The 105,000-nt window shown below is 35.1% G+C and overlaps 2 protein-coding genes and 1 long non-coding RNA gene across 3 annotated transcripts; all 3 read right to left on the bottom strand.

The window, feature by feature from the left end:
- Window positions 1–3,101: 3,101 nt before the first annotated feature.
- LOC144436843 (nucleoside hydrolase-like) lies at window positions 3,102–10,596 on the bottom strand. Its single transcript, XM_078125702.1, has 4 exons — window positions 10,414–10,596; window positions 7,957–8,251; window positions 7,213–7,349; window positions 3,102–3,383 (listed from the first exon to the last, which is right to left on the bottom strand). The coding sequence occupies exons 1-4, from the start codon at window positions 10,594–10,596 to the stop codon at window positions 3,102–3,104; spliced, it is 897 nt and encodes a 298-aa protein (XP_077981828.1).
- Window positions 10,597–11,874: 1,278 nt separating this feature from the next.
- LOC144436842 (cubilin-like) lies at window positions 11,875–66,659 on the bottom strand. Its single transcript, XM_078125701.1, has 46 exons — window positions 66,455–66,659; window positions 65,685–65,899; window positions 64,988–65,114; window positions 63,823–64,191; window positions 63,207–63,426; window positions 62,399–62,583; window positions 61,938–62,102; window positions 61,312–61,497; window positions 60,638–60,864; window positions 59,398–59,518; window positions 58,642–58,824; window positions 57,595–57,795; window positions 56,392–56,691; window positions 55,974–56,098; window positions 55,200–55,467; window positions 54,267–54,668; window positions 53,389–53,754; window positions 52,636–52,847; window positions 52,398–52,496; window positions 51,630–51,756; window positions 50,826–51,191; window positions 49,510–49,932; window positions 48,949–49,107; window positions 48,269–48,463; window positions 47,534–47,748; window positions 46,422–46,545; window positions 45,339–45,524; window positions 44,650–44,853; window positions 43,657–43,956; window positions 43,014–43,232; window positions 42,433–42,600; window positions 41,560–41,967; window positions 40,442–40,783; window positions 39,561–39,778; window positions 38,375–38,492; window positions 37,228–37,650; window positions 36,692–36,792; window positions 32,078–32,399; window positions 31,573–31,744; window positions 31,034–31,218; window positions 30,407–30,522; window positions 29,743–29,852; window positions 28,062–28,373; window positions 19,516–19,568; window positions 15,181–15,241; window positions 11,875–13,877 (listed from the first exon to the last, which is right to left on the bottom strand). Exons 1-46 carry the CDS (start codon window positions 66,657–66,659, stop codon window positions 13,706–13,708), a joined length of 9,975 nt encoding a protein of 3,324 aa, XP_077981827.1. The 3' UTR covers window positions 11,875–13,705.
- Window positions 66,660–67,974: 1,315 nt separating this feature from the next.
- On the bottom strand, window positions 67,975–68,888 carry LOC144436185 (uncharacterized). The gene is made up of 3 exons (XR_013480940.1): window positions 68,874–68,888; window positions 68,428–68,695; window positions 67,975–68,081 (listed from the first exon to the last, which is right to left on the bottom strand). It is a non-coding gene; the product is annotated as an uncharacterized LOC144436185 (long non-coding RNA).
- Window positions 68,889–105,000: the final 36,112 nt, after the last annotated feature.

The following is a 105,000-nucleotide window of genomic DNA, read 5'->3' as shown; positions in this document are numbered from 1 at the left end:
TTCCGTAAGGAAGAAATGTATTAGTGGGTGAAAGTCTCTCTGTGTGTGTATGTGTGTCTGTCTGTCTCTGTCTCTGTCTCTGTGTGTGTATCTGTGTCATCGTTTTCTCCAAATTGGCTGGCTCAATTCAAACGAAATTTGACACAACTGTTCCATTGAGAAATGGCAAGAACTGATTAAGTTTTGTTAAAAGTTCCATGAATATTAATGAGCAATTTACGTAATTAATCGGTCGATCGTCTGGCCGCACATGCGCTTTGTTTCGAAAGTGCGCCACCAACGTCGATGTAAGGTAAACCAGGAAGCTACCTAATGGATACTGACACACTGTTGTTCTACACCGAGAAAGACTGTTTTCAGGGGTTTCAAGTGTTTATATTGATATTTTCATTGAATCTGAAGATTATTATATCAAAACAAGGAGGTGATCACTAAAAATACACATCATCTGCAAGCTTTATTGCAAAAATATACAGTCACGATCGTCTGCTCACTTCACATCTTTCAACCATGTATACGATCTGGAGCAGATGGTGCATCAACCTCGATCGAAACAAGAATGTATACACTTGACCCAGGGATGAAGTAGGACAATAATACCTTACATTGGTGTAACCACAAATAATCGATTCATAGTCACCCTGACCATCGTGGGTGGTTTATTTTATCGGTAGCTCCAGATTAGGTATAATGATAACCACAGATAATCCCATAGTCCTTTTTGTCTGAGCATGCTCAGTCTGGATTGCAAGTTCTCTATTATAGATATTTCCTTAGGGAGCCTTCAGTATTTACAAGGGGTGGGGCTGGAGGAAATCACACATGGTCTGTTAAGAAACATTAACATGCGAGTGTAAGCTTATATACATGTAATGCAACGTAATAGTCTGTCTAGTTTAAAAATAAACTTTCAGTGTATAGATTATATGTTGAGTTTTGGGCGAAAAATCGCCAACACACATGACAATACAACAAAATTAACATATACAAGGCATTCAAGTCTGCAATGAATACTTACAAAAGATGTGATCATGGAGTTTGTATTTTAGCAACTCCGCTTGTGTACGGTCCTTTTCGAAATCTCTTGAACGGATTTTGAAATCTAAACGAGAGAAGTCTTCTGAGTATTTCAGAAGAACGGGATCAATGCCACTCTAATAGAAAGGCAACTGTACGCGTCGGCTGTCGACTTTTGGTTCTGACAGGATACTAGTCCTGCTTGCAGGTGCACGCGTTTAACACTCAACACCGTGACGGAGAAGGAAGAGCCGACTTACTCCGTATGCAAGCAGGACTAACAGCCTAAACAGGATAATTGTTCATCATCGAAATGGGTGCTAAAACTTTTCGTTTGACCATATCATTTTATGTAAGGAGGTCTATGTAATGAACGAGCCGACTATACCAATTTAGTAATTAATGTTTAGCTTTTTACAATTATTTAATAAAATTTTGATGATAATTTACAATATAGAGTGACTTTAATATTGAACCAAGGCTATTCGGACATCAAATATGATTTTCTCACTGCTTCTCCACAATTTATCATGTATGTACCTTCAAACCAATCGGTGATCTGACACCAACATGTAGATCATATTAAATATGCAATCAGCCGTCTTTTCTGCAATACGGTAATGATGAAATCTTCAAGTAGCGGTCGTCTATTTCAATATGAAAAAAGCCTAAATGAAGACTTTCGATTGTCAACTAATAGTTACAGAATTGAAAGTCTGTGGATGTGACAAAACAGCTGGTCAGGAGTGTGTTGGTAGTTTTTCAAGGGTAGCGGAGAAAATGTCTATGTTACTTCAGGAAAGAGTGTGTGGACAACATTTTGTGGAATTGGAGAATTGCCATTCCAGTGTCACTCTAATCTGACTCACTGTTACTACTTGCGTCAGTACATGTATCACTGCCCGTGTTCCCTATGACGTTCAAAACTAAATCATCATCATCATCATCATCATCATCATCATCATCATCATCACCATCATCATCACCACCACCACCACCACCACCATTATCATATTTTAACAACGACAGTGTGAGTGATAAGGTGTGATGGTACACTCAACAAAATGCATCGTTTTATTAAACAATTTCTTACAGTATGTGTATTTTTATTTTTGTATTTTGGCATGTAAAGTACTCGTTGAGTGCTCATCTCACGTTTACATCTCAAAACACACAAAACAGATTGACAATGATTGAATATTTAATTTGGTCACAAAACTACGGATTGTAAAATGTGGCCCTCCCCCAAATATTGTAATGCAAAATGTGACCCCCCCCCCGATTCCTCCGGCCCTCCCCCTTGTAAATACTGAAGGTTCCCTTAGTATAATTCCAGAAGTATTAGTTCATATAAGGCTTCATCAATTAATCAATTAAAATAATTTGTCTGCTGTCTTTGAATATCCCAAACACCTGCCAGTCAGACAGGGAAAATAACACAGAAAAAAACCCCACAATACTATCATGTCCTACAAAACTCAAAACTATTACACTGGTGAAATGTAAGTGCACAAGTCCAAATACGTAATTCCATTTATACTTAGATCAAATATCAAGTTGCATATATTACTCTCGGCGTTGACAGACACCTCGGGACAAGATAACTTCAAATCGCAACTTAATGGGAAATGATAAGAGTAATGAATATCACCCGGTACCCACTGAAAATAGTTGAACTAAAGAGTACAAGTCTATTACAGTTTAAACCGAAATACAATCTACAAGACTGCACCACGATTTGCAATACAAGTAAAATTCCCATCACTGTCACCTCGAAATCGACCGTTTGACATATTATGAATGCCAAATTGCTATCGGTACAACGACAGGTTTACAGTTTATTTACAGTTGTGTCTTTTGTGTTTCTCTCTCTAAGTCAAAATGGTCATTAGCATAACTAGAATTTTAAGAAGTAAAATCTCTGTTGTATCTCGTTCAGTTTAGATTGTTTACTACACATTTGCATATTACTGTATGATTCCACAATAAAAGCCTGACCTAAGGTTTGATCTTGACCGTTATACGTAAATGTAACCCTCAAAACTAGTAGTGTGCAAATCCTGGAATCCGAAATGATGTCCGTGCTAGTTGTCCGGATTTTGCTTTCCGCACATGCATGCCGCATCTTCCATCATTTTCTTCAACAGCGCCACATCAGTCTCGAATACTAAGTTAACGCGTTGTCTTTTCTGTAGTGCATTGTTCCAGTCAATAACCATCATTCCACGGGTAACAGAGCCTTGCATTTCAACAGTTGCATATGCCACTTTCTTCCTTTTAATTACTGTACTGTCTAGTGCCACAGCCATTGCGATGGGGTCGCACAGAATCCATAAACCGTCATAACCGGACATTTCACAACGTGCCTAGATAATATATAATGATAAAATATGTCGCAATAATACCATACTCAAGCCAAGTTATTGCCATTGAACAGAAAATATGGATGATATATTCTGGTCGTTCAACCCGTGTCTGGTTTGTGCGTACTCAAATAATGAGCCGGAAAGTTGCAAACAACGTTCATGATTAGTAATGGATTTGAAAGAAAAAACAAGTCTGTTTGTCTACGGTTTAGAATAGCTTTATTTTCCGACGTTTCGGCCATACACAGATGGCCTTCTTCGGGGAATATAATTGGAGCCACGAGAAATGGCTTGTGCGTGAATGGAAGTAAGGTGCTAATGATTAGTGTTTCAAAAATTTAATATATTATGCCAAGAGAGGTACAATTGTATTATATCCCTATATTTTACATGTATACCTCATTCAGCCAGAAAATACTGGTGATCTAAGGGTTTGTCATTACGAGTCGCTAGACGAGTAGGTCCCTTAGGTCCCTGATATTGTCAGCCGAACGAAGGAAAATGTTGAGGATAATATTTAATTGTTCCACCATCACTGGTCGAAATCTTTCTGACTGTAGAACTTGATAGGAATATAGCGGAATGATCAAAAGACTTAGGACCCAGCTAGAACGAATCACAATCAATTTGAAATCTAATCAGAGTGTGCATTCCTCTACATATTCTATTGCTTTATAGCGTTAGGGCAAAGACCATTTGGATCCGAAATGGCACTACCTTAGGCTCGCGTAAGAATAAGTCGACCTTCTTTAACACTCTAGCATGAGATAAAATATTATAGACCTGTTGCCGGTTCAAAGATGCATTGCGCGTCTCTCCATACAATGCCATGTATTGTGTACACGCTGAGGGGTTTGCAAGCGCTGCATTGACGGCGTTCAGTCTTTGTTCTATAAAATCAGCCATAATCAAAGAGGTGAACATGTCTTACCATCATTTCCTGATGAAAATATTATTTCAAATGTAATAAAGACAAAACAAAACAAGTCCTCTGGCGCAATGCATCTTGGAACCGGAAAATCGACTGTTGACAGGTACCCACGGTAACAAAACAAAACAAAAAATTGTTTCTCAGAAAATAATCTTTGACATTATTGCCTTAGTAAAAAGTTGGCGGTGGCGTGTATCAAAGCAAGTTATGAACAGCAAACCAATCTGATGTTATGATATGAATTGATTATTTAACACGCGCACTAGCTGCAACTGTGTCATTTTTTTCTTCTAAGGTCTAGAAAAAAAATTGTTTGGTACCGACTGCATCTAGTTTTTCACTGCCAACCCTAAACTCTTGATGTATTCAAGACAAAGATAATAAAATCGCGAAAATTGTGAAGTCTTCAAGAAATTTAAACAGCGTGGATGAGTAAACTTACAACAACTTAAAAAGACAATATAAAACTGTTCGTCCAATCTGTATTGGCTGAACATCTGACGGGAAGAAACCATCAACAAATAGAGCATATGGAAAACAACGGATTACCTGAACTAGACACTCACATATGAAAACAACGGATTACCTGAACTAGACACTCACATATGAAAAATATATAAAGAACAAATAAGAAAAATCTACCTATCGAAACCACACAATTTTTTATTAGGCCTAATTACCAAATAATATATTCACTAAAAATTGGTCAATTACTTAAAAAAAGACATTGTAGCTGTTATTTAGTGGTCAATATTATTAATAGGAAGTGTAGTGACAAATTTAAATCTTGCGCGAAAGCTTGGTTTTGAATCTGTCACCATGCTAAGAGTATACTAGTTGTAACTGGAATATGGTTTTGTGGACAGGCAACCACAATATATTCTCTGAAGTTGGTTTAAATGCCAAAAAATTAGACAGTGTACATGTTAACCAGTGGTTGATATTATCCGTAAGAGTGCAAAACAAGTTGAAAACGTGCTCACCATTGAGGGCGCTGATTTTTGGGTACGGACCAAAAAAATCAATTTGATTTGATTTATCAAACATAGAGCTATAAAAAATACGTGAACCTCCAGTTGACGTAATATTTTTTCACAGTGTACGATGTTAATTAAGAATAAGTTATTGTACCTACTGACAAAACATACATAAAAAAGTTCCAGTTCCAGTTTTAACATGTTGATATATTGGCACCGTGGAAAGGTGAAATATGATGGACACACACACACATACTTCTATTATCTAATAACAGAATCGTTAATTCGTGAAATAAGATAGAGATTCTTACCCTCTCCGACTTATAATAATTAATGGTGTGCTGACTAATATCATTCAAAAACCGCCCTTTCTTCGTTTCCGTTTCTATCAAATTCAGGTACCAATCCTACCATAATAAAGTTGACAAATATTAAAGTTGTAATTAGTTTGTCATCTCACTTAGGGAAAACAACAATAGCAACAACAACAACAACAACAACAACAACAACGTCATCATGATCATCGTGATCATGATTACCATCACCATCATCATCATCATCATTGTCGTCGTCGTCGTCGTCGTCGTCGTCTGTGTATCCGTGCGCCATGCGCACGTGATTTCTCAGACATGCAATAATTGATTTCATTCAAACTTTACACAAGGGTGACGCGTCGACGCATCATTTTAGACATATACACGTCACATTTTTTTTGCGACGTATGCAAAAACTGGGGCGTGAAAGAGGGGGACTACTAAAAATCTGAGGCGTGAAAGGTGGGGGGAGCAACTCAAATTTTATGTAGTATTATTACTACCTTGACAAGTTAAAATAGCACCAGAAAGCATTCTTTAGTCCATGAGATTTCTGAAATCTCCAAGGGCAGGATGGGGTGGGGGTGGGGGGGGTGGCGGCTTCCAGCAACCACCCCACCTGGCTCCCTCAAACTTCGATTCAACTAATATCACCTAATTTCCAATTGTGTGTGTGTGTGTGTGTGTGCGTGTGTGTGTATGTATGTATGTATGTATGTATGTATGTATGTATGTATGTATGTACAATATATGTATGTATGTATGTATGTATGTATGTATGTATGTATGTACAATGTATGTATGTATGTATGTATGTATGTATGTATGTATGTATGTATGTATGTATGTGGGGGAGGGATTACGAAAATGTTTTGAGTCAAGGAGGGGGGGGGGGGGTACGGAAAATGTTCAAGCCAGGCGGGGAGGTTACTCAGATTTTCTGGATTTTCAAAGCAATTCCTCCGACCAGGTCTTAAATCATGTAATGACGGATACCTAAAATACTCCGTTGTATCAACCTTTACAGTACAGGGGGGCTACTATACGTACGTGCATACGGTATGCTGATCAGTTCCCCTCACATAGTAAGGGAATACATGTATATCTGACTCAAAAACTTTTGAATCTTGCATTTTTAAGCATTATGTATAGGTTTGACTTGGTTTAAATACACGTTCGACTTCCGATTCCATGCATTTTCAGAGTAGCCGATTTTCGGATTTTGCCGAGACTTTTGATTTCCAATGTCTGGCGGAATGTAATCATTTGTTCCCCAGTTTCTGGCCGAAATGTAGACATTTTGACACCTACAGTTTCCGTAGTGTTTGTAGCGTTTGTGCTTGTAACTTGAATGAGCCAGAGTACATCCATTATTAGCCAAGTAGTCCATGTATGTATGTATGTATGTATGTATGTATGTATGTATGTATGTATGTATGTGTGTGTGTGTGTGTGTGTGTGTGTGTGTGTGTGTGTGTGTGTGTGTAGGGGGAGGGGGGTAGTGGGAATCAGTCGCTTTTCATCGTTGGGTCCATGACCTCTGAAGATAAATGTTATATATTCACATAATAATATGGATTTAAAAAACTTGCATTCAGTGTACTTACATATTCAACACAAGATTTAAGACACAGCTCCCAGCTGGAAATATACAGCGGACACTGGAAATCATTCAGTATTATATGAGCAGCTTCCACATCCATAAAGAAATTAAATTCTGCTGATATTGCTATGTTTCCAACACCTATATAGTTGACACAAATAAAATAAAGCTATGACGTCACTTGGAATAAAAAAATGTAGAGCCTCTCTCTCTCTCTCTCTCTCTCTCTCTCTCTCTCCCTCCACCCTGCCTGTCGCCCACTCTCTCTCCATCCCTGTCTGTCCCTCACAGACACATACTGAAGGTACAAATATGTAGAGACGCAGATACACGATATATTAATATACAAATACCCACCTATACCAACCTACCTGCCACATCTCCCTACTAGTACTTGTACCTACCTACCTACCCACCTACCTATCTACCTACCTAGACATACATACATACATACATACATACATACATGCATACACGCACGCACACACACACACACACACATACATACATACATACATACATACATACATACATACATACATACATACATACGCAATGATTATGTGTGTGTGTGTGTGAGTGTTTGTGTGTGTGTGTGTGTGTGTGTGTGTGTGAGTGTTTGTAACTACTCGCGTAGATAAGTAAGCTTATTGTACAATAAAACATCCAAGCCACCGTTTTCATTGGTTTACCCATCCGACAAATCCTGTATGGCATGTATATACAGCGCCAACAAGAATGCACTCACCTTCTATGTTTCCTCCCATTACACTGATCATTTTGACACGTTTACTGAAATCAGGGTACAATCTTTGAGCTAAAGCCAAATTCGTTAAAGGTCCCAGAGCAACGATGGTCAGTTCCCCTGGATGTAGTTTTACCAATTCGATTAACTTGTTGACAGCATGACCATCTGATACGTACTGATCGCCAGGTGTTTCAATGAATGGCACATTTCCTAGACCATCTTTGCCATGAAAATCAGTTGGTTTCAGGTCGTCTCTGCTAATAAGGGGTGATTCCGCTCCTTGATATACGGGGATCTGGAATTTAATGTCAACATCGATATCATTGTCAATCTACCACTATCATCAAACTATCAGCAAACTCCTTTAGATAAAACTAACAATATAGTTGAGTTATAATTTAATATATATACACATACAACACAGCATAATATAATAAGTTGGGAGCTTTCGACTGCAAACTGTAAGTGTTTTTGTTCACTATCATGATAGATATGGTTGTTTACTTTGACTAATGGTGCTTCAAATGTAATCTCAAAAGTCAATTATATTCATACAATACATAAAGCCCATTTTAAGTTACAGTTCTCTGGTTCTGTCTGATACATACAACCACGCAGAAACCAATAAGATATTTATGCCACATGCCACATTTTATAACATAGCAAGATGGAATGAACACATGTACAGTTTCTTGCAATTTTTGACCGAACTAAAGGACCACCATACAGACACGAAATACATATGTGAGGTGTATGTGGCCGACTTGGACAAAAAAAGACGTGGTGTATCAAAATGAGGGGTCCTCTGTCAAACAGTGGGTTCCCCAATCAAAATGATACATGCGCCCGTTGAAGAGGGGACATAACTTTTTGATTGGGAACGCCCACATTAGTGAAAGCACATCTCGCTGTTAATGGGAGCCACTCTTTCGTGATGAGAGAACGTTTCTTTTTTATGGCAGCCACTCCTTGGTGAGAGCACGTCTCTCTTTTTTGTATGTCCTAGTCGGCCACAATGCGTGGCATCAAGAGGCCAAGTGATGTCACGCACTGGACACCGTAGATATGTCAATACATTGCACCCGCCGTGTCTGCGTCTAGTCGCAGTACGGTGTTTATTTCAATATACACAATGTAGCAAGAGATTGTGATCTTGCTGGTTTGCGCTTTAGTTAATCATAGACCCTGCGATTGAATGAAACTTTACGTCCGACGGTCTAGATTCAGGCGAACAACTTCAAGACACCGTTGTGTAAAATTAGCATTCAATTGGTACACATCACAAATTTTCCGTGTACTAATGATAATGTCATGGAAGTATAAGTGGGTTATACTTCCATGATAATGTTCACTGTTTCTCGCTTAGGATCTTTGCAAATTCCTGATATCGATTTGACTTCTGATCAGTAAAAATTCATCTTTCTAGAACAAACATGCTTACTTAGAAGTCACATATTTACCAGTCGCAATTGACGTCATAGTCACGGAAAGGCATCAATTCTGACTATTTCAAGCTTTACCATCCTGCATTGTAAAATCTCGTTAGAATATGTTCCTAACTCCCGGGCACTCAATTTGAATGGACCAATCACTTAACCCGATTTCTAATGCATTTCTGGTCTATCAGCTAGCGCCCTCGGATGTTCTTCCGATAAAATACGACACACAGCCGAACAACACTATCGAGGATGGAACATCCGAGGTCTAGCGAATGTCATCAGGATATAAATAACTGCCAATCAGAGAACCGTATTAGCGACAAGCACAAACAGAGGACAATAGCTAAATTTTCATGCATATTCATCTTAAGGAGGGGCTTGTAAAAATAACCACCAATGCGTTAACTAAAATGTGTGAATGACAACGTCTACACACTCATCAAACACAATTACCATAAACTGATAAGACATAGTAATGACATAAATGTGTTTGTCAACACCTGCATGCAGAGATTGAATATATTAAAGTATATATATGCATATATGGTCCAACCCACCGCTTATCGTAATCTCAATGGAATGTCCGGTCTGAAAATGACATTTGTTCGGGCAAGCCCTCACATGCGAACTTCGTTCGCTTATAGTTATAGCATCGAAAGAAAGCCCGAACGTCTAGCAGCAAGACTAATGCATTTCTTGCTATTATGAAAGTAGCTCAGTCCATCTTTAGTGTGTCATGTTTAGTAACTGGGTGTGTACTTCCGGGTTCCTATGTTTGATTAATGATGGTGTATTCCCAACCTTGTATGACAAACAGTCACAGCCGTAGTGATCAAATCAGGTTATGTGATTGGTCCATTCAAATTGAGTGCCCGGCAGTTACTACCATTGCAGGAGTTTAGTAAGAAAAAGGAAACAATAAACAAAAAACAAATCTTTTGTATGAAAAAAAAAACAGTGTCGGATAATATCAATACTAATCATGTCGAGAAGTGTTATAATATCATAATTTACTGACCTTCTGAAGTTGATCACACGCATCCAAAACTTTGAGTACATTTCTACAAACTTGTCGTACTGCCACGTTACCTTTAACACAGGTGATTGCTAGTATCTCTACGTTAGGCCTCGATACAGCCATCATTATGGCCTGTGCATCGTCGATTCCAGCATCGCAGTCGATCACTAGTTTGATTGACATTTCAACGAAACTTCTAAGCAACAAAATGAGGCCTAAATCGTCGGCAGAATATCGTGCACAAAGATAAATCACACCGGATTGGAGGACTGATCATGCACGCAGTGTCATATGGAGGTATTCAAATGAATGACAAGTTTTTATACTCACGTATCATAAAAGGAATGAAAAAATGATATAAATTAATGAAAAACGATGAACGCTTAATTTACATAATAATAGATTTGGTTATATAGTTAATACATAGCTATATGTCTTCTGCCTATAATTTGGCATTCAAACTCGGATGAAATTTGTCACTTCTCTATTTTGCTCTAGCTTCATTTTATGTTCAAGCAAATGTGAGAATTACTTGCATTTGTTATTTGTCAGATAGAGTGGTGTTCTATTTGTTTGATTCAAGGTGAGCCATCACCAAAGTCAAGATAGTTTGTAGCCCGTTTACATCGTGATCTGTGATTTTGCTTCAATCGCTGTCTCACTAACCAGTTGTAATGACATCAATGACAACAACGATTAATGTCGTTTGCAAATTGAGTGTTCGAAAAAAAAAAAGTCATTGAGAATGACATAGTCCCCACTATGATTGGGTTTAAGGAATTATCACTACTCTGATCACACAACAACACTTGTGAACCTAAATCAAACAGACTTAGATATGTTGTGTCTGCTTGTTGGACATGCCTACAACAACAAAGAACAGCAGCTTAGCCAGGCACATTTTAAGCATGAATGCAAGAAATTACTGCAAGGACATATATCTTGACAAGGGTCGTTCTATGCGTGTTATCAATATATTTTTCCTAAGAATTACAGGTTTTTCTTTCAGGTTTTTCATGGGCAGCTTACGTGCTCTTTGGACGTGTTCAGTTTGTATTGTTTTGCAAACAGTGGTCGCATAGCTTTTCAATCGTTTTTGTACTGTTCAGCAAGTTTATGCGTGTCTCTGCACACCCATTACTCAGCCAAAGCCCTCCTATACACTATGACTTGCAACATGTGTCTGTTTAGGGGCAGGTAACAAATATTAATTAAAATCCTGATCGAAATAGTATCGGGTACAAAAATATAAGTTGCGACAAAATTGTTGAAGGTTGGAAAAAACGAAATAGAATTATATGTTATTGTTCATTACCACAAATAATAACACGGGATGACGACATACAATATGTATTAAAACTTGTCTAACATCCTTTATTATTCATTACAATACATTTGCATAATTAATTTTCCAAATGTCTGGATTTTGATTCCAACATTGAGTCAACACTGCCCAGTTTATGAAATAAAAAATGCATAGAGGTAATAGTGTATGAAATAAGGTCGTAAAACTGGAATATGAATGTTTTAACTGGCCAAATATATTCACTGTTTTACATTCTGATATCAATCATAAATACTGCAATGGTTGTAAATACTACAAACGTACACTACATTGATTTGAGAATGTAATGTGCAGTTTAAACAAAGATACTGTTTAACTGAAGGCTGAATTACCAGTGCCATATGTTTCGAGTTTGGAACTAATTCTAACTATAATAGCAAGCAAGCCTAATATATTTGGTTGTGTTGCCTAGTAGTGCATCTTTATTTATAACATTTTACCTTTCAAGGACTATCCACTATGTATACGTAAATGAAGGCATGGCAAAACTAGAGGGGAGTATCTGATTGACAAAGAACCAATGTTATCTGTTAAATCATGCTACATGAGATAACATGATTTTTATGTGTTCAGCCTAGAGGGAGGTTGATGTAACGATATGTTTAATTATTCATCATCTGTCAATCAGTTGCATTATCTTTGGATATCAGTTATGGGCAATTCCAGTACTGGAGGGGGAAATCTAGCAATATTAGCCTAAATCTCTGAATCTCATTATTTTTGTGAGGAAGCCTGATAAAATGGCAAGAAAAGTTGTATATTTTATCTATTTTGTGACCTTTAAAATGTAATACTATCACTGGAGAGCAATCCAATGAAGGTGTGTCACCTACCAAATCAGACTGTCCATGTACTTCAAATACTGCAAACCTAGAAATTTTTGTAAGACAAGTTTTCACTCAATTTGCCGACAATGAAAAATGCGAAGGTTTATGTTGGCAGAAATGTCATCTGTACACAGTATGAGGCTCAATAATGTGCATAAATATAATTTTGGGGGGGAACTAATTAGCAACCTGAAAATCACAAAAATTTCTGGTAGCGAAAAAACTCCCTAAGTTTACAGTAATTATCAATACTGAGTAAATTGAATGGTTGGGAACAACATGTCGCTGCTAGCTAGGGCAATATAAAATGTACACCAATGGTAGTCTTTAGAGAATGATATATATACATATACAGTAGTTACATACAAAAAGTAGGAAGTGATTTGATGCCGTACATTAAAATGAAACTTTTCAACAGTTCACATTGCATGGAGTATAGTCTGAAAGATCAAGTCGATGGTCCACTAACTTGTTAACCACATATAACAAAAACAGAAACAAAGACTGGATCTTTCGGGTTACATGGAGTAAAAAACACCCATGCTGTTCATATAATCGGAATCAAATTTTTGTACAAAGTCCAGTCTACGGGACATTATCATATTTGAACCAAGTTACACTACTATGATCTCATTGTGCAAAATTTGCATTCAATTTTTTTGTTTTGATGTATGAATAGACAACTCATCTATCTAAAGTTACATTTTTACAAAGAATTCAAAACTTGCATAGACGTGCTTTCTTTAGAATGATTATGCAATACAAATGTACATTGACTAGTATAGAGTATTTCCAATTTCAAATCTCTTTCATGTCTAGCTGAATTAGGTCCTGATATGAAATTTAAAATTCTATGGAAGCCATCCGCACTGCAGTCATTACCATCACATCTTTGTTAATCAATCACAGAATTCTGCCCAATGATGAGTTCGTGTTTATTGGGGCTTTTTACATAATTTCAACATATGGTGCCTTTGTCCAATCAGGTAGCTGCTTATACATCATTCTAATAGTTGGAGGTTTACTCATTTGCATGAACAACTTTTGAATCACGATTTCTCGTTGCGCTATACAGGGTAAAGAGAGATCTTGGGATTCGAAGCCATAGACTATATGTAAATTAAAGTGCAGTGGTTGAATTGTCTTCTATTTTCACATCATCTGTTGACACTGCAGCAGCCAAATTATTATCAACACCTGACTCTCTTAAATCTACTTCTTCTCCAATCAGTACAGGATCCTTATTACCATTCGTGGTCACTCGAACTGGGTTCATAAAGGAATAGGCATTTCTGATGGAAAATAAAATAAGAGGCAATTATTATGAAAAACGCCATCATTGGCCACTTTTAATGATATTATGTTACTGTATATTAATATTATACCATGCACGAGTCAAGTTGAACAAAAAAATATGGTATATATATATACTGTGGTCGCTCTACGTCGCAATATGCATGTCTATGTCATGACAATGCGTGTCTACATCACTGGTCTTGCTGTGTTCAAAATATGAGTCAGAATGTTATAAATTTGTCATTACTTTTCCCCGATTTTTCTTTGATATTACTGGTGTTGATATAATTATGTTATTCTCCAATATTTTTCTTCATTCAGCTGGAAAATATTTGTGACCTAAGGGTTGTCACTACGAGTCACTAGACGAGTACTGACAAAGGCCCCTTAGGTCACTTGTATTTCCCTTGCCTGAACGAAGAAAAATATTATATTGGGGGAATAACATTTAATTATTATTATATCATGTTACACCTCACATATTTTTTGCTATGGACAGGCATGTACATGAAATATCACATTTTATCTCATTGTTAACACACATGTAAATAAACCATTTTGTGTTTTAATCTTCCTTGTTTCATCTGACAGTGATGGTGATTTGTGATCACAGTGAGACAAAATGTATCACTTTATATGTTTGCGTTCTATCAATGTCTGTAGTTTGTTTTATGTATTTTGTAACAAAAAGCATCGTGAGAGACGTGAAAACATCATGCTGCCGATTTGAAACTCTAAGATCACTCTAGTTTGGTAGTAATTACATATTATGTGAGTGTCTGCATCTACTGAAAACATTGTGATTTATACATGAATGTCAATGTGTTACATTATGGCAAATACAGTGTTATATCAAGGTAACTTCAGTTTTGAATACCTCAACTGTGTTGATTCTTTATATCAATTCTAGGCCATATAGATGAAGATTGGGTATTTACTTTTTGTACTTTCAATTTATAAAACAATTTTATCATGGTTTCCTACTTGAAAAAATAAATGTGAATCAACATATGCCAAGTCTTTCTTTGTAACTCAATAAATTACAAATCAATGTGTAAAATGCTTGTTATTGCATGTACAATAATAAATGTTTTGCACATTTTTTTTTAGCTTTTTGCACTGTATTGAGTTACAAAAAAAGTCTTGGTCTATGTTGTTTCACATCGATTTTTCAGGTAGGAAGGGCATGATATTATTGTTTTATAAATTAAAAATACAAAATATATAGATTACCCAATCCTTATCCATGTGGCCACTTTTAATAACTTTATCAATCAATTAATATAGATATAAACTTACTGTGAATCTTCTGCGTCAAGTTCCTCTGGTATATCTTCTTTTGTTAACACTCCAGCTTTCCCTGTAAATGTACACTCAGTTTGGTTAACGAGTCATTAACCAGTGGTGGATCTATCATGAGGCAACGAACACAATGTGGGGGCACCTGTAAACACTTGTGATTCAAACCTAGGTTTTTGCATTAGTGTTATCTATCAGTGGGGAGATTAACAGCATTATTCATTTGTTCAGCACCAACTTTATAGCTTTGTCAGACAAATTTTTCCAGACCTAGATTTTAATCCTAATGCCCACTAGGCCTTTAAGAATCATGGCTTAGTAAAAATGTTATCCTAACTATAAATTAAAACTAAAAGGCCACTCTAACACCTAATCATGTCACTCTGTCTTTCTGCTTGATTTTCTCAGCACAAAGTGGGGTAATAGTATGTACTAATACGGTACACAAACATTACAAAGTTGGGTTCGCATAGGTACATACTGGTACTGGTCCTGTCTTCTGCCTATAATTTGGCATTCAAACTCGGATGAAATTTGTCACTTCTCTATTTTGCTCTAGTTTCATTTTATGTTCAAGCAAATGTGAGAATTACTTGCATTTGTTATTAGTCAAGGTGGTGTTCTATTTGTTTGTTTCAAGGTGAGTCATCAACAAAGTCAAGATAGTTTGTAGCCCGTTTACATCGTGATCTGTGATTTTGCTTCAATCGCTGTCTCACTAACCAGTTGTAATGACATCAATGACAACAACGATTAATGTCGTTTGCAAATTGAGTTTCCGAAATGATTGGTTTGAAAAAAAACAAGTCATTGAGAATGACATACATGTAGTCCCCACTATGATTGGGTTTTAAGGATCACGCAACAACACTTGTGAACCTAAATCAAACAGACTTAGATATGTTGTGTCTGCTTGTTGGACATGGAACATGCCTACAACAATAAAGGATGGGTCGGGTATGGGGGGGTCGTATCACGACAAAAATGCACATGCATGTCATAGAACACTGTCATAATATCAACTTTGAACGAGATCTGTTCAGGCATGTCTGAGTTATGGCTTTGGACATGGAAAAATCGCAAACAAAATGGCTGCCAGGCGGCCATATTGGATCGTATCACAACAACAATGAATATGCACATTTATGTCATAGAACACTGTCCTAATACCAACTTTGAATGAGATCTGTTCAAGCATGTCTGAGTTATGGCTTTGGACATGGAAAATTCGCAAACAAAATGGCTGCCAGGCATCCATATTTGATCGTATCATGATGAAAATGGATATGCACATGTCTGTCATAGAACACTGTCCTAATACCAATTTTGAATGAGATCTGTTCAAGCATGTCTGAGTTATGGCTTTGGACATGGAAAATTTGCAAACAAAATGGCTGCTAGGCAGCCATATTAGGATCGTATCACAACAACAATGAATATGCACATGTATGTCACAGAACACTGTCCTAATACCAAATTTGAATGAGATCTGTTCAAGTATGTCTTAGTTATGGTTTTAGACTGGGAAAATTTGCAAACAAAACGGCTGCTAGGCGGCCATATTGGATCGTATAAGGAAACAAATTGACGTGCATATGTATGCCATTGTATGTTGCCCCTGTACCAAGTTTGAAAAAAAATTGGTCCAGGCATCTCCAAGAAACGGCTCTGGACGGACGGACAGACACACAGACAGATGGAACCCAATCCATAAGTCCCCGTCCCGGACTTCGTCCGTCAGGGACTAATTATTAGTAATCCTACATATTTTTTGTCCATAAATAGTTATTGACGTTCGATTTTGAGTGAACTTTTCAATCATCATCACTCCAAAGTAAGCTAAACAATAGTATTGCAGATTACATGTAATGTACAATAAGTGTACATTTTTTGAATACCACTGTGAGTAGTATGTCTGTCACTAGGTATTGTAGTACTTGAATACATCCCTTTCATCATCAAATACCTCCCTTGTAAGATAACTATGCATGTTAAACAATATAGAGAAAACAAAGGTATTAATATTTAATAGAAATAATAGATTATTAAAACATCAATTGGATACCGAGATCGTATATAGCTTTAAGCATCTAGGGATAGAATTTCAACCCAATGGTAAGTTTGATCTAGCAAAAGACAAACATAGGTAGGCAACCACTGTCAAATTTTGTTAATAACATGATGGTGAAATACTGGCAGAGAGAGTGTATGAAAAAGGAAAACAGTCTTATTGATGAGGCTATCAAATATAACATGGTTAACAAAACAGTTTGGCTATTTCAGTGCTTTTCAAATCATTGATAAGATTGAACTACTTATGATCAAAACACATGACCTGTTGGCAAACTTTATCTTTGATGCTTATAGCAAGAGAAACAATGAGGAGACAATGTATAATTTGTAAGATATACTCCTCACACTTGAAAAAAAAATGTTTCTTTCTTTATGTATTTATTTATTTTGCAACAAGTTGGATTTGTGTCTTATAAGCCCAAGGGGTTGAATGTGGCAAGTTTTAATAACAATAGTACTCGATCATATAAACAAATGTATATTTTAAGTCCACATAGGACACGTTAATAAATAAAATACAACAACAACAACAAGTAATGATATTGGTAGAATTGAAGCAGAAAATTTGAAGATGGGAATACGTTAAAAAAAATAAGATAAGAAATAGATTGGCAGTATAGTTTAGTGACGAGAATAATGAAGGGAATGGACATCCCATAATACTTGCATTCCCTTGTTGACCCTCAGTATAAGTACACTCAGCTTAACACAAAAGTGTATGGGAAAACTGTGTTCCTCCGAAGTTGACTTGATATCAGTATGATATACGAGAACAATATGTACATATTGGTACAGGGTGATACATTGGTATTAGAAGTACACAATGACCAAAGTAATGACTTTTGCAACATTGTTGGTTAGATGCATAATTATCATTATGCCTATAGAGTTTTTTTTTTTTTTTTTTTTAGGCAAGATGCAACTGCTAAGATCTAATACCTTGATTTTTTTTGTGGCATAATAACAAAACAGGCACTTGAGTTACCAAACAGTCTTTGATGATATTAAAAGGTCCATGGTAGCCTATGTAATTTGTCAATTCAAGACCTTGCCAAAGACATATTACTTGCATGGGAGATTGATAAACCTTGTATATGCTAATTACTAATTACTTAAGACTCTTTGATACATTCTACATGAGAGGATTGATAATAACAAGCACGCTAAATTTATTTCCCACTGTACTGCAAATCAAATGAAATATAACCTGCATATATTTGTATTAAAATGTTATCAAATTTGAATATGTTGATTATAATTTTATGTAATATACATGTTAATTATGCTGATGACTAAACACATATATTGCTTAATATGAGTTTGTTAATATAAAAGTAGTTTTCCATTTCAATCCTATACCGGTAAACATGTAACATGCCTTTAGTGATTTTGACATGGTGTATACGTATACACTACATGTTATTAAACTAATTAGAACTGCCAGCTGAAATTAAGCTATGTAAATGACATAGGAGCTGTCAAATCATCAAATGATGGTCCTAGTATGCTTTTTCACTCATATCTATCTATAGACATGTTACTTGCTAGGTTTGTTTGTGAAAACAATATTTTACAAATATGGTATTCCCTCTAAATATGCTAATTAATAAAAAATCTCAATTTTCCCCATGTTCCACCACTTAGATTTTTCTATACTTTTGATATGTTGTTCGGCACAAAATTCTGAATAAAATGCACTAAAAATAATTTCTGTTGCAATTATGTCCGGGTCAAACCTTATTTTAACTGGACCATTGGGTGTGTCTTTATTTGGTTGCTGTTGATGGCAAACAGTTAGAGACAAGGTGAAGTAAAATCACAGATTTTGATGTAAACAGGCTGGTACATTTTGAAGAACACAGGGCCAAACCCTCAATGGGATACACTATATCACACGGTTTTAAACCACTAACAACCACTATATCACTATATCTCCACCTTATATACCTTGATCTTGACTTTTGACTTTAATAACCCTAACATAACAGTTTCGTCATTTCATCACAGTTTTAAATGAGTTTAAGTAATTTAAAAGTGAATGCATAAAATTATTTTTGGACCCAAAAGAACTGTTCCTCATCTTGCCTAAAGTCGTTGCAGTTGAATTTTGTGACTGGATCAACCCCCCCCCCCAAAAAAAAAAAACAAAAAAAAACAAAAAAACAAAACAAAAAAAACACCAACAAAAAAACACAAAAAACCAACAACATATAATTTCAGATAACAAGAATATAACCGAGTCTTAGAGTTGACCCTTCCTACCTGGTTTATTCTTTTCCACATCAGCGACATGGTAACTGTCTTTTAGCCATGGCCTGTGAATTCGAAAGCGATGACGGTATGAATCATCATCATGGCTGAATTAAGAAGTCAAAGACAAAGAACAGCAGCTTAGCCAAGCACATTTTAAGCATGAATGCAAGAAATTACTGCAAGGCCATGTGAATGAGACAATACAACTATTTAGCTTTTGCATCAAGTGAACAATGTTATTGTAATATAGTGTGCCATAAGGTGAAGTTGTAAGCTATTTTTAGTTCTATCTAATAAAATTGTTTTCCGTGATTTGATAACACTTTCATTTCTCATGATATTCATATGAAAAGGGTACAACATTCAGTGTCTACAACCCGATGAAAATGATCGTTAGCTGTTGGCACTGAATGTTTGAACACGATGCACAATTGTCACACATAATCAAATATACATTACAATAAGTATATAATTTTCATATATAATCAAACATACATCTCCATTAGTCTGACTAATTACCATACATTATTTTTCCTCTTTCTTTCTTTTCATTGAATAGCTTTTGTCGTTCATTAGTTTTATTATGTAATGCTTCTTTTAGATAGTTTATTAATAATTTTTTGTTATTATTTTCCTTTTATGTTTTGTACCATTAACAACTCCCCAGGGTTTTGTTACGTGTACTCATTACAAATAAACTTACATTACACTTCAAAAGGTTGCAAAAAACCCATATAGAAGCTTGGTCAGCCCTACAACTGCAGATGTATGTAAAACTTCAACAAAATTTGTGGTGCAGTTATTTATATTTCATCCCTTAGTAATCTTTCATTTTCAAGTTAGAAAGTTATGAAGGTCATTTATAAAACTACAGGATATAAATACTGCACCCTGTCTAGTCTTATCAAAGTTAATATTATTAGAAATTGCTGACACTGTGTCATTGTTGAAGTACAATGTGGCTTAATAAGAACAACTTATATTCAAACATGTCAACTCATTACAAATGCAAACGAAATATTTGTAACACGTTGTTACTGCTCAATTCTTTCAAGTATAGTAACAATTTATATATTATACTGTAAATTTTGAAATTTACACTAAAAGACTTATTTTCGCTTATTTCACAGGAAAACAAAGATGCATTTAGTAGTGACCAAAATGCTTTCTTGTACGTGAACAAAATGTACCTGTCTGGTAATTAGTACAAATTAGTCTTTGAGAACTAGCTGAAGACTCTAAAGATTGCTAGTGGTGAAAATATCTAAGGTTTACAGTAGATATATTTTGACCAGACTTTAAAGACTATGGTGGTAACATTACTAATATTTTGCATTGCGTGTGAGAATAAGTATATGTTATTTGCCAAATACCATTCCATATCTTGCTGCGAAAGGTAATTTTTCCGGTAATAACGGAGAGCCGGAGGCCAGCCGTTATACCGGAAAAATTACCTCGAGCAGCAAGATGTGGAACCGTACTTGGCAAATAACATACTTATACATCACCTGCGACTACGAAATTCAATTTTTGAATGTCTAAAAGTGCTGTTTCATTTTAAAACAACATACTTATACGTCACCTATCATTTAAGTGGCTATGTGGATGATGATTTGGTATCTATTTTGGATTTTTAATTTATAGAACAATTTTATCATGGCTTCGTGCTTGAAAATTCAATGTGAAACACAATACGCCATGTCTTTGTCTGTAACACAATAAACTAAAAGATTAATTAAAACATATTTAAAATCTTTGCTTCGTAAAATACGTCGAATAGAATGTAAGATATGTCGTGACATTTCGCCCCGTCGCGGCATACCTTACAGACTATTGTACATACAATAACAAACTTTTCACACATTTTCAGCATTTTGAAGTGCATTCTACAACCCACAAAAAAACCCTACATGTGTTTATAATTTATTCAGTCTCGAGTAATATAACAAAAGATACTGCCCCTGGATCTTTATATCAATAAAGTTTCTATGGAAATGTATGTCTGTAAAATTGAGGCACAATGCTGATGCATGACATTAGAAAAGAGGTTGCTATTTCTTTCAAAATATTTATTACTGTATCAGATATGCTGATGCATGACGATAGAAAAGAGGTTGCTATTTCTTTCAAAATATATATTACTGTATCAAATATTTTGTATCCCTCTAACTTATGACCTTGACAAATAGCTTTTCGTATTCAAGCTATTCTTTGGTAGGAATATATTCATAGAATTAGGTATTGTATTATACTTAATAGCTGAATAACATAGGTTATATAACACACACAAACAGTTCACTGACCACCGATCCTCATTAGTAGTCTCCTTATAGTAGGCATTTTGTTTGCAATGTTTGTCACATTACATATCTCATGATAGTACTTGATAACATGAAATAATGAAACACACAGAGCGGTTTACTGAGATAGGGTTCTGATTAAGTGGTGACTCTATGGCAATATAGACACACACATACACACACAGCAAAATTCTTTCAACATCCCAGTTTTCCTATCACAAACTGTGCTAAAACTACCCACTTATGATGAGGTCCTCTGTTTAAAATACTGTTTTTATGGTTAGTCACTATACAATGAGTAACACTGAAGTAAAGCACTTTCTCTCTGTGTTACACACGTTTATAGCATTCATATTACAATGAGTAACACTGAAGTAAAGCACTTTCTCGTTTATAGCATTCATATTGTGTAAATGTATACTGTTTCAATTACTTTATTTACAACTTATACAAGCCTTACATGTGGTCTTTCTAATGTGGTCAATTAACAAACGAAACAGGATACTTTTACACTTCATATGGATTATATGTTAAATGATTGTGGTACATACAGAAAATGCTTTACTTTGGTGTTATTGGTTGTAAATGCAAACTGTTAATCAGATTTATGATCTCATTATCACTGCACACTCACACATGGCTTGTTACATAACACAAAACACCAGCCATGCACTGAGTTCACAGTTTTCAGTGAAGTTGTAGTTTACTCTATGGATGTGTGTATAATGTACAACACTTAACACTCAGTCAGTGTGTTTCCTTCTTATCACAATCATTTCCCATATAGCATCCATATATCCGGTGTAAAGTAACACTGGTTTAATTACAAGACTAGCATATATGGCCTTTCCAACTGAACTTTAATGTAAACAATGTTGTCAGCTAACAATGCAATTTAATGAGAGTGCCCCAACTGTGTTTATGCATGGATCTATTATTCAGATAATAGATCTATGCTGTATGTGAGATTCCATGTATGTTTTAGAATCTTGTGGTTTTAGGACCGCACTAGTATGACTGTTTACAGATTGATTACATTTATTTAGCGACACTGTATAATGTAACAGTATACATTTACACTTGATATGAATGCTATAAACAATTGTAACAAGCAGAGAAAACAATTTAGTTGAATGTTAGGCATTGTAATACATGTACTAGTAGGCTAGCCAGTGTTGGCCTTATCAACAATTTGCTTCAAATTAAAGTTTACCAGGGAGTGTGAAATTTTATACTGTGAACAACAGAGAAACTCAAGTAGGTAGTTTTAGCACGTAGCATGAGGCAGTCTAACTAGGATGCTTGATTGGAATTGGTTGTAGGGAGATTTATACTGAGATAGGGTTCTGATTTAGTGATTCAATGATAGGGGGAAGAGTGTAGGGTTTTTTAACTGAAATGGTTATTTCTGAATGAGTTATTAGCAAACTGATAGCAACACCATGATCTATTTTAAATTACTCACTTGCTAGTATTTGTCAGTATCAGGTTGTTTTGTAATTGGCAGAACAATAGGAAAAGAAGATTTGAAAGGAAATGATCCCTTTTAACATTAAGTCTCATCAAAGCAGGAAGATTAAAATTAACATTATTAAACTTAAAACCTTCTAAGTTATAGAGAAAATTAATATAGATTACTGGACAGGTATATTATGACCATTGTAGATGTTGAATAGAAATTACTATGATCAGAACTTCATTTTGTCTGAGGTGAACAATTTAAAACTGGTTTTGAAGGTGCCGAGAAGTCTTCTCTTTATTTACACATTTGTAGTGACTCAAAGTAAATTCATTCATAGGTAACCATGACCACATCAAACAGCAGAATACAACACGCATTGTACAAAGTCATACATTAAACACATGATTTTCAACTCTGTCCTATTAAAACAGTTGGCTTGAAGAACTTTAAATGTATGTACGGATGGCATCCTATTTTGTGCTATGGTCGTGTACAATGTATAACATGTCAGAGAATGAGAGGCCAGGGATCCAATCCTAGGTTCTTGCATTAGCCTTATCTTATCAGTGGAGTTATACAAATTGCATGGGATCATTCTTTGTTCTTGACAAAAGTATTGTATAACTCGTACAGAACAACTGTTTTTCACACTCCAAACTCAGCTTTAAAATAGTGTAATCAAGAGAAGATTTTCTACCATCATTAAATCCATTTTAAAAATCCACCACTAACGGATGATATTCTGATCATGGTAATTTCAGTTTAATAGCTATGATAATGGTTGATATTCAACACAATGGGAAAACTAAAATTACTTTGAGGGGAGAATACTATTAGCTAGAGAGATACAAGGGTTCTTAGAGGATGCACTTGGCTAAGAAGAGAAGAGGAAAGAAACTTGACTGTAAAAAATAACAATTTTTTTTACAATACGAAGTGGTCAGTATAATTGAATGTACAATTTGATACAGCCTTTCAAGTTACAGTTCAGTCGCTCTGTTTAGCAAAACCACACAGAAACTTATTAGAAACTGCACATTCTACACTAAGATACCAAGATAGCAAATTCTTGCTACATTTTGTCTATTTACGACATAAACCATGTACATGTACTGCAGCTACACACAGGCACCCAGGTGCCAATGTTATGATGCCTGCATTTGATGTCTATTCATTTTATTTAGGCAAAATGCTGCAAGACACTGTATTCATTCAATCTTAATGTAGCATGTGGAGTTTCTTATTACTTCTGCTTGGTTGTATCAAACAGAGCTTGTGAATGGTAACTTGAAAACTGGCTATAACTTTCTGTTCTGTTCAAGAACGGGGCTGTTATGCCCAAACCAGAGAAATAAACAGTTGTGCATGCTTACAAACATGTATATTATATAGTAAAACATATATAATAACGTTTTGTACTAGGAATTTCCAAATCTCAGTACAAAATTTATATACTATAGTAATTAGGAAAGAGTTTAATGGTTACTCTTGGTTCCCCAAGGAAGCTTTTCCTTTTTACTGGAATCATAAATAAAATTCCGACAAATGTACATGTTTTATTTCAATTTTGTATCACTACATATACATTTATTTTAGAATATTTTTATAGTAATCATTTATCAAAGTGGCCATATGGATATGGATGAGGATTGGGTATTTATTTTTGATTTTGAATTCATAAAACAATTTTATCATGGCTTCCTACTTGAAAAATTAATGTGAAACAACATTGTTTTTTAAGTGTGTGTTTGTAACTCAATACATTGCAAAAAAGTTTTAAAATGTGAACAAAGTTTGTTGTTGTACGTACATTAACAAACATTGTACACACTTATCAGGTTTTTTTTTGCAATGTATTGAGTTACAAACACAGACTTGGGATATGTATTTTCACATTGTTTTTTCAAGCAGGAAGCCATGATAAAATTGTTTTATACATTGAAAATCCAAAATAAATTTGCAATCTTCATCAATATGGCCACTTTAAAGCAGTGTACATTCAATATGACTGACAATACATTGTAGTACTTCATAAATAATTGTTGCTGTAGTCATTATTGTACATGTACAGTAATATTTACTTTGTACAGTTCATGTTGCAATTTCCCAGTTTAAAGCTAACACCAAGCCAAGCCACCTCTTATAAGTAACCCTTGCACTCCAATGTTTGTTTATATCACACGATGTCTTATATTTCTGTGAAACACTGTTTTCATGAAAAGCAAAACAAAGCCTTTTCCTTTAGTTTCGTCAGGTTGCGAGTCTTTTGTTTGTTTTCACATCTATGGAACAGGATTAAAAATCTCTTCCACATCTGGTGGAAAAAGTTGATATGTTGGAGTTGATATCAACAGTTTCATCCCATTGGTTTGAGGTATGATTTTTTAACTCTGATGGGTTGTTATAGTTTAATTTTGCACCCAATGTCATCTAACATCGCTGGAACAGTGCGAGTCATACATATATTTTTTATTTTACTTCTTACAACACTTATAGATATGGACAACAATACCAGACACATTGCCTCGCTACAAACAGCTGGTGCATTATAATCTTCCAAAATAATTTGATCGACAAAGCTTATGAACATTTTTGGTCAAGATTTTAAGTAATTTTAACACATTTACCATAGAAATCTTTGAAGTCTGACCACAGGGGCTTGAAATTGGCCATATTTGTTTACAAATAGTTGTTTTTGTTTATTGTTTATGTTCTTTCTTTACAAAATTTGTTTTTGTTTGTTTACTTTAAATTTTGCAGTTTAAAAAAATCTTTTCTCTACAAAGTGCCATGTAATAAAGTGATGATTTGAAAATCTGATGTGTTTGTTTCTAGATCAAGTTTAAATTGTTCTTTTGTTGGTTTTAATATACCACCTTTACTATACTATGACTAACTACCTTATTAATTATTTATGAGTTAGTTCTACTGAGCGCCCCTTACCATTGACCCTTCATCCTCCCCACTCACCATGAAAACCCTCCACTAATTGCATGGCGAGTGGGAGGATTTCAAGCCCCCCCCCCCCTGTGGTCTGACTACAATGGTAACAATCAATTGCATTTTTTTTTCATTTGTACTGGGTTGACGTCTCTCTGTTGTCCTTATCTTCCAATATTGTATGAACCAAGGTAAAAATACATTCCTAACATATGCTTTCAGTGTGATTAGATGACATTGGGTGGAATTAGCTTCATCCTCATGTTATTCAAAAGTTTTAATTTTCATTGCCAAAGTACTTTTTCTAAATTCTGTACGATTGTCTAAAGAAGGCTTCGTAAATTGGAAATTGTATTTTGATTTCATGTTGCTACATACTATGTTGTAATCCAGTGTTTCACTATGACAAAGTTACTATAACGTGAAATGCACCTCGGAAATAAATTTATTTAAACTTTGGCTGCTACTTTGTTCAAGAAAACTCTAACCCAGTTAAAATCATGAGAAAAAAAATTGGGGTCCCCATACAATTCCTTAAAATAGATGTCAAAAATGTATCATAATTGAGACATTTTAGAATCCAATATGGCTGCCAAAAATACTGTGTTTTCTCTATGGGAAAATACATGATTGACAATTTCCTTGAAAGCATGTCGGTGCACACCCGGATTGCTTTTATTGCTTAAAGGATCAGAAACAACCTTTTATATAGTAATGTTTGGAGAGATTTTTAAGAATTTTGAATTTCGGTAAAATTTGTCCCGAGGCACATTTTACCTTAACATCACATGTTAGGCCTTAAAAAAAATTGTTTCTGGTCAGGACAGTTTGTCTAAAGTGGCACGAAAACACAAATTTTTCTTTTTATTCTCAACAAACCTGTCACTCAATCTACTTTTTATGGCAATTACTGTTTATTTAGTACTTTAGAGCAAGTGTGTATATGGGCAGATGTCATTTGCTTTTCATGATTGCCTCTGTAGTTGTTTTCACTGAAATACATATAAGGAGGGTTGTTTTTGTGTTTCTCCCCCGGATATGCAGACTGTATGGGCTGAACAAACATGGAAAAAAAACCAACGCGAAGATATTTAAGTGATGACCAGAAACAATTCTTTTTTTTCCTTAGATAACATTAACAACGATGCAGTGAATCTCTGTTATCAAAACCAAAGTCACAAAAATGAAGTTGAACACAATGAGAATAGACTACAATAACCACACCCTTTATCAATTCATTTAATTAGTATTACAAGCTGAATGTTATTTTATAAATTTAGCTATTTTACAAGAAATATTTGCCTACACTATCCTTTACATAAAAATAAGCATTTATTCTAGCATTACTAAAGATATTTACTATTTATTAATTATCAATTTACATTTATCAATTATCTTATACATTTATATTTAAAGATGTAATATCATTTTAATATTCAAACTTAGCAATCTTTGGTTTAGCAGTTATTTCATAATTATTTACAAAATAACTTTTTCATCTTTCATAAAGCATTTATGACATCAGCAATCAAAGTTTGCCTGACTTAAGATAGACACAAACTAAAACTATTGTTGTGATCATATAAACTATTGAATGAACTTTGGTTTAACTATACACTGAGTTAGGGTGGTGTTCCTGATAGCTAGTTTTTTCTCTCAAGTGGCCACACACTACCTTGATTACAGTATAACAGAGGTACTGCTATCACCCACTTGTGTCATTCACCACATCAAACAATAGTTTTAGTTTGTGTCTATCTTTAGTAAGCTGAACCTTGATTTCTGCTGTATTTCTTAATTTAGCTTAAAAGTAAACACGTTGATAATTTACTTCATTAATAAATCAAACTTACTTGTCAATTTTTGTTTGTCGAATGCAGTATATGATAAGGATGATGAGGAGAACGAGAACAACGGCCCCTATTACAGCGAGCAGTATAATCCACCACTTGACTTCATCCTCTGTTTCATACAAACTCCTGTCAACTACTTCATAATCGAAGCCCATTTGGTTCTCTATTACATCTTCGTTTTCAGTCAGCATGGTTTCTAACTGATCCTGGGTCAAGGCATACTCTCCATCTATCTCTGGATGTTGTACTTTGACATCCATGACTAATCCAGCATTCACATCCTCCAATTCAAGGAATTCAATATCATCTGATCTGTAAATGATGACACAAGTATTTATTTGTGAATTGATATGGGTAACAAAACAATGAGATAAAGAGATTTGTTGTTATCACTCATATCAAGTGAAAAAAAGGGGATTCTATTTAAAATACCCTGTGTTAACTAAAGTCCATATTATCACAGGATAATTGCCCATTTGACAAATTGCTCAGTGGGTGTAAATATCTACTGATCTTCCATTAGTCAGATCAGTGGATGTTTACACTCACTGCACAATGTGTTAATTGGGCAAATAGCCTGTGAGTTTGTTCTTGGATTAGCACTCTACTAATTAATGCAAAGTTGGTAAACTCTGATTAGACAGTGATAATGCATAAGTAGGAAATAGGAAAAAACAGTGAGACTGAGAGGAAACAATAGTTATGGTTGCAATATTTAAAATTTTATTTGAAATATAGAGAAAATAATATTAGAAATCCGGAAAATTGCAAGAACAAAATTGACTATTCGTCCTTCACCCTATGGTATTATTTAATATAATTTTTTATTTTATAGGACTGGCAAGCTTACTGTCACCATTTTCACTCTGAGAATAGACAAATGTTATGCCTAAAACTTAAAAAGAAACCACAGTTGGTTCAGTGATTATATTTGACTGTAGGAATTTTCTTTTATATAATTGATGTTATCCATGATACAGTACTACATCTAAACAGATAATTTTCATACATGTAAATATATGGGAGATTACAAACTTGGCAGTTACATGCAAGTATCACATTTAGTTTATATGAGAGGTAACACAAACAGCTCATTCAATTAAATCATCTGGTATGATGAAAGTAGTCTAATGTGTGTGTGTGTGGGGGGGGGGGGGGCACTTGTCATGTAACACAAACGGCTCATTTCAATTAAATCATCTGGTATGATGAAAGTAGTCTAATGTGTGTGTGTGTGGGGGGGGACTTGTCATGTAACACAAACGGCTCATTTCAATTAAATCATCTGGTATGATGAAAGTAGTCTAATGTGTGTGTGTGTGGGGGGGGGGGCACTTGTCATGTAACACAAACGGCTCATTTCAATTAAATCAACTGGTATGATGAATGTAGTTCTGATTCTTTACTCACGTTATATACGTTGAGTGCTGAACATTTAAAATCAACTTGTCAATACGTTACTGTTACATATACATAGTTCGCAATTATTTAATGTCAGAGTATATGTACATACTGAACAATAAGAGTATTTTAATCAGATATTGGAAATAAGCTCCACTTCACACAACAAATCAGCAATAAACAAAGAATAAAAAGTTGCATAAAATACAAAATATACTGAACAAAAATTCAATGAAAGTGTCAAAGTCTTGTTGACTTCTACATAGTGACTGATACTTACTCAAAGACAGCATTCTCTCCTACTAGGCAATATGCTGGATCTTGGGGACACCAATCATTCAACACAGTGGCAATTACTTGGGCAAAATCTTGTTGAACTTGATCAGTAAACTGGTGTGTGCAAAAATAAAACAAAAAAATATGCTTGGTTTATCATTACATAAATGTACCAGTGATAACTTGCACCAATGTGTGTGCATACTAGTGGTATTTGCCCTGCAGTTCAATACCAAAAACATTATTGCATACCTAAGTGTAATATTGTTTTCGGTAGCCTTGTACTGTTACCATTATCAAAACTTAGTTTGAAATATTAGTATTATAAATTATGTTTGCATGGTATTATTGTAGAGTAATTGATTATCGGTGACCATAATAATGTGAACACTATATAACTCACCCATGTACTATTACCATTATAAATAATTATAGATGCTGAACACTTTAACTCACCCATGTACTATTACCATTATAAATAATGATAGATGCTGAACACTTTAACTCACCCATGTACTATTACCATCATAAATAATGATAGATGCTGAACACTTTAACTCACCCATGTACTATTACCATCATAAATAATGATAGATGCTGAACACTATAACTCACCCATGTACTATTACCATCACAAATAATGATAGATGCTGAACACTATAACTCACCCATGTACTATTACCATTATAAATAATGATAGATGCTGTGTAGGTGTCTTCAGGGAATACTGGAACTTCCTTTGTAGTGACAACTGGTGCAGGCACAGTAGGACAAATTGGTTCAGCTGTCAACAGAAACAGAGAAAGGGTGAGCACATGTAAAATTCGGCTAAAACAGGCAGTGTTCATCAAGACATTATATGTAATAGAATTCTGGTCAAAGGTGATCTTTTTTCAAGATTAGGTTGTTGTTTTTACTTGAAAGATAACACTTTTGCTGCTGAAAACAGGATAATTGTTATTGAGGGAAGTTTCAAAATCTGATAAAAGCATCACATGAACCTACATCAGAGGCACCCACTGTTGTTTTTGTATTAGTTGTATTGACATAATTTTGTCTTTGTATGAAGTCTTTCCTTGGCTCACACCATTCAAGCTAATGCACTGGTGTACATATTTTCGCGGTTTGTATCACCAAAACCATGGACAATGATTCTCCGAGAGGAAGATTCCATTGTTCTTGCCAACATATACATGTTGAAATTTAGTCAGATGATCATTTTGATGTTTTCATGTTTTCTCAACATTCATGTACACAATTGTTAAAATTCAAGACAATATGTCAGCCTGACTTACGTATATCAGTAGTAGGTTTATAATTCAGGTTAAAACCAGCTTTATTTACTGATTCATCACTTGTAAATCTTAACCATACAACAGAATCTGGACTAGTCCATGGCTGTGGTAAGGTGTGTCCAGTGTAGGCCGCCAATATGTTCTCATCAATGTCATCACCAGAACCCAGGATAAGGTAGTCTTCCCTGATGTCATTAAATCAAGTGGTGTGTGTGTTTGTGAGAGAGAGAGAGAGAGAGAGAGAGAGAGAGAGAGAGAGAGAGAGAGAGAGAAATTAAATTTTTTTCTTAAACAAAGCACGCAATTAAATGAATGCATCTCTTTTTCATAAACTTTAGCTTTCAATCAATCTAAAATACATTCTGTCCAGCACAATAGAAAGAAAAAACAACCATTTTATCCAAAGTGCAGTAGTTGTACTGTTTCAGTAGGCAAGAATAGGCAATATGTGAAATATATTACAGTTATGTTACACGTAGTAACACTTTGAACATTTGATGTGACAACCATATTTTCAGATTTTAATATGCCAAACCTACTGGTATTCTAGGTCAAAATCGTCAAATGTGATTTGAATTCTCTGATCTTCATATCCATCAGGTAATGTGATAATCCACACACAGTCTGCATTGTTGGGATAGTTATCTGGATAATTTGGTGATGTCACACTTCCTTCTGGTTCAGTAATATCACTTCCAGCACAATTCTCCTCTGGTAAAAGAAATCACAAGTCGAATAGTTAGATTCAGTTGAAGTGATGAATGCACACACAAGACTCCTAACACAAAGGTCCCTTTTTCTTCTATCAAATGTTACTTGTGAATGCCTTGCAAAGCCTACATGTACTAGTAGGCAACTGTGATATGGGATAACTTGGAAGGCATTCAATGTAACTTCAGCCCCATACACACATTCAAAAACAAACAGCAGTGACTGGGCTGGAACCTGCAACCTGCAGATTCCAAGCCAGTCACTATAACCAATCGACCATCATGACACAATATTTAAAGTACATGTTCACCAAAAAGAGAAGTACATCCTTACCTTGTGTGTCCAGTGAGTCATAGTCCAAATAGAAACCTTGGTCTATATTACTATCATCTGTTGTAAATGCTAACCACATACCAAAGTCTTCACTAATGATCTCAATCTCATCTACTACATCATCTATGGTGATAGCTCGCTTGCTTAGACCACCATTCCCTCTTGTTCCTACTAAGCTGCCACTGAGACGAGACAGTACTCGCTGTCCTCTTATATCACCAGAACCAATAGTTAAGAAATCGTGGTTTTCTTCAGTAAAGAACTGTGTGATTTTTATGCGAACCAGGCGTCCTTTTTGTAGGATGATTTGCCATAAAATATCCTGAATGCAAATTATAATTTAAATTGAATTTATGTCTAATTACCATTAACCATACATTTTCTGAAAACACATCACACTACTACATACAGTAACCATTTACTACAAAACCAGAGTGACTATACAATGTAGAGTCTCAACTAGGTAGTCTAGTTCCTATACAGTATCATTACAATTTACACCTCCACTCACACTATAGTCAAAGTCATTACTCTAGAAGTCCCGATATACATGAGATGCAATTTAAAATTCATCCAGAGCAACGCACACGGTCATTAACATCATGTCTTTGTTAATCATTTGCAAAATTCTAACCAATAACACAGTCCCTCATAAAGTTAGTGTTTATTGGGGCAGTTATGTAATGTCCAAATATGGTATATTTGTCAGCTTAAGATGCTACTCATACACTGTTTTACGTCACTTGGGGTTCACTGATTGGATGAACAACTTTTTGTGCTAATTGAGAGACTTTGACCAGATGTGGTTTAGTTAGAAACCATGTTGGCATCCAAACTTCAACTAGCCAGCACAATATATTTAACATCTCACACAATGCTTTTTGTTACTGTAACAAATTTATACACAAGTCAAACATAAATACAGACACTTATAGTGTCTTACTCAGTGAACACAAATCAATAGTTTTGCATTTGAATCTTCATTGTTACATTCGACAAGTGATGTTGATTTGTGTTCAGTGTGAACTGTATCTTCCATACCATCCATCAGTGTCTGTATTTTGTTTTATAATACGTAATTTGTAACAAAAAACGTTGTGAGATGTAAAAAATACTGTGCCACTTTACTGAAACTCTTAGAGGTATCAACCCCATTTACAGGTATGCTATTAATATCCAATAAATTGACAAATAGTTGACAAACACTTCAATTGACAGAATGATTTATTTACGAGTACATTGATCACTCATTCACAGAAAGTTAGTCTACAAAGTAGTATTACTAGTAATTCAGCTAATAATCTAGCCTGGAATTCAGTTGTGCTGGGGCCATGCAAACATGCAAAGAAATTAATAGTGCGGGGGCATATGGCAGATTTTGGGGTTTCGTGTGAAATTCAGGTTAATTTTTGCCAACGTATCTCATTGTGTTCCCCATCATCTGAGCAATTGAAAAATATATGTTGGCAATTTTTATTTCAATATTAAGGGTAATTTTTGCAGCAATTTCATAAATGATGTAAAATCATGATTTGTCTGTATATTGATGGCAAATTAAAATATGTGAACTGTACGATTGCTTTATATCTGTATAAATGTACTAATGGACATCCTGTAGACTATAAACTTGTAGACAATTGTATAATTTTGCATTTTAATCACAATATTATAAATTATGGTTTCTTTATTTGCATATCATTTGCATATTATGTATGATGCTTCCGGTGTATTTGATTTCCTGTATTCTTTGATGTTGCTGATTGCTATTCTTTCAAAAATGTACGCCAACCATGAATTATTTCAGTTACTATGAATACTCTGGTTGGTTTTTATCTTTTAAAGCACTAGTAAGTCCACACCTTGACTATGCTTCCCCAGTGTCTTCCCCACATATATACGAATAGGGATATTGCATTTTTGGAAAAAGTGCAGCGTCGGTTCACCAGGATGATTCCGCAGCTTGGTGGCTTGAATTATGAGGACAGTTACGCATATTGAAACTGACAACTTTAGAAACTAGATGAATTAGAGCTGATTTGCTTGAAGTGTATAAACTTTTCCATTTACATATTCGCCATGATCCAGTTGTATTTTTCAAAGTATCTACTTCGACAACAAGAGGATATAGATTGAAATGATTTAAAGACAGATCCAGATTGGATATACCAAAATATTTTTTCAGTCGACATGTTGTAAACATTTGGAAGTTTACCAGAAAGGGTTATTGTTATTACTACACCAATTAAATCATTGTAATTACTTAGTAATTATTTTAATCCAGATTGGCTATACGTAAATATTTTTTCCAGTCAATATGTCGTAGACATTTGGAACAGTTTGCCAGAAAGGGTTATTGTGACTACAATAAAGGCATTCATTTATTGTATAGAACTACCCTTGCCAAATGATATGTCCTTTTGACCAATTTCGGCGTATTGATGTGACTTGTTATCAAGTGTACATACACGTTAAAAATATTCCTTTTCAGATCTGGCATCTGGTTTTAATACGTATCTACACATGTAGTATTGAATCCTGGACAGGTACATTCTACACAGGATATAGAGTCCAAGTTTAGGTCTACGCAAAATTTGAAATTTTACCTCTCAATATTAGCATACAAGTTACATAAATTGGACGTCTTGCAAATATTAGATAGAAAAGAAACATCACTCAGTAAAACACCTTTAGAAACCTTTAGAATGTTTTACCCCCACTTTTGACCAATTGAGATACTGTCTAGAGCAATGAAAAAAGTCAATATGGCAGCTACTTTAGAACGTTTTTGTTATTTGTTCTGTATGCAGTTCTCCCTCTACGTTCTGTACAAATATAATATTAAAAAGTAAATGAATCGTTGTTAAAGGCATGAGTGCTTATTAATTTCCACTTTGCAATGGTGTCAAAGAGATAGACTTAGTCATCAAGTTGGCATGTGACTACTTATTCCCAGCAATGAAGGTTATTTGTGTATGAGAATTACCAAAAGATGTAGAAGGGTATTTTCCATGTTGTTTACGTTGAGGATTTGAATGTCAGATTTTCTTTGAGTACTAAAACATGTGGAATGATAGCTAACAGTGCAATAAAATTTGATTAAAGATGCTATTTTCTGGTGGGTTGGTGGTTGGGGTTGGGTGGTACATTAGAATGTGTCTCTGCTGTTACTTTCAACCTTTATTCATGACTGACCAAGAGGAATTTCGTTGCGTAATCGAATGTAAGAGTACCTTCACGCTGAATAACTAAACTAAATATGCATATATTCATATTGTTCCTTTGAAATATTATAAAAGATATTCTTCAGATACTGAATTTATCATCTTTATTTTGTACTACACTGTCCTTTATTCTGTTTTATTTTAGAATTTCGATGAAATAACGTAATCAAATGTAACAGCGGAGAACACGTCTATTCATGTTGTTCCTTTCACTTGACATGTAACGCCAACCAAATAGCTATACTAGTAGAAACGTAGACAATGCATACAACATAATGCCGTGAGAGACTAGACAATAGTTTTGAATACAAATGATTGGGTCTATTCAGTCGAATACATAACTTTGTATAGTAACGATTCAATTGATGCTACGCTATTGATCAAAAATATTTTTATACCAGGTGTAAACTGAATGCCTTCAGTAAAGGCCAAAACTTTAGATTGCTGCTCCTTCACGCCTTGTCGAAAGAAAAATTCTGCGCTACCACAAATGATATTGCATATCCATTAGTTACTACATCAATAAATAAAACGTAGCTTTGGAAAACATTGTCCATTTTTGCATGTTTATCCACATACTGCCCTTAATTCTATGTTTGCCATTGTAAAACCTTTAAAATGATTGGTCTATGAGTCTGTTAACAATTAAAAATAATTGTTTTTAAAAATAGTAAGTTTATGAGTACTTGTTGGTGATACTTTCAATTCATAATCATATTTTAATATTCTGAATGACAAGTAAAGTCAGAAGGAACATTGAACTGTTTCTTTTATTGAATTTGCCCAAATTTCAGCGATAAACAATAATTTTCATTCAGATACGCACTCATGGGTTTCCTAACCCTGCCATAGAGGGCGTCAATTTAAAATTGTTTCATCTCATTGAAGACATTTAGGGTCGTTTGGGTCATGAGAAACAGAATTCAGGCTGCCCTTACATATACCTACCAATTACTGTTATCTTTACAATATACATAATGTTCTGACTGTTGCTATGGACATGGTCTTGTTGATAGGCATATTTGCATACATGTTTTGATATTTTTTTTTGCCTGACTAACCAAAAATGTTGTTATCTTTGCAAAATATACTGGCATTGTTGGCTGTTGCTAAGGCCATATCAATGGAAGTTGACTATAATCATGGATTCATGGGTTTTCATTGCCTAACCAATTGTTAAGAATAGGGTCTTGGGGCCAAATTTTATTTTATCCCCCTCAAACTAATTTTGAAGATAAAAATTGCCAACATGTATTTTTTTATATTTGGTCCTATAATGAACGTAACCATATATGTTTCATAAAATTAACATGCATTTCACACGAAAACCCATATGCCCCTGCACTATAAGTGAGAATTCTAGAATTATGGTAGGTAAATAAAATGTACTTACCATATTGTTACCATATGGATCTGGCCAGTTTGGTGATGATATGGGACCAGCTGGTTCTGTCAGTTCATGCTCTTCTGGTGCTGGAATCGTTACTTCTGGTTCTGTGTTTTTAATAATTTTAAGAAAATATTACTAACAATGCTTTCAATCAAAGTGTGAATGACAAACTACTAGTATACAACATATAGAATTTATATGTTGCAGAATATTCATGAATAGCATATGGTAAATGCAATGTCATACACTTTAATATTGATGGTGTTCGGAGTTCCCTTCCCTTTATTAATATTCATGAGATAGGTTTTAAACTGAAGGGATAAGTACTTCGGAGTCAGTAATATTCATTGTTCAACCATAAATAATCATTTCAGCTCATGATTCCCATGAGGCAATGTGGCCCAGAGTAAAGATACTCTATAAAGGCACAAGATCAACTTGATGTTTCCCTGAAATCACTATGTAAGTAATTGTAGGTGATGTAAAATCATGAAACGACTCTCCATAATTTATGAAAATTAATTTAAGCATTTATTTACCTTCATCTGTTATTGAGAACTTGATGATAAACTGTGGCATACTGGTTGGAATTTGACTACTTTCAAACACAATCCATGCCTCATTGGAAAGTGACACTACTTCATCCGGAACCTTGGTGGCAGAGTTGTCTGGATCACCTTTAGTACCTGTTAACTGTTGTAGTGTACTGTCAGTACTCACATTGGGACCGTGACCAATATACAGCCAGTCAAAACCAGAACTGATATCAAACATGTCTATCTCCATGTATACAAATTTACCAGTTTCTTGTCTGACTTTCCATTCACAGTAAGAGCCATCTGGGTATGGACAGCTGATGATATCACCGTCAAAGTCTTCTAATATGCCACCACAAGGTGTACATGGTGTTGAACTAGGTGTAGGTGGTAGGGTGGTGGTTGGAGGTTCAGGTGTCACATACACTACAAATAGTTACATCATTGTACATAAAATTATTAACACAGAATTCAATCAGTCTGTCTGTGTCAATCTGATTATCTATCTGTCTGTCTGTCTGTCTGTCTGTCTGTCTGTCTTCATTCATTCATTTCTTATCTGTTCTACATTGATCCATTCAGACATTCTTTTTTCACAAGTTAGAATAAAATGTATTGAATTCATAGCTACTACACCTGTACAATGTAGGAAATTTTACTGTTTATACAGCACAAATATTTTGATTTTCATGTATACACCATGAATTACTTGTTGCAAATGTCTTTTTTTTCATTTTTTTCTGTGCTGTCAATTTTACTCCCAGTAATTTCCTGTTTGTGCAGACATATAATAATAATAATAATAATAATAATAATAATCGTAATAATAATAATAAGAACAACAATAATGTTGGTTGTTAAATATATATGTAGCGCTTTCCCACACTGCTCAGTAAGATAAAAGATATCGTTTAATAGGATTGCATGCTATCAGTGTCTGTATTTTGTTTCTGTAATTCATAACAAAAAACATTGTGCGAGACTTAAAAAAAACCAGTGTAACTTAAACTCTATATTCACTCTGGTTTGGTAGTAAACATCAAAGTCACACAGAAAATGTCTGACAGACAGACAGAAGGTTGAAAGGTTAAAGAAAAGAACTAATTATCTTGTGTATGACTATAAATAATAAATCAAAATTTAACGTTACCTCCTTCATATAGCAGGAACCAGCCTTGGTATGTAATAGAGTAATCTGTACTGAATCTTAACCAGATAGCATTGCTGTCACTAATAATGGTTGGTGGTAATTCACTACCTGTGAACCTCTGAAAATAATCAACATAAACTAAATGTAATGACTGACCTAAATTGTTAATTAATGAGTCAGACCACTATAGCGGTCTGAGATTAATGGTACCATTAAAGTGCCACTGGCCATATGGATGAAAATAGGCTATTTATCTTGACTTTTCAATTGATAAAATAACTCTATTATGTTTTAGTACTCGTAAACACAATTTGTGAAACAATTACATACAGCATATCAACTCACTATTTCTAACTCAATAAACTGCAAAACATTGAATTAAAAGTGCAAAATGTTTGTACCGTACAATGACAAACATTTTACACAGTCACTTATTAATGTTTTGAAAGTTATCGAGTTACAAACAAGAGTCTGGTATATGTTGTTTCACATAGTTTTTTTCAAGTAGAGAAATATACTGAAGTTGTTTTATCAATTCAAAATCCAAAACAAATGCCCAATTCTCATCCATATGACCACTTTAAACACAAACACAAATGGATAAACTAACTTTATTCATTTCAAATAAATTATTACTTCAATGAAAGTTTCTCATCAATGTTATGGCATGCCCAAGATTTTAACTGATATTTCCTTAAGCAATTCAAATTACTTCTTTTTACGGTATTCCTACAGACTGCTGTGATAATAATTAATATTTACGGCCTGGATATGGGTTTTGTGGACTGAGGTTGTACAGTTGGAAGGGTTAGACTTTAGGAGGGCCAATAAGCCATACTACTGAGGACTGCAAAACCCATATCTGGGCTGTAAAGGTTTTATCATATACCCCATGTGACGGCACAGAAATATCATTTGAATCACATAAAGTTACAGTGAAATGTTACTTTATTTGCAAAAAACGTAAAAATGGAGAACAGAAATTAACAAAGCCTAATCATTGAGCGAAAGGATATCAATGAGTACGCCACTTGCCATATTTGGGCAAAGTGTATCCGGGGCCGTTATATGGAAAATTATTGCCCGGGTTCAATGCACCTGCTCTCCACTGAATTGAATTGGAATCGATATTGGGTACTTCATGTATATTATAAGAACTAATTACTGACTACTACTTAGTACTTACATGTTGTTCATTTTCATTAGGATTGTCACCATTTCCAATGATCAACCAATCAAACCCAGCTTCTGTTTCAAAACTAAGGAAGTCTAGCTTGACACTGAGATTAGCGGTGATGTCAATAATCCATACACAGTTAATAGAATTAGGATAATTATTAGGAAAGTTAGGTGATGTCACAAATCCGTTTGCATCTGTCAAGTGTTCAGTACCACATACATCATCTGTAGAAATGAGGAATGATAGAAGATGCCTTACAGACTAAATAGTGCAACAAAATATGGTATTTAAATTTCTAGTAAGAGCCCTTAAGTTAAGGTGCAAAACAAGTAAAGAAAGTCAAATATGTTTTTATACTCATTTACTACATGAACACTTAAGCTCTCTTGCAGCCACAGAAGGGGCTATGACATGACCGCTGTCATTTTCTTTCATCTCTGTATGGAAGGCTATATTCTGTCATCCTCTCTTTTTTTTAAACGCTGTGTGGGCTATGTTTACAGGTTTGTGTTGACTCTTTGTTCTCCCTGACATCCCTTTAGGCTTTATATTACTTGTGGAGGTAGTATATTCTAGGTACTTTCTTTATGATCTTTTTCAACTGTACGTTATGCATAAACACTGTAATTTTTATTTACACATTACCACTGTTGTTTCTTAAAATGTTAAATAACATTCCATCTAAGTTTTATACAGAACATCCTCTCTTTTTTCAAAGAAGATGCTTAAAAATTACTTATTTGTGGGAAATGTTAATATATTGAGTAATGTTTAAGTACAATTCGTATCCTTAAGGATTCAGCGTTAAATCAGTTTACATAATCAATCTCTTCCTGGAATTTTGTTTATTCATACTCTTTAGATATAATGGTATTGAACACTCTTACCTTCTGAGAATTCAATGGAGAATCCCTGTCTGGTGACAGAGCCATCAGAGATGAATGTCACCCACATTTCATTAGCTAGTGTTGAGAATTGATGGGAGGGGTAGTGTCCAGTCATGTGTTTTAACATAGTTGTCCTGTTTGTTGAATCATCACCAGATCCCATGTCTACCCAGTCATACTGGTCTTCTGTGTGGAAGGACCTCACATTCACAAGAATAGATCGTGTTGGATCGGCCTGTATGATCCATTCACAGAATTCATTGTTGTCATACTGTGCTGGGTAGTTAGGTGAGAATATACCAACGTGTCCTCCTGGTGGAATAATGAAGCTACCACCACAATCTACATCAAGGTAGACATAATATAATTGTTTAGTACATGTAATAAAATTCTTGGTTTTTGACAATTGACCCTGAAATTCAAGGTCAAGGTATCATGAGATAGCTTGTACCTGATAACATAGGGTTAGACACTTGAATGAAGTTGATAAGTTATATAGAAATTATTGATTTAGAAATCCAAGTATGGTCGCCATTTGATCAAATTTGCATGTTTCGCAAAACAAAGTGCCATGCATATGTACCACATGATATGTCTCCTATGTGCACGGTATGCGGGACATTGAATCTTACATGTCTGAGAAATGACATATTACAGATGCAAGCATGAATGAAGATCATTTTTAAATCATTCTGTTGTTTGTCTTTACAGTAGAGAATGCACTAGTATCGAAAAATGACACACATGCTGTCATTTGAAACCAAGGAAGGAGATATCAAAGAATATGTGAGAACGACAAAAATAAGAAATATGAGTTTCAATCAATGGGATTATTGCAAAACTTTAAAATATAAAAGACTCATCAAATGTCTTATCATTTGAGTTAGGATCTAAATCAGTTGAGAAAGTGTTATTAAACATAAGACATAATACATTTATTAAATAAAGTATGGAATATTTCATTGGTAAATCAGACATGATCGTAATGTTGATTTCATCACTTTTCCTTTTCTATACATATAAAAGCAATAGCCAAAAAGAGTAAACCTCCAAAGAAATTCAGTATATAAAATTATCATACATTGTGCATGTATATGAATCATGTAGTAGGAACTCACCAACACTCTTCAGTTCTTGGAATGTGATACTGAAACCTTTCCTTGTATTTGTATGATCTGTAGTCAGTGTCATCCACATCTGATTAGAGTTGGCATCAAATGGTTCCAGATAAACAGATCCAGTCAAGAACTTGAAGATGGACTTCCTATTTGATGAGTCAAGTCCTGTTCCCATGGTTACCCAATCGAAAGCTGCCTCTGTTTCAAAGTCAGTGATGTTGATGAGGATCCGTCTGCCTTCAGGAGCAACGATGGACCAGAGGCATTCCAAGTTGTTGTCATAGTGACTTGGATAATTGGGTGATAAGACTTCCACTGGTTCATCAAAGACAGTCACATTGCCACCACATGGTGCTGGTGAGGGTGCAATGGTGGTTCCAATTTCAGGCTTCTCAGTAGGATCTTCAACTGTAGAAGACACATACAAAGTTACAACAAGAGATTTAATGGGAAAGTAGACAAGGGAAATACAAATGATTACATGACAGAATGTACATGTATATGGATCTAGTCAGGAAGAATGTTACATATGTATCTGGACAGGAATAATGGTATGTATGTGCTGGACAGGAAGAATGGTAAGTAACTATTTGGACAGGAAGAATGGTAAGAAATCTCTGAACAGGAAGAATGGTAAGCAGTTATCTGGACAGGAAGAATGGTAAGTAAGTATTGGACAGGAAGAATGGTAAGTAAGTATCTCAACAGGAAGAAAAGTAAGTATCTAGACAGCAGCAGGAAGAATGGTAAGTAAGTATCTATACAGGAAGAATAGTAAGTAGGTATCTCAATGGAAAGAATGGTAAGTATGTATATGAACAGGGGGAATAGTAAGTGGGCATCTGGACAGGAAAGAATTAATAAAGAACTCACCTGGTTCTACTTCTTCAAATTCAAAGACAAATCCTGTATGAGTAACAGAACCATCACTAGTGAACACAAGCCACATATGATCCATCTCAGACAGATGAGTTTGGATGTCTAGACTGCCTGACAGACGTCTAAATTGGGTCTCAAGATCAGAGGGATCATCACCGTTGCCTGGTTACAGAGACAAAATGACAAAAAATGGAAGATTGAAATGACACATATAGTACAGTAGAACAGGGAGTCAAGAGATAACTCAAATGACATCCTGTAGGTATACATGTAATGATGAAATCAATGTCAAAGTCATAATAGTGTGAAGTTTAACAACTGTCACTTCTAAACAGCCCTAGTTATAAAAGAGAGAAATGAAACATTTTGAAATTGACATACCTTAAAATTAACTGAAACTGTACCCATATGAGTTATATATAACATATTCTCACATTCAATACCAATTAAGATTAAACCATTTAATCATAGACAGTCACTGTGGAGAAGTGATTCACTGCAACACATGATGTGAATATTAACATCTTGTTTCTCCTTCAACTTCTTAAGAAAATCTTAAGACAATTAATACTCACCTAAATCAACAAAGTCATATCCATATTCAGTGTCAAACTCCCAGACCGACACTTTCAATACCTTGCCTTCTGATGCTCCAATCACCCACTCACAGTACTCATTGTTGCCATAGTGACCAGGATAGCCAGGTGATGTAATTTCCAATGCTGTACCTGGTTTGATTGTGAAATGCCCTCCACATGACTTTGGTGTGGGCTCTGCTGGCTGAGTTGGCTTAGCTACAGTCAGAAATTAATAATTTTATAATGGTTATAAGAAACTGATTGAGCAACTTGGAATGCATCATATTCAAGCCAAGTCATGTATACATAAAGTTAGCGACTGTAATTGACAATATATACATCTCACCATATTTAGTGTTTTTCATATGTATCTTTAATTTCTAGCCTTGTGCAAGAACTTGCATGCCATGACTAAAGCTTTTAAATATTGATCAAAGATGCACCTCTATCAAACTCTCCTGCAAATTACACAGCATTATATAGTTGCAATATTCATCTCATTTAGCATTAATAATTTTGTACTAAGCATACAGTAGAGAAGTATTATTAACCGCAATGCCATAACTTATGAATTCAGTTTCAAAATTAACAGTTGGGAATAGTTCAATAAATTAATAACCATTTTCAGAGTAAGACTTACGAGCTAGAGTGGCAACAATAGTAGTCATTCCTGGTTGTACATTTCCTCTGAAGGTATGTGATCTCACAGTGATAACATAAGTAGTGTCTGCTAAGAGATCCATCAGTCTGTAATCAGTGTTCATAGCGCCCTCTACCACCACATTTATGCTAGTCCAGGATTGGTCTTGCACTTCATAGGAGATGTTGTATCCCATAATATCACATGAATATTCAGGTGCATCCCAATTAATGTAGATGGCAGATATCGACAGGGCATGTCCTGTTAGGTCAGTTGGATTGAGATCTTCACCTGTGAAATCTGTAAATGTAATTACAATACAAAGTCATTGCTAGTTGCTGATTGGTCACAATGATAGGATCCAGGTGTCCTCAAGACACATTTGTTGATGACTGGACACAAATATGCAATTCAAGTGCATTGCAGAAGATATTGATTACATCAAAATGTCATTGTACATTACCAAAGGCACATGTAAGAAGAAGTTAACCTTCTTGTTCTATTTTGACCCTCTAGAGTGAATTGCAGGTACCGAGAATTTCCAGCTTCTTGTTTCTTGTTTAACCCTTTTGTAATTAGAAAACTGCAAAGTTTGAATTTGTCTATAAATGTGCAATCTACTTAATACCCATATCTCTGTTCTAATGATGATAACAGTTTACACACAATACACAAATATACACTTTGAGATTGAGCTCATAAACAATAGAGCTTTCCTTTCTACAGTATCTCTAGTGGAAAGAAAAAAACTCCGCTATTTGGAAAACAAATCTACTGACAACCTAAGTGCATTCTACAACTTGGTTTTTTGCTAAAGGCAGTAAGTACTAGGTAAAATCTACCAGGGTTTTCAGGTCATTTTACCTGTCAGTGGTTCCCAAACAAAATTACCATACACTTTAAGGGATGCACTGCCTTTTCTCCCCTGCTAATGGGGTTTCCAAACCTTAGCAAATACATTGTACACTCTACAAGTTCTACAAATGCACTTACCCTTGATATTGAGTTCACAGATGTAAAACAATGGTGTAATACATTCATATCCTGTCCAGTTTCCATTAGATGCAGCACACATTTCATCACCAACATCATTGGGATCAGTAGGGACATCACCATTCCACTGATCCTGCTGCCATGGTGTCATACCGGAACAATCAATCCATAACCAATCATGCTCCCACTCGATGTAAGATAGACCTATGGATGTCAAAAAAAAGATGGAAAATTGTCATGTTAAAGGCCTATGATTCAATCCCAGGGTCCTTGCATGAATGATATCTTATCATTGGACCATTCATTTATTCATGACCCAATTTCTCTACAGCTGTTAGACAACTGTTTTCTCACTCACATTTTAAACCTAATAATCTGACCTGGGCCTTAGAAACAGTGGCCAACAATTTGAAACTTCAACAATATTTGTGTGTAACATGGTGTAACAGGACTTACCAATTTCCAAAACTGATAAAAATCACTGTCGTTTGTCAACTTTGCACACATCACAAGTACCACTGGCAATCTGACTGTACATACATTGTACTTGTCAGACACTCTACACAAGGTCAACCACTTCCAAAGTGCATCAACTTATATGACAAGAAAGTTTACTTGACAAATTACATTTAGTTTTCAATTATTTGTCAACAGATGTATGTGTCTCTTTTGTTTATTGTGTTACTGACCTATCCAAAATGTCTGACCATTCATTTCACTTCTCAAGTAATCCAATTCTTCTTCATCATTGACAATAACCAAATCACCATTGTTAGCTGTCATACACTCTAATCTTGCATCATGCCAACTTACTCCTTCCTCTTCAACAAATCTATAACATTTGCCATTGAGACCAGCATCATAACCATCAGGACCTGTTAAAAACAATTCTTGGCTATTTAACAATCCTCTGTAGTGTTTTTTTTTTTTACATATGTTTTTGTTTGAATGTATGTTTTAATGTGGTATCATGTATAAACAGTTTTGTATGTTGTATTGTTTGTTATTCATTGGAGTGGGAGTTTGTCATAAAAAGTTTGATTACTGCGACCTCTGAAAAAAACACCAGGCTGAGAACATTTGCTTGAATGAAGTAAGCCAGGAAAGACTTAATCATATCGTGCCCTATTGATATCTAGCAAATTGAATAAATCTTTGACAAAACTAGTAGCTCTTTCAAAGGTGTTTACACATGGATGTCAAGGCAGTATACATACATATACAGAGTCAGTGACCAGTTGAGAAGTGACTCATCTTGTCAGAATGATAATGAATGTTTCATATAAATGTTTGGTGTAGTTTTTGATAGTCAACTGTTGATGAAACAGCACTAAGTTACAACCATTGAGGTTTTAAGCAATAATATCATTAAACGTAAAATATAATTTAAAAAAAAAAAATGTTGATTTGTTATGTAGCGCTGTCCCACTCTGTGCTCAAAGTGCTTTACAGTTATTACTCCTGGCACAGATCTATAACAGCACATCAGACCATTATACTTCCTCAACTCCCTGGTGAGCATACAATCCATTACAGCTTCTATAAGTGCATAGGATTAAAACATTCACATTGCAACATCTTTCCCACCAGGTCCCCAATTATACAGCTGGGTGGACTGAGGCACAGTTGTGGTTCAAATCTTACCCAAGGACTTTAGCCATTCAGAAACAAATGGCAGCAACAGGGGTTGATCATGAACCTGCAACCTGCAGATTCCAAGCCGACCACTCTAACCATCATGACTTCAAGAAATGAAATGCAATAATACTTACAGTCGGAATCAAATGTAATACGAAAGCCTGTCATGGCTCTGGTCCAATCAGTCTTGAATCGTAATGATAACTGGTTACTCTCTGTGATATATTCTGTGCCTTGTGGTATAACTCCAGTTAATTCCTTGTAAGGAAAAGCAAACAAACGTCACAAAATCTGAAAGCACTGACAGGATTTAATCTTGACCATATCCTTTCAATCATTATCTGCCTGGAAATAGTTTAATTTCTTCTTCTTTTTTTAGTATTATTTAACCTTGAAATGACTTTTGACAGTCTCTCGACCTTTCACATTCAAAATTTCATGGTCTTACAGTGGCCATATGGATGAGGATTATGTATTGATTTTGGATTTTTTAATTTATACAACAATTTTACGTAAAATTACAAACATTTTACACATTTCTGTTTTAGCTTTGTGCAATGTAACAAATTACAAATACAGACTTGTTCTTTGTTGTTTCACATTGAATTTTCAAGAAGGACACCATGATACAATTGTTTTATAAATTAAAAATCCACATAAATAACCAATCTTCATCCACATGGCCATCTTAATAATATTGTATGATTGTAACATTTCAAATTCGATACACCAGTCTGAAAGTAGTCAATTTTATGACACGTCACGGAAACTGTGTATCAGTGTATCGGTACATATCATAATTATACAACTTCAGACATCAGACCGAGGACAAACTGTTACAAACAGGGAAAGTAAAGAACTGAATTGGATTAATAATACTTGGCACAACATGTACAGAACTAATTCCATAATTTGAAAAGAACAGTTTTAAGGCCACTTTACATAATAGTTCATGTTCACAAACAAATTTCCCATTTCTCATGGCATTTCAGGTACACATAAAGAGGCCATAAAACTGTTCTTATCAAACCACAGTGTGTAATACAAGTCTCTACTGTTCCAACGTGCTAAAGCCAATTGTTATTAATCCAATTCATTTGATGTTTACTTTCACTGTTTGTAACAGGTTCCGTTCATCCAGTCTGGTGTCTTCAGTGTAATTGATACTACAATAAGGCCATCACTTCAGATCCATATACATTGTGTATATACTGACTCACTACAAAATAACATCATTGCAGTATACCTGATAGTACTCTGGATTAGGTATATCAGCTTCAGTTACATACAACTTGTCGTATCCAAACTCCACATTAAAATCTTGTACTGTGAGTTTGATAATTGAGGCATCTTGTAGCACTATAGTCCATAGACAATCCGCATTGTGAGCATATAGGTTAGGGTAGTACGGTGACACTATTTCACCTGGGGTAGTTGTGAAATGAGTGCTGTTACACACATCTGTGAAAAAAACCAAGACGATTCAATAATTAGAATGAATATTAGACTTATTTTGTTAACTAATATGTACCGATATATGTATAAAACAAGTAAGAATATTAGCAAGTAGTTTACAATCCATAACATCAAAGTAAAGAATTTTCTGTATGTATCACAATCATTTATAACATCCGTATTAAGTGTAAAAGTATACCGTTTCATTTGCTAAATACAAACCAAAGTAAAGAGTTTTCTGTATGTACCACAATCGTTTACAGCATCCATATCAAGTGTAAAAGTATTACTCTTTTATTTGCTAATTAACTGAATTAGAATGGCCATATGCTAGGCTTGTAAATAAACCAATTGAAACAGTATACTTCTATACTTGATATGAATGCTATAAACGAGTGTAGCACATAGAGAAAGTGCTTTCGTTCAGTGTTACTTGTTGTATAAGAATTGTAAACGTGTAAGTACAACTTGGTATACAACTTACAAGCAACTAATATAAGACATTGTAAAATATTTCTTATCTTACCATCATAGAATTGAATCTGGAATCCTTCTTGTCGTATTGTCCTATCAGAAGTGAAAGTAAGCCATACAGAATTACTTGAGGTATAATGTGCATCAACAGGGTCATTCAAAGCATCTCCCGATACATGTAACACTCGAGTTGATAAATCTGCTGAATAGGAACCAGTACCGAGGTCCATCCAATCAAACCATTCCTCTGTAGAAAGTTAGAAATAAAACACATTAAAATGTGTACCAATCTGATTAAAATTAACCTTTATTACAATAAATTGATTAAAAATGTAGACAACACTTTTTACCAATTCTTTATTTAATTGATATCGGAAATGATCACTGTGAAGGGGTGATCTGATGAAAAAAAAAAAAAACCCTGAATGAATGGCTCTTGGTTCATACTCAGTAATAATGAAGATTTCTACTGTCAGAGTAAAAAAATTTCTTGGAAGCAAATCCAAAATTTTACAATGGACCCATTGTAGTACACCCCTGATAATGCTGATGAGATGTCAACAACAATGTGGGATTCACTTGCATAAATTGTTTTGATTTTATGAGTAGAAATTTTCATTACTATACCGGGTATATAAAACATACAATACAAAACCAATACCATTATCCTTTTCTCTGTATAACACCAAATTCTCAAAAACACAAACCCGAATTCCAAATATCTCACCCTACCTGTATTGAAATCTAGTACATTAAATCTGATATTCAGTCCACTTTCTGTTGTCACAAACCACTGACAGAATATATTATTCTCATAGCCAGTTCCACTGTAGTCTGGTGTTTCTATGGTTACACTGCCACCAGCTGGTATACTCACATGTTCAATACAATCTATAGTAGACAAAATACAGATGCAGGAAAGTTAGAAAGTTTTCTTTATTCCATAATTGTAAGTACTGGAGTAACTGTCACATTCTCATTCGGTTTTGCTAAGTGTTGCAAGTGACAAAACATTGGAAGTTCCAAAATAAATACATTTCAAGATCATGCAATTCTTGGCTATCCCACAACTCTTGTATAGTCCGCAGTCACAGAAGTCTACTGTGAGTACAATTAAACCAATGTCCATTCAATAGCTTATATCAAAATGTCACAACAATGGTTTTAGTTTGTGTAATATATTTGTCCAAGACATCAATTGCCAGAGTAGTAATGTAAAGGCAGATTTATTAACCACCAATGGCTGTTTAAGATAACGCTGATCAAATGATGAATTCACTGTGGAATACATACCTTCATCCATTTTAAGCTGAATGAAAAATCCTCGCTCTGTAACAGAATGATCAGTCACAAATTTGAACCAAACGCGTTCAGTTTCTGATGAGAATGCTGTTGATGGCCAGGTACCAGATCGCCGGCGAACTAACGAGTATCGCACATCTGGATCGTTGCCATTACCATACTCTAAGTAATCTACAAGCCTTTCAGTTTTAAAGTCGATGATTGAGACCCTAATTCTGCTGCCATGGGTGGTGTTTACGATCCATTCGCATGATAGGTCATTAGGGTAGTCGTTATACGGATAGCCAGGTGATGTCAGGTTATATACATCATCAGATGTGAGTTCAATGAATCCACCACATGATTCTGGAGGTGGTGTAGATGTGGTTGTTGTAGTAATGGCAATGGGAGCTGGTTTGGGTGGACTGGTCTCAACTGTGAAAATGTACAGAACAGTACAATATCAGAAAATGATACGTTTGACCATAACCTGTCATCAAATATCATTGTAGTTCCATCTGACTGTATACCCCGAGGGTAGATTATTATGAAAGCCTAATATTGAAATGATTGACATTTTTCATTCCTTTGTAATCACAAATATAATATTGTATATAGTATAACCAATTACAGCAAAAATGATGTAGGCTTGGTGTTTCACTCATGCAACATGACATGTATTACACACCCTCAGACAACTTCTAATGCAAAAAGAAACAATTACGTAGGTGCTGCGCACAGTGGGGGATGTAGAAATAGTAAAGTTTGAATTTTGATTATCAGTTAGAAAATAAATATTTGCAGCCATGAAAATAATCAAGTTCATGTGTAATGTTTTCAATAGAAGCCTGTTTTTACTGCACTGTGAAAGAATGTCAATGCTTATTTTAGAGTCAAAATATGTCAGATCTTTGTGTCAAAAATGTCATCTCCTATGAGTGAAACACTAAGCCTACATCATTTTAGTTTTATTATATCATGCTTACGGTGCTTTCTAAAAATAAACTTTCTGCGAATAAAATGTCCTGACAGAAAAATTATTATGATAAAGTATCCTATACATCCTATGTTATCTGGGATTTCAAAGTTGTCCTTAAATTAAATTTAAAATTTGAATGAGAGACGGAAAAAGACAGATTTGAGATTTTAAAGATGAGTAAGATACAGAAACAGACATTTGGGACTTTAAAGTTGTCCATAGGATTAGAACACAAGACATAAAAAAAAAATTATACAATCACACAACGTCTTTAAGAATTCCTCTTGTTTTGATTCACACAGCAAAAATAAACACTGAGATTCATCACAGGAAAAGATGTCAGACTTACTTTCATATTCTTCAATTTCCAGTAGGAATCCTCTGAATACTACACTATCATCAGTATAGAATGTAATCCATAGAGACGGCGAATTGACGAGTAACTGTGTTGGTAAATAGTCACCAGAAGTATGTCTTATCCTAGTAGATGCATCACTGTTATCCAGACCATAGCCTATATCTACCCAATCATGGAATCTCTCAGTCTGGAAGTCCCTGTAGTTGACAATCATTGGTAGGCCAGATTCACTGACTATGTTCCATTCACATCGATGGTTGTTGTAGTATGATGTGGGATAGTTTGCTGACTGGATGCTTAGAGTACCATTCTCTTTCAAAGTGATGTTACCGCTACAATCCTTGGAACCCAGTACATCTGAAGTTACAAGACAAAAGAGATAATAATCAGTGTTACATTTTAGTACTTTCTCTTTCTTTTCTTTTTTATTTGTATGGGCTGCTGGCCTGAAATAAAGAATAATAATAATGATAATAATAACTAGTTGTAAGTTTGAACATACATAAAGAGTAACTACCACTAGTACCAATGCATTAACTGTTATACTTTGTCATCATGATCATTTGAGAAACTGAACGCATGTAAATCTGTCAACATTACTGTACATGTATAATGTGTTTTATAGACATGAAGTCATTTCAACTCTTCAACAGATAAATCAACATGAAACTGAAATTCATCATCTGCATCATACAACATCCGATCCAACCCTTTAAAACAATGAGCAAAGTAGATTTTAAAAAGTGAAAAACTTGGCAAAAAGCTCTCCTATAACAATGAAGGTGAATGACTTACAATCTTCATATTCACTGTATGTTAAATCAAAACCTGGTCCATCCAGTGTAGTGTCACTGATAAATTGTAGCCACACTTGACCACTGTTTACCACAGTATCTTTAGGCAGCTCTGACCCTGTCAGGTCCTGTAATTACAATGTAAATATAATGTGTTGACGGAATGCATTATATGTATGGGACATAGAGAGGGTATAACTACAACACTCTGAAAGTGCTAACAGTTAGTAACACATTAATGTTGATCAATTTGAAAGTCTGCAACAAGTGAGTATAAAAAATAGATTGAACTTCAACTAGCTGTGTGCCTCAGTGGGGTTTTTACAAGAAGTTTGTGATAAGATTTGTTGAAAGTTACACCCTCCCCCATATTTTCCTTGCAAATGGGCACACTAATTACTGTTATAAAACAAGTATTTCAACACAATTAGCCTATATTGTTGATAGAGATCTGTACAACAAGTACCACTGAAGTAAAGCACTTTTTCTATATGCTACACTCATAAATAGCATTCATATCAAGTATAAAAGTATACTGTTTCAATGTGTTTATTTACAAGCTTAGCATGTAGCCTTTCTGCTGATGTCACAGTGGTCAATAGGTAAATGAAACAGTATACTTTTACACTTGATACGGATGCTATAAACTATTATCGTATATACCCAAAATGCTTTACTTTGGTGTTATGGGTTGTAAATTGTGTAAGTATTACATTGAAAAATATTGAACAAGGGAAGCTTTTGCTTTGATAATTTGATCTAGTATTACATTGAGGCAGGCTCTCAGACTCAAAGATTCAAAGTCACCAGCACTGTTTTCAACACTTTCCACAATACAGGTGGACAACTCCCATAACTTCAGCCAAGTCTTTGAGTGTGAAAGAAATGTGAATGTACAGAGTTACTAGCAGTCTAAGAAAATTCTTTTGGTCATTCTTAATTACAAATTTCAAAATGTCCCGCCCCATTTCTGAATGTATTTTTTTTTTAATACAAAGCCTACTTACAAAGGTGTATCCTATATTTGGAGTTAGACCTTCTCCAATATACAGATGATCAAAACCTTCCTCCGTACCAAACACATCAAAGACAATTTGAACAGCATCAGCATTGATATCAATGGTCCATGTACATAGACTGCCATGTGGGTATGGATGTGGGTAGACAGGTGAATAGATGGTACCGACTTCAGCTGTAAAATGTCCTCCACATACAGGTACTAAAAAGACAGAATTGTCAAATTTGAAATTTCACTGTTTTCACCTTAAAAATAAATAAATTGCTGACTGTTGTGTAGAAACATGTAAAGTAACGTTCACAGGAATACTCCTACAGTGAATGTATTGATCGGGGATTTTTAAATAAAGTGTACTTCATATTGTATGTTTTTTTTGATATTTTTTTTTAAATTTTGAACAAACACTTTTCCAAAAGAAAAATAATTGTTTGTTGTTTTTGTATGGATAAATGTTAATTAATGGTAGTTTGTGAACATATCCCATTTCCTTTAGACAATAATAACTAGACCATGGTAAAATTAAGCAGATTCACTTATATACATACATCTCTATTTTAAAGTGTAGACTATTACCATAGAGAATCATTGAAAATGTTTTTACACAGGATACTGGGATATTGCTACACATTAGTCTATCATGATGCTACTTTAGAAATCACAAAACTAAGACTCAAAACTTTGTAATCACAGAACTAAGACTCTGATTTTATTACAATCACACACATTCAATACAGTGACTTACCAACAATGAAGGTGATATTAAATCCAGACAATGGAACTGAGCCATCACTTGTAAACAGTGTCCATACTTGATCTGTGTCTGTGCTATAGGATCCTTGCACTGTAGTTCCAGTTAGTCTATACAGTAGAGATGAGAAGTCATCTTCTCTTGATCCTTCACCAATCTCTAACCAGTCAAAGTTAGCTTCTAGATCAAAACTGTTGATTTTCACAAGCACATGGTATCCTGGGGTAGGCTGGTCCTCTATAGACACTGTCCATTTGCAGTGATCATTACTATTGTAATGGTCAGGATGGTTTGGTGTGGTGATAGTCTCTGAAGCGCCCTCAACCGAAGGAAGTGTGATATGGTAGCCACACTCTTCTTCTGATTTGAGGAATGAGAGAAAGGAAGTTAATTTCTTTTTGTTCCAGCTTGACACCAACAAAATTTAGTGTCACATGAACAATGTTTTGTCTCAGTTTGAATGTATTGTAAATTCCATAACAAGCACTGTATTTCACATTTCCAAACCTAAGTGGAAGCCATCATCCCTCCTTTTTTTTACTCAACTTTACACACAAAAATGTAGACTATTGCACTGTCCTATTACCATCAATGTTTACACTGGTTAGGGAAAATAGCCTACGAGTTTGTTCTAGGATTAGCTGTGCATTAAACTAATGCAAAGTTGATAAATGCTGATAAGACAGTGATATGATAGGAAAAAGAAACGATAGTTATGATGGTAATATTTAAAACCTTATTTAAAATGTATAGAGAAAAACAAGAAAATGATATTAGAAATCTTGGAAATCATGAAAAAAAAGAAGCTGCTTATCCCACCTGGGTCCTGGGAAAAAGACAAGAAGATAAAGAATCTTCTAACACTACCATACCTGGTTCTTTCATCTCACTGACAAGTAGATAGAAGCCTTGATAAGTGATAGAGTAGTCTGTGATGAAAGTCATCCAAATCTTATCACCAGCTGCATAGAACGGATCAGGTGAAAGGTCACCAGACAGACGCACTGCGCTGGTAGTCAAATCCTTGAAGTTGAATCCGTTACCAATTTCCAACCAGTCGTGGCAGTATTCCGTGTAGAAAGACAGGAATGTGACATTGACTCTAGCTCCAGACTCCGTATTGATGTACCAAAGGCACTCTAAGTCATTATCATAGTTTGCAGGATAGTTGGGAGATGCCACTTCTTGGACTTCACCCTCTGAGATAGTTATATTTCCACCACATAGATCTATAGGTGCAGGCTCTGTTGGTACTGGCTTTTCGGTTGGTGGATCTGAAAAAGGAAAATTTTATATGTATGAATTTGTTTTATGGTATGTTGTTTGTATGCGCAAAATAATGTGTAAGAAAACAGCTATTGCTTAAAACAGGTTGTTGTAAACTTGCATGCAAGAGCTGCGAAGAACATTCACTTATAAAATAGTGATAACTGAAGCCCTACAAACACACTTTATTAATGGACTGGTGGTGACTAATTCATTTGAAGTACATAGATCTATATATTATGTACTCCTTTCAAATGATTCAATTGTACAGCATAACATGATGATCACTGAATCCCAAGATGTGTGTGCATGTAGTGTGGAATGCTGATGACTGAAGCCTGCTAAGTACATTTTATAACTCAATCAGATTATTTTAGAAAGCTAGTCACTTTTTTACTCCAGTATTTTGTTGTTGATCATGTGCCCATTGCAGAGATGTAGAGAAACTTCATCTTTTCAAAGATACCAGTATTGCATGTTCAAATACAAATATGATGATTCCTTTAAAAAAGTAAAAATGAATGATTCTGTTATTTTACCTGTGAATATTTCTTCAATATCCAAGACAAATCCTTTGAATGTTCTTGAGTGGTCAGTAGAGAATGATATCCAGATTTCATGACTTGATGATGTCCAGAATCTCCATGGACGCAGGAAACCAGAAATTTGATGGACACGAGTATCGGTGTCATTTGGTTTGCTACCTTCACCAATATCTAACCAATCATAACGATGTTCTGTACGCAAGTCTCGTAGATGTACCAATAAGGCATTTCCAGACATAGCACTGACTTTCCATTCACAGTACTATGAAAAAAGAGTAGACAAACATTCCAATATTATTAACCCCTTTCTACCATGGGGGTATTAAAAAAAACCGCCTTTATTCATTTGGGGGTATGCGAAAAAAAGCTACATTTAGGAAACCAGGAATAATCACTCCCTTGGATTTAATTCTATGGAAAAAGACTAGGGACTAATTCTAGTTTTCTAGAACAAATTCAATACCCATAAGTTCATTTTTTTCACTTTTTTAAATAAAATGCTAAAGTGAACAATAGCTCATAAGAAATGACCAGTTCATGCACAGATATAAGCAGCAAAGCACTATACATTGTATATTAAGTAAATTCCATGAGCCAAAGCACTGGTTCACCACTATCTTTCTCATATCCCTAAACATGTTTAATAAAATGAGCAAATACATGCATGTCTTTCCATCATACCAGTAAGTGACTGTTAATTAATATGTAATGGCATTTTTTTCAAAGATAATTAAAAAAAAAGGATCCAACGAAGCCAGGCTTACTAACCTCATCATTATTGTAATTGCCAGGATAATTAGGTGATGTAATGCGTAGGTAAGTACCATTCTTAGCAATGTATTCACCACCACATGGCTTCTGGGCAGGAGGAGTTGGTGCTGGACGTTTCACAACTGTAAACAGGAAATCAAGATACAGACAGGTTACCATCAAGTATTGTCATGTTTGGAGACAAAGTAATGAATTAGAAACAAGTAACCAAGGTAAAACAAGTAAATACACATGAATAAATTCAACATGATTTGAATGAAAACTGTGATATGGCCTGAGTAAAATACAGATTCCATCAAGGCGATGACTGCATAAAAATTATAAAAATTACTGTGGATTCCATCAGCACCATTTCTTTTTCTATAAATCTACCCAATCAGAAGTTGTCTAATATACTGATTTCAATTTTCAATACCTTCATGTGTTTGTACAGGGTTGCCTGGTACATAGTCCAGAGAATCACTTCGCAACTGAGCAGCTACATAGATCATATACCACGTAGAACTCTGTAGGTTTATCAACGTGGTTTCACTAGTTGTTCCACCATCTACATACACTATAAAGGCACCCTCAGCCCAATCAAGTCGATGGTATTTGACTCTATAGCCTATGACATCACAGTTGATATCAGATATATCCCATGTGACATGAATACTGGATGGTGACAGTGCTTCTCCTTCTACGTTGTCTACATTCATGTCTTCTTTAGTATGATCTAGTAAAACAAAAACAGAGAACATCAAGCAAGAAAATACAGAAAAACTACAGAAAAAAAAAAAAAAAAACAGTATTCTCTCTACGTAGCCTATTACATATACACTTACTGTAATCATTGTTTCTGTTTTGTGATGACGTGACTCTAATAAACATACTACTACTATCACGTCATCATATTTGACCTCATTATTTTGGTTGAAGTAAAGTATGAATCTATTGGCAACCTTTTTCGGACTGAGAACGTTTTATGTTTTAAAAGTTTTATTAATCCAATCATATTTGGAAAACATCCTTCTGTTCTATTCAGCAAAAATTAAATTTACCTGAGATAAAGATAATTTCAGAAAAATAAAGATGGGTTAATGTTTACTGTTTTTGTTGTGAAAAGTCGGGAATATAGACATTTCATCCAAACATCACATTCGTTTAAAGTTCACACTTTCAAAGTAACTATATTTTACTGTGCCATACAAAGTACTGAGTTACAGTTAAAAGTAAAATATTCATAAAACTCTGCTAGATGGCTAAATCTTTGCTCCAAGATTTCTATTTAGTTACCCATATCATTGAAAGGGGAACCCACTCCAGGAAATAAAGGCATACATTTTATGAACTTTGGGTTCTGGAGAATCATGTCATGGTCTTTGTTATGGGCCACATTGCCTCATGGGAGTCAAGAGAAATGTTTATGCAATGGTTGAACAATGAATATTCATGACTCGTAGACTCTATTAGTTGCCTTCAGTGAAAATGTCATGAATATTCATTATTCAACCATCTCAACCAGAGCCTTAAAGTTCATGACAATGTCTATATTTCATATAGTGGTGTTCCCCTTTATTGACATGTACAAATGTACTATACAATGTATGTGTAAATGTTACTGTAAAACACAACTTACTTTTGCGTATGATTTCACAGACAAAGGCGTATTTGAGATTACAGTCCTGGTCAGCCCACTGATCACCGAGAGTAGTTATAGCACAGTCTTCATTAGGACCATTAGTTGGTTGTCCTCCAGCCCAGTTAGATAACTGCCACTCATTAGAATAGGAACAATCTGTCCACCTCCATACACTTTCCTCAGCTCTGTCATTGTAACCTGTACATGTACAATACAAATGCAATACAAATGACTGTTTTGTGTAAGTAAAGACAAACAACCCACAAAGAAGCATCAGTGCATTCACTTGTTTGTGGTTAACCATAGACCCTCCACCAACGTTGGTGTGTCTATGGGTTAAACAGGAATGAGACAATGTTTATGCAAAGACAGACAATGCAATTAGCTGTTGGTACTGCATAAACAGTACAGGAGCCCAAATCCCATGACTCTGTTTACTGATAGAACACTACACATTATAACACTGAGTACGACTGTTACCATTACATTATAGCTTCTACAGATATAAACAAATTTATAAAAGCATTGCATAAACCTATATCAAGAAGCACCTGCTGCTGTTTTCATATCAGTTGTATTGTTCTTTTTACCCAATTTTGTCTTTGCAGCTCACTGCAGTCAAGCAAACGCACTGATAGTGTTTCGAGGGTTGTAAGAATTGCCTTGTTATTCATGAAATTTGGGTGTTTTGGGACATTACATACCAGCGGAACTACAAAGTTGGTCTTACAATGCTCATATATAGGTACTTGCCATAACTGCAAATTCATCCAACAACTCAAACAGGCAATTATACATTCAATCAAAGTTTAATGGAAGGTACTATATGTACATGGTATATCAAAAAGCCAAAACAGTGAAAAAATATCCAAATATTGACAAATCTGATCATTTTATTTAGAAATTAGAGAGATACTTACTTGAGTTTAATAGAACAAAACAGCACTTTATTAAGAATTTAGATAAAAACTTATGTCTTTCTTGGCTGTACTTACATGTAGATTAACTTAGCGTAAACATTAATTGAAGAAAAAAGTTTCTCACCAATCCAAAATACTGAATCGAACATATTGCCTCTGATGTAGTCCAGTTCATCCTCTGTTTCTATGACAACCAATTCACCATCAACTTGTTGTTGGCAGTCATCTCTGGCATCATCCCACGTTGAGTTAGTAGGTACAAATTTATAACAATGTCCACCATGTCCAAACTCATAGTCATCAGGACCTAAAAATAAGAAAGAGAACATACAGTAGAAATGATGGTGGCTTGGTGTTTAACTCATAGGACATGTTTTTGACACAAAGTTACAATTCAATTCTAGACTTACAATATAAACAGTGACACAACACAGAGACACACTATAAAAGTGACAAGCAAGGATAATTGTAAATTGCAGTTTAATCATCATGAGATCAAAAGATTATTTGTTACTGTCAGTAGTTAAATATTATGTGACAGTTTATATACATCTAAGCAATTAATTCTTGATACATGTATGGTAATCCTCAAAATGCAAAACAATAGGTAAGGTTTGGAAATAGACTGATTTTTATGCTTTCCCTGTATTATTTATATAATATTGTCTTTTGTTTTGTTTTTCTTAAAACTCTTAAAACTCTTCAACATATTTCCCATTTAAAAAGCTACATACACTCGTTCATCCATTTGTTTGTTTGTTTGTTTGTTGGTTCATTCATTCCTGTTTGTTCGTTCATTCTTTAATCTGAATTTTGGTGCATTTTTGTGATTGAGGAGTAGCCAATGATAATTACTGAGTATAATGTTTTGTCGACTTACATTCAACCTCATAAGAGATGTCAAAGCCTCTCTTGGCAATTGTAAAATCACTCTGGAATCTCAACCATGCTGTAGGAGCCCTTATTTCTATCTCATCTGGAAGATCGCTACCAGTCAATGTCTGAAAATAATAATATATTTGAAATCATTCACGTGTTCCCAATGCCTGCATGGTATTAAAGTGACGAACATTTTGAAAGTTCTGTAGCTGCTTACTGGTCTTTCAAAGTCAACTTTTGAGTTATGTGAACAAATATTTTGAATCCATACAATATGGAAAAAGTGAAACCAAAATTAGTAACACTGATAATAGTATCATTAATCACTTGTAAACATAGACAGTGACAAATTTTTTAAATACATATATCACCTATCTTGAATGTTATCTGTTTTCTAGAAAAAGAAATTCTTTATGATTGTTATCACATCTTTTACTATTTCCATGCCCACATGTATATGCTCCACTCCACTAATCAGTCACTCACTACAAATAATTTTTTACTGTGGCCGTTCTTTTTCTATGAGGCTACATAAATTTTACTAAAAACATTGGGATTTAAATGAACATACATAAACAAATGAACAGAAATAGCAATAATTTGAAATGTTTCAACACTGTATGCTAACTCTAAGGAGATGGTAGCCATTTCCCTTTCGCAGTTGCAGTCTTACAGCTTGTGATTAACATTCAAACTTATTTTTCTGTCTTAATAAAGTACTTACCTTGTGGAAATATACAATGTACATTTGCACTCTAAAGTTACCTAATGGATATTTTCCGCACTAGAAAATTTTTGTGATTTTACAGTTTTCATTTAGTTCTTAAAGCCTAGTAATTTTTACTAATTTTAATACCAGACTGGTACATTGTGTTCATGTACAAGGAGGCATTTTAGTCACTAATTACTTTTGCGTGTTTTGTTTTCAAGCGAAATAAGCGAAAGTTGGTCTTTAAAATAAAATTCCAGGTTTTACAGAATTAGCTGTGTTTAGTCTTCAGAAACAGAATAGTCAGGAGCAATACTGCAAAGGCAGTCAGATGAACAACTCAAACATTTGGAAGTACTTTTTTGCTTAGCCGTGTGCTCCCCATGGGACATTGTGGCTGCGACCGACCAAACCACAAAATGGAAGTGGCCACAAGTTTCATAAAGTGAGCACACCATCAGGGACAAAACATTTTGAAATAGCACGATTAAAAGTCACTTTGAAAGTTTTTGTCAATTACGCTGGAACTTACCCATTCAGGTTCATTATCAGGGTCATCACCAATACCAATCAGTAAGTTATCATATCGGTCTTCAAGTTCAAAGTCATTGAATACTAATGAGATCTGAGCACTAAAGTGGTGGTCATCACTGACATGGATAATCCATATACAGTTTGAATTGTGAGGATAGTTAGCAGGATACATAGGAGATTGGATAGTTCCTGAACTTTCAGTCAATGTCTCCGTTAAACAGCCATCTGATAAACACAATACAATCAAGGTATCAGATATGTCCATTCACTTGCCTACCCAATAATGCTGTTATATTTTCAAAGTATAATCATTTGGCTGTTGCTAAGGGCATGGTCATAATTGCTAGGGCCAGTTGAGCCAATATGTGACCAATCGAAAGCTGAGAGCTGTCGCCTGTAAACTGTTAATCTTTGTTCGCTACATAATAGATGGCACGGCTTGCAATGTGATCACAGAGAATACATCCATACATCTGGGGAGAATGTATAAAAAAAGGCTTGAATCTTTTACTAGTTATGTTTGAACATCAGAAAAAAATTATATCTTAAAATCATTTGAGTGGAATAGATTTCAGAATCATGCATTGTATTACACACTCAGGTAACATTTCTGACAATGACACGACCGTCGTTTACCAAAATGATCACAGTTGTAATATTTGGCTAACTCACCATCATAGAGTTCAATCTGGAAGCCACTGTCAACTATGTTCCAATCACTGGTGAAAGTCATCCATACTTGATCTGATGACATGGTGGTATATTCTGTTAACTGTGTTCCTGACATGTGTAGTAATCTAGATGATAGATCTATCACATTTAAACCAGTACCAATGTCTACCCAGTCATAGTGAAGCTCTGTTTAAACAAAAATACAAAACACTATTTATATAAAACAACATCATGATATATTGAACAAGTGCTCAAATAAAGCCAGGCAATAAATGTTTTACAGTATATTGATTGATCGATCGATTGATTGATTGATTGATTACATTCCCAGGCACATCTTCTTTCCATACATTGTAGACAAAGCTAATCACCAAAAAGGCTCCTGTGCGTGTGCTACACAACTAGTGCCCTATGGAAAATATAATATGACTAGTACATGCTCTATGTAAATTGCGGTCACTATGGGTCACTAATTCATCCCATGTGACATGATCTTAGCCAATCACTGAAGGCTGTACAAAAATGATGTGTTATAAACTTGAATAGATACCATTTAAGTTCTCATATGGTTAAAACACGATAACATCAACTCAAGCTGACCTAAAAACTAGAATTGTTGACAATACCTGTTTCAAAGTCACGAATGGAGACACGTATATTTGATCCTTGGTCTGCTGTGATGGCCCACTGACAGTACATATTGTTGTCATAGGGACCAGTAGAATAGTATGGTGACTCTACAGTCACATGTCCACCAGATGGTATGGTTAGATTCTGACTTCCCTCACACCCTGTGAAGTATTGAAAGCACACATAATACATATACATGTAATGCAGCACGGACAAAATTGCCTAATGGTATCGAATTTTTAGCAAGTGAACGTATTGACATGCTTAATATTCTATGTCTGTAACAGTACCCCCAATGATTTCAACTTATTACGGTAGTATACTTCTTATCGATAAAATAGACCTCTATATTGACATTCGCAATTTTTCAGTGAATACATTACTAGTTCTCTCATCAGAAAACCTATTACCCAAGTTGCATGTTTAATTAATTAATTAAGCAGTACTGTACACCTACCAACTTCTTCCTGCAATGTGATATGGAATCCAGCATATGAGATACTTTCATCCGTTACAAATCTCAACCAGATTTCATTGGTCTGTGTGGTGTATGGATAAGGTAGTCTTGTTCCTGTGTGTTTCTTATGACGAGTCCTTCTCACTGTCCAGTCTAGACCATCACCAATCTCTAAGTAATCAAACCTGGATGAAAACAGAGAAGAAACCGACATTGTGTAAATCATTATGGGGCCTTAGAAATGATTGATAACGAAGCCAACTTCAATTGAAGACATTTCATCTTTTTGCGTGGTCCAAGACTATATTATTACTACATCATACATGTATGTTTTACCAACCTGATGAATGTCTTTAAGGATGTACATGTCATCATGCCTTCCTGTTACTAGTTTTTAGAATGAAGTTTTAAATTTAAAATGTATAATATAGATTACTTTGCTTGAATTGGACTTCCTTATCTGATGATGTTGGAAACAATTCTATTTACATGAACTTTCATTGAAACACTGGAAACTGAATGTTATGCAACAATATTAGAGTCACTATGTATGTGTATATTGTGTGTCTACATTGAGGAAATATTTTTTGAATGTTACAATGAGAAACAATTAATATCTCTTGTCATTTATAGATGCCTTACATGCAAACTTAATTTTGCAAAGAAAAATTGACAAGACATCTAATATCCTGATTGCTTAACTGTTTATTTGATTCCCACACAGGCAAATAAAATGTACAATGTGCTTAAAGCAATATCATCATAATTGAGAAGTGATCTGAAGTTCACAATAGTCTGTATCACCTACCGTCTTTCAGTATGGAAGTCATTATATACAACTCGTATTCTTCTACCAGTGGTAGAATTAACAGTCCAGTCACAGGCTACATCATTGGAGTAGTCGTCTGGGTAATTTGGGGACATGACATCAATAGAACCATCTGCTGGTACCACTAGATGACCACCACATATAACAGGTTCTGGTGTTGTTACTACTGGTTCACTAGGTTTAGGCACACTAGAATCAGCTGAGATGAGAAATAAATAGTAAAGTTAAATTAACAACGATTGCAAGTATATGTGTTTTGTGGTAAACATTGGCAGTCATCTATGGGAAGACCATATCTCTTGTGGTCCATGAATGGGGTAGGCATATATTAAATGGACTGTACATGTGTTCAAGATTGCTAACAACAGAGGGTAGGTAGTGACAACTGATCAGTCAAAGCAAATATTGAAATAAAAATTCAACTCAAATCAAATCAAATCAATGGCCTCTGAACATATTTGACAAATGGTTGTTTGGCAGAGCCATAGAAAAGTATGTATCCCATGTAATCCTTATTAAGATAATGCAATGACCTGGTGAGATTAAAACACAGCTAAGCGTCTGAATTAAGTTAGAAAATTGGGATTAGACTTACTGTCATTCACAGCAAGTAATTGAACCATAAACCCTCTATAGACCACTGTATCATCTGTACTGAAAGTCATCCATAAATGCCTTCCATTTGACAGTAACGGTGTTGGTAAAGTGTCACCAGAATGATGAACTAAACGAGTAGACATGTCACTGTGGTCCATTCCATCACCTAAATCGACCCAATCAAATCCACTCTCTGTGATGAAATCCCTGAAGTAGGCTGAAATCAGCATTCCAACATCAGCAGTGAAATTCCACACACAGTGTTCATTGTTGTAGTAACTTTGTGGATAATTAGGGGACTGTATGTACAGAATGGAGTCATACTTTACATGGTAGTCACCTCCACATGGTTTGGCTGGTAGTAACTCTGTCAAATTGAAACAGACAGTAACCGTTTGATTATGTATGGATTATTTTGATAACTTGCAATTACAATAAAATTAATAGTAGCTATCTACATGTACAATGAATACATTCAAGTTGAGATTTAGTACGGTAGTTAGAATGAAAAATGTCAATTATTGTTGACAAGCTAGAAACATCTAACATAGACTTGGTGAAGTCTCTGGGATCTTTCATTCTTTGCTAGAATATTTTTTTTTCCCAGTGTGTTCTTTTGTGTGAAATAATGATCTGAGTGAGTGATTGTGAAAGAGTCAGATATTAAAATGCGTAGAACCCTTGGGAGACTACTAGTAACTGGGAAGAAAAAGTGAGATGAGGACATTTTCTTTATAAAACCAAAAAATGATTAACAAACTCAAAATATTTGAAGAATATGTTAAAAAAATATCCTCACGGACTGGTGGCAGTATACATCTAATACATGAACAATGTACTAAACATGTCAAATGTGATAACAGTCTATCACAGATAAAGCCACCATGACATTGTTATGACAGATACCTTGTGTAATTAAATCTTTGGATAAATCCTGCACATCAAATTATCTCAGGTACTAATTTTATATGATAACCCATTATCCTCATAGAAAAAGGAAAGTCTAAAGAAAAAATGGCAATCTTATACATCAGAGTACTAAATAAGTCTTATTATTTTATTTATAGCTAACTATTGTCCTCTCAAGGTAAAACCCTTTTAAATTACTAATATTCAATTTTAATAGCTCCCAAAACTGTATCCTGTTCATTGTTTATTCCTACCTTCACTGTATTCTTCAAAGTCCAGACTAAATCCGGCACCATCTCCAGAGAGGTCAGAGGTGAAATGAATCCAGGCCATGTGACTGTCAATAATGATGTCTTTGGGTTTGTCACCACCTGTCAACTCCTATGTATCAATGGAATTAAGAACACAAATTATTGACTTTGTACTCTTAAATAGTCTTGTTGGATCAAGATTAAATATAACATTTTGGTGAGAAAAACTGATGTGTTGTAGAGAGGTTGGAAAGGTTGGTCCTTATAAATTCACTCACAATTAGGCTGTTAGATAATCTAGCTGCTAGACCCTTGGGCAGTTTTTCTAACCTTAAAAGCAACAGGAGATTGAATAACTGGCACTGACAAGGGTCTGCACACCAAAGGTAGTCATTCTGCAGGGGTTTTTGTTTTGGTAATCTTCTCAGTAGAGATCTAGGTCTTACTATAAGATTAGCTGTTAGTGACATTGAACATTTCTCCAAAGCTATGGGGGTATGGATTTGAAGGGCAGTTTGCCTATTTGATGTTCCTGCACACAGCAAGAACATCAAATTGTCTTTGAAATCAATATGTCCATTACAGATGTCCCCCTCACTATAACAGTTCCTTTCAATAATTTGTTTGAAACATGACACTATACTCAGTCTAGTGCTGAGTTTGTTGGGTTAAACATATCATACTAAAAGTTAATACTTACAGCTACAGTGTCAACACCAACAGTGTCTGTACCACCAATCAATACAAAGTCATAGTTTTCCTCTAGATCAAAGTCACTGAATGATATCTTGATAGTCTTAGAGGCAGATACTTGTATAGTCCAGACACAGTTACTATTGTGTGGATAGTAGTTAGGATAGTGTGGTGATGACACTTGTCCTGATGTTGCCACTATGGTACCACCACATGGATCAACTAAAAACACAATAAATATATTTGGTGATTAGATGTTTATTCTTTGTTTTTATGATAGTTGGCAATAAAAGAAAGACAATTTTTGATAAATTACAGGAGGAAAGATTTGCCACGGTGCTAAATTCCCTCATGTGACTTGCCATTTTTTACAAGCATGCATACATCTACAACTTCAAAGTGCAAAATAAATAATTCTAGAGTTGGGATGCAGAAGCAGTCAAGTAATCATGTTGATTAGCAGTTGGGAAGTAAACAACTGAATACATTAAAATCATCAAGTCCATGGGTAATCTTTTCAGCAGAAGCCTGTATAAAGAATAGCAAATTATGAATATCACTTTTCAATGCGATTAGGTAAAGGATACTGCTGTCTGTGGTATCTCTGTTATTGTTACTCTGGAGTTGAAATCTGTCTATGTTTACGTAAAAAAACACTGTCACAATGTCTCATAAGTGAAATGTCGAGGCAACTTCAATATCCCTGTAGTAATTTTCACACCTCCAATAATATATCTGGTCTGAGTTAGAAGATTCCAAGTAATTCTTCGTACTGACCTGCTCGTAATCTGATAGAGAATCCCTCAGCAGTGACAGAATTATCAGTGGTCCATAGGAACCATGCTTGATCCTTTGGTGTTGTGTAAGAACCAGTTACTTCAGAGCCACTGAATCTATAGAGTAGGGTAGCGTAGTCCATCACCGTAGTACCCTGACCAACCTCTAGCCAATCATAGTTCAACTCAGTATCAAACTCATCCATAATAATCAGTATCTCTTGGTCAGTGTTAGCAGTACTAGCTGTCCATTTACAGAAGTCATGGTGATTATAGTGATCAGGGTAGTTTGGTGATTGTAGTTCAGCTTCACCATCTTCTGGGATATCAAAATGGCCTCCACATGGTGGTTCTGAAACAAGAAAACAATACAAGACAATACAGAATAATTTTTTGATCAACTATCAACACAGTCACCTCCCAACATATTTTCCACTAAATGACCTAGTCACTGAAAAAATATATCAAAATGACAGGTGTAGAAAAATGTATGAATAAAACTGTCCACTAAGAAATAAAGTTAGCTTAACAGTTTGAACAATAACCCTTTATCAAAAACAGAAGTTAAGGCTAGATAGCTAAAGAACAAGTCTGTCCTGACGTAATGTAATGATAAAGAGTTATCGCTCGAAAGGCTTTAGCTAGTATGTTTGTCTATTTTAATACATATACAGTCCTAGCAGCAGAGTCTCTTTGTATCCAAAACAATTTTAACAGCTGACATTGCAGTCCTAGATTTGGTAATACAGTACCTATCAATCTTACTGACAATGTATACTGTTAGTGTAAGATATGTTATGCTGTTCAGCCCTATCAGGCAGGATATGCTGAGGTGGCATGACACGTCGTTTCACTCAATGGAAAAGTTGATCTTTTTATCAAACACTTCAAATGTACAACCAAATCAACAAGACAATTTCATTCACACTCTCTCCACACCATACCAGTCAAAACAATTTTATTGTCCTCTGATTATCTGCACACCATAAATGCATGAATGGAACAATCTCACTAACAACATTCTCTGTGCGCTATTGGAATATTCACAGAAGTGTCAAAACAATTCAAATCTTCACCTTTACTACATGTAGTGCTGCCCACATCCACATACACAACCACAACTTGGTGTGATACTTATTACTTAGTATTACGCAAGTCAACAGAAACAGAAATTACAAAACAATTTTCAAATCACCATAAATAGACACTTTGATTCCTACCTGTATCATCAATCTCACTGAGTATCAGATGGAATCCTTTATCAGTGACAGAGTAATCAGTCAGGAATGTTATCCATATCTTATCACTAGTTGAGTACACTGGGTCTTGGTCTGGTTGTGATCCTGAGATACGTAGTACACTTGTAGTCAGATCTGTGTACTTATGAGTGTTACCTACTTCTAGCCAATCATGGCAATACTCTGTCTTGAAGTCTATAAACGTCACACTTATTCTCCATCCCCTTTCAGAGTCTACAAGCCATAGACAGTCTAAGTCATTGTCGTAGTCGTTAGGATAGTTTGGTGATAGGATGTCGACTGTTTCACCGGCTGGGATGGTGATGTTGTATTGACAGTCTGGTTCTATGATTGGGGGATCTGTTGGGTTTGGTTTCTCAGTTGGTACTTCTGTTGGTAAAACAGTGATTTGAAGTGTTTTAGTAACACACAATGTCTATATTATTATTTGACTTCCCATTGACTATATACTGATAATGGTTATTATAATTAATAATTGACCCAAAACTTTTCATCAGTTTGGCATATCAAATGACTTCAATACACAGGTTATTATAATAGTCTAAGTTACGATATATGATAACAGTATTGAACTTAAAGTCACATTTCAGTTCACAAAGTGAAAGCATAAGTTAAGCATGACAACATTATAAATCTTGAATCACAAAACATGATGATCATTTGAAACATACTTCTCCTCCCCTCAACACCTCACATCACCAAAATAATGTCCTACCTTCAAAGACAACTTCAATGTCTAACAGGAATCCCCTTCTTGTGAACGTGCTGTCACTGGTGAAAGAGACCCATAGTTGGTGGCTGTCAGATTGCCAGTATCTCCAAGGTCTGAATGTACCAGATATGTGATGTACTCGACTATCTTCAATGCTGTTATCATCACCTTCACCGATATCCAGCCAATCAAATAAGAACTCAGTCTGTAAGTCTCTTAGATGAACCAATAAAGAGTTGCCTTCTGTAGTCTCAATGTACCATTCACAATGCTAAAATGGACAAACAAATCAACAACAATTAAAAGTCCCACTTTTTAGTAAAATTGTCATTTTCAGTTTTATCCCAAGCTGGTCTTTAAGCATGTTCTGTCAATATACAGTTCACTCTATAAAGCCCAAATATCTGCTTAAAATGATCACAATTCATAGTATATTTATCTGACCATACCTCATTGTTATCATAGTTGTCAGGATAGTTAGGTGATGCAATCTGTATGACAGAATCATTCTTTACGATGTAAGTACCACCACAGTGTTTACCAGGATCTGCTGGCAACTCAGGTGGCTTCACAACTAGAAACAAATCAAATGAAGAAATGTTAATGAAGTATTGAGAATAGCCATGAATACACCAGTCCTGTATATTATTAGACTATGGTATTTGCAGGGAAGAGCAGACGGCTTGCACAAAGACAGAGAAAAATGAAAAATAATATTGTAGCAGTAGAAAATAACGAAAAAGCAAAATAATATTGACAAGTCTTCTATATGTACATTTGAAGTCATAGTCCAACAGTAGTGTGCTGTTAATTAGATATAGTCAGACTAACACTTAACATCATACATATATCGATGTAGACTCATATGATTGTGCTGTTACACCTGACTAAAGTATTGACCGATTGACCAAAATATATTACAGGAGAAAATGGAAATTGACTATACATAGTATGAACATATTGATATATGATACAAGTTTCATGTGACTAGATGAAAGACATGCATTATTTGTATAGTATGTAGACAGGATCCTATGGAGTAAAGTATTCATGAATACAAAAGGCAACCTCAAGCTCCCCAACAAGTACTTATTTTGATTGCAGTATAAAGTAAAAGTTTGATATACTATGAGTCCCAGTGACCTCTACCAACTAAATGTGTGCAATATACATTTATTAATTGTTACCTTCATGTGTCTGAACAGGATCAGCAGGTACATAGTCCAGTAGTCCTCTGTATGTATAGGCAGCTACTGATATCGCATACCATGTGGACGAGTCTAAACCAGTCAGTATAGTCTCACTGCTACCGCCACCAGGGACATCAATGATGAATGCACCACCTTGCCAGTCTACACGGTGGTACTTGACATAGTAACCTAGTACATCACAGTGGTAGGCTGAGATTGTCCACATGACATGGATCTCTGATGTTGATAGTGCATGGCCTTCTGCATACTGGACATTCATATCACTCTCATTGAATGCTGATAGTGGGAATAGAAACATTTAATTAGTGACTGTGTAAAGTGTTGGGGGTGGGGGGTGGGGGGAATTATGGATATGTTGCTGGTTCCATGGTGCATTGTGCCTCCACATTGTATTCTGTACACATTGGGGGTTAACACATGCTATTTAGAGGGTGGTTGAAGTCATCTGACCATACCCCGGATTTGCTGGTAAAAATCTTCTCAATCGCTTATTACATCATCAAATCCTTTTTTTCTGTTTAATAAGTATTAATTACAATCATGCATGTACGTAACAATGAATTATAAATTTTAAGATGACACAAACTTTACCAGTCAACCTGAAATAAACATTCCAGTTGCATGCAGCTAATCTTTTTGTTTTTTGAAACTGTAACAGTTTTGTTAGGTAAAATGACATATACATTTGTAAACATAAAATCAGACACCCTGCACAGTATTAAATCTCCTGTTGGTAAATTCATTGTGTAGTAGTACACATATAATAGTATGATGCGATAAATCCAATCAAATTGACTTTTGGATCTGCATCCAAAATCAGCACCAAAATGAATCAAGATTTTAACTTATTACTAGACTACTTCAAGATAAAACAGACCTCCAATTTACATGTACCAAGTGTCTAGTTATTGACATTGTAACAAATTTTCAGCAAATCTATTGTTGTTTGATCAAAAAATAACATCCCAGTTACAGCGAGTGCAGGTGTAAGGTTTGACTTACGTTTGGGGTTGATCTCACAGACATACGGATGACGTAGTCTACAGTCCATATCATTCCATTCACCCTTATTATCAACAATAGCACAATCTTCATGTGGACCAGCACTTGGTTGGTTGTTAGCCCAGTTACTATCATGCCATTCAGTTGATGCTGAACAGTCAACCCATACCCAGCTACCTTCCACAGCTCTGTCATAGTAACCTAACAAAATATGTAATATATGACAAGTTGATTGGGAAAAAGTCTATTAAATATGCAACTGGCGGCACCTGGGACCATTTTTGCATATGACTGACTGTATGTTTGGAGGTGGAGCACTTAATAGTAATCACCAAAATATAAAATTCCCTATATCTGGGTTTTTCACATGCAAATGCCGCGTATTTGAATAATCCTGAATGACACACAATCTAAGCAGCTGTTTGCAGGGGAATTTGTCTCATTTGGAGAGGTTTTTCCATTCTATGAAACAAACAGACTGATTTTCAACTAATTTGTGTATCAAGTTACCATCCTACGACATTCACAAACAATTTGTACATGATACATGACCTGTGTGTTTCTCGAAGCACAGAAAAAATGCTGAAAACAAGACCCAGAAGCTAGTGCTCTGTACAGCAGTTTGAATTTCCCGCATTTGCATAGATTAGCCAAAATCCTCTTTATATAGGGCAGTTCTGTCTTTAAGTATGTACTACCGGTATTATTATTAATCCTTATGACAACAACTTTCTTTCCTGTATTCTTGAGAGAGAAGTTGCCAACCAATACGATAAGCACATGTTCTTGTTTTTTTTTCTGTTTTACTTACCAACCCAGAAGTCTGGGTCTTCCATTTCCTCCATAACAGCCTCTAGTTCATCTTCATTGTCAATGATGGCTAAATCACTATTCTCTGTGGATTCACAATGTTCTCTTGCATCTTCCCAATCACCAGGTTCCTTGACATACTTATAACAACCATAGTTATAACCAACAACGTAGTCAGGAGGACCTGGCAAATATACGTCAAAGTATAAAATTATGATTTGGAACCATATGCAAATCAATGCTCATTTATTCGAATTATGATGTAATTCATTGGCTAAGACATATGAGGTTCACATAAGGTAAACTTACAGTCAAATGAGTTGTATGTAATATGGAACCCTCGTTTTGCCTTGGACCAATCTGTTAGGAATCGTAACCATATTTCATTTCCTTCACTGTAATAATCCAACCCATCCTGTTTATCTGTCAATTCCTGAATGAGTAAAGGATCAAACAGCCAATATTATACATTAAGTCAAACAGTGTAAATTGAAGCTTTAGGTAAGACAGACACAAACTAAAACTATTGTCACAACTTATTTATACAACAGTGATAAGCTATTGAATAGACTTTCATTTTTAATCATATTGAATGGATGTTGCAAGGTTTAATTATAGTTTCAGAATGGCGTTCTCTGAAAGCTAGTATTTCCATAAACTTGCAAACTTAATTGCAGCGTACTGTTTTTGGATTTATAATAATTACACTATCTTGATCACAAGCAGTGATTAAATTCACACAACAGAGGAACCGCTATCACCCACTTGTGTAATCTACCACACTGAAGAACAAGTGTTAGTACATGTCTATCATAAAAAACTGAAGCTTTGACTACCAGTCATATCTTTTCTTTTTCTATCTCAAAAATTAATTTCTTTAACATACATATGAGCTTGATGTACAAATTTACTTACCTGGTAATCTTCTGAGTCAGGATCAGACCCTTCCCCTACAAGCAGTTTGTCATATTTCTTTTCTACATGAAAGTCATCAAAGATAAGATGTATACGTCTGCCAGTTGGTAGTTGTATTAACCAGATACAGTCTAAGTTATGTGGATAGTCTTCATCATAGTTAGGTGATACGATAACACCAGATTCTGTAGTCAGGGTTGTAGTCTGACAGGCATCTGAAAAATACAACCAATAATATTTTAAATTACCTTTTGGTCAGTTTTTCTTTTAAGTTTAATGGAAATAAATGTTCTTTTAAAATATAATAAAATACATAATTATGTAGTGAACTATAGCAAAGCTGTAGTGTCTGAAAAGAGAGTAGTATTTCCTTGTTGTAGGTCAGGATATGTTGTAATAATATAATAATAATAAATAATAATAATTACAGTAAGTGTATGATGCGCCTGTCCTCCAGGTGCTAACAAATAATAATAATAATCTCTATTTGTTCAAATAAATTCAAGGAAATTTGTTGAATGATTGCCACAAGAGCAGCGCCCTGGTGTTGAAGAAGCACGAGGAAACCGGAGGACCCGGGGAAAACCTGCACTGTTCGGCAAGGTCAACCTGAGCACCACCCTTCTTACATACAGTTGTGGTTAAATTCTAAATCAAACCAAGCTGACACCTGGCAGTTTTGAAGCCAGACTACAGAGGTAAGAGACATATGAGCTAAATGCTGGGCCACCAACAACCCCAGCATACCCTTTATACTTCCACAACTCCCTGGGAAGCATACAATCCATTCCAGCCACTGTAAATACGTAGGATTAAAGCACTTCACCTAATTAGCTCTACTATCCTATTTTCAACCAAAGTTGGAAAGTGATAATGGTAAATATTGACACATATAAAATGTTACTCACTGTCTGAAAACTCCATTGTAAATCCTTCATAGGTCTTATCATGATCTGTAGTCAATGTTAACCAGATTACATCAGATGGTGTATGGAATTCATAAGGTGTTTTCTTGTTACCAGATTCATGTACAATACGAGATGCTAACAACATGGAGTTATCACCAGTACCAAGGTCTACCCAGTCATAATTCTTTTCTGTAAAACAAAAACAGAAAGATATTTGAATTTATTTTTACTATTATTGCCAAGACAGTGAGAAAAAGAAGTTCATGAATGACATATCATTATTATTGATCAGATGCAGACATAAAATCATTACGTTAAAAAAATTTATCCTGCCCACGACATCAAATTTTGTATATTGATTACTCTGCAATATGTTCATACAAATTAGACTACAGTATTTCTCTTTCAGTACCTGTTTTCAAATGATTTACATTGACATCAATATTTCTTCCAGACTCAGCTGATATAATCCATTCACAGAATTGGCTGTTCTCATAGTCATCTGGATAATTTGGTGATGATATGACGACACTGCCACCACTTGGAATAACGACACTGTGGTTCAGACAGTCTGTAGAGAAAGAAATACTAAATGAATTCTGACATTATCACCACTTGGAATAACTACACTGGAATTCAGAAAAAAATAACAATTGGTACATTTCTATTGGAACCAGTCACACAATCACACTTCTACAGAATTTCAAAATTGCACACTAATATCAAAGTTGTGCAGTGTGTTATAAAAACTTACCGATCTCTTGACTGAGATGTATTTCAAATCCTCTGTATGTCTTCCTGTGATCTGTCACAAATCTCATCCACAATCTTTCAGTTGCTGACACATGACTTTGTTCTTTTTCATTTCCTGTCAATCTATCAATGACAGATACTTCATTCTCCATGTCATGTCCATCACCTACATCTAGGTAGTCATGTCTGTAGAGAGGTAACAAATAATGAGACTCTTTTAGTAATAGAACCCTTAGGTCACCACAAGAAAACAACTACTTATTTTGAAGTTTTCACTTTAAATTCCAGCAAAATAAGTGAAAATATGTATAAATATAAATATAAATATATGCAAAAGTTTCCAGTAAACAAATGAAAGTCTGTTTCTAATGTGTCAAAAGTCACACTGTGTGGCTTTTCTAATCCAATCAAACATAGTAACACCCTAACCTTTTCTCTGTTTTGAAGTCTACCACATGGAATCTTATTCTGCTACCAGGAGTGGCACTCACAGTCCATTCACACAGTAAATTATTGTCATAATCAGATGGATAATTTGGTGAATATACTTCTACAATACTACCATCAGAAGGTACATCAATGTCACCACCACAGTATGGTGTTGGAGATGGTTTAATTGTAGTCAGGCTGGTAGTTAGGGTACCACCAGGAGTGGTTGATGATGGTAGTTCTGCTGTAGTTAGAGCGGTGGTCAAGGTTGGAGGCTGTGTGGTTATATCTTCTGGTGGTTTTGGTGTACTACTCTCAGCTGATGAAGAGAATGGTACAAAGATATTGAATTTTGATGATCATAAAAGATTGCAGAATTTCAATTCCAAATCCAAGCATTTAATATCTTATGAATATCGATGATTCCATAAGGATTACATAGGCTTGTTTTGGACCAAATTTTTCCTATGATTCTGCAAGACAACTGTTTTTCACACCTATATTTTCAATCTTAATCCACACTGGGCCTTTAGATACCTTAAAGATTTTTGGTAAGATTTTAGTTGAACCAGATTATGAAATATAGCACTGCAGTTTGTAAAATTTTGTTGAACCATTTGATAAAATTTAGCACTGTTAAGAAGACTGCTGTTGAGCTGGATGGTGTTCATGATTTAGCTGTTTCAGGTTTTGTTATTTTAATTATAATATAGTCTGACAGGCTTAGACATACAGAACACATCATAGGAAGGAATAATAGATAAAAATTTTCAACATATTTTAGGGTAGAGTAAATAACACCTAACCAAAAGTAATCATAGACACACTTACTGTCATTCCTCTCCTCAATGTAGATCAAGAAACCACGGAACCTAACAGAGTCATCTGTAGTAAATGTCATCCATATTTCTTCTCCTAATGACAGCCACGATATTGGTCTAATAAAACCAGAATGATGTCTCTCTCTTGTAGATAGATCACTTTCATCTAAACCATTACCAACATCTACCCAGTCATAACCAGGCTCTGTTACAAAGTCTCGGAAACGAACCCACATGATGGTACCAGGTGATGATGTCACATTCCAGACACAGCGTTCATTGTTGTTGTATCGGGATGGATAGTTAGGTGACTGGATTACAAGTCTAGAATCTGGTTTGGTAAAGAAAGCTCCTCCACATGGTTTGGCTATTAGTAATTCTGATAAAGCAAAACAGAGATGACTACCAGTGAAATAGTGTATTACAAATCACATTTTTACAATTCATTAGATAACTCATTAAGTGCATCTCATTTCACGACATCAAACAAATTGGGTATGAGTTCAAGTGAAGACTGAACTTATACACGGTCTAATATACAATGGAAAATCACGACAGCAAGAAGGTGAATTATCCATGACAGACTCATCATCTTATAAAATCTAGTGAGTTGTGTTTGATATTGTTTCTCACATACATTGTATACCTTACAACAGCTGTTTAACTTCATATCTAGGAAGTACTCATAACTTTATACCTTTTTAAAAGAAGTATAAAATTATGGAAAATATTGATGAGAGGAACATTATTATTTTATGTTTTCTTTCTTAACAGAACTTTGTTTCTGTATCTTCATTCTTCATAAAATTCTTTTTAACAGAGTTTTGCCTGAGTAGAAATTTGGTAAATTTGCAGCATTTTCCTTTATGGTGGTAAATTCTAAAAATAGGTAAAATCTTCAACCATTTCTCAAGGTATATTACTTTTATAACATGCTCCCTACCAAACATTTGTACATCATCCCCCACCCACCCCCTTCCCAAACCACCTCTATATACACTGGATTTGTATTTAATCAAACGTTTCTTCTTACCTTCTTCATACTGTTCATAGGTGAGATAGAAACCTTGTCCATCCACTGTGAGGTCAGAAGTCAAATGTAACCATGCATTGTCAGTGTCAATAATCTGATCTTTAGGCAGTTCAGATCCAGTCAACTCCTACACAATTTGACAACAAAAAAAACTTTTAGTTCTCTGTCCAAGCATTTCATGATGTGCTCTAAGTGATAGAAACCATACACAATACATGCTAGAACATAAAGTGGCTGTAACGGATGAATAAAGTATCAAGTAAATTGTAAGTTTCATTACTTTTTGGGGGTTTCCTTTTCAAGTGTCACATATATTTGTTGAATTTAACAGTCAAAGACATACTTTCTGCAAATTTGCTATTAAGACTTTTTAATATTCGTATTCAACAGGCTTTACTTGTGTAGAAATAATACTAACCACCAGTGGTACTAGATCAGATGAAAGTTGATCTCCAATGTAAAGGTAATCATAGTTGTCTTCCAAGTCAAAGACATGGAATGTAAATTTAATAAGTTTTGAAGACTCCACTGTGATGTCCCATCTACAGTCACTGTTATGAGGGTAGGTCATAGGATAGATTGGTGAAGAGATATTACCAGCAGGACCACTAATACTACCACCACATGGATCAACTGTTAACAAAACATTAAATGTTGTTATTATTATTACAGGATAAGCAACAAAACAGTGACATCCACAAGTATAAGGCTGGAATCAAGGGTTGTCAGTGGCTGGGTGATTAAACCATTGGCCTCTTGCCATTGTGGTCAAGGGATGTGAGCCAGCTCAGAGTTTTATTCAAATTTGGCACACTGTCAGGAAGAAGAGTGTCATTCAGTTTGACTGTACTAAAGTGACAAAGCAGCTTTTATCTGGATACACTGGTCCCCCCCCCCCCCCCCCCCCGATCTTTGGGCTAACTTGCTCACTCAAAATACATGTGACCAAGAGTTGCCACTGATGGCACTTGCACAAAGGCTTTGCTCAGACTGAGATACTCATCACGCAGATATTTGGCAATTCCATTAGTTTAAATCCAAGGTCTTACTACAAGCTTACAGCACTAACTTTCATATTGATGAAATGTGGTACAAGATGACAAAGTTGATCTGCGACTCACAAAATACTTTAAAAAATCAAAGCATTTCAAAATTGCCCTTACCTGCATAGAAAGTGATATTAAAACCTGTAGCTGTGTTACTGTTATCACTTGTAAATATAACCCATAAAGAGTCATCTTTAGTTGCATATGACCCAGTCACATCAGATCCAGTCAGTCTGAACAGGAGAGATGATTCACTTCCTGAACCGATATCCAACCAATCAAAGTTCTGTTCTATATCAAAACTGTTCATTGCAATGTAGATATGTTTTTGAGTTGATGACACTACTTGCACTGTCCATTTACAGAATGCACTATTGTCATAATTGTCAGGATAGTTTGGTGACAAGATAGTCTCTGAGTTACTTCTATCTAAATCGATCACGATATCACCACCACATACTTCATCTTCTGTGAAAAGAATAAAATGAGTAAAATATAAAATATTATACACCACTATTCAAAATAGGAAATATGTTAGTCTAAGATTAATCCCAATAAGTTTACAATTATCAATATTCAAAAACAAAAATCACAACTGTAAGATAAATGCAATAAAAAACCTTCACTTTATAAGACTTCAGTGTTGTGTTACACTATACTGAAAGCACTGTCAGCAGTGTCTCTTTAAAGCAGATGCTCAGTCTGACATAAATCACAGCTATTCACTTTTAAAAGACAAATAGAAACAAAATCACTAGTCTATTTGGATATTAACAGACTTGTATGGCTAGATCTAATTCATGTCTAAAATACTGATGCCATAGAAACTTACATGAGTGGTATATTAAATATAATTATATTCATATTATTATATATAAACTCAGTATATGTAAAATGTCTATGCTGGAGTAAGCAGTGCATGATATATAGTATATACTATATGTAGCCATTGTCTGATGATTCCAACAGCGTGAAACACTGTGTAACGGCTCCTGTGTATCTTGCTTGATATTGTGTCATCTATATAAATTATATATATGTGTGTGTGTGTGTGTGTGTGTGTGTGTGTGTGTGTGTGTGTGTGTGTGTACACATGCACACACGTATATGTATATACTATGTTCAGAAGATTTTCAAATGTCAACAGAAATAGTTATGCTCACCTTCTGGAATCTCAGAAAGGATCAAGTGGAAACCCTTTTTTGTAATGGAATAGTCTGATGTGAAAGTAATCCATATCTTATCATTGTTAGAGCTGAACTGATCTTGATTATCAGGTATATCACCAGACACTCTCAAAGCACTGGTTGTCAGGTCCTCGTAACTATGGGTGTTACCAATTTCTAACCAATCATGACAATACTCTGTTTGAAAGTCAACAAAACTGACATTGATTCGTAGACTGCTGGTAGTTTCAACCAACCACAGACAGTATCGGCTGTTGTCATAGTTATCTGGATAATATGGTGAAGTAATATCTACATATCCATCAGCTGGTATAATGACATTACCACCACACTCTTCATACACAGGTGGTGTTGGTTCTGGTGGTGGTGGCTCAGTTGGTACAGGCTTCTCTGTTGGAGACTCCTCTTCTACAAAAAAGATGAAAATTTGAAAAAACTATTTTTTACCCATGAACAATTTATTACTACTGTAACAATAATAAAGACAACAAAAACTTATGAAATTTTTCTCTCTAAATTTGTGCTTAATAAAATTAAAGTGGCCATATGGATGGGGATTCGCTTGTTTAATTTGGATTTTTAATTTATAAAACAAATTTTATCATTGCTTCCTACTTAGAAAATCAATGTGAAATAACATCGACTAAGTCTGTGTTTGTAACTACATGTATATACATTGCAAAAAGCTAAAAAAAATGTGTAAAAAGTTTGTCAGTGTATGTACAATAACAAAAATTTTACACATTTATTAATTGTTTTCCAATTGACTGAGTTACAAACAAGCCATTGCATATGTTTCATATTGCTTTTTCAAGTAGGAAGCCATGATAAAAATAAAAATAAATCTAAATTATAAATTAAAAATCAAAAATAAATACCCAATCCTCATCCATATGGCCACTTTAAAACAGTACATTAAATCCTGTATTTTATATCATTCTAATAGGATAACAAAGATTCAGTTTACCTGATCCTGTCCAGAAGGTTACCAATAAAATTTGCAAATGCAATGTAAGACAAGATGGGAATTTATACTGGGGAATAAACTAACCTGCTACAATCTCCTCTATATCCAGCACGAATCCTCTAAATGTTGTATCAAAGTCAGTATAGAAACTTATCCACAGTTTATCAGAATCAGAAGACCAGAAGAACCAGGGTCTGATTCGTCCAGAAATATGGTGAACTCTGGTTGTCAGGTTACTGAGGTCATGACCTTCGCCAATATCTAACCAATCATACCATCTCTCTGTAGCAAGGTCTCGTAGATGTACAAGTAAGGTACTACCTGGGTATGTAGCACTTATCTGCCATTCACAGTACTGTGTGTATAAGGTTACAAATTAATCGTGTATCAATAATATATTTTACAACATACAGATTGCAAATAATAAAGGTGGAATATTGTTTATTGAAAGCAAATCCGCTAATGATCACCTTGTACACTAATGACTTCATTACCCTCATTTACAAGGACAAGATAAATCTAGTTATCAAAATTTCCTATCTGAGGTAGAGTGCTTGCTTGTAGACATGATTAGCTTAAACGAAAGATAAACCAACATCTCAGACAGTTGACTACTTTACCTCATTATTGGCATAGTTATCTGGGTATTCTGGTGATGTAATACGTAGTACAGTTCCATTCTTGGCCAGATATTCACCACCACATGGTTTCTCTGGTTCCTCTGGTTCTGGTGCTGGTGGCTTCACAACTAAAAGAAATCAAAACATGAGATTTATATTATCTGTTACACTATACATGCAATTCATAGAAATTCAAAACTTATAGTTAAACTTCTATTCATTGGAGATTTAAATATGGAATATGCTTTTTTCCTCCAGGTGCTATCTGGGCAGGTTCAAGCATATTACATATTAAGCATAAACAACTGGATCTTTCATGCTTACTGTGAATTTGTCTGGAAGGTGATATTTGTATGAATTGCTTTTTTCTTCTTCGGATTACTCAGTTATCTTATTCTCTCAGCTAAGAAGGCTTACCACACTTGAATTCCAAATACTTATATAATAAAAAAATTACTTAATATTATATATCAATCAAATTATGCTGTCTGTTCTTATACCAAGTCCCTCACCTTCATGAGTGAGTACAGGATCCCCTGCTACATAATCCAGAGTTCCTCTATGGGTCACAGCTGCTACATAGATTGCATACCAAGTTGATGACTCTAAATCTTCAATGATGGTGTAATCTGACAGAGCGCCCTCTATGTCAATAACATGTACACCACCTCTGTAGTCCAGCTGGTGATATTGAACTTTGTAGCCGATGACATCACAATAGAAGTCATTGATAATCCAAGAGACATCAATACTGTGTGGTGAAAGGGCTGAACCATACACAGACTTCACATTCTGGTCATCAAATGCTGTGGGGAAAAAATGTGTATAGTTTACAGTTGGCTAAAATTCTTCACAGGAATGGGTCATATTCTAATGTTAGGAAAGATGACAGAGATAGTCTGGCTACTGGGTGTGCAATTCTCCAAAATCTGGGAACAGAATTTGTCTAATAGTATACTTTTAAATTTGTCTATTCTCTTCACTTCCATCAACCTATAGATGATACATACTTTCCTGATGGATGCACTTTAATCAAATTCACAGTCAAACATTTTATGATATCTAATTAAATCAATAGCTGTTATTACAGACATCAAAATATAAAACCAGTAACAACCTGATTTACAAAGGTTATAACGCACATTGCAGTTGAAAGTTTTTAGCATTGAGCTTTTGATCTGTCTTGGTCGATGATCCTCATCAGAATGACAAAGTCCGTAGTTACAGCTAACCACTAGGTGGCAGTATGATCTGTCTTGGTTGACAATCCTCATCAGAATGATAAATTCCAAAGTTACAGCTGACCACTAGGTGGCGGTATGATCTGTCTTGGTTGACAATCCTCATCAGAATGACAAATTCCAAAGTTACAGCTGACCACTAGGTGGCGGTATGATCTGTCTTGGTTGACAATCCTCATCAGAATGACAAATTCCAAAGTTACAGCTGACCACTAGGTGGCGGTATGATGAGGATCAGCAACCAAGACAGATCAAAAGCTCAATGCTAAAAACTTTCAACTGCTTGTACATTAAAATCTAAGTAAATCATTTGATCAACCATGCTGACGAACATTTTTGGCTGTTAGTAACAACCTATAATTATGCTGTAGACATTGTCATCAACGGGTGTAGACCTGGAGGCCTACATTTTGTATCTATACAAAGTTGTTGACCACTTTTGATGAGTTTCATGGTATCACGTCAAATATCATAATAAATGCTACATACGTGTACTATAATTAGCTATTCAATGATACACATAAAACTTACGTTTGGGTGAGATCTCACAGACATAGGGATGGTTTTCAGCACAGTTTTTATCTTCCCACTGTGCATTACTGTTGACAATAGCACAGTTCTCATCTCGTCCTCCATCTGGTTGTCCTGGTGACCAGGTTTGATTATGCCATTCAGTAGATTCAGAACAGTCTATCCATACCCAGTGACCTTCTACAGCCTTGTCATAGTAACCTGGGTGAGGGAAATGTAAATACATGTCATTGAGGACACAATCTTACAACTTTTGCAACAGTTGTCCAGAAATGCTGCTGATCATGACATCATTTCATCAGTGGTGGACAAATTAAAACTGACTTTGAAGGTGTTGAGAAGTCTTCTCTTCACACTATTAAAGTGACATACATTGATACAAAAATAGCAAGTGTCTGAGATGTAGATGCATGCAATGTTTTTATCAGTTTGTTTCTGTCTTTGAAAGTTAGTCATATTGTATATCAGACATTAAATAAACTGATTTTTAATTTATTCACCAGTCCAAAGTTACCGTATCTATATTTTACCAACCTTGCAGTAATTTTCATTAGCAAGGTCCAATACATGGCTTTCAATTTGAGACGTCTTCTTAACATTGGGAATGAAACATTAAATTCAAAGTTTTCAACTTTTGCAACTTTCATAATTATTACACTGGTATTTGGGGCTTCGGTTAAAAACTTTATAAAGTTAGACACAAACTAAATCTATTGTCGCGACATGTTGATACAACTACGCTAAGATTCTGAATGGACGTTCGTTTAATAATAGCCTCAGTAAGGAGTACAAGTTACATAAACTTAGACTGTACTGTTTTGGGACTTCCAATATTTACACCATCTTGATCACAGGGTGATTAGAATCACACAACAGAGGAAATACTATCACCCACTTGTGTCATCTACCACATTGAAAAACAGTAGATTTAGTTTGCGTCTATCTTAGGGAACTGAAAGCTGGATTACCAGTGTCATATTCACTATCATGAAGATAACACAGAATTATTCGTTTATTAAGGACCAAATATTTCTAAACCTCAGACTTGTGTTTGTTACATCTAACTTTAAGTACAGCAACTAATCCCTCACTTAGCCTTTAAGAACTTACCAATCCAGAAAGTAGATTGGGCTCTATTCTCCATTTCTTCCATCACATAATCTAATTCATCTTGGTTATTGATAATAACCAAGTCAGCATCAGTGGTTGATTCACAGTCTTCTCTGGCTTCATCCCAATCTTTGTCAGGATCAGTTATGAATTTATAACAATTGTAATCATAACCAGGCTCATAGCCATCGGGACCTATAAGTACAGATAAAGACAATCTTTGTCAGGATCAGTAATATCAGGCATGCCAGAACCAGAACCTCCCAGTTTATGAAATACATCTATTTCCTGGAGTGGAATTCCCCTTTATATACTTACAATCATATGAGTTATAGGTGATATGAAATCCTCTTTTAGCCTTGGACCAATCTGTTAGAAATCTTAACCAGACTTGATGAGTTTCACTGTGATACTCAACACCATCATGTTTATCTGTGAATTCCTGTCAAGAAATCAAAGCATTGCATTAATTAAAGTCTGTCTTATTTCACTTCTTGCAATAGAGCAATCACATACCCTAAATTTATACCCTAAAAGTCTACTTTTATACAGTCCACATAGTAGCTTTACACTACCCATACATTCATTTCAATACCATTTTTCTGAGAATCTTTAAATTTGTTGCCAAGTGACTTTCCTATAATTTCATTTTTGAAGTGTGGTTATGTGTGTGTGTGTGCGTACAAGTGCGTGTGCATGCATAGTCCTCAGAGTATGGATCTGATCCTTCTCCTACCAGTAACTTACCACATAGTTCTCAGAGTAGGGATCTGATCCTTCTCCTACCAGTAACTTACCACATAGTCCTCAGAGTATGGATCTGATCCTTCTCCTACCAGTAACTTACCACATAGTCCTCAGAGTATGGATCTGATCCTTCTCCTACCAGTAACTTACCACATAGTCCTCAGAGTATGGATCTGATCCTTCTCCAACCAGTAACTTACCACATAGTTCTCAGAGTAGGGATCTGATCCTTCTCCAACCAGTAACTTACCACATAATCCTCAGAGTATGGATCTGATCCTTCTCCTACCAGTAACTTACCACACAGTTCTCAGAGTAGGGATCTGATCCTTCTCCAACCAGTAACTTACCACATAGTCCTCAGAGTAGGGATCTGATCCTTCTCCTACCAGTAACTTACCATATAGTCCTCAGAGTAGGGATCTGATCCTTCTCCTACCAGTAACTTACCACATAGTCCTCAGAGTAGGGATCTGATCCTTCTCCTACCAGTAACTTACCATATAGTCCTCAGAGTATGGATCTAATCCTTCTCCAACCAGTAACTTACCACATAGTCCTCAGAGTATGGATCTAATCCTTCTCCAACCAGTAACTTACCACATAGTCCTCAGAGTATGGATCTGATCCTTCTCCACCCAGTAACTTACCACATAGTCCTCAGAGTATGGATCTGACCCCTCTCCAACCAGTAGCTTGTCATATTTCTTCTCCACATAAAGATCTACAATTGTTACGTGGATAGTTGCACCTTCATTTTGTTGAATTAACCAAACACAGTCTAGATTATGTGGGTAGTCATTATCATAGTTGGGTGAATAGATGACCCCTGACCTCTCAGTCAGGACAGTCTCTGTGCATGCATCTAAAAGAAATGAATGTAAAATGATTAGATTAGTACTGTATCAGGGAAATAATTGTGTAAGGAAATAGTATGGGGTATACACAAGCTCTATCAAGAGTTATCTAACCTGTAAAATTTACATTTTTTTTGACAAATAAAAGAAAATGGTTGGGTGTTTTTTATATTATGCTTATTAACCCCCCCCCCCCACCCCCAAACACAACAACAAACAACAAAACCACCAAACAAACAAACTGAATGGAGTAAACTACCAGACTGAGTCGACTTGTAGCATCACACTTCACCAGCATTGCATATTCACAGAATGATCCAATGTTATAGCCATCGACAGAATTTGCAATGATGAAGACACTAAACCCCAGACACCAGGGAACTTGCATGTACACACCAGAGAGACTTTTTGAATAAAAAAAATATGAACATGGAACCCTGAAGGCCTGAATAATGAAGGACCAGTCTTTTAACAGTTGAACACTAACTACTGTATTCCACTTTTCAAACTTCCATTTCTATATTCATATCTTTTATTTGAGCTGAGATTTTCAAAGCCCAGCTTTCCTGTTCCTCTTACTTTTCTTTTGGCTGACTTTTGTTGAGACCAATCAACCATCCAGTTTGTATTGTGCCTTGTATCGGACAGAAACTTTGACAAGTCTGTATAACTACACTGACTATAATACTTACCATCATAGAATACCATTGCAAATCCTTCATAGGTCTTATCATGATCTGTAGTCAATGTTAACCAGATTACATCAGATGGTGTATGGAATTCATAAGGTGTTTTCTTGTTACCAGATTCATGTACAATACGAGATGTTAACAACATGGAGTTATCACCAGTACCAAGGTCTACCCAGTCATAATTCTTTTCTGTAAGCACAAACAATAAGAATTGTCTAAAAAAATCTGAAATTGAATTTGATGTCAAAAAGGGACAAAGAGTCACATAAAAGAAGTTCTATTTAATTTGATACATAAAATTAATACATTGATTTATCAATTTGACCTACTGTTCCACTGAAAAAGATACAAAATACCACTGCAACCAAAATTACCACTCAATGCTTCCTTACATTGAAACAACATGTGTGTTGACTTGAAAATATCGAGGAAAAACACTATCCTTGTTTCATAATCTTATGGAAACTATCAAGCAATCTGATTTTTCGTTTTCAATAAAGTAAAAATCTGACAAGTTGATAGTAGCTGGATAATGACGACCACACAAATGACATAAGTTGAAAGCTGATCAGTACATTATGTGATCATACATTGCATCACATATTTTAATGTTTTTATTATCATCTTACCTGTCTTGAAATGATTGGTATCAACTCGTATATTTCTTCCAGACTCAGCTGATATAATCCATTCACAGAATTGGCTGTTCTCATAGTCATCTGGATAATTTGGTGATGATATGACAACACTGCCACCACTTGGAATAATGACACTGTGGTTCAGACAGTCTGTGAAAACAAGTTCACACAATGTAAATATTATAATTCTGTGGGAATGAATGCTCATGAACTTTGGGTTCATAGTTACAAATTAAAATTTCTACTCTGAGTAAAACATTCTTGGAATAGATCCCATATTTTCGCTAACGTCTAGTCAGCATCACCTGAGGTATACATGTATTACAATGTGAGACAGTAATAGTGTCTCTTGTAAGACATGTTATAGCAGCCCATTGTAATACACTCCTGATGATGGTGAGGTGATATCAGTGAAAATTTGGGTTTCTCTTCCAAGATGTTTTGTCTTTGTGTGTAGAAATATTTTGGAATATACTGTTTTGTATAATTATTAAGTCTGATGTTAACTGCACCATACAACTATATCTTAAACTTGGTAATTACTCAAGACCCTCATTAGATAGCAAACTAGATTGTCCAGAGATAATGCATGGATTACCATTTCTACTCATAAACTTACCAATCTCTTGACTGAGATGTATTTCAAATCCTCTGTATGTCTTCCTGTGATCTGTTACAAATCTCATCCACAGTCTTTCAGTTGCTGACACATGACTTTGTTCTTTTTCATTTCCTGTCAATCTATCAATGACAGATACTTCATTCTCCATGTCATGTCCATCACCTACATCGAGGTAGTCATACCTGTAAAACAAAATCAAGTGGAATTCACTGGATTATTTATCCCTCATCACTTATAAAATACATTCACTCTACCGGCTCTCCTGTTTTTCATAGTCCTTGAAAAAGACTATCTGTGCACAGTCGAAACGTTGTGATTCAAAAAAAGCAGAAATTTTAACCAGACTAGGACTTGTCCTTTTATTCAAACTCAAAAAAATACATTCTTTGCATGTATGTGATTTCTTCCTTGTCTGTGTTTTTGTCTATAGACTTCAGACACCATCCATAAACTATTATATGGTCAGAAAGATTTTTCAAGATTACTTTATTTGAAACAAAGCCTTGTATTTACTGCTATTTCTCACGCCTTTTAGTAAATACTGTACAACGTAAACCTAGTACTTATTTCCACCACTACAAAATTTTGCAATTTTACAATCTGCAACTAAGTTCCCAAAAGACTAGTTTCTACAAATTTGCAAGCCTGGTACACCGTGTTGATGCACATGAAAGCATTTTGCCACTACTTATTTTCAAGTTTTCATTTTCCAGCAAAATAAGTGAAAATATGTCTTCAGCAAAAGTGTCCAGGTTTACAGTAAACAAATGAAAGTGTGTTTCTAATGAGCAAACTCTCACACTGTGTGGCTTCTCTAACCCAATATGCACACACCAACCTTTTTTCTGTTTTGAAGTCTACCACATGGAATCTTATTCTCCTACCAGGAGTGGCACTCACAGTCCATTCACACAGTAAATTATTGTCATAATCAGATGGATAATTTGGTGAATATACTACTACAATACTACCATCAGAAGGTACATCAATGTCACCACCACAGTATGGTGTTGGAGATGGTTTAATTGTAGTCAGGCTGGTAGTTAGGGTACCACCAGGAGTGGTTGATGATGGTAGTTCTGCTGTAGTTAGAGCGGTTGTCAAGGCTGGAGGCTGTGTGGTTATATCTTCTGGTGGTTTTGGTGTACTACTCTCAGCTGTTAAAAGATGTTAAGTTGATATTGTTAAAAACCTAGCTACATCAGAAATTAAATTTTTCTTGTATAACACGTTGTCTAATGTTATTGGAATATGAAGCAATATATTATTTCAGTTACTGAAAATCAAACTTATTACAAATGTTTTGAGCTATGACTCAGGGTAATGGTTATATCAGCATTGGAAGTTGAGGAACCAAACAACCAGTATAAATAGTATAGATCAGACACACTATGTACACTCATAAATCTAGTGTAGAGCAGTAGAGAAATGTTAGTCATGAAAATGCCTATATAGGACTTGTTATGCCTTATACCTAATATTATAAATGTAACACATCATTAATAATATAGAATGTATGCTTAATGAAAACTAGTTTTGTAAATAAAAACGTACTCTGATTCCTCTCCTCAATGTAAATCAAGAAACCACGGAACCTAACAGAGTCATCTGTAGTAAATGTCATCCATATTTCTTCTCCTGATGACAGCCAGGATATTGGTCTAATAAAACCAGAATGATGTCTCTCTCTTGTATATAGATCACTTTCATCTAAACCATTACCAACATCTACCCAGTCATAACCAGGCTCTGTTACAAAGTCTCGGAAACGAACCCACATGATGGTACCAGGTGATGATGTCACATTCCAGACACAGCGTTCATTGTTGTTGTATCGGGATGGATAGTTAGGTGACTGGATTACAAGTCTAGAATCTGGTTTGGTAAAGAAAGCTCCTCCACATGGTTTGGCTATCAGTAATTCTGATAAAGTAATTCAAAAAGGGCATCAACACCCTATGAAACTTTCTTTCTACAGACAACTTTTCATTCTATGTTCAGAAATTTATCTTCATTTTGCACCAAGAAATACTACAATTAACTAATTTAAAAGCTTTCGCCAGGTATCCACTATTATATAGCTTTATGATTTATGTTTTCTGAAGTCAAAATGCATGTGTGACTGCAGGCAATTTTCCCAAATTCTCTGAAGTTGGTAACATCTCCCATCACGGCTCACTGAGGGCTGTAAAGTCTATAATTGCTTTCTTAAAACCCCTCCTAAACCAGTCTGGTTCACGATCCAGGATTTTCACATTGTCTGGATAAAAACTGATGTTTACTGTTAGTAGTATTCTACACAGTAGCATTGGACATGTATTCTTTATACAGTGATATATATGATATATTTAAACCCAACCAAGACACAATCAGGCACTTACCTTCTTCATACTCTTCATATGTCAGATAGAACCCTTGACCAGACACTGTGAGGTCAGCGGTGAATTGCACCCATGCATTGTGGGTATCCATAATTTGTTCCTTGGGCAGTTCATCACCTGTCAATTCCTATCAACGAATACATATAAAATGACTTCATAACCCTAAAGACTACAAGAAAATATGAATTCAAATTTAGGTTTGTATGCCACTGCAGTTTAACTATGTGAGAGGAAAGTATAAGTAATCAAAGACTTTTAGTTGGGCTTTAATTTTCTTACGTGAAACAAATGATTATACTTATACAACTCATAACACTAAAGTAAACCATTTGTATGACTTGCCACTATCGTTTACAGCATCCATATCAAGTTAACACCTACCACAATGACCATCTAAGACAAAGTTAATTAGAACCAACTACAAAGTTAGCACCCACCACAAAGTTACCACCTACCACAAGGGCTGTCTATGACAAAGTTAAAACCTACCACAAGGTGTCAAAGACACAGTTAACACCTACCACAAGAGCTGTCTCATCATCCATTGTTCCATCACCTATATACAGGTAATCATAGCCAGACTCCAAATCAAACACATGAAAGGTAAACTTAATCAGTTTGTCATCAGCTACTGTGATATCCCATAGACAATGACTTCCATGTGGGTAGTTATTAGGATAGGCAGGGGACGATATGTTCCCACTAGGTCCATACAAAGGTCCTCCACATGGTACAACTATAATGAGAAACAACAAAAATACATTATGTTTCCAGTATAATTGTTTTTACCTATAAAATTTACATTCAACTTTACATGGCAATGTTCTCCCTAAATTAAGCAACAAGTAATTATTTTGAGTGCCTGAATGTTTTATAACTCTTTAACACCCAACTAAAATGCTTCCACTGCTTTCCCAGATTGCAATAATATCAAGTGTACTGGTTTAAATATAAAACTAGCATTGTGATCTTTGCAACTGTAGTCAATTTATGAACAATGTTGTCAGCTTACAAACAGCAAACTGAGTACAGTGTAATGAGAGTGTCTCAACTGTGATTTTCTATAGCTCTAAGTGAGACATAGACATCTTGTAACATTTATGTTTACTCTCTAGTCGTTTTCAGACAAACTTGTGCTTTGTACTGGTTACACTGTCTACAGATTAAATACATCTAGAGACACCACAAAATGTGTTGATGATTACAGAAAAGGTAGCAGTATATTTTACATCTGATATGGATGCTATAAACAATTGTAGCAAACAGAGAAAATGCTTTACTTGGGTGTTAAGAATTGTACATGTACTACAAACTAATGTGATATGTGATACCATAATAGGTATAAGACAATAGCTTCTATTCTAGTGGTCTCTGACTGGTAATTAGAGAGATGGAGTGTTACTGATCACGAAGCCTTCTTGTGAAAACATTCTAGGAAAAACACATTAAGTTAATCCTCTTTCTCTCAGAAAGTTATTTCTTTGTACACAAAAACTACAAGACAGTTGGAAAAAACGTAATATGATAAAACATTTATGAAAAATATGAAAGTTTGCAGGTCTTAACATCTCTGTTAACAACATGTAATTGTTTTTATTACAGGACACTTAAAAAACAATCAGTAGAAACAGAATATCTATGTTACATTACCTGTAAAGATTGTAATGTTGAATCCCTCCCTGGTTCTTGTACTATCACTAGTCCATAGTACCCATAGTTCATCATTCTCTGTAGCAAAGGTGCCAGACACAGAGGAGCCAGAGAATCTGAATAGCAATGTTGAGTAATCGGTAGTGTCAACACCATGACCAATTTCTAGCCAATCAAAATTGGCCTCTGTATCAAAACTGTTAACAGTGACATGCACATGGTATCCACTAGTTCTGATACTGTCTGCGACTGTTATAGTCCACTTGCAGTAGTCGTTGTTATTGTAGTGGTCAGGAAAGTTTGGTGAGTATATTGTCACTGAAGCACCAGCATATGGATCTAATAAAACTATTTCTCCACCGCAATCAGGAACTGAAAAATGCAAGAATAATGTCAAAAATATTGTATACATATAATCAAGACAAATCTACCTGGTACAATGTACTCTGATGTCAGTTTTCAATGAAAACCTGTTTAGAACACTTTTTTGGAATATTTTACAAAACAAATACCTGCTTCCTGCTAAATAAAAAAAGAAATAGTTTACAATTTATTTTTTATCCATCTTCTTTTCTGGGATGGGGAGATGGGAGTGTAGGGGGCTGCTGCTGCTGCTGCTCTGAGCTCTCTCTCTATCCCATCACATCACATCACTGAGGTGATATTGTCAAATGTTCCCAGTCAGTCCATACACTATCATGGAATCACTGGCAAAGACCTGCCTATATGGGCTCTCTGCAAGCCTTTGTCATTATTTCGATAGCAGTAGTATTGTGAAAATGACACTCATCTTGTGAGTGAAACTCATGATACAGCCTCCCCACTGAGTCTGTAGAACACTCCCATGGGGTTTGGATCAGTCATATAATTTTAAATCTCCTTCACTGGGATTTCAATCAATACTTTCTAGTCCTGGGATTTTTACTGGCAACCACTTTTTAGCAGGGAGTTGATAATAATGTTGTCTAGGAGTTTATTTCAACTAATGAATATCTTTCATTTATATAGTCAATTTAGCTACACTTTCCTTTCTTACTTACCTTCTTGTATTTCTGTGAAGATGAGATGGAATCCTCTACGAGTGATGGAATGATCTGAAGTGAATGTAATCCATATCTTGTTCCCGGTTGATGCATGGTTATCTGGTGAAAGTAGTCCAGACACTCTGATAGCACTAGTGGTTAGATCATTGTAGTTATATCCATCACCAATCACTAACCAGTCAATATACCATTCAGTACGAAAGTCTATAAAGTCTACATTGATTCTGAGGTCACTCTCAGTCTCAATTAGCCAGACACAGTGTAAGTTGTTATCATAATTGTCAGGGTAGTTAGGTGAGGTGATTTCAATGCTACCATCGGCTGTGATTGTCAAGTTGCCACCACATTCTACTGGAGGTTCTTCTGGTATAGGTTCTGTTGGCCAGGGTTTATCAGTTGGAGGATCATCTATAAATGATAATAATATTAACATCTGTAGAGAATAATACAGAGTCATAAAACAAACAGTACGTGCTGTTTAATCGTCTAACTAAAGATATAACTACATCTATCAGAGCCATTACTTGGGGTTGTAAGTGGCCAAGTGATTAGTTTGTATGCCTCTTACCTCTACTGTCTGGGTTCGAACCCACCAAATACCGACTGGGCTCGCTTAAAAAAAAACCAGGTCTGTATGTAAGAAGGGTGATGCTCAGGTTGACCTTGCAAATCAATGCAGGTTTTCCACGGGTACTTCGGTTTCCTCCTGCTTCTTCAATACTACGGCATCAAGGCGATGTTACATGACAAGCATTCATCAAATTTCAAAATTTATTTGGATGAATAAAGATGATTATAATTATTTCTGTTCAAAGGTGTCTCATAATTCTCCCTATTGGACAAACTATGGATACAATATTTTTGATTTTTCTGATATTTGGAATTTTTCACAAGTTTTCTTTATACCACTAGAGGGCGCCATTTAGCCAATCATTGGTCACACATTCTATTGCTCACCTGTCACTATTTCTTCAATTTCTAGCATAAATCCTCTGTAAGTTACGTCATAATCTGAGTAGAAGTTCAACCACAGCTTGTCAGTGTCAGATGACCATAGCGACCACTCCGCACTTCCTGACATATGATGAACCCTAGTGTCAACGTCCTCCAGGTCATGACCTTCCCCAATATCCAACCAATCGTATCTATGCTCAGTTCTAAAATCATGCATGTGAACGATAAAAGTACTGTCTGGGGATGACGCCTCTATGTACCATTCACAGTACTACAAAGCCAAGATGGAAGAAGAAAAAGAATTATTCCATATTACACTCCAGTCAATGAGAATGGAAGATAAACAACAGTAATACTAATGTCACCATTACAAAATTATTTAATATGTGTCACGAATATGTTGTTTCACATTTAGAATATTCAAGTACTTGTCCTTTAAATTCATCTGTTGATAGGGCAAGATATTTTCTACAAATTTACTGTAACACATAACACATAATAATGTAAACCTGGAAATGTTCACTAAAGACTTATTTTCACCGATTTCTCTGCAAACCAAAAATGCAAAAACAAGTAGTAACTAAAATGGCTTCTTGTACATGAACACAACGTACCAGTCTGGTAATTGGTAAAATATAGTCTTTGAGAACTAGTACAGTAAAACCGCAAAAATTTCTTTATTTACGTTCACACTCAATCCTTTTGACAGGAATAATATTACTGACCTCATTGTTACCATAGTTATCAGGATACTCTGGTGATGTAATACGTAGTAAAGAACCATTCTTGGTTGTATAGTTACCACCACATGGTTTAACTGGTTCAATAGGTGGTACTGGTGGTTTCAACACTGAAATATATATGAAATTGTGATCAGTATGTAAATGTTAGGGTTAAAGAAGTACCAGGAGGTAAAATCAAACTATTTAACTAGGTTTCAAATTGGTTTGAAAAAAGTGATTTAGAAACCTAAACCAAAATGATGGTATATAATGTAGGGAAATACTAATGAAATTTTAATTAGATTGGTCTCACTTTGTGAAAGATAATGAAAAATCAAAATATGGCCAATTTAAAGTGTAAATGTGCAGTTTCTTATTGGTTACTGTATGGTTGTATCAAGACAGAACCAGTGAACAGTAACATGAAATGGACAGTAACATACCCTCATGTGTCAAGACTGGATTTCCAGGTACATATTCCAACTGTCCTTTGTACAGGACAGCAGCAACATAGATATTATACCATGTAGCGGGCTCTAGATCTTCAATCTGTGTGTAGTCAATTGTACCACCTTCTACATAGATAACGTGGACACCGTGTACATAGTCCGTTCTATGGTATTTGACATTGTAACCCAATACATCACAGAAGTGTGGTGAGATGTCCCATGACACAGATATACTGTATGGTGATAGAGCAGAGCCGTAGACTGCTTCAACATTCATGTCACTCTCATTGAAACCTACAAAATGAATGATATGGCATATTCATATACATTGCACTTTGATCATACAGGTTTAAACATACTAAAAATCTGGTGCATGAGTGAAAAAAAAATGATAGAAAACCATTACTTCAGTACAAAAAAAAATTAATTTCATCTTTTCATTGATACTTCATCATTCATAATACAACCAGAGAATCTTGATTAATAGTTCACTGTTATAAGAAATGGCTTACTCCTGGTCGAATGAAGGTACTAATTAAAAATAATTTTCTTGTAAGACAGCTCAACCAGTGAGGGCGCTGTTACTTTGTGTTGTGACTCATGCTTTGCTTGACCAATGAGGGCGCTATCACCCCATTATTAAAACATGGTAGCTGAGATTTTTATATGAACTTTTAACTCTATCTGCACACGATATGAAGAAAAATTACTGGTTTTAGTGAATAAAGGTTGTAGTAATATTTCAGAGAGTGATGGGATGCTAAATTTTGTGTTACAGCCAATACTTACGTTTCTTGTTGATTTCACATATAAATGGGTGTGGATGGAAACACGGCATAGCATCCCATTTTCCTTCTCTAAGTCCAACACATCTTCCATCTTCACTTGGTTCTCCATCATTCCAGTTTTCATTATGCCATTCTAGTGAGGGTGAACAATCTACCCACATCCATAGATACTTCTCAGCAAGATCAGAATAGCCTGGAATAAAAAAAAATAATTTTCAGACTCTGTTAGACTGTTTACATTGTTTGAAATGATTGGCCTTACATCATAAAATTAATAACGTTCAGTCTTCTGTTGTAGCAGTAATGACTACAAGGAAATGTGTTCAGTTCCATTGCTCCAAAGATGTGAAATAGCATGTTTTCACATGTTTCTTCTTCCGTAACACTGAAGTATCATGGGTTCAATTGCGCTGGCAGACTTATTTAGTACCATTACTATGAACATTGAGGTTGGTTTATAATGAGTTGAATACTGAAACAGTTATCACCAGGTTTTATAATACAATAGAAAATACAGGCATGCATACATACATAACAAAATAAGGCAAATTTTACCTATCCATGGTTACGATATCACCAACTTTACCAACGATATACATTGTTTTTTACATACAGATAACAAAACGTAGAATCTTTACCTATCCATGGTAACAAAGTCACCAACTTTACCAGCGATGTTTTTTACATACTGATAACACAACATAGCAAACTTTACCTATCCATGGTAACGATGTCACCAACTTTATTACCAGCGATGTTTTTTACATACAGATAACTAAAATATAGAAACTTTACTTATCCATGGTAATGATGTCGCCAACTTTTCCAGCGATGTTTTTTAAATACAGATACCAAAACAAAGCAAACTTTACCTATCCATGTTAACGATGTGTCCCCAACTTTACCAATGATGTATTCCAATTCTCCCTCATCTTCAATGACCACTAGATCAGAGTCAGGTGTTTTCTTACACTCTTCTCTAGCTCCAGGCCAGTCAGTAGAATTACCAATATACTTATAGCAGCCATACTCATAGCCTGGCTCATAACCCTCAGGACCTGAATAAGAAAGTCAAAGTATGTTACAGATCTCCTTCTTCTAGATTTTGACTTGATTCTGCATTCTCTGTATTTTTAAATTTCTTGTTATTCATGAGTGTGCATAAATAAGAGGTAATGAAATTTTCATTGTAAGTAAAATGCAGAGCTACAACATTTCCATGTCTCATACACATTAATCAAATCAGTCTATATTCTCATCAAAATTTAAATCATGGTATGCTTGGGCATACTTCAAATTTCATGTTCTAAATCAATTACTTACATTCAAATGTCTGGTAGGTGAGTTCAAAACCACTCTTAGTTTTACCAAGATCTGTCTGGAAACGTAACCATACTTCATGTGATGTACTAACATAGTCATCTGGTAACTGGTTGCCAGAATACTCCTATTGGTGAATAACAGGAATGAATACAGTCACTGTAGTCAAAATCATTTTAACATCCAAAACTTCAAAATGTAATTGTCAGGTGATAACACATTTTTTCATAAATTTTATTAACATATTTCTATAGTACATGGCTTATAAAGTCCAAGAGCATTTCTTTTCATATTTCATTCTTTTAAATATCAACCATAATTCTTGATCCCTGAAATAGAATATTACTGCCTAAGTGCATTATAACAAATAACGAACATTCAGTTTCCTGGTTGACACCATAACTTCTGCTCCATGCACTTCACATGCAATACAATAGGCATGCGTGAGCATAAGTCAACCTTCTCATTCTATTTTGACTCTCTAGCATGAGGCAAAATACTATTGCAGGTACAGAATTACAACCAATCCTAAACATATATCATACCGTACATCCACTTCATAATCCATCTAGGAATATACATGATATCACACTCACAGTACACTACCATCAACAAGAAGTAGAGAGTTAATCCAACTGTGTCCAGGAGAACCTAGGTGAATTTTTGAAATAGCAAATAGGGAAGGAAAAAAGATGAATCCTTCCAAATACTAAGGGTTGTCATACTTACCACATAGTCATCAGAATATGGATCCATCCCTTCTCCAATCAGTAACTTGTCATAATTTCTTTCTATATCCATATCTTTAAACACTATCTGTACTTGTTGTCCAGGCTGCATATGAATCATCCATACACAGTCACAGTTATGAGGGTAATCTGCAGGATAGTTTGGTGATGTGACTGTACCAGACTCCTCAGATAGATCTACAGCAACACAGGCATCTATGAAATAAAAATCATTACCACAAAGTTAATAACATCTAAATGCACAAGTTATCAGTTTTACATATCAATGATTCAGAAGTAATTCAGGCATTCAACCCCTGCTTCAACTTTAATATGATCTGAGTCATTTGTATGGGTATGAGTCTGGTACTTGAGCCTTCGGTTTTACTAAAATAGGCACAAATTAAATCTACTGTTCTTCAATGTGGTAGATTACACAAGTGGGTGACAGCAGTTTCTCTATTGTGTGATTCCAATCACCCCATGATCAAGACACATGTAGTGTAAACATTGGAAGTCCCAAAACAGTACACTGCAAGTTCATGGAACTCTATCAATAAAACTCTGTCATGCCTCCCTATTGAGATTATAATCAAACCAATGTCCATTCAATAGCTGTATAAAAAAGCAAGTGGAATTATATTGGCTAACTTACCATCAGACAACTCCATTGAAAACCCTCTGTACGTTTTAGATCCATCCGTGTCAAAGGTCACCCAGACTTGATTTGTTTGCATGTACATTTCATATTGTTTGTTTCTCATGTTACCAGATTCATAGATAAGACGAGTAAGTCCATCCATTGTATCATGGCCTGTACCAATACTGACCCAATCATAGTGGTTTTCTGTCAAGAAAGGAGATAGTATAATTCATGAAACATTCAGTTTTCAATGGCATTAAACTGCAGTGTAAAATACATCATATTATGAACAAAGGCCTATCTATATCAAGAAGAGGGAGGGTACTTTCTCATTAAGATCTATGGCAGCATTCTCTAAATTTCAATTAATGAGGTTCGATCTCACACAAACGTTTACAATTTCCTAAATATAATTATCATTACAGAATTATCAATTATACCCTAACTTCTTCAAAACATAACCACTTACCTGTTCTGAAGTCAGTGATGAATACACGGATGTTTTTTTCTTGGTCAGCATCTACCAGCCATTCACAGAATTCATCATTGTTATAGTCATCATCATAGTTTGGTGAATTCACTATCTCTACATCTCCACTAGGTATTGTAAGCCTCTCAAAGCATTCTGTCATAAAAAAAATCAAGTCATAAACAATTAAATACAGAAATCCAGGGTCTGTTACATATTATTGTTACAGTGAGTTAAATCTAAAAGTGTACATCTTCAGTAGCTCATTGGCAGATTTTTTGACAGCACTATGACAAAAAAAAATGACAAGTTAAGACTTTACAAGTGGTGTTTTTCAAATTGTCATTTTTCACATATATTCAAACTTAAAATTAAAGTAAAAAGTCTCTTGCAGTAAGAAATACATTCATGATATGATTTGTGGAATTATGCGATTTTTTTGGCATACTGGTCACAAGTTCGATTTCTGATAAAACTTTGAAGAATTAACGAGTCACTTAAAAGATGATAAAATTAGTAATAAAATTTCCTACCATTTTCTTCACTGAGTTCAATATGAAATCCTCTGTATGTCTTTCTATTGTCAGTGACAAATCTCATCCATAGTTCATTCTGAGATGTAGTGAAGACATGAGACTGTTCATTGCCATCTAGACGTCGAAAGAATGTGTCTGTATCATATAGATTTAAACCGTCCCCAAAGTCAAGGTAATCATATCTGAAACAAAAGATGGTTTATTGATATCACTAAGGGTTGAAAAAGATTGTGGCATAATGTATGTATAGTGAATGGAAAATCTCTCAATAGTTGGATAAAGTTCTTGATGATGATTCGGTTCTCTACTGGTTTAAGAAACCTATTAAACCACAAATGACTTTAAAAAAAGAATAAAGTAAATATTTCTCAAATCAAAAAATCTTCCATTCAAATACAGCTATCGCATGAACACATTCACTCTAGTTTGTAGACAACAAAATTCATGGTTACCTTTTTTCAGTCCTGAAGTCAATAACATCCACCCTTACTCTTCTACCACCCTCAGTTTCAAATGTCCATTCACACAATAGATTGTTTTCATAGTCATCAGGGTAGTGGAGTGACATGACAGTGATAGAACCACTAGATGGGACAACATAATGACCCCCGCATAGAGGTGATGGTGATGTAGTTGGGTAGGTTGCTGTGGGAGCTGGAGTCTCTGTAGGGCCTGTAGGTGTTGGGGTATCTGTAGGACCTGTAGGTGTTGGGGTATCTGTAGGACCTGTGGTTGGTATAACTGGAGGTTTGATTGTGGCTGTACTGGCTGTAATTTAGGAAAAATGCAAATTAACACTTTATTAAATTATACATGGTCCAGTATATTTAGTGTGTAAACAAAGAGATCTGATTGTTAAGATATGGTAATTTCCATGCTAAAAATAGTTATATACCATAGTTGGCATGTATCCAAGTGGCCCTAAATGAGAATAGTATGCTGATATTTGACGATTGATCAGTGTTGTCTGCAAACATGTATATGTATCTGTTTGGATTTGTACCATTGATTGCCTGCAGAACACAAAGCACTCTGTTCAGAAACTGAATGTTATCCCAAAAATGAAAATGAAAGATATTTCAAAAACATAATTTTTGCTGTACAGCCCAGCCATGTGGCATGCTGGACACCTATTTCATTAACTTAATATGGTCAACAGTGAACATCATAATGTTAAGATAAAACTACAAAACTAATGAGATGATACCCACAAGGTGGCAACTTACTGTCATTTCTCTCTTCTACATAGATCAAAAACCCACTGTAGTTGATGGAATAGTCTGTTGTAAATGTCATCCACAATTCATCAGAAACTGACAGAAAATCTCTTGGTCTGATTGGTCCAGAGTGGCGTCTAAATCGCGTTGATAGATCCGTCTCATCAAGACCATTACCAATGTCCAACCAATCATGTCCCAGTTCAGTGCGGAACTCACGGAAGAAGACATACATGTGATTATCAGGATCCGATGCTGAGATGTTCCATACACAGTAGTCGTTGTCGTGGTAGTTAGATGGATAGTTTGGTGACTGAATGATGAGTACTGAACCAAGCTTACTGGTTAGATTACCACCACACTCCTTACCAATGATGATTTCTATTAGACAAGGAAGTAATAATTTAGAAAATTCAAGTTTGTCAGTCAGTCTTCACTTAACATATACCAACAGCAAGAATTCAAGTGGTGAAACTAACAATTCTTTGAAATATATCACTCTGGTAGTGAATGATTATTATTACTGTTATCATATACCCAGTATCTCTTCCCATCTAATTTAATGACAGCATGTGCATTGAAAACATGCAATAATTTTCTGTATCACACCATGGCACACTTTGCCCAAATATGGTAAGTGGCACGCTCTGTTCGCTCATTGATTCGGTTATGATTTTTTTCTCTATTTATCTTTTATGTTTTTGAGCATAAAATAATGTTTCACTATCACTTTATGTGGTTATGTGATTTAAATGATGTTTCCATACCACTACATAACATAATAAAAACTTTATGACAGGATTTAGGTTTGGCGAACCTCAGTAGTACAGCTTACTTCCACAGTACAACCTTGGTCCACAAAACCCATATCTGGGCCGTAAAGATTATTATTACCTTAACCATTTCAGGACTTCACAGATTCTACTTTTTGTAATTACACTAAAAATATGTTTAAAACAGTAACCTAACTTCTCTGAAATATGTCTTAATTGTAACATACATCATGTCTAGATGGCGAGATTACACACCATACCGGTACATTTCCAAACTGAAGACTATTTCTGAAGAACACTACATGTCATGTAACATTGTGTAATTCATCTTTCAAGTTCAAAACATTTGCTCTCTCCTGCCTGGAAGCGTGACCTTGAACTGCACAAAAAATATATGTTTAATCAATGTATATAGGAATAGAATTTTTAATTGGTATTGATTAGTAACACCATCAACCTCAAGAATGCAAAACAGAGATGACATTTCTTTTTGTTTACACTCAGTATTAATCACATAATTTACCTTCATCATATTCTTCAAATGTAACATAGAAACCAGCACCAGCTATGGACAGATCTGACTGGAAGTCTAACCATGCATTGTCTTCAGTAATTAATTCAACTTTAGGCAGTTCTGATCCAGTCAGTACCTGGGGAAAACATACAACAAATCTTGACAATCTTTGTTTTCAAATAAACTTAAACTTTGTACTTAACAAGATACTTGTACAATTTGTAGCTTTTTAACTGAGTCCTCAGGGCTTCTTCAGGGGCAATATCATGTCTGGGATAATTTGCCCCCGAATAAGACCTGATGACTCAGTTTGAAAGGTAAGAAGTCTTTTGATGCAGTATAAAATTTAAATTTATCTGTCAGTGTATAAACTATTAATCTGCACAGATGAGTCTTCATCATAACCTTTGGTTAATTAATATAGCAACTATTCCAAGCACACTGAGTTGTACAACTATAGTATGAATTAAATTTTCTATTATTGAAAGAGACTTTGTTCATTCGATTCTATGAAATGATAAATTTTTGTATTAAGTGTGTACTACCTAAACCAGTTACAGCTGAATTGTTTGTCCTTATACTTGTAGACAGTAATATATCTTTACAATGTTAAAGATCTAAGTGGTTATATTTTATGCATAATTTCAAATGAAATTCAAGAAAGATTATTGTCATTTATGCTGAGCATGCGTAATCTATTTAATTTCACAAAAACATATTAAATTTAGAAATAGAATTTCAGGCCTGAATCATACATGTATTTAACCATTACAACTTTGTCACACTGCCTCAAAAGTCTGAAACTGTCTCTGAGAGTGTCTATACCTTGTCTAATAACAAAGAATTTAAAAATCCAAACTTACAATCATTGGATCAGTATTGAATCCAGCTCCGATATGAAGGTAATCAATATCCTCTTCTAGAACAAATACATGGAACGTCAGCTGAATTGCCATGCCTTCAGATACTTGGATGTTCCATTGACAGTTACTGGCATGTGGATATGAGTTGGGATAGATTGGTGAGGAGATGTTACCACTGGCTGCAGATATTGTACCACCACATGGCTCCACTGTAATGTGAGTAGGGGAAATATATATATATATATATATAAGTAAAAGATATATTTAGAAAAAAGTATGCATATGTATATATATACAGATATATATTTAAAGAGACTTTGAAATTAACATTATTTGTGCTGTTGGTGTTTGAGACCATAAAAAACTAAGGAGACAGAACCTAAACCTAAGTCGGCCATATTGTGCCCTGGGCGACTCATATGGCGTTAATAAACTCACCTGCATGGAGTGTGATAGAAAATCCATCTCTAGTATTAGTAGAATCACTGGTCCATACAATTACCAACATGTCATTCTCTGTAGCATAACTCCCACTGATATCAGAGCCAGAGAACTGGAACAGCAGAGTAGAGTCACCACTCGACACTGATCCAACTCGTAGCAGATCATAATACTCCTCAGTATCAAAACTATTGATTTGCAGATAGATATGTTTACTGCCCATCTCAGGAGACACAGAGACAGACCATCTACAGAACTCATTGTTGTTATAGTGGTTGTCAGGGTAACCTGGTGTTGTGATGGTCTCTCCTTCTTCAGATGTGATGATGATGTTGAAGCTGCATGGTTCATCTAATTTATAATGAAGAGATTTTATCCAAGTCAGTAAAAGTACACTTTAAGCAACTTTTTAATTTTTTTTATTATTTTTTAATTTTTTGACTGCAGGGTTTACTTAAATTGTACTCCTAAACTTAAAAGGGAACACCACTCCAGGAAACAGAGACATTTTCATAAACTATTGGTTCTGGAGAGTCATTTCATGTTACATCACCTACAGTTACTTGTGATTTCAGTGAAACATCAAGTTGATCTAGAGCCTTTAATGCTTTATAGGGTATTTTTGTTGTGGGTTTAATTAATGCATCATGGGAGTCAGCAGAAATAATATATTAATGGTTGCACAATGAATATTCATGACTCCTGAGTGCTTATTCTCTTCAGTGTAAAATGTATCTCATGAATATTCATTGTTCAACCATGAATAATCATTTCTGCCACTCATAAGTTCATAATACTGCAATTCATCATGTTTTATACATTGTAATTGCCATGTTTTATGTTTGTTAATATTTCATGTTCAATTGTGTTTCTGACATTATGTTTTAAGTATGAAATATTGCTGACTCTGATAGTCAATAAAACTGACTGTACCTTCTAGTGATATCTCCCTGAGAATCAGATGAAATCCTCTCATATTAACATCAGAATCAGTGGTGAATGTGATCCAGATCTTGTCACCACTTGAAAGGAATGGATTCGGTATATCGTTCCCAGACACTCTGAGGCCACTGCTAGTTAAATCTGTATGATCATGTCCACTGCCAATCTCAACCCAATCAAAGTACTCCTCAGTCTGCAGATCTACAAATGTGGCATTGATTCTGAGACTGCTGTCTGAGGTGACATGCCAGACACACTCTAAGTTACTGGTATAGTCGTCAGGGTAACCAACAGATGTTAGGTTGACATATCCATCAGCTGGAATGGTGATATTACCACCACAGTCTTCAATGACTGGTGACTCTGTTGGCATTGGTTTGTCAGTGGGAATTTCTGTAACAAACAAAGTTAAACATAAACATGCATAGTATCTATAGAAGCATGCAGCAGTTTTTGTTCATAAAGCTTTTAATACTCAGGTTAGTGCTGTTCAGCAAACGGTACTATATATGTTCTCCCCTGCCTCCTGTTTTCTTTAAGTTTAATTACTTTTCCGTTAATTATTAGAAGAATGATATTCACTTTTTTTCTCTAATGTAAATTGTTGTGCAATGGGCTGAGGCCTTAGCATTTGAAATAAAGCAGCATAGCATAGTATAGAAGCATGCATGTAGAATCAATACAACTCTAAAACACCCAAGTAAAGCACTTTCACTTCTTGCAACAATAGTTTATAGTATCCACATATTAAGGTAAAATAACACTGGTTATACAAGACTAGCATGTGGTCTTTCCAACTGAAGTCAATTTGTAAATAATGCTGTCAGCTAAGAAACAGCAAATTAACTACAGTGTAATGAGAGTGCCACAACTGATTATCTATAGCTCTAAGTAAGATGTAGACATCTTATTTATGTTTACTTGCTGCTATTCGCTGATGAACTTGATTATATCTTGTAAGACTATCCATACCTGTTTCACTTTCTTCTATTTCAATAAGGAATCCTCTGAATGTTCTAGATTGATCAGATGTAAAAGTAACCCATAGTTTATCAGTGTCTGATTGCCACATTCTAAATGGTCTGAACAGACCAGAGATGTGATGTTCTCTCGTGTCTCGGAGACCGTTATTGCTGCCTTCACCGATGTCTACCCAATCACGCCATGTTTCAGTACGTAGATCTCTCAGGTGAACAATGAGAGTGCTGTCTGGAGATGATGCCGTGATGTACCACTCACAAAACTGTATATTAAGAAACAGACAAGTAAATCAGAATCTTGGTTCATGGTCAAAGTAATAAGACATATGGGTGAATTCCACAGATAGCACCAACCACACACGTTAGGCACTAGGCCAAGCATTCACTACAAAATGAAAATCCTTCAACACGCAACACCTACTTGCCACAGTTGTTATTTTGTTAGATGGTAATTAGTTGAATGCCTGTACACAGTGGGAAAATAAATTGTAACTGGTATGATAACATACCTATTATGGAAACTCTATAGTCACTCTGGTTTGGTAGTAAATACATGTTTTCAAATATCAGCCCAGCTGATGTGAAATGATTTACAACTAACCTGATTATCATCATAATCTTCTGGATAATTAGGTGATGTTATCTGTATTAAAGTATCTGCTTTGGCAGTATAGTTGGCACCACATAACTTATCTGGTTCTTCAGTTGGTTGGGGTGGTTTCAGAACTGCAGAAGAAAAGTATATCATACATGTTAGTAAAACAGCCTAGGATGTTAACTCTTTAAGCAGGATTTTCTTAGAATCAAATTCCTCCTGAATTTTAAATTTTCAAAATGCTGCGAAAATTGAAAATGTAAAATTATATACAATGTACAAAAGAATACCAAAGGATATACTTCACTACCATCAATGCATTGAAGGTGAGGGGTGGATTCTTAGTTTATTTTTCATAATAAAGATGAATTTCTGAATCAGCATACCTTGATGTGTGTATGCCTCTACTGGTCCAACATAACTCATCA

The sequence above is a fragment of the Glandiceps talaboti genome, chromosome 6, assembly GCF_964340395.1.
Source record: "Glandiceps talaboti chromosome 6, keGlaTala1.1, whole genome shotgun sequence".
Classification (NCBI taxonomy): domain Eukaryota; kingdom Metazoa; phylum Hemichordata; class Enteropneusta; family Spengelidae; genus Glandiceps; species Glandiceps talaboti.
The sequence above is the reverse complement of the archived record's forward strand: the minus strand, read 5'-3'. Positions and strand labels throughout refer to the sequence as shown.

Bases quoted from the DNA above. Each gene is read 5' to 3' on its own strand.
- LOC144436843 (XM_078125702.1), bottom strand. From the start codon at position 10,596: ATGTCAATCAAACTAGTGATCGACTGCGATGCTGGAATCGACGATGCA. The intron at 8,252-10,413 runs GTCAGTAAATTA...ATTAAATTCCAG, and splicing joins CGTGTGATCAACTTCAGAAG to ATCCCCGTATATCAAGGAGC. The intron at 3,384-7,212 runs GTAAGTACACTG...TATATTATCTAG, and splicing joins TTAAATCTTGTGTTGAATAT to GCACGTTGTGAAATGTCCGG.
- LOC144436842 (XM_078125701.1), bottom strand. From the start codon at position 66,659: ATGGATGAGTTTGATACTGAGTTGAACTATGATTGGCTAGAGGTTGGT. The intron at 31,219-31,572 runs GTAGGTTTGGCA...TAATGACATCAG, and splicing joins GATTTTGACCTAGAATACCA to GGAAGACTACCTTATCCTGG. The intron at 15,242-19,515 runs GTAGGAAGGGTC...GTACATTTACAG, and splicing joins TGTGGAAAAGAATAAACCAG to GGAAAGCTGGAGTGTTAACA.